Source organism: Silurus aristotelis, assembly GCF_946808225.1.
Source record: "Silurus aristotelis genome assembly, chromosome: 24".
Lineage (NCBI taxonomy): Eukaryota > Metazoa > Chordata > Actinopteri > Siluriformes > Siluridae > Silurus > Silurus aristotelis.
In genome coordinates this window covers 10,770,508-10,876,205 of record NC_139597.1, presented here as the reverse complement: position 1 = coordinate 10,876,205, position 105,698 = coordinate 10,770,508, and the positions used below count along the sequence as shown (strand labels likewise).

At 37.4% G+C, this 105,698-nt stretch overlaps 2 protein-coding genes across 3 annotated transcripts; one reads left to right on the top strand and one right to left on the bottom strand.

Annotated features, from left to right (window-relative positions):
• Window positions 1–6,234: 6,234 nt before the first annotated feature.
• On the top strand, window positions 6,235–20,713 carry LOC310719164 (stimulated by retinoic acid gene 8 protein-like). Of its 2 annotated transcripts, none has more exons than XM_083528618.1 (9): window positions 6,235–6,430; window positions 8,169–8,373; window positions 9,450–9,525; window positions 9,632–9,713; window positions 9,971–10,126; window positions 12,564–12,807; window positions 13,502–13,563; window positions 17,612–17,717; window positions 20,154–20,713. In XM_083528618.1, the coding sequence occupies exons 2-9, from the start codon at window positions 8,185–8,187 to the stop codon at window positions 20,223–20,225; spliced, it is 987 nt and encodes a 328-aa protein (XP_083384744.1). In that variant the 5' UTR covers window positions 6,235–6,430; window positions 8,169–8,184; the 3' UTR covers window positions 20,226–20,713. The 2 variants fall into 2 exon arrangements, with proteins under 2 accessions (XP_083384744.1, XP_083384743.1); XM_083528617.1 differs by lacking the exon at window positions 20,154–20,713 and adding an exon at window positions 18,723–19,179.
• Window positions 20,714–20,841: 128 nt separating this feature from the next.
• LOC310719077 (xylosyl- and glucuronyltransferase LARGE1) lies at window positions 20,842–94,396 on the bottom strand. The gene is made up of 15 exons (XM_083528398.1): window positions 94,156–94,396; window positions 87,254–87,445; window positions 67,176–67,468; window positions 63,618–63,700; window positions 58,634–58,757; window positions 58,305–58,476; window positions 46,737–46,841; window positions 43,287–43,399; window positions 39,332–39,457; window positions 38,420–38,575; window positions 30,107–30,270; window positions 26,149–26,427; window positions 25,455–25,601; window positions 25,161–25,356; window positions 20,842–22,865 (listed from the first exon to the last, which is right to left on the bottom strand). The coding sequence occupies exons 2-15, from the start codon at window positions 87,357–87,359 to the stop codon at window positions 22,668–22,670; spliced, it is 2,262 nt and encodes a 753-aa protein (XP_083384524.1). The 5' UTR covers window positions 87,360–87,445; window positions 94,156–94,396; the 3' UTR covers window positions 20,842–22,667.
• Between the last annotated feature and the right edge of the window lie 11,302 nt (window positions 94,397–105,698).

Here is a 105,698-nt window from a genome sequence, read left to right as displayed (position 1 = left end):
GACAAGACGAGTCTCTTCCAAGTGCAGATCAAATCATAATAAATATCGCTAGGGCTAAATATTTGTGGACACCTGACCATATGTGTTTTACATTCCATATGTAGTCCTGCTAAATTATTCTGCAATGGCTTTCCATAACATTTTTAGAACATGTATATCATGCCATTCAGAAACAAAACAAAATCAAACACTGATGTTCCGCAAGGAGATCTGGGGTGTAGTCATCATTCCACTTCATCCCAGTGGAATTCACTGGGCTTGGGGTTATGCTTTTGTGCAGGACACTTGAGATCTTCCACAGCAACCTAACCAGTTGAATCTATTCAGCTGACAAAACTCAGGCAGAGATGATCAAACTGGTAGAACACTTTAACCAGCTATTACATTATTTTCCATCGTCCTTAGTACACAAATTAATTAATCAATGAAGCTTGCAAATATTAATAGAAACTGTTGTGAAATATGTCACATCCTAACATGGCTAAAGTAACCAATCCACCTTGTTTTGAATGAATGCAGTGTGGGTTTTGTCTCAGATCTTAAAAAGCACACAAGTGTTTTTAGCCTGTGGCTGCCTCCTGGTGGGTAACCAGACAAATCCTAACTACTGATAACTTCGTCCATGTAAGAATTATAAGAAGAATGTAAACAATAATAAACGAGTTGTGTTGCTACTGCGCATGTCTGGTCCTAAAGCATTTCCGGGTGATGCCATTTTTTAAAGCACAGAGCTTTCAAAACAAAATGACTTACACATACTTTTCAAGTTTAGCTAAAACAAAACAGTTAAGATATTTATAAAAGCTAAAAAAAAAAAAGGGTAAATCAATAATTGATTACATTGATAACTAAATTCCATTAAATTGTAGGGAGTGAATTTTTGGTTATAAATGATGTACTACAACTTTAAATAAGATCTGGAGATAATACCGCGAGAACAGAGATTTTTAATATCACCAGAAAGAACAGTCTGTGTGGGAGTTGTGAGAGTGTAGATAGAGAGAGAGATATGAGATACGGTGTTAATCCGCTGTGGCTACTGTATGAGTTTCACCTCCTGATATTTAATAAACCAAGTGTACATCTTCTGAGCTCTTTGGTGATAAACCGATCTCTGAACTCGCATGCTGAGTAATAACAGTAAAGCAAGCATATTACATATAACACGCGTGTTAATAAATTAATTGTGTTCCATCATAACTTAATGTATACATAAATATTACGTACGAAATTTTTGTGGTTAGATTAGATAAAGTGTGTAGCTATGTTGCAGTGGAACAGTGTGTAAGAGAGGGTTTGAAGGCTCCATCTGAACTTGGTGTATGGTCACGAATAAACGAGAAGCTGCATGCAATTTAGTGCTGGCTAATTTGTCTTTTTATCTAATTCATATTCATTTCTGATTCATGTGTTGTTGGTTTTAGATAAAAGTCAATATCCTGGAGTTGCTAGTCGGTATCCAGCCTTCACTATAATCCAAGTGTGACATTGTGTTTTGTTTTTCAGCAATTTAAATGCTCTAATTTCTGACAGCAAGTTAGTACTTGGTCTGAGAGAGAGCATGAACAGCATGGTCTTTGTTTTAATTTTGACATTTATAATCGCAAGAATAAACAATTTGCCGCAATGACACCATGTATAATCCGACTCCCACAATGTTTTAAATGACTATGTTAACCGGAAACATCCGTGGACCAAAGAACTGGTCTATGGAGGCCACTGTACTCTTGGGCATCTTCAGTAAAGTTGTATTCTTCCGAAGTCTGTGCCTAGACACAGTCGTTTTTCTGAACTCTGCAGCCAGTTCTTATGGTCTCATGGCTTGTTTTGGCTCTGATGCATTTTCAATTCAAAGTTCATTTGCATTCAGTCTAAATACAATCAAATGAACGTTTCACAGATGGAGTGTAGAAACATCTCAAAGGGGATCCAGAGTAATAGAATACACTTGAGCAAAAAATAAATGCCATCGAAAAATGTTTTGATACTTATGTCAATGTGATGTTCCAATTTTGTCTTTTAAATAAACAATGTCAAACATGAGTTTGAATTAGATTTGTCAGTATGCAGCATGGCTGCATATGCTTCCATCCAGATGTCTTTTTCAGGGAAGGCTTTACATATTTCAGCAAGACAATGCTAAACATCATACTGCATCTATTACAACAGTATGCCTTAATAGTTGAAGAGTCTGGGTGCTAAACTTGCCTGTCTGCTGTACAGACTTTTATCAAATTGAATACATTTGCTGCATCATGAAATAAAAAAATACAGAAGAAGAAGAAGAAGAAGAAGAAGAAATGAAAAATACGACATAGAAGACCAAGGACTGTTGAACAGGTTGAATCTTGTATCAGGCACGAATGCGACATCAATCTGGTCACAAAACTCCAGTATCTTATCTAATTAGTTACCAGATGTAAACAAACTGTTGGTAAATTTTTTTTTTAATAAAGGTGATGTTACACAGCGGTAAACAAGTCCCTATCCCAACTTTTTTGAGAGCACCCATCAAATTCACAATTATCATATATTTTTATTCAAATGGTAAATTTGCTCAGTTTAAACATTTGATATGTTTTCTATTTTCAAGGTGATAATGGGTTTATTAGATTATTAAGTTATAGATTTCTGTTTTTATTTACATTTTACTCAGTTTCCCAACTTTCTTTGAACTGAAGCTATAATATTTTATGAAGGAAACTCAAACATCAAGTAAATCCCAACAAAGGTATAATTTAGTGGAATTTTAACAAACAACCCCAGCACCAGGGGCCAGTGCCTTATCCATCAGGCCATGGGACTTTAGCTGTACAAACTGTAATGCAACTCAGAACTGCTCACTCGTAGTAACTTTCATATTACAATGACTTACATCACAGCGGGGGAACAATGGTACAGACTACCTCGGGCTGGCAGGTGAAGGTTTTGACTTAAAAAAGGGATTGCATTTTCGAAATATGCATTAGCACAAGGCTTAGGAATCCATTATGTTTAAACAATAATATATAAAAAAATCTAAAGAATATAAAATAAAGAGGAAACTCCCCCACAAAGCACCCAAATATTTAAAAACAGTTCGGAAAAGGGAACGGAAAGGAAAGGAAAAGGGATGGTGGAATAAAACACCTTGCTGGGAAATGTTATTGTTGTATCAAATTATACTATTATTTCATGCAATAGTTTTCAAAACAATCATTATTATTAAATGTGTCTAAAACTAAAATGTAATCTAGTCACTCTCAAATTGCGAAAAGAGAAATAACAAAGTTTGAGATCTCAAATAATTGAAAAAAGATTCACTTTAGCCAGCATTACACTGCCAAATCATTGAAAAAGTTCTGATAACACCATGTCCTGTCATATATTATTTTAGACTTAGCTAGTTTCTCAGGATATTTCTGCTTTACTGCACAAGGGATAGGGCTCTCAATGTTCTTGCTATATAGAGAGGCGAGATTGAGATGGTATTGACATGTACAGGGGAGGGACATGGGGTATATCGGTAGGAGAATGCTGAGGATGGAGCCGCCAGGAAGGAGAAAAAGAGGAAGACCAAGGAGGAGGTTTATGGATGTGGTGAAGGAAGACATGCAGGCAGTTGGTGTGAAAGAGGCAGATGTAGAGGACAGGGGGGTATGGAGATGGATGATCTGCTGTAGCGACCCCTAATGGGAGAAGCCAAAATAAGTTCTCTTTATGCATTCTACCAGAAACGTTCATTAGGACACATTTTGATATGATATAAAATAATAATATGTAAATAATAAAGAGTAAAGTATATGATGAGACACTTGTGACTTTTTGTGATATTTTTAAGCATGCATCTACTTTACTGTGAAACTCCCCAGAGTTTCAAACACTGTACCTTGAAGGGGCAAATGTGGTGTTTTATATATATATATATATATATATATATATATATATATATATATATATATATATATATATATATATATATATATATATATATATATATATACACACAGTGAGGAAAATAAGTATTTGAACACCCTGCTATTTTGCAAGTTCTCCCACTTAGAAATCATGGAGGGGTCTGAAATTGTCATCGTAGGTGCATGTCCACTGTGAGAGACATAATCTAAAAAAAGAAAATCCAGAAATCACAATGAATGATTTTTAAACTATTTATTTGTATGATACAGCTGCAAATAAGTATTTGAACACCTGTCTATCAGCTAGAATTCTGACCCTCAAAGACCTGTTAGTCTGCCTTTAAAATGTCCACCTTCACTACATTTATTATCCTAAATTAGATGCACCTGTTTGAGGTCGTTAGCTGCATAAAGACACCTGTCCACCCCATACAATCAGTAAGAATCCAACTACTAACATGGCCAAGACCAAAGAGCTGTCCAAAGACACTAGAGACAAAATTTTCTACCTCCACAAGGCTGGAAAGGGCTACGGGGAACTTGCCAAGCAGCTTGGTGAAAAAAGGTCCACTGTTGGAGCAATCATTAGAAAATGGAAGAAGCTAAACAATCTCCCTTGGACTGGGACTCAATGCAAGATCTCACCTCGTGGGGTCTTAATGATCCTAAGGAAGGTGAGAAATCAGCCCAGAACTACACGGGAGGAGCTAGTCAATGACCTGAAAAGAGCTGGGACCACCGTTTCCAAGGTTACTGTTGGTAATACACAAAGACGTCATGGTTTGAAATCATGCATGGCACGGAAGGTTCCCCTGCTTAAACCAGCACATGTCCAGGCATGTCTTAAGTTTGCCAATGACCATTTGGATGATCCAGAGGAGTCATGGGAGAAAGTCATGTGGTCAGATGAGACCAAAATATAACTTTTGTGTCATAATTCCACTAAACGTGTTTGGAGGAAGAAGAATGATGAGTACCATCCCAAGAACACCATCCCTACTGTGAAGCATGGGGGTGGTAGCATCATGCTTTGGGGGTGTTTTTCTGCACATGGGACAGGGCGACTGCACTGTATTAAGGAGAGGATGACCGGGGCCATGTATTGCGAGATTTTGGGGAACAACCTCCTTCCCTCTGTTAGAGCATTGAAGATGGGTCGAGGCTGGGTCTTCCAACATGACAATGACCTGAAGCACACAGCCAGGATAACCAAGGAGTGGCTCTGTAAGAAGCATATCAAGGTTCTGGTGTGGCCTAGACAGTCTCCAGACCTAAACCCAATAGAGAATCTTTGGAGGGAGCTCAAACTCTGTGTTTCTCAGTGACAGGCCAGAAACCTGACTGATCTAGAGAAGATCTGTGTGGAGGAGTGGGCAAAAATCCCTCCTGCAGTGTGCAAACCTGGTGAAAAACTACAGGAAACGTTTTACCGCTGTAATTGCAAACAAAGGCTACTGTACCAAATATTAACATTGACTTTCTCAGGTGTTCAAATACTTATTTGCAGCTGTATCATACAAATAAATAGTTTAAAAATCATACATTGTGATTTCTGGATTTTTTTTTTAGATTATGTCTCTCACAGTGGACATGCACCTACGATGACAATTTCAGACCCCTCCATGATTTCTAAGTGGGAGAACTTGCAAAATAGCAGGGTGTTCAAATACTTATTTTCCTCACTGTATATAATATATACAGTACAGACCAAAAGTTTATATATATTATATATACAGTACAGACCAAAAGTTTGGACACACCTGCTCATTCAAAGAGTTTTCTTTATTTTCATGACTATGAAAATTGTAGAGTCACACTGAAGGCATCAAAACTATGAATGAACACATGTGGAATTATATACATAACAAAAAAGTGAACTGAAAATATGTCATATTGTAGGTTCTTCAAAGTAGGCATCAAAAGGTGGCTACTTTGAAGAACCTACAATATGACATATTTTCAGTTGTTTCACACTTTTTTGTTATGTATATAATTCCACATGTGTTAATTCATAGTTTTGATGCCTTCAGTGTGACTCTACAATTTTCATAGTCATGAAAATAAAGAAAACTCTTTGAATGAGGTGTGTCCAAACTTTTGGTCTGTACTGTATATATATATATATATATATATATATATATATATATATATATATATATATATATATATATATATATATATATATATATATAAAATGTACTTAATGTGTGTGTGTGTGTGTGTGTGACTTCTAGTGATTATTTCCCTTAAAACTCCATAGAGTTTTTAACATTAAACCCTGAAGGTTTAATAGAAAATTGTTCAGATAAATTATTCAGATTTTTGAAATAAATAACGAAGGTTTCAAAAACACATTATAAGGTTATATTATAAGGTTGGCATTAATCTGTCGTGCCTTTGGACCAGGAGGAGTTTAGACACCGCAATATATATATATATTTTTTTTTATAAGCTTAAGTTTAGATTTGGAGTCTGCTGTTTGTAAAAAATTATTAACTAAATAGAAACTGAGGTTTACAAAGAATCACAGAAAGGTAAGTAAACCCTGTGTAAAGCCTGATTGCTCAATGCTAATTGTTGGAATTGGTAGCTTGCTAGCTGGTCAGCTAGCTAACTCACGTCGTTAGTTCGTTTAAAAAGAAAATATAACATGAAAAATACAAATGTACAATGTACAAAAAAATACAAATGTACTATATGGTAATTTTAACAGTATCCCTCGACATAATAATTCTACTGTTTTATACTATTTTCTGAGTAAAGCCTGTTGAGCTGGTGATTAAAACAAGGACGAAGCTAACAAGCTACTTCCTGACAAAACCTTTTTGTTTCAGTTTGATGTCGGAATTTTTTTTTTTTTAATATTATTATAACTATCGCTGAATAATGTAATGTCTGAAGTTTGAAAAGCGTTTAATGCGTTTTAATTCGTTTATTGCACAATTCATCGTGTTTTTTAACCGATACTATTAGTGAGTCGAACGCGAGTGAGTCGATTCTTTAAGCTGCCTGTTTTTGGCTGACAGCTGAGAGTCGACTCACACGCGTACAAAAGCAATTCTGCGCATGGAGAGTCTGGTTATAAACATGTGGGAGTGTGAAAGGTGAGATGTGAGTTTGAAGGATCTTTACCATGTTTAACCATGTTTAACATTCATACATTCATTAATTCATTCATGCATTCATATTTCACATTCCATTCATTTAGGTGTTTTTGATCAATGGCTTTGCATTGAACTAACTCACTGCAGACTTTCTCAAACACCATTAAAGCCATTGAAGCAGTCAAAACAGAACTTACTGCTCCCAGATAAACTACTGTCCAAAACACAGTGGCCCTTGACATCCTCCTTGCGAAGGATGGTGGAGTGTGTCATCTGGCTGGTGATCACTGATGATCCTTATAACCCACCAAATAACGTTGGTGTTGGTGACATTTCTCTGGCCCTCTGTGAAAAGTGTAAGATATCTGAACACGGACGAACAGGGAGAGCAGACATGGGGTTGTCTTTGGCGATGGTTTAGTTGGTTAGCACCATGCATAGTTACAGTTGTTCCTGTTACTTCGATCCTGGTACTTTTGCTTTTGTGGGCCCTGGATTGCCACACACTGCTCTAGATGCCCTGCAACATCTCCATGCAATTTCCCACCTGCACATTAATAATCCTGCATATTATCCTGATCCCCTGAAACTTGATGATTCCCTGATTAATTCTTCTTGCAGAATCTTATTCATTCGGAATGAAAGGGGTAATTTTGTGTGCATCTAGTTTGTGTGACTCTTTATTACCTTTCCTTGCGTATTGTCATGCTGCAACTGTCATATCTTTATGATAATTAGCTCGTATATGTACCAAGAACATGTATTTGATCTGATATGCAACTTCATGGTGTCAAAGTCCTCACGAAGTTCTGTATATACACAGTAATCTTTGGCTATCTTTCATACACATCTTGATGTCTGTGTGATTAGTATCCTTAGGCCTGCAGTGGAGAGACTGACCCAGAACATGTCGCTGGCTAAGAGATGAACCCAACACAAACATCATTTTTAGAATATAAATTTGGAAATAAGTTGAAAGGGAATGAACAGAAGCAGCCCTTCAGTCGAATGATCTGACTTACTGAACAGACTTGCACTTCGGTCCCCAAATCAGCACATTTATTTAATTACTCAAAATTATTTGTAGAAATCAATATATTATAAAGACAATCTATAAAATGTTGACATAAAGTAGAGTTTTTAACTCTCCCATTGTGTTTATGCAAAGCAGACAAAGAGCAGGTATGTCCCGTTTGGGGGAAGAGAAGCAGAGGGATAACGGTGGAGGACAGCAGGCGACAAGGACAACACTTTACACTGGACATCGAGCCACACTTGTGGGTCTTTTTGAGGCACTGGAAAACATGGTGTGTCCATCCGGTCAATCCAGTTATACCTGCGAGGGTTCTTCTAATCAAAGAAGTAGTGCCAAGGTGAGAAAAACAGTGAGAGTATTTGAAATAAGACTAAATATATTTTTTACATCCTTTAAAGAACCCTCACTTGTTACAGCACGACAGAAAATCCTGATTAGACAGTAAAAACAGTACATTTACAGGAATAAACCAGTAGGGTGTGCTGTTGTGCATGTTATTTCTGCTGCACCATAATAATTATATAATAACCAAATTAATAAATAACCATATCTAATTACATTTAACATTTGGGTAGTCCCTGTTCTAGCTTTATTATTATAACCGAAAAAACAGTTGTTATCTCACTCATCTATGTCTTGAAATTAATGAAACAAAAATATACAGCCCGAGAGTGCTGGTTATGGATTTGACATCGGAATCTCCTTTTATAAATATCAAATAAGCATTTCTATATCATTTACTCTATATTGCTAGATCCAATTTAGCGCATCAGTCTCTGTGAGTTAGCTGTAACTATCAAAATTATTATTTTTTTTTATATTGCTAATGCAAATCTACATGATTTTATAAGCAGTACATATGAAAAAATCAGACACAAAATCAAAATCATGTGCAATGATTGGTCAGCTGAATGCTTGTAACTGATTTCATTCTCAAGTTTAAATTGTATGAATATACACTGATCAGGCATAACATTATGACCACCTGCCTAATATTGTGTTGGTCCCCCTTTTGCTGCCAAAACAGTCCTGAACTTTCAAGCATTAACAGCATTAAGTCTTTCAGCAATTTGAGCTACAGGAGCTCTTCTGTTGGATCGGACCACACGGGCCAGCCTTCGCTCTTTATTTACATCAGTGAGCCTCGGCTGCCCATGACTCTGTGGCTGGTTTAGCACTGTTTCTTTCTTGGAGCACTTTTGATAGATACTGACCACTGCAGATCAGGAACAGCCCACAAGAGCTGCAGTTTTGGAGATGCTCTGACCCAGTCACAATCTGGCCCTCATCAAACTCAAATCCTTACACTTGGCCATTTTTCCTGCTTGGTAAACATCAACTTTGAGGACAAAATGTCAATGTTATAATGTTTTGCCGTTTGGAGATGATAATGATGATGATGATGATTTACAGTGGAAGATTCTAGATCATGCCATGGGATTTCTTCTGGAGAAGGAAGCTTACCTCAGCAAACTCCTTGCACTGAAAGGTCAAAGACGTGCACACACATTTTTCTTTATCTTTACAAGCACATCGTTTTTTGTTTTACCATTAACGAGTAGATCTTACATGTTATGTATCATTTATCCTTTTAGAAGTTTATCTGTATGATGATGGAGGACCAAAGAGTTTGGAAGACGTACGAGACGAGTATAGGAGCCTCTATTCAAAAGACTTGTAAGAATGCACATCGTTCATATTAAGTACCACAAGATGGCAGCAAACCCTCACAGTAACAATGGCAGTGAATAGTCTTAAATCTGTACTAATATTCTTTGCCAATTATATGCTAGAAGACATTTTGTGATTTTCATCATGCATTTGACTGTAAGTTTTTGTCCTTTGAGTTTGTCTCGTTCGCTAAATAATTAAGGTTTCGTCATGCCCATTTTTCAGTGGTTATTTACTCGAATACATCATTAACGTTTGAGCAGTTTGCACATTAGCAGACACAGCCGTAGAGCTCGAGTGCCTGATGTAGATGAAGGTGATGAGAACAGTGATGTGGACTCAACTGATGAAGAAACGGACACGCTATTTCTGTCCCAGTCATCTGAGTCATCCATCCCCAACATCCAGGAGTTTGAGGGGTGAGTTAGATTAGTTAGATGGAAAGCTCAAGATTCAGGATTGTTTGTCAGGTGGACAGTTGATTGCATTGTGAGGTAGAAAGTAAAACTTAACATGTTGCATCTGTTTTTTTTTTTTATTATTATGTAAATTGTACTATACGAGGTGGTATCAAAAAGTAGCTCTATTTACATGAAAGTACAGTGGAACCTCGGTTTGCGAATGCAATTCGTTCCAGATAAGTATACTCAAACAAAATCATACGTATAACAAAGCGAATTTCCCCATAATAAATAATAAAATATTCGGATAATGCGTTCCAGGGCCCAGAAAATATTCAGATAAAATGAAAATATTACAATATACAGTAATACAGTGTGTTAATACATTTATAAGTAAATTTTGTTGTATTACTGTATATTGTAATAATAATAAAATAAAATTAATAGAAAAAAAACCTATGTTGTGCTGGTGTGAGGGAGACGAGGCAGATAAGGGGATAAGGGTTACTGCTAGGAAGGAGGGGAATTCCCTTCCATTATGATGTCAGAATGGCTTTCACAATCTTTACGTTTTTATGAATCACTTTCAGTTTTTGACTCCCTTGAATCTATTTACTTTTCAACTTTTGCTAAAAACCGGTCTAATGAAACCTCTTGACTGTTGTCGCTGATTTAGGAAGCATGTTCAAAGAACCAACATACCAGCGCAATGTTCGTATAATAAAGTATAACGAGACAAATACGTATAACGAGACAAAATTTCACGAAGATTTTCGTTCGTGTAACAAAATATACATACACCAGGGCATTTCGTAAACCGAGGTTCCACATCTACATGTACACACTATCACCTTCATTAGTCCCCTTGCACATCAATACGTCGCTCCCAGTGTTCCTGACACTTCTGGAATGCGACCTTTCAGCCACATCTTCATCTTCAGGAAGAGGGTGAATTCCGCAGGAGTCAAATCTGCCGAGTAGGGTGGGTGCGGAAGTGAGATCATGTTGTTTTCCGGCGAGAAAATCACGTGAGGAGTTGCTCAGTGACCGAGTCTGTTCTTTGTTCTAACTTGCTGTCTACGATGTAATTGCACACGTGGTCACGCACGTGGTCAGATTAGCACCAGTTACACAGCTCCCGATGAACACAGGACAATGTCTTTTGGCACACTTACTTGTGAAGGTCGGTGCTTCCTGTGATTGTGTGTGCAGCTTTGTGCTGCCACCTGTTGGTGTGTTATAAAAGTAGATTAAAAACTTTTTCATACCAGCTCGTACTATACTTTATACTGTACATAGTTATGACGAGTGCATGTACTTAAAAGATTTGGCAAATATTTATCTGAAAATTGTGATTTTATGCACCACTTTCTTTTTAAGCATGCTTACTTTAAAGCTTGCTTTACAAATAAATTTGGTTCGAATTTACAAATTGCACTCTAATGTCACAGAAAGATCAACAACACATTATCTAGATGCAACTGCTATTTATTGCTATAAACTAATCTAAACAATTGTTATTGAGCGCATATAATTTATTATGCACAATTGAAATGCAATTCAATAAAATCATAACCTAATCAACCTAACCATAACAACTATCTCTATAGCATCTCAGTGCTTTTTTTTTTTTTTTTTTTTACAAGCTTTTCAGAAATCCCACCCATCCAGCTATCATTTTATATTTATTAATAATATCCCTTATTTTGTATAAAAAAGGTATACAATTACTGCTAACTAGAAATCATTAGTATTTTTATGAGTCCTAATTAACAAGTAATTAGTTACAAGTAATCTTCATTTAAACATTTGGAGTGATTGTAAGCTGATTTATTATGATTCTGAGCGAGCAAGTGCTCTGCCTATTTTGTACATTTATAAGATAATCTACATTTGGGGTAAAAGCATCCCTGTCAGATTTTAAGTAATTGTTCGATTAAAATTGGAAGTGATTTCTCACTTATTCTGATTATGTGCATCATCCACATGAGCCTCTGTCTGATATAACATTTACTTACAGCAATTAAACATGAGTCTTATCATTATCTTTCACTCCACTGATCACTGGAGAAATAAATAATTGATTTAATCGCTTCAGTCCTATTGGATAAATTCCATATCTTTTAATTGGGCTGTTTAAACATTTCGATAGTGTCGTTTCTTGAGAGTGTGTAAGTGCCTTTCTTTGTGTTGACGGCGATACGATGGCGCATGTACATTTCCCACAATCGGAAAGCTGATATCTGGCTATAAACTAAATTGATGAGGCTGATGTCCATTTCGATACGTCACAGCTATCCAGCAAAGAGTGACATTTAATTCAAAACTGGTTTATTTTATCAGATGTAGAGACTTTTAAAGACCGCAACACAAAATGAGTGCATTTTTTGAAGCTTAATACCCCAAAAGAAATAAATCACACCTTTTGAGCTGAGAGAAACACTCTTTTGTGCAGATATCTCTTCTTCTACAGCGAGACTCTCGAGCTTCTCTTGCGCAGTGGAGTGCTTGCTCCAGATCAGACAGGTCTTTCTGTAGTGTCCGAGGCCATCTCAGGCCTGTGGAGCTCTCTTCCTCAAGAGCGAAGGGCAGAAGCACAGCAACATGCTCTAGACCAGAGCTCTGTCTCATTGGAAGGCCAATCTGAGACCACTGACTCACATCTCTTCAGCTTAAATCCATCTTATGCTGTTCAGGAGGTAAGGAGTGATGCAGCAAATTTGGGTTTGTTTTGAAAAGCCATTTTCACTGCCTTTACGTTTTCAATTTTTCTCCCTCAGATACAAATGGCTATTGATGGCCCTCTGTTTCTCAGCCAACAGTTCTTTCTTTGAAACCCCTGAGCTGAGACATCCTCCAGCACCATTAATTTTGTTAATGTGTCAATAACAGGGTCTGCTAGCTACCTAAACAGGATCTTTCCTTCAAGGCCTCTTCCAATATGAAAGTTGTTTTTCACTGTCTAGAGCACATCAGGCATAAGAGAAGAACAGGAAGTGTTGTGAAAGCATGTGTGATTTACAGCCAGCCTTGTGACTGCAGTCATCATTTCATCTCCGAAAGGGTTCTGCGTAGGAGTATCACTATTCTCACGCACAGGGCTGCAGAATTGCGTCTTCAACACTCTGATAATGGCACAGTGGTCCACTTCGGAAAACACTTTTGATTTATGATAGCCTGACATCCTAAATACATGCGTTTCAGATTTCTCTTTTCACAAGCAGCGCCTCAGTAACGGAACCGTCGATGGAATATTCACAGACTGAAAGAAATAAGATGAGAAAAAAAGAAATCCTAACTCAATACCGTGAGCATTGTGAGTGTCTCTTCAAGCTTTATAAGAGCTCCAGGATTTGATATTTCTCTCCTTTGTGCTTATGTTATTATTTGCAGGATCTACTTCAGGATGCCTATGATGTGGTGCAGAGGGATATAGATGCCGCTTCAGTAAACAGGTAAAGCACATTTACACGAGTTCTACACTTTTCTAGCTAAACAAGAGTTTCGATTTACAATAAATATAATCTAAATTCTTGTAAAGACAAAAGGAGTCTTTACTTAATTATTATAGTGTTAATGACATTAATAATTATAATTATTATTATATTGTTGTATTATTATATATATATATATATTGTTATTAACACTTCTTTTTATTTTTTATTTTATTTCCATAACTTTACATTTGTTGAAAGTTTCCTGGATTTTCAAGGACACAATTTCAGGTACCCTGTTACTATAAAATTATATTTAATTCTAATATTTTAAATGCTTTAACTTATTAAAATTAAATATAATTTTATAGTAACAGGGTACCTGAAATTGTGTCCTTGAAAATCCAGGAAACTTTCAACAAATGTAAAGTTATGGAAATAAAATAAAAAATAAAAAGAATTGTTAATAACCATTCACAGAGGTATTCAGTTTTTTTTTAAGCATCAACAGAGGAGATGCCTGTAATAGCAAACATGTTTTTGATTGGTTGCTGAAGTTAACTGATTTGCACACTAACAGAGCTAAGAAACGCAAATTTAAAAGCAACCGGCTTTAAAAATAATCAATACTCAGATTGGTTAAAAGCAGTACCAGGAAATGGTCTGGAATCCTACAGTAGCATTAGTTAGAAATGATTTAAACTCGGCTTTATGGGCGTTAAGGCCTGGAAACTCGTGTCCAAGGGGAAAGTGAGTGCTGAGCTTGATGTGTAAGATCATCACCAAAATCCTATCACTTCCTATGACTCCCAGGTAGTCGAGTGAACTTGCAGCGTTACTACCGAACCTGTTAACATACAAGCAATAACGTCCAGCCAGCAAGTATTCAAAGGTGGTGAATCTGCAGCTCTGTGTTAACACCGAAAGCTGACGTTATCTGCGTATTACAGACTTCACTCATACATTTCTAATAACAACTTTGACTCCGTTTTTAACGCAATGTTTTACTTAGGAATACTTTATTGATCCCCTCAGGGAAATTGTTGTGTTGCAGTTGCTCACAAAATTAAAGATTAAAATGAAACAAAATAAAATATAATAAAATAATAAATATAAAATATAAGAAAAAGTAAATAAATGCAATAATATAATATTCAGTTTTATATTAAGTGAAATGAAATATGTAGCAGCAGATGACAGAAAAGTCAGATTACAATGAGTTATGCAAGTTATTGCAATGTAACAATTACTATTATTATTATTATTATTACAACACTGAAATTATTGCACATAATTGGCCAAACTATTAACATTATATTAGTGTGCAATTGACAATCTAAAATGATAACTATATTTATATAGTGTATGGATATATTGTGGATCAGCTGGATGGGAAGGAGTTATATAGTTTGATAGCCAATGGCAAAAATGATCTCGTGTGGTGCTCTGTGGCTTGTGGTTGTATGTGTCTGTCATGATAGAACGTTCAGTGGAGGACTAACTATATGCTTATATCACAGAAACCAAAAGGTGAAAGACGGTGAAATCAGTTTTTTAAATCCTAAATGTTTCATATCTATTTTCACTCACACTAACTGTGTGTTTCCTACTGATGCTTCCATTTTACATTCCTTAGCCCACCTAAGGAGAGCCACATAAATTGCAGTGTTGTTCTCACTCCCAAACGATGAACGAACACACTCTGAATCTTAAATGGCACGTAGCCAAAAGGGTAAAATGTCTCAACACACTTAAATAAGGCCAGGAGAAGAAGAACGTGAACAGTGAAATGTGGATTCTTTTGTGTTGCCGGCGATTATGTAAATGTTATGAACATTTGAAATAGTATTTGAACAGTGAAATTTGTTCTAGCAGCCCTAATGGAAATGCATTAAGCCTAGTGTTTTTTAATAATGAATGAAAGCGAAAAGAGTCTTAAAAGGCTGCAGACGCGGAAGCCGATATAGTCCGATCATTGTCCTTTTATTTCAACAACCGTACAACACAAAAACACTCATAAGCCGTTAAAAATAACAAACAAAGACATCCGCTCGATACGCGTTGTCCGCTATGAGTTTAAATGTCCCAAGCATAATCCATAAAGCCTTCGGCAATGAGTAATCCAAGTCGGAAGTGGAATTCGCATATACAGCCGGCGGTCGAGCAGCCACGCGATTGTCCAGCTTGACAATATAACGACCGACAGCCTGTGACTCAAGAACGCGAGTTTATGTAGTCTGATCTTTCATGAGCCACAGCTGTCGGTAATCTTGGGAAGCAGCGTGACTGCTATCGAGGGGGGCGTGGCAGGGTGGATCTCTGACAGCTACAGACGGGGGCGTGGCAGGGTGAATCCCTGACAGCTACAGAGGGGGGGCGTGGCAGGGTGAATCCCTGACAATACCGGGAAATGTGGCGTATAGGGGGGGAAGAAATCTGAATGCATCTTATAATAATCGCATCATGACACACCGAATTAAAATGAAGCAAAAAGCCTAAAGATTCTTAGCCATAACCAGAGTATGGATAATTATTGCGCAAGCCTCATCACAGGTATTCAGCATATTACATATACATATACATATACATAATACATATTCAGCAGCACACGGGTAATGTGGCATGCTATATGCAGTAGAAACTATTTTTTTTGGAAATTGTAACCAAAAATATAGTCACACGTGCGCTGAACTAGTTGATGCTTTTAAAGCTTAGTTTATCACATTGCTGTGATGATAACAAGAAGCGTTTTTTTAACAAGCAGGAAAGCAATGGCAAGGTATTGAATATAGTATTTAGGGCCAGGCGTATTTAGGGCAAAAGCAGAGATAATACTTATTGAGGGAGGCACTTATAGTGTTGTCTAGTTTCAAAGAGAATATATTGCAAGAGAAGCAGCTCCAGAGAGGACAGAGAGAGAGCGAGAGAGAGCGAGAGAGAGAGAGAGAGAGAGAGAGAGAGAGAGAGAGAGAGAGAGAGAAGATGACAGAGGCAGGTAGATGAGTGGATTGGCAGAGGGAGAATAGTCTCCTCACGTAGCACTCTAATCCAGGATGTCTGCTGCCTCTCGATTGAAGCAATCAATCACAGTCAGGGGGGGCACTCCCTGTAGAACGCGCTTCGGATACACACACATACACGGGATTAACTTGAAACACGAAGAAATAGACTTTAGCATACAAACGTAGCCGATGAAAGTGGATATGAACATGTAGCAATATATTTGAGTTAAAGCAATCATTCATTTTAACGGCATTCATTTCATTAACGCGCGATTAATGCAGCGCGCCTTTCTGTCTGATCATTATTCATTCAAATAGGAATATATATGAGGCAAAATGACGCAATGATCGACGCGACACATTTATTCACGACCTCCTTTCTTTACTCCATCGCTAAATATTTGTTTTACTGATGCGTCAAGTTTCGAATCAAGCACCAAAACCCGTCACGATGCACACATCCGGCGATTAAAACCGTCCGTGTGGAAACATGGCAAAAGTTCCGTTTGGTGTCCTGATGATTTACGTCATTTAAAACACCATTATTACTTTAAAACATTTACAAGAATATTTTGTCTTCATGCTCTATGTTGAGTTTGGTTTCACTAATAAACATATATTTGCATAAAGCATTGTCTATGCGCATGTTGATTAAGAGTATTAAAAACTTAAAAAGTATTCATTTAAGGTACATTCTAAACTGATAGAAGTGTGTGATGTGTGATTAAGTTGTGTTATCATGTCAATAAAAAAAAAATATATATATATATATATATATATATATATATATATATATATATATATATATATATATATATATATTTTGAGAGAGAGAGAGAGAGAGAGAGAGAGAGAGTGTGTGTGAGAGAGAAAACGAGAGTCATAAATGTAATGTTTTCTAATCATATTTTAATAATTGATTTTTCATGTGAATGAGCAGCGACACATACCATAAAATGTAATACGATGCTGTAACATTAGCTGTATATCGTATATGCCATTTCTTGTGTTGCACTTAGATTGCAAACAATAGTTCGAATTTTTCATTTTCGTTGTCAATCTTACAGGCCTTCAGTACTGCAGAGCTGTGACTACGAGAAGCTGAGGCAAATCTACAAGGATATCTCAGCCTTCATCCAGAACCACATGGCTGAAGAGCAGGAGCTTCCGCAGGTACGAAGGAATGAAGTAATTAAACTCCATTCCGATTCTGGTTTTACAGAGCTGATCGGCTTGTTAGCAAAATGGGTTTGGGCAGTTTATGAACTCAAATTCAGATTCAACTCTGAATTATTTAAACCTGGTCAGCTAAATGCAATCAGACTCCATAAAGATGTTTCCTTGCTAGTTTTTCTTACAATCGAGAGGCAAGAATTTGAGTATTTCTGTGCCTTAGAGAAGTTACTGTTGCAGAATTGCAGAACACGAGGAAGAAAAAGTTACTCAGCCACTGCTAAGTTTGTTTAATAAATTTTTTTTTACAGGGTTAAACATAACCAAGCATTTATACAAAAGATGCTGATTTAAGTATACAACTAAATCATTCTATTCCCAAAGAAATCCTTCCTCAACTTCAAACATAGTCACTCAGGTGTTTCTAAACACCAGCTACAATTCTTTTATATAGCTACTAAAGCAACGCATGATCATAAGAAGGGACGCTTTGGCTGGCGTTTTCTTTATTTATTTGGTTACACTGCTGCTTTATTTTGGATTAGAATATGTAGGAGTTAATGATGGAATCTCAGCTCAGCCTCTGTAATGTTTCTTTTGGGCTACTCATACAGACAGCTAGTATTAGATCTATTTATATAACTGAGCACTACTGATGCAAAGGAGCAGCTATAAATCCTCAGCAGGCATAACAATATTTGATCATGACATGTTCAGCAAAGGGGAAATACATATACATTTTCAGTGGACTGATGAACTAATTAAAATGGAAGCAATTTAAATTATTAAGGCGAGAGAGCCTTTATGGTAATATATTTATAAGTACATTTTATATATAATATATATATATATATATATATATATATATATATATATATATATATATATATATATATATATATATATATATATATATATATATACACACACAGTACAGACCAAAAGTTTGGACACACCTTCTCATTCAAAGAGTTTTCTTTATTTTCATGACTATGAAAATTGTAGAGTCACACTGAAGGCATCAAGGGCTATTTGACCAAGAAGGAGAGTGATGGGGTGCTGCGCCAGATGACCTGGCCTCCACAGTCACCGGACCTGAACCCAATCGAGACGGTTTAGGGGTGAGCTGGACCGCAGAGTGAAGGCAAAAGGGCCAACAAGTGCCAAGCATCTCTCGGGGAACTCCTTCAAGACTGTTGGAAGACCATTTCAGGTGACTACCTCTTGAAGCTCATCAAGAGAATGCCAAGAGTGTGCAAAGCAGTAATCAAAGCAAAAGGTGGCTACTTTGAAGAACCTACAATGTGACATATTTTCAGTTGTTTCACACTTTTTTGTTATGTATATAATTCCACGTGTTAATTCATAGTTTTGATGCCTTCAGTGTGAATCTACAATTTTCATAGTCATGAAAATAAAGAAAACTCTTTGAATGAGAAGGTGTGTCCAAACTTTTGGTCTGTACTGTATAATATATATGACATGGAGACCCTGGAGCTAAAAGGTCTAAGGGCCAAACAGTGGCAGCTTGACACTGCTGGGATTTGAGCTCAATCAATTGACTCTATACAGTTTATTGTTAACTACAGTGCTGTTAAATTCTCACTCTGATTGTTGAGATGTCAATAAACAGCAGATCAGCTGCAGAGCAAATCACAGGCTATGTTAATGCACTCATTCTCCCCAATAGTTCATTCAGGCGGATTTGTATGGCAGGCGTTTTGCATAAGGATGCTAACTAACTGCTTAGAAACCTGTTATTGAGAAGTATTTTTTTTTTTTTTTACAACAAATATTGCAATATTCATAATTATACTTTTTTTCTGTTGCTTAATTTTCATATTTGGAACATTTAACTTAAAAAGCCATTACCCTTGTCAGCAATTTGGAACACTTCTGTACGTTTTCCATCATGGGAGTCATTAGGACAGAGACATTTTCCTGTTTTTTTAGTAACACCACCAGCTTTTTGTTTTATTAAAATGAAGAAATTAGGAAAATAAAGAAAAATGAGTAAGAATTAAGCCTCGGTATCGCCAGGCTGCCACTCTTGGGCCCTTGAGCAAGGCCCTTAACCCTCTATGCTCCGGGGGTCCCTTATGAGGGAAATATCAAGGTCCATGAAGGGCCTTCCCGTGGGCTCACCACCTGCAGGAGGGACCGTAAGGGACGGTGCTGTGAGGATTGGGCAGCAGTCGAAGGTGGGGGACTGCTTAGACTCCTGCCCCCGCGACCCGAATTACGGATAAGCGGGAGAAAATTAATGAATGAATTACACACACAAAAAAAAACAAGACGGTATGAATGGATAAAGAAAATCATTGTATTCATTAATAACTTAAAGCCAAAAAAAAAAAAAAAAAAAGATAAAAAAGGAAATGCTGGAATAAACTACCTGACCTTCTGCACATTGATCTGATGCTCGACATGTTTCAGGATTTGTCCCAAGCAGATGAGTATGAAGAGCTTCTCCTGAGGTGTTCTGAAAGCTTTGATGAGGATTTCTAGCCAGTTCCTCCAGCGTGAACTGCAAGCGCTTTTCCATTTCATTCGACCCTGAATTCTGTTATTGTTTGAGGTCTTGCATGGTCACGAAGTTCACAAATTATTTGTATTGTGTTGTTTTTTTTTTTTTTGGTCATGTGTTTAACAATGACATTTCTGTTCGCCACAAGAGTTCCAATCTTCTCTTATTATTTATGTTACTGTAAAGGTAAGATGAGGCAAATTGTGTTTGCCGTTCTAGTAGTCACCTGTACTTAGATTTCTCTGCATGCTCTCTCATTAGTCTGCATCTGCACCGCTGTGAATGTAAACGTTAAATTCAGCATGGCTGCTAGATTAGATATTGGCAGTCTGCCTGTGACTGTAACCTCACCTCTGCTATTTACACACTTTTCTGTAAATGAACATCACACGGAAGGTGTTGCATTGACTGTGTGTAGTGTGCACGTCTCTAAATAACAATTACACAATAAAAAGTTACCAGGTTCGGTGTGCTACAATGTGATTTAATTCAAAATAATGTCTTACGCTGAAGGAGCTTGTGCTGTGCCTTTAAGATAATGATCAGAGGGAAAAATGGTGGACACATGTAGAGCAAAATGCCATATATGCAAGAGAGTTGTTTTCTGTCAATTTATTTTTTATTTAAGTAGCAGAAAATCTGTCAAGAAAAAGTCTTGGGCACATCTGTTAAGTCACACTCACTCACACTTATCCATTCATTCATAAACACTCACATACACAAACCCTGTCTGCACACATTGAAAGCCGAAGTAAACATACAGTATGTTTGATTCCTGTTTTTTCTAGGAGCCATTCTGAAACCTCAGACCTGCTGTCACGCATTTTGTGCCCGAGGCCTGGAGTTTAACATCAGCGTTAAAGAGTACTAATAGTCTTTTACCTGACTGACGTGGCACGCTCGCTTTCTTTCAAGGTATTCAAAGTGCAGTTGAATTTTTAACAAGTATATAGTTAACGTCTGTTAACTACAATCATTTGGGACGCACCAATATTTTTGCTGCCAAAAAATTCTGGTAATTGTCAAAACGTTGAGCTAAAACGAAATAAAAACACACCTAAAATGAAGCATTACATCTAAGATGCTACAAATAATGTAATTTAATTTTAAAGAAAACATTTTTTTGTGTTTTTCTCCTCCATCAGTTTGAATAGAGTTGTGTTCAGAAATTTCGAGCAGGAAATCAACAGTGGAAAAAAGAGAGACACCTGGAACCATTTTACTGTTTCTACACGGTGCTTATTGACAAGTGACCTGTAAACCAACCAGATCACTCAACAGCTGCCTACAGATATCTAGAAAATTCCACACCTACAGTCTGTTTTCCTGGGTGACCCCGTTATTACTGGATTTTTCAGAAATGCGGTTGTGCGAATTTGATTTTCATTCAAACCACACAACATGAATTCAGGAATTTCCATTTCACATTATGAGACACACAGAACTCAATATTAGAGAGGGAGAAAAAGTGCAAACTAACCCTGTTAAATAGTGCACAATCATTTGTACATCATATTTTACTGGCATTCGCCTTGCCTCCTAAATGAAACCGTGTGCTACATTTGACCACTTCTACACAACCTGCACCCCACAATTTTTAATCCCTTACCTTTGGAGTTAGTGCATTTCTATTAGCTGCAATAAAACATAAATGTAACACTTACACAGAACAATGACACGAAAACTTTGTAAACACGGTGAGCACAGAAACATGAAAACAGACATACATACTGTAAAAATACAGAAAATGTCTGTGACCCAAATTTACACATACATGATGATTCTTTTGTCTGCGTCTGGATTGTCAATGCTGAAAGATTGACGTTGTCCAAAAACACACCAGTTACTACGGATTGTGTGCAATCTTTAGCTTACTTGGGCTCTTGTTGAGCTTTAGCAAAGAATTTATTCCAGAAAGCTGCTAAAAAAAAATCAAAACACATTTTATTTAATTTCTACGCTATGCTGTAAAAGTCTGTAAATATTCTGTAAAAGATGTAAACATCATTAAGTCTTGAGCAGCCCTATCTCTACTTTGATTCCTTTCTGTGGCTTAATGTTGTTATGTGTCATTAGTCTGAAACTCAGTACAGCTAAACATTGCCTTCTGATCGAGAGCACACACAAACATGCTTAAATGGATTACAAACCAGAGCTGGGTCTCTGCAGTGGCATTTCCTCTGCCCAATGTTCAGTCCCGTCCAGCTTCCTGGAACAAAAACCAGCCCAGTTTTAACGCTTCCCCAATGGTTAATAACGTCTGAGTTCCTGTTTATGGAATCGGGTCAGTTTCCAAAACAGTGACACAATTATTCTTCGTGACAGCTTCCTGAATGGTAGAATAGAAAAACACACTCCTCTCACTTTTACTGAGTGTCCATTATCACACTACTGGCCGCTCTCCCAACAGTAGCATGGCTTTGCTAGCTGTTGTTGTCCGCAGTCATGTATTTGAGGGCAGCAAATCCGTAGCGGCGTGACATGTTCTGCTGAAACTCTTCTTTGAGAGTCTTGAGGCAAGCACGGTATTGTTTATTGGAGCGGAACTTGGTGATGTCGAAGCTCGGCGCATGAGGCATGTGGATCATGTAGGCGTTGGGAAGCACCACAAACTCGTATTCCTGTTGGGAAGAACGATAATATAATGAAGTCTGACGTATTTTAGGAAATTCAACCCAGGGTTCCTACACATTCTTTATTCCAAAATTCCATACTTCAGACTCAAATATGCAGACTTTTTATTTTTTAAAACCGTATTTTACATATGAAATAATGATTATAGATTCCAACTTTAACATGCATTACATTACAATCTCTGATGTATGTTAGAGTCAGAATCTCTGATTTATGGTATTCTGACTTTCAAATAAGTGCTGGAAGGTTGTAGCTACTGTAGCTTATACAAATCAACACCAAATCACGTTCAGTGTAGGACTGTAGCTATCGATTATTTCAGTAATTCTACTATTCTACTGATGATTCAGGTAATCGGATGCTTTTTCTTTATTAAAGAGAAACACTAAATATACAAGAGGAAATAAGACGGGTCTCTTAAAAGAACTAGTTTTTTGTTTCCTATTTAGAAAAATGTACATTTTATTGCTGAAATTTCACGAACTTACTGTATAGTGTTTTCTTTAAGAGTGCTCCAGAGTTTAGCAGGTGGTGCGTCAGTAATACTGGTCCGAGGGGAAACACAATGCTCCGTGTGTAGTAAATTGACTAAACGAAGCCTTGAGGCAAATAATTTGCCTCAATGTTTTTTTTGTATTCGAATTACTCAGATTCTAAAACACTACAATGTTAATCATTTATAAATATTTTTTTTTAAACTGTAAACCTTCAATCCTACAGCAACAGAAGGATTTTTTATGTGCAATTCACCAAGAAACTATAAAGCAGAACTGAAGTTAATTAACAAAAACATCTTTTGGCCATGTCCAATATGTTTACGTTTGTAAAGACATTTTTCCCTCCCTTTTGGCCTTCTGTCCACACTGAGACGACGTTTTCAGTCAAGAAAACGCTCCAGAGTGGATCAATTTTCAAACATTGTTTTTCGCATCGCAGTGTGGAATGTGAAAAGGAAGCTTTCGAAACAATGATGCAAAGTTTAAAGAGCCGGAAAGTAAATAGAAGCGTCTTAGGTTTTGCTCTTGCGCAAGACAGGGACGTGAGCGTTTTCAGTGTGGATGAGCAACTTTTGGAAAAACGATTGAAAACAAAAGTGTGGACACGGAGCGTTTTTCAAATGTATTCAGATTAGTGTAGACATAGCCTTTTTTTATTTATTGATTTTTTTTTTTATTACAAATTCCTAATTTTATATTTTGAAGAACCAGATAGGGCAATAGTATAGAAACGCAAATATTTCTTAATACGCAATGTTTTTTTTTTTCCCTCGTGCTAATCGAGACATGGAAATCACTCAAATCAAATTCTATACGTTTTCATATTTTCCAAAATGCGTAGGAACCCTGTCAACCATCTAACTGTGTAAATCAGCTGTTTGCTCATCAGAAATATGACGGAGGCTCTGCTGATTAAATGCGTTTCCATTATGTGTCAATTAATGAATGAGAGGACGGAAATGCAGATGCATTAGTTATGAAAGTGAACGATGGAGACACGGTACATCTGTAATTTACTGCTAAATGCTCTGAATGTAAATGTCAACCCAGTCATTTAAATGTGACTACAATGAAAAGGACCAATTTATACCTGTAGTCTGTTAAGAAAGTTCACAATCTCTAATTGTATAAATGATGTATTACATCGTTCGATACGAAAATATAATACATTTTGTGACATTTCAAAAGGATATACTGTAATTGTGAATGAATCACGACATCTGATATGACTTTTTAAATACGTAAACATTAACTTATGTTCATTTTAGCATTAACAATAGTTGATTCAGAATGACCTAATACAGATACAGGAACACCTAATATAGGTTTTAGTTTCCAAGAATGTTTTTGGGAAATGAGCGGAAGTCAGACATTATCCCTTTCAATACATTTTCTCTTAATTGCTGGTTTATGTAACCAGCAATCTTGGGTAAGTTTCCCTTGACACTGTTGCCTTTCGCATTCTTTCTAGGAACTTAAATCTATAAAGGAAGACTGAATTGACCTGATCATTGGCGACATTGTTTGGCCTATAGGAAGGTAGAAAAGCATTTTAATGTGAGAACACTAAAGTGGCTTTGAACTAAGCAGTCAGTGTAAGTACGCATCATTTCTCCCCATCGCTCCATTAAACATGAATATAACCTTAACATTTACAATAACTTGCTTATATTGTCAACAGAAACTGTAGTTTACCCTCACAATCTAAATCAAGTTGTCGTTATACAGAGATTAGAGAGAAATCCATTCTCAACCCTTTTTTTCTATTCACATATGTAGCTGTACCTGTGCATCGAGCTCCATTATGTGAGACACTTTGTTCCAACCGAATCCCACAAATCTGCGGTCATATTCCGGACTGTCCCTCTTCACCATCACGTACGGCTCGAAGTCGGATTCCCACTGCACTCTGTATGGAGTCGTAGCTGTCCGCCATTTCGCAAAGTTAGTTGGAGCGTGACCTTTTGTCCATACGTGATATCTGAGGAAAAGCAAAGGTTTCAACATCAAACTAAAAACAATCTGCCTGCACGAGGTCACTATGACAATTCTGGCATGTTTTGAAAACTAAGGGGAAACCTGAAAGTGAAGAGCGTGCCCATGTCCAACTGGGACAGAAGCTCAGCCTTGGATTTGGGGAAGGACAGCCGGTAACGCAGCGTCTCAAATGCAGGCACCACCAGAGCCTTTTTAGTGTGTGCCATGTCCAACTGTACAACAGATTTCCTGGAGGAAAGACATATACATTGATGTCAGAGTTAAACTTCGAATAAATAAACTCATGGAAACTCTTCCAATGAAATTTCCTTATAGATTACAACTTTATCAACAGTTTTTTAGAACATTAATAGCTCTAGACTATCTGTAATCCTGGTAACCGGCTAAAGCCGGTTATGAATCACTCAAAGTCCTCGGAGCCACTGTGGTCATAACTGGACCAGAAACAGGGTTCTTAATTACCAGACCTGCAAGCTCTGAAGAGGAATAATATGTAGTCCTCCTTAAAGAAGTATGAGAGGTGGGAGAAGGGAGCGGAGTGTGCTGGTTAATATCTGAGAGATTAAAATGATCATTGGCTCATATGCTGTTTTATTGGTAAAAAATTGGTTAATAACGTGTAAATTCCCTTTTCTTAAAAGATAAATCATACTAGTGTTCTCTGATGTTAGAATACAGAATGTCTAGGTGAAATGCACAGAGACTGGCAGGTCTGGATGACCTTATCTGAGGTGTGTTTGGAGTAGAAACACAATATACGACTAACTTGACTTACCTGAGGTATTCATAAAGTCCATACATTGGCAGGAAGTCAATGTCAGACAGGAACATGTAGGGTGTGTTGACTTGTTTCATGGCAACGTTGCGCAGCAGGTTGACTGGGTAGAACTGGCCCTCTTTGTAGACGATATGGTATCCCACATTGCTCCTGCTCATGAGCACCTCAGAACCCTGAGCATAGCGCAGAAACTGCTGTGCCTCAGCATCAGACAGGTAAAGAGCCAGACTGATGGGTCCTTCCCAGTGTTTACAGATGGCCTCCAGCATCTGCAGCCTGACAAACACAGACACCTTCTTCCATCAAATCTACTAACAGGCTTTCATGAGGTATTGACCAAAGGACATACATATTACTGAGGTCCAACCACATTATTAATCATCTTGGTTAGCAGCCGGGTTTGATTTATCTGAGAAAGGTTATACTCCCTTGATTGTCATTCTGGTTGATTATGGCCAAGAGAGACAGGATTAGTTTCACTGTTTTAAGTCAAAATTAAAGGTTTTATCCTCCTGGCAAAGCCAAGAACATGCAAAACATTATGAATTGTGTGAGGACTAGGGTTGTTAAAGTGTCAGGCTCAATCAAATTCAACCATTCACTAAAATCACACTATAGCAATCTAAATGAAAAATGAATGAAAATCCTATATGTTGTAAACACATTACATTGCCGCCCCTGCAGTCTCTCCTAGCATGTTCCTAAGTACCCCATCCCTAGTTGTTCATACAGAGAAACCTTTAAATGGTAGCACCCCTACATAAGAACGAGGTCTGCAATTCATCTGCAACGATAGTTGATCGCTAGAACAATGGCTATCAACAATAATCCATACCAATAGTTTTTCCGGATTGCTTAGAAGGTCTGCTCTCATTTTGAGAGCCACGTGCTGTTTGTACGTTAAGCGTGAGACTGCACGCTGCATGGAGAGCGCTATATAATATTTGTAATCATTACAATTTATCATGTAATATATTCCTACTTATTTCATTTGCCATATTTTTAATGATTCAGTACTGTTTTACATGTACATTTTACATATACATGTGTTATGTTTGTTTATTTTTTTTACCCAGTATACATAAAAAAAAAAAATAGCGGTTGATTAATCGGTTATCGGCAAGTACGATCAAACCTAGCTCTCGGTATCGGTAAAATCCAGTATCGTTCTACTTATAATAAGAACAGCTTGTCCCCATAAGATGGACAGAACTTTTAAAACAATAGCAGCATCCACTATGTAAGCTTGAATACATACAATTCTTTAGTCCCCACAAAGTCCTCTAAAGATAACAGCCACTGGAAGTATTTGTATAAACTGTCAATGACTTAATTTTCCTTCCCCCAATCATAGCGGCAGTGGGTCCTAATACTTGACATCAAAAACCATTGGTGTCTTCAGTATTCAGTGACTTTCGGAAAAAAAATGGACACGAGCTAAAGGACTCTGTGTAAAGAAACTAGATATTAAAGAATCGAATGATTAATAAAATGTTAGACAGAACAAATGGGAAAAAGAGAGAGACTTGTTCATAGTGACCCCACACTTGACTTTAAATACTTAGAATGAATTGATTAAGTCTACTCTAATGTGAAGCCCTAATGTTCCTAATAATGTGTTACTGAGCCGGACGGAATAGGGTGTGAATTGAAATAATAAGATTCTGTCTGAGCAAAAAAGGCTGATGATTCATTCAGTTCCTCTCCTTCGAGGTCACTCTGTGCAATTCAAATTAAAGTTAGAGTACGTCTGTGGAGAAGAACAGACATTGAATAGAAATGTGCTCCTTGCTGTTAATCACTACAATGTCAATTCAGTTGATATGTATAAAGGAAACTTTCACACTACATTCTAGCAACGTTTCTATTCACAATTTGGTAGAGAGTCACCTAAAGCATTTTCCCAACAAAACGCAATGCTTTCGACTTCCTTCAAAAAGTGTGTTGCCGAGAATGACCTTCGTGTGACCTATATCGCCCACTGACCCTAGCTCAATCAGAAATGACTTGGTCTGGAGCTGTTCTGTCCCAGACATGCAAAGTGAGCGATGTCTGGTGCACATTGGTGAAAAGTAATTAAAAAAAATGTTTAAAAAATAAAGCATGTGAAATTATAGACCAGCGCAAACTAAGCATTTTTTAATTAATGAAGTGAAGTGATGCTGAAAGATAAAAAAAAAAATAATAAAAAAATAAAACTGAGCAGGAAACATTCATAAAACATGGATATTTAAAATCAGCCTCAAATATCAGGAGGATTTGGAGGCTGCATTTGTTCAGCTGAAGCCTGTAATAAATGAGTAAAAACAATATTTCCTCAGGCTGTGGTTAGAACAGCAAATGCCTTGTTTACTGAGACTTTGCACACACACACACACGCAGGCACACACACACACACACACACACACACGCAGGCACACTCATGCACGAACACACACGCACACTCCACAGTGTTTCTCACACACCCACTGTGTTAAATTACTGCGAGGCTCAGTGCTCTTTCTGCCCCGTAACCACAAAATAATCAGAAAGAGTAGTCGAGACTGCCCACAAAATCAGTATGTGCCCCCCCCCCTACTCATTTAAAAAACATGATTGAAAAACATGTTGGAGGCTAATAAAGGAGAGAAAAAAGTATTGTGCACATTTTCCCACAAAGACAATACAAAACAATAACATTTTTTATTTTTTATTATTTCCTAGTCAATGGAAATAAGTGTGCGACATGAAAATGCCACAATATTATTGTTGCTTTGAAAGACATATACACAGTATGTATTTGCTTTGGCAAAAAGAATCATGTTTTTATAGTGTTACTGGGCCGCCAAAGGTGTCTAGTGCACACACAGATATACAGTATATTGTATTTGTTTATATATCCCCCCCCCCCCCCAAAAAAAAAAAAAAAAAACACCAAACCTTTAGCTGCCTATAACACTAAGACATATTTTCTGTTGTCAGAGCAGATATACACAATATATGGTTGAAATGACAATAAAAGCTTCTTGACTCATGCCGAGCTCTGAATTCCCCGTCGGCCCACAGCGCACGCCTCTGTTTGTGCGTCTTTGTTTTGAGCTATGTTATGCTTTGGGATTTCTCATTTCCCTCTTAAGTGTTTATAGCTGTTTGGATTGAACCCTTTGACCCTTTTGTGTCTGCGTGTTCTTCTCAAAGTAATTCACTCACTTTAAAGTGCTTGACCGAGCCGTTCTTCTGTTCCACGTTACACATTTCTTAGCTTTTCTCTCATACTCGTTCATAGTTTCTCTCTTGTTGTGATTTGCTGATTGCCTGACACATGCCTGAATTACGTTCCTGATTTTGGATTTCAGTTTGGATATACTTCAAGAAATGTTCTTACTATACAGTAAAAACAATGTTACTATACAGTTTTCTCCCATCACATAGTGTAATGACTTTAAAAAGCTACGTTATCTACAGTATCTTCTCCTTCTTTCGGCTGCTCCCTTTAGGGGTCTCCACAGTGGATCATCCGTCTCCATACCCCCCTGTCATCTACATCTACCTCTTTCACACCAACTACCTGCATGTCTTCGCTCACCACATCCATAAACCTCATGCTTGGTCTTTTTCTCCTTCCTGGCAGCGCCATCCTCAGCATTCTCCTACCGATATACCCCATGTCCCTCCTCTGCATATGTCCAAACCATCTCAATCTCACCTCTCTCACCTTGTCTCCAAAACGTCCTACATGCGCTGTCCCTCTAATAAACTGTACCTCCTGTCTTTTACTCAATGCCACTGTCTTTAAACCAGACAACATCTCAGGTCTCACCACAGTCATATAAACCGTTATCTACAGTATATAGTAGGAAAACATTCGCCTTGATCACAGACTTGCCAGACTGTTTAAAGTCACCCCAAGCATTAAAACAAGTAAATACATGTCATGCGAGTTACATTTTCCACATGATGTCTATCATATATTCACCTGTCCATTGAGAGCTGGGCCACGAGCGTAACATCAGTCTGGTCTGCGTTGAAATCGTACTCGTAGTGCAAGAAGTAAAGGTGAGTGCGGTGCACAGTGAAGCGCTCTCGTCTGAACTCGTAACACGGATCGTCCTCATCAAGTTCCAGCAGAGTCTTCTGGAGCTGAAACATCAACACAAACATAACACACCAATTTAATAACATCTGTTACAGAGACACTGCTGTCTTTTAACAACACAACCTGAGCTCGAACAAGAAGATTAATAAAACTTTCTTTCGGCTTCTCCCATTAGGGGGCGCCACAGCGGATCATCCGCATGTTTGATTTGGCACATGTTTTTATGCTGGATGCCCTTCCTAACGCAACCCTCCCCATTTATCCGGGCTTGGGACCGGCACTAAAAGTGGCTGGGGTTGGTTCCCTGACCGGGGATCGAACCCGGACCGCAGCGGTGAGAGCGCGCATCCTAACCACTAGACCACCAGGGAACCTGAACAAGAAGATTAATACGACTAGTAAAACTACTTTACTTCAGTAAAATCACTTCCGCTTAAAACTCCCATTAATTGCTAAGTCAGCACTATATTAATATATTTACACACATTTGCCCACATTAAAGAGGAAAAAAAAGTTAATTGTTGTTTTACACTTCACTTCAAAAAATATATAACATCGTCATTTTTTTTCTTCCTAATAAGTAAACCAACATTCAGAAACCAGGTGGGAAATAATAAATAAACCCTCCTGTACTTGCATAACCATAAGGAGAGTAATCTACAGCCCGGTTTTACTACTATAACGCACAAGATTATTTCATCGTTGAGAAGTGCGAGTTCCTCTACGGAAGCAGAACTTTTAGAAATGTGATGTTGTGGAGCACTTTGGTGTGCGTCTACATCATGCCAAGAGAACACGTCAGCTATGATCGTTGCAGAGGTTGCATATCAATACTCTGAGAAGATTTATAAGGCCATCTCCAGGTCATTTAAAATCCACCATTCTACAAAGACAGTTTACTTATAAAGAGGCTTTAAGACAGATACCGATATTCCCAGAAGTCTGTGTATCACAGCTTATACAAAACACGTCACACCGAGAGTCCTGAATGGTAGTGGAGAGGTAATGATCTGGGATTCTTTTGCAGCCACAGAATCTGGAAACCTTGCAGTCATTGAGACGATAAAGTAGCAGTTTAGTCAGGCAAATAAAACTCCTACAGAAAATGTGAACTTCAACTAATTGATGATAAAGTTGGTTCTATATGTTATTGAATTACAAGGTGTACTTATTTATTCTCATCTGGTTTTTGGTTTGCTTTTTCAGAAACATTTTGAAGGGAATGTAAATCCCAATACGTTGAAGCACACTGGATATGCCATTAGTGGAAACTACAATTTGCAGAACATGAAAGATCATTTGGAGCTGGCAACACTGCAATATAAGTGTACTATGAGTAAACATTTTTTATGGACAAATGAACGCTTTATGAAATGTAGATGAAATGATTTAATCCAAAAAAACTCATGTGGAGCTGAGGAACGCTTGGCCAGCTAATTCCTGAATGACTTCATTAGTCCAAGTACCCCATTAATGTGATTTAAATAGCTTCCCAAACTCAGCAAAATCGACTGAACAGCATGCGTCTGGAGTTAAGACGGACCCGTGAAATTGATTAGTGCAACAAATGCTGCATCAAAACCTTCTTGGAAAATTTCAAGCTGAGAGTGATTTGATTAATGATGGACGTCGGAGATGTACTGCATTCTCTATGCGCCGTGGCAATGAAGGGGCTAATCAGCTTGTAGAACCATACGGCTTAAAAAAGGAAAATGCTGCTTCACAGCGACAAAGCGTCCTCTTCCTTATACAAGCTGACACCCACGATGGGCTTGTGTCATGGTAATCTTTCTCACTTGAATGACTGTGACATCATCATGATTTAAACTACGATCTCCAGAAGGAAGGGTGAACCCTTTTCTGCTCTGCTGCTTTGAAACCCTACACCTCATAAATACATTCCAGTAGTGGACTGGCCAATCAAAAGTCCAAAGTGTGTGTGTTGCCCTGAGAGAGACTGGTGTCTGATTCAGAGTGTATTCTTGCCTAGCACCCAGTTTCCCCAAATTAGATTTCAGATCCAGGATAAAGTGGTTACTAAAGATGAATAACAATGAATAAATGAATGAATAACAATGTTATACAATCAGCAACGACAATAGAACAATTACATTTGAATGCCTTCTGATTGGAACGTCGAGAGTTCAATCACAGCACCGCCAAGTTCACACTCCTGGGTCTTTAAACAAGGCCCTGAACCCACAACTGCTCAGTTGAATAAATAAGATAATTGTAATGGTGTCACTCTGTGTAAAGGCATCTGCCAAATGCCATTATTGGTCCATGCAGTTACACATGCTTTTATTGGATTTTAGCACCGTAGTTTACCTGCACCATTGTTTTCTACAACAATTTTAGGAAGAACAAATTAATTCCGTGAGGAGCCCCACTCGCTGACTGCTTGCTTTTCAAAAAGCTCATAATTATGTTCACATTTCTGTTACAGAGGCAACCTATGAAATGCATATCCCATCTTCCTTTCCCTTATCCTATGAGCTTTCAGCTGATGATGTCACTAACACGTCTGTAGTAACTGTTCTGAAATAGACAAGCAGATGCAAACAGTGAAATTGATACTAAAGCAGACTGATACAAACAGTGGAACGTCCCAGTGCTATTATACTGAAGCACTGCTGAAATGCCTCACACATAGAATACAGATTAACATGGCAGAGGTAGAGCTGTGTCTTCCTGGAGACGGAACAGGAAAAATCTGGTTTTATTTAAACTTCCTTTTTTTTTTTTGCACTACAGAGGCCTGTTTGTGAAAGGGCCACGTGCTAGAAGTCAGAAGGCACTTAAGAAAATTTATGATAAGCTTTTATTGTCATTTTAATTATATATATTGCTAATGCAGTACACAGTGGAATGAGACAACATAGAACCCTCATGCTACATAAAGCAACACAACATAGAGCTACATCTGTAGCAGATTGAATCGTATTGCATAATTTTTTTTTCCATTGCATCGTATTGCATTGAATTGCATTGTGTAGAATCAAATCGAACTCGGATCGCACTGCATCGTAATAAGCGTGAATCGCATCACATAACATTAATAGCTGCTTCATATGTATCTTTAATGTATTGTATTGTTGACTGTGCATCGAGATGCGAATTCGCATCAACCTCGGTTATGGAGATGCACATCCCTATTCTTCATGAGTCCAAGTTGAGATTAAAAGATGTGCCAAATCTACATGGTTTCATTTTTAGGTTTGGCAGCCAGTAAATAAACCCAGCAATGCAAATCAGGTCTCGGACACTGAAATCTGACTAGAGTCTATCATGGAAGGACATGGAAGCGTAGGTATTTTCCTGGGTCCTGATCAGCAATTTGCAATTTATTATTTCTTATGAATATTTTTTTAAGGTTTATAATGAACATGTGAGTGACTATTATTTGCTAAAAACAGACAATAATGAACAAAATTTATTCTATCCATGAGGAAATCCCAACCAGATGGTGGATTAAGCCAATGCCATGCCAGATGGCTGATTCTGTAATGTTAAATCAGGTTAGTTAAAATTAGTGATAAGTGCCATGCTCAATAAGGAAAACTGTAACTCTGTGTGGGAGTGTAAATCCACACTGTAACTCTGATGAGCAGTGGGACATCCCAACATTTTTTTACTGGTCATAATGCCAGAGAATAAAAATGTGCTTCAGGCTATGCTTAATTCAATAATGTATGTAAATATTGATTGTATTAGAATAGCTTTCATTGTCTTTTTAACCACCTAGACTGAATCCCCTTTAAATAAAAAAGTATATTCAGCCTTATTAGCTAATTCTGACATGCTGGAGTGATGTTCGAATCAGCCCTGGATTTTGCAACAACATGAAGCTGCGGGTTTGACATGAAATTTGCAATATTTTGTAACGTCACTTCCCCTGGCAGGCATAGTGTTAGCTCTAATGTTGATTTGATCTTTTCAAAACAGCGATTAAAACGGTCAGTGTTATAGATTTTACCAAGTACTCTGTCTGTATATTAATTAATTTAAAGCCCATTAATGCACTGAACGAATTTAACGGTAAAGCAGGGGGAATTCGACTGTTCGCACTGTGAGCTGCCATGTAGATTTTGCTGTCATCTCAAAAAAGCTGGTAGTTAAAAAGGCAACCCAAAGTTGAAAAGGACTTTATTGTTATTTTTTAGTTTTTGAGTAAATTTACTTCATTACTGTATTGAAATAATTTTTTTTACACTTTGGACGCAGTTTTGACATGTTCACTAAGGGTGTACTCACTTTTGTTGGCAGTTATTTAGACAATAATGGCGGTATGTTGAGTTATTTTCAGAGGACTGTAAATCTGTACTGCTATAAAAACTGCACACTGACTAATCTAAAATGTATCCAAGTTTAATTTCTATAGTATTGTCTCTGAAGAACATATAATAAACTGGATGCTGAAATGTGAGGGGTCCACTCACTCACACACACACACACACACACACACACACACACACACACACACACACTCACTCACTCACTCACTCACTCACTCACTCACTCACTCACTCACTCACTCACTCACTCACTCACTCACTCACTCACTCACTCACTCACACACACACACACACACACACACACATATATATATATATGGTGTATTATGCATATGCATATATATATATATATATATATATATATATATATATATATATATATATATATATATATATATATATATATATATATATATATATATATAAGGGATGCACCGAAATGAAAATTCTTGGCCGAAACCAAAAACCGAAAGAAATTATGCCAAATATTATTACCATTGCATTTATGGCTATGATTGTGTACTAAACTTACTAAAATCAAGGCATTTCAATTGCATAAATTAAATATTAAAGTTTCAAAGAATAAATCAATTACAAATTATGAAAATATTTATTTATAACACATTGCAACAATGCACAGGATAAAATAAATTAAAATTCAAACTTAAATGCACTCATGTGTACATTAAATAATAATGTACAGGCCCTCTGGCCTCCTGAAAGGTTGTAAAATTAAATATGTTCTTTAATAAATTCAGAACAAGTGCAACTGCTTAAAGATACAACAATACAACACTATCACTGGGAAACTTCCTGCCTTTTTAAAAACGTCCTCCACAGACGGAGTGCGCGTGCTCGGAGGGGATTTGCTTTTCTGTGCCGCGTTTCTCTCATATTCAGCATAGCGATCGGGATGTTTGGATTCCAGGTGATAAATTAAACCCGACGAGGAGAAAGTTTTTACAGACGAAATTTCGGCATTACATGTTTTGCACATCGCTATCCGTGGGTCTTTCTCAGATATACTGAAACACGTCCACACCGCAGACATGTTGTTTTAGACAAGCACGTGCAGGCAGCAGTTTCTGTTTGCGTCATCACAACAAACTGTTTCGGCCATGTTTTTTCGGTGATCAAAGTCTTTCGGCCGAAAACCGAAAATGCACTTTTGGGCCATTTTCGGGCGAATATTTTCGGTGGCCGAATATTCGGTGCATCCCTTATATATATATATATATATATATATATATATATATATATATATATATATATATATATATATATATATATATATATATATATATATATACATACATACATACATACACACATGCAACCCAAGATACTCAAAAAAATACAAGTGTAATGATTCTATGGAACAAAGAGCATGAAATGTTACAGATACCTAACAGTTAAAACTTTCTTTCGGCTTCTCCCATTAGGGGTCGCCACAGCGGATCATCCGCATGTTACAGATACCTGACAGTTAATTTTAATTATTTTTTTATTTTTAAGAAATCACGAAGCCAAGCCTGACTGCCATGAATGCCCTTTGCTCCCATTACATGAGTAAATGCTGGACCTTATAGAGGATTAATGCTGCAACGTAATCTGTATCATACTCCTGTGATCCTTCCATACAGACTCGCAACATGTCTTACAAATGGTATCTCATTATAAAGAGCACCCGCTGTTTTTGCTATGAGGGAAGAGAATGGCCCAGAATGTGCACCGCACACAGTCATATGAAAGACCCATCTGTGTTCCTCACCCACAGAGGCATCTGTCATCTCACGACGCAGAGAGCGAGGGAGGAACACAGACGACACAGAGAAAGAGCAAAAGACACAAAGAGGGAAAGTCACCATCATCTCACCTCTCACTGTATTCTATTAAGTTTTTTTTTTTACTTATTATATCAGATTGGTCGACTTAAACACATGACCTCAGTGTACAGGAGTGGAGTCTTGAGGATAGATAACTTACTCATCCTGCTTTCCAATGAACGGAAAAGCGGAATGGTGTGGATAACGCCTTTATTCCTTGTGGTGACTCTCACGAGAACTGAATCTCAAAATCAAAAATTAGATTTTCCTTTTTCTGATGTTCCTCCTGCACATTGCTGCCAAACTGTAATGTATAATTTTCATAAAGTTTCTTATCTTTTTATTGATTTGACTAATTGTATGATTAGTTCTCATGGTGTCAAAATCTTCCTTAGTTATCGATAAATATTTTATAATTTTATATATAAAATAAAATTTATTATTTTAGGTTCGGCATGGAAAGAGAACTTCTATTTAATGGTACAGTAAAAACGTTCTGTATTATATTATAATTTTATAGTGCTATATATATATATATATATATATGTATATATATATATATATATATATATATATATATATATATATATATATATATATATATATATATATTTTTTTTTTAGAACATTTTCATGATTCAGCTCTGTTTTTTTTGTAATAAAGTACAGTAAAACCCCGTTGGACGAGCATAATTCGTTCTTGAAAATTGCTCATAGGTCCATTTGCTCGTAGGTTCGACTAATTTTCCCCATGAGAATGAATGTAAAAGTGATTTAATCCGTTCTGAGATCTCATTCGATCGCTTATTTCTGCACTTAAAAAGTATTTGTAGCCTGTTTTAACAAACAAATACACCGCAAATTACCGTAATGTACACTTACTGGTGGTGGTTGATTGCGAGTGTGATACACACATCACGCTCATAACCTCCTCGGTTTCCATGGTAATTCTATTTACTTTAGTTTTCACAGCACCATCACTGATTTTCTTGGGAGACATTTTTCAAGATTTCTAGTGAAATAAAAATATACAACTAAAAAAAAGTTACGTTTTTGCTGCACTGAAGAACGAGAGCGACATCATCAACTAAGTGACTGATGCTTCCCTCCGCCAAAAATGGGGAACCGGCAGCGTGGGTTTGCTCGTGCCTTTGTAATTTGCTTGTGAAACAGGGTACTGTACTATTTTAAAGTGTATCGGAGTGTGTTTCTTTTATCCAATATCCATTTTAATAACTTGTTTTATTAATTGTTTATTGCCAAGTAAAATCCGACCTAGCTATAGGTATTGGTAAAGTCGGTCAAACTCTACTATAAACAGTGAATCCGTATTTCTAATTCTCATAACGTCCCCTTGCTCATTCAATTTACCAGCCAATGAGGTGGTAGTAGTACACATACAGGCACACATTTTTGCCAATACAGTTTAAGAGCATCAGTTAGAGCATGTTCACATTATACATCAGAATGGGGAAAAATGTCAGCTTGGTTACTCTGAACATGACATGGTTGTTGTTGCCAGACTCATGTATTCCAGTAACTGTTGATCTCCTACAGCAGGGATTGTCATACACAATAGTATCTCGAGTCAGTGGTTGCTCTGTTGGTGGGAATGTTGCTGATGACAGAGACCAGATTCCGGACTGGTTTTAGCTGACAGGATTTGGTCGCTCAAATCAACACTTTTTACAACCAAGGTCAGTGGAAAAGCAAAACAGACTACACTGCGAACCCTGAGCTGGATGGGCTACAAAAGCAGACGACCTTAATGAGTGGTACTGCTGTCAACTAAGAACAAGAATCTGAAAGCAGTTGGCACTGGAACTAAATAGATTAAACTAAAAAAAAACAAACAAAAAAAAAAACATCACTTGGTCTTTTTCCAATCTTTAACTGTCGAGTTAAAGTGAGCCTCTGCCCAATCAGTCCTCAGATTCCAGTTCTTGGCTGACAGAAGTAGAAGCCGATGTGGTCTTGTGCTGTTGTAGCTCATTTACCTCAGGGATTTGTTTTAGTCTTGTGTATCCTGTGCATTTTTACACTCCTGATCTTGCCAATTCTCTTTTTACCTACGTTCTCACTGTTGTGGTCAGTTTCACTTGGACAGCCGAAGAGCTCCCGCCTCAGCAGGTTGCCATCATACTCCAGGAAGGTCAGATAAAGATTCCTGAAAAACTCCACATGCTTGTTCTTCACCCGCAGCTTTTTAGGCGAATTCCAGTGGATCACCTGGAGAAATTCACAATAAAAGTATTTCAGAAAGAATTTTAACATCACACTTGTTTTTTTTTTCTTCTGCTCTGTACTGCTTTTACAGCGACTACAACTTCTTTATTACACTGGCATTGCTGTACATATAGACATTATTTTCTTCTATTTTCTCCTGACTTTAGCTACCAGTTTGGGAACATAAAGGGCAACACATTCTTCCGCTGAGACACCTACTACTTGCCAAAACATCTTTTCAAATGCCAAAACAAGTTACAGGAGAAATGAAATGGCCCTGTCCTGTATACACAAGCTTTCACACTTGCAAGTGCCCAGTGTGAGTGTGAGTAACAAGAGGGAAAGGAAGACCAGACAGCCCCCTTTATCGACTGTGCATGTGCTTATACTACTGCAGCAGATTAATTTGGTCGTCAAATACAAAGTGTGCTGTTGCCCTATTAACGAGTCGTAAGGAGCCACTCATTGTTATGTGGGAAATGAAAAGGTGAGTTTAAGAGCCACAGGGCAGCAGCAGCTAACAGAAGGTACCAGGCAGCCACTACTGCAATGATACTCACACACACACATAGACCACACACATGTACTACGACAGCAGATGGTCACAGTCAGCAGGAGAAGAATCGTGTATAGACCAGCACAGACTCTTCTTTGCTGCCCCTCCCTCATCAACTTGACGTTTTTTTTTTTTTGTGTGTACATATGTACTAGGTCTACGATCTCTCTATGTTTTCAGTCTCGCCTTCTCTTCTCACTCACCTTGAGGTCGGACACATCTCTGTAGCACTTCTCGGATCGTGTGTGATCAGACAGCTGGACATTCCAGAAACAGGGCAGCTGGTGCACCAGGAAGGGGTTCTGTTTGATCACAGCATTAAAGATGTCCTGCAAAGCACAAGACCTACATCACACATTCCATTACATCAGCTACAGGCCTTACAGCTCTCATGCGTCCTACTCACAATGCATAAAAACAGCAGTTTGACAGGATTAGCTGCCCCATCGTGTATGGAAAGTATTATATTCGTACATTTTAATCCATGTTGCCCTGACAAGAAGGTAAACATGACTGTTCAACCCAAGAGCAAGAATGTCACAATCATTTTGCTTCATGATTCAATGGTATTTAATAGAAATATTTAAAAACAAACAATTCGATACACTACAGTAATCTGTGCAAACAATTACAACTTTTTCAATACATCATCATGCAGAAATCATAATAAACATTTCGGCCTCATGCCTCAGTATCAGACTGAAAAAGCAGTAACATGATGGGCCCTCAGTCCAGAAATCAAACCCATCAATACCACTGGCAGCTAAATACCAAACTATTTCACTAATTAAAAGGGCGTGAGCTTAATGCTTTTTTTTAATCCAGGACTGTATGCACTGGAGTGGTTATAAGCTGGAGAAGACATTGTTACAGGAAAAATTGGTGCAAATAAAAAGTGATTATATTACTGAATGCTGGCTGAAACACATGCTGAAAGGATCAGAGATGCCCAAACTAGGACCAGTGGGTGAGGTCATTCATTCATTATTTCATTAGAGGTCACTGAAAAGCTGTAATTACTATTATTCTGTTTTGCACCTCTCGATTGATGCTCTTGCACAACTTTGTTCATGTTTACAAATACACTCTTGTTTATAGTTCTCTTTTGCACATTGTACTGTATAACATATACAGGTTTACTGGTTGGCGCTAACATGTGTTTTGTGTATCTGTCCCACACTGTCTTGTATTATGTGGTGGTCTTTTGTCTTGCACTATTTACACCAGGTTACACACGATGCACTTTATGTGGCAAAGACAACTTACTTAAGTCCTTAGCTCTGTGTTGTGTTATGTAGCTCTATGTTGTGTTATGTAGAATGTAGTTTCTGGAGAAACGGTGTCTCATTTTACTGTGTACTGCGTCAGATTTATATGATCGAAATGACAATCAAAGCTTCTTGACTTGGGCACTAAACTCTATTGTTCTATAAATTGGATTGTTACTCATTGTACTATAAGTTTTACTGAACTAGAACTTAAAAATAAAAAAATAAAACCGCAGAGTCATGTTTCTATTTCTTTCTTTTTAAATATTATGAAATCATAAACCCAGCAGTGCTGTTTCATGTGTGGGAAGTGGTATCTTAGTGGTTAAGGCATTAGACTTTTAATCCAAATGTTCACGAGTTCAAATCCCACTCACACCAAGTGGTCACTCCTGGGCCCATAAACAGGGCCTGTGACCACAGAGTTGCTCAGTTGTATGACAAATGTAAGTCACCCTGGATAAGAGCACCTGCCAAATTTCATAAATGTAAATGCAATTGTAAATAAATGAGAAGAACTATGACAAATTCATCTTTAATTTACCGTTTGGTAAAATGCAACAGTTATTTTTGGCTCAATCAAGTTAGATTTTTGGCCCTTGAAAGAAAAAAAGCTTGTGCATCTCTGCTGTAAAGACACCGAAGTACCAACCACGTTTAATCAACAATTAAGTATTACACCAAAGCAGAGTAAAGTCTTAAATCAGAAGGGGGACATTATTTTTCCAAAGCAGCAGCTCTGGTAGTAATTCTGACTTTAACAAACAAAAGATTTACATTAATATGCTTTTTCTTTTGCTATAGTTGTTATAGTTCACATGGACTTGAGTGGTTGACACGCCACAAATGCGTGAGATTGTTGATATGGTGAGGTTTTCTGGTGAGAGTTGTTTAACATTTCAGTGCTTCGTAATGGTCAGTAAGGTTTCCGCCATGGGTAAGCCTTAAGGACAGAAGAGCTCATCCAGCACTCCAGTTTCTTAGTCACATGACAAGCTGCAAAAATAAATAAATAAATATATAAGAGCAGCTGGTGAAAGAACAATTGTTTGAACCTGCTATAATCGAAGTGATAATGGAAAATAAACGTAAGCTTATTCATGGATGGTCCAACACCATAAAATTGTTATGTTTTCATTAAAAAATGTGAAGAAAATATTGCTGACAAATCGCCTTTGTATAACTGCAACAGCAAACTTATTCTATGGTGCATTTTTCTGGAAGAAATTCTAATCAGGTCATCATAAAAAACCATCAGATTCTACCGAACGCTATAATGAACAACCAAAAAGCCACTTTTTTGAATGCACACAATCTTGTCTGGTCCGCAAGTGCCCTGCGAGAGATCGAGAAGATAACAAGGCAGAGCGAATAGCAGTGATGCAGGTAACAACTAAATTAGACCATTCAGGGGTACAATACATTCAGTTCTAAAACTGGACTGTGTTTGAATTTCGTCTTTGTTTGCAGAAATATGAACTTATAGAGGATTACGCAGAGAGGCACTACTAGAGACTGTGGTGGCAGAATCATCATAAAAGGGCATCAGTGTACGAAGAGGAATGGCATAAGATGAGATAAAGAGGAAGGCAAGAGAGAAAAATCAATGGCTGAAGGACATGGACAGTTTATCTCTCTCCAGGTCCTTAAGCCACTCATGTTCTTAAAAGTCCTCACCGAGGTGCTTAAAGATGGCATTTCAGACAGAAGGGGAGGAGAGAGAGAGAAAGAGAGAGAGAAAGGGAAGAGGCAAGAAGCTTTGAGAAAGAGAAGAAAGATCTAACCCTTAGCATGGATGAGAACGAAAAAAAAACCCTTAAGCCAGAGGATTGATTCTGCAGGAGAGGATCGAGGCATACAGATACTTTAACGCTATCTAGTTAACTGTTTGAAGTGTTGCATACTTGAAAGAAAATTAAGAACGACGATACTGTGAATCAGACATCCTGCACACAGTGCTGCTGATGCTGAACATGCAGGAGGTCAAGAAACACTCGGTCTGCAGATAAAAAAAAGGAAAGGTGACGTGTAGAGAAAGCTCTGCTATTTTCTTTTATGTCAAAGTGAAGATCATATCAGTCAAGTCAAGTCAAGTCAAGTTTATTTGTATAGCGCTTTTCACAACAGACATTGTCTCGAAGCAGCTTTACAGAAATCAACAGTGAATGGTGTGCATTTATCCCTGATGAGCAGCCATGGCGACTGTCTTTGTCATCAGATCTTTGTCCTTGAAACTTTAATGATCGTCTTTAGACTGAAGACTCTCACTGCAGAAAACCTACACCTGAGACTTATTCATTAACGTTACATAATAATCTCTTTGCAAAAACCACCATATCAACAATTTTAGGTTTATTATCAATGTATTATTCAGCGTAGATTGTCCCTGTGTGAGACTTAGTGATGCATCAGAAGTGCATTAAAATCACCATCGATAATAAATATCATAATATAACCCCCCATTTGAATTAACAAAGCATGTTTTACAGCTAATGAATAGTTTTTCAAGGTGTTTTGGGATCTTTTTGTACTATCATCATTATCATCATCTTTGTCGGAGAAATACCTTGTGGTGCTTTGACATGTATTGACATGTAAATGAGGTAATAGGAGCCTTTAAACTGCTTTCTAGGCCACAAATTTGACTCCAGTCACTGTGGCGCAAAGATGTTTAGTTCTGACACAACTCTTTCAAATGGAACTCACCGGACATACACACTTCCAACCAAAAAAAATAAAAAAGTTGATTTTTGTGTGTCGGTGAATCAGATCATCATTTTGTTGCAATTGTAACTCACACACTAAACACTAGGGGGCTCAAAAATCTACAATTGCTCCTTTAAATATGAAACAGCAGTCTAGAATAACACGGTATTGTATGTATGGGTACCTGATCTGCTAGTGATGTAGATAGCATGCTCATCAGTTCTCTTTCTGCTGTCAGTCTCCACATCTGCTCCCATCTGAGCTTCCTCAAACGATCTAGCAGCAGGAGAATCACACCTGTAACACACACACACACACACACACACACACACACGTGCATTGACAAGGCTGTATACATTGCCACGATAATCCACAAACGATGCCCTTTTAATAATTATGACCTTGATACTGCCATCAACCCATAAAGCCGAGCACTAATGTGCCATCAGTCAGCTGCCAGACACATGCTTAGAGTAAAGAAAGCCACATTAGGAGGCCCTCATCATGCACTGATGAGCGTCTGATTACTTTAAGCAGAATGGATGTGGTGCTGAACGCGGTGTGACAGTCGAGTGAATAATGCGACGGAAGAGTAATGAGGGTTATGGCATTCGTCGGGAGTGGCAGCGATCTCGCTGGATCGAATGAATCACCGAATCATTTCATGGTTAACCAACTGCAAGTGCGCGGGAGACACCGACCGGTATTCACAGCATCGTAGTGGAATATTCTAGACCGGTGTTTGAGATGCTTCAGAGAGTGATGTTTACTCTAAATTGACGTGAAAAAAAAATGTCCACCTTGTATAGATTGATTTTAATGAGGCATTGCGTGTTTGTGGTGCTAGTTTGTTGGATGATGAAGCATTTTCATGACTCTTTTTAGATGTTAGCATTTTACTAAAGTCGCATGCAGGAGGACGCTGGAACTCTAAAAATGGCATCTTGATAAGCCTAGAACCAAAAGATTAGAAGACAAACACTGGGCTCTCAAGAGTACAAGTGCAGCTACACTATATGGACAAAAGTATTGGGACACCTGACTTTTCTAGCCATATGTGGTTCTTTCCTGAACTGTTACCACACGATTGGGGGCACACAATTGTATAAGATGTTTTTGTGGTAGCATTCAATTTCTTTCTTTCACTTGAGACCCAAACCTTTTTCCGTACACAAAACCAGCTCCATGAAGATATGGTTTACATGGGTTGGAGTGGAAGATCTTAAGTGGCCTGCTATAGAACTCTGACCGTAAACTTTGGGATGAATTGGAATCCACTCCAGGCCTCCTCACCTCATCTACATCAGTACCTGACTTTACTAACACCCTTAAGGCTGAATGAGCAGAAATCCCTACAAGCACAATCCCAAATCTAGTGGAACATCTTCCCAGAAAGTTATTATACCAACAAACGGGGACTAAATGTAAAATGCGATGTTGAAAAAGCACATAGGAATCTTATAATCAGTTTCAAACTTTTGCCCATATAGTGTTTATGAGTTCAGAGACTAGACTCTGAATTATTGATTTATGCTATGATAAGCATTGTGGTGTTGACAGAGGGGTTAACATGAAATATATATATTTTTTTACTGCTGGACAGAATAAAGGTATAAATTTAAACTGGAACCTAATCAGCAGGTAGATAAATGGCATTGTGAGCAAAGTACAAAACCATCAACCAAATTACTAAAAATAAAATAACAACAGGTAAATTAGAATGTTTTAATTAAAAAAAAGGGGGGGGATTAAATAAATCGTGGATAAGTTGAAAGTATAAAGATGAATATGCAAGTTCAGGGTTTTCTTTGAGGACTTGCAAAGTATCTCTTTGTGGAAATGATCTAAGAACTTATCTTACTCTTATTTTTCTTTCTCTTTATATGAAACACAACAACTTCGGGAGATGCGTTAAAAAAAAAAAAAAAAACTGGCACAATTGTCAAAAACACTTAAGAGTTCTGTTAGCGTCCTCCCTCAGGGAAAGAGCTTAACATCCTAACGCTTTACACTTAACTGAATTTTATACCACCTGCTTAGGAGCTGCAAAACAATTACTGAAGGAAAGCTGCAGGCAACACGACTACTAAACTCAACATCTTTAATATATCCTTCCCCGAATCCTGCTGCTGCAGAAACCTCGCAACGCAGTGTTGAAACGTTTGTAATCTATGGTTTATATCTATAAACCTCCAAAGACTTGTTCCGCTTGTCTTTGGTACCAAAAACAATATAAAGTGAATGGAATGCTCTACAGCCCCAATAGCAGCAATGTTGAAGCCTGTTTGGTTTTGCAGAGAAAAAGGACTTGGGGGGAAAACGTAACGGAAGCAAAGAAACCTATTCCAAAGATCGAATCTAATCTAATTCTTTAGGCACTCGATCAAGCAGACTTTTCATCATGCTCCTTTAGCAGAGTGCGTCGAGGGAATTTCTTTCACGTAGTTCGCCAAGCAAATTTCCCATGTTTTTACCTTAAACGCGTTAGAAAACACGTGGAGCGGAGCGACGCCGCACGAAATCGATTTCTGCCACAAAGGAACGACATGTTGAAACTTTGTAAAGTAATTATTTTAAAATACAGGTAAAATCTAGAGGCGTAAAAATATTGCATACCGAACAATACATTCACCAGACTTCATAAAAAGTGGGCTAGTTTTCATAGTAGAGCAATAAAAATCCAAAATGTATCAATCACAGTCTTCCAGCTCTGGGGAATTTTTTTTTCTTTTATCTCGAAACCAGGACAAAATACAAAGGTTTAAAAAAAAATTAATAAGAAATGGGTTTTTAATCTGCACAATATTTGCTAAGTTATTTGTTGTAGATATGAGCCTTTACTCGCGAGAACAGGGGTCACCAACCTTTTGAAACTGAGAGCTACTTCTTGGGTACCGATTAATGTGAAGGGCTACAAGTTCGATAACCACAAGTCAAAATAACACACAAGTTCTGAAATAACAAATTTGCTTAATTGACCTTTAATTATATGTATAATTATTGATATTCATCTATATCTAGTCATCTATTTTTTAATATTGTCATTTTCAAATTCACACCAAAGTGTGATTTAAAAAAAAAAAGCAACAAAAATAATTAGATGCAGCTCACTGGTAAGCGGCGCTATGGTGAACTATTTTTAGAAAATGCCTGCGGGCAACTCATGTGGTCCTTGCGGGCGACCTGGTGCCAGCGGGCACCATGTTGGTGACCCCTGCGCTAGAAGAACACACCGGACTCAGAAGCAAATCCAGGGCTACGGAGAGCAGCATGACTCAAACAGCACAAGCTAAAAAAGCCTTCTGTTTCAGAAACACCTCTTAAGAGTCAAACCAGTTAAAGCTTGGCCAGAAAACATACATTTAATTAGGCATACGCAGTTTGTTAAATTCCAATATACAGATTTTGATTCATCATGTGCTGGTAAGCGTTTGAACGGAGCACACAAACACCACGCAAACATAAATTCAAAACTACGCAAACACTATTTACAAACTTTGTGTCATTGTTACGTTTTAACTGCTGCTCTTCTATAATGTTTAGAAACAGAAATCTATGACAAATATCCATCTAATGGAAATTAAATATGGCAAAAAAACTGCTACACCTGTACTGGAATAGCAGCCTGACTAACCGGTGTTGAAGCCTCGACCTAGAGCAGGCCATGGCCGATGGTTCTTCCACAAGTTCCCCAAATACCAGTCACTCTGATTCTCCACCAGCCCAAGCACTTGCTGACCTGAGAGAGAGAGAGAGAGAGAGAGAGAGAGAGAGAGAGAGAGAGAGAGAGAGAGAGAGAGAGACAGACAAAATCTTAATAATTACTGCCAGTCAGTCAATCAATCAATCAAGCTTTATTTGTATAGCGCCTTACAGCAACCAAAAGGAGCACAAGGCACTTTCCAGTAAAAACAACACAATCAATAAAAATATAAGAAATATAAAAATGTAAAAATATAAGAACACAAAATATAAGTAAAATAGCAGTGAAGCAGGGCTACGTGTTAAAAGCTTGTATGAATAAAAAAGTTTTCAACTGTGATTTAAAAACACTCAGCACAGTGATGGATCGGATGTGAGCTGGGAGTGCGTTCCACAGCTTTGGTCCCTGGACGGAAAATGACCGACCACTAAACTTTTTATATCGGAATTTAGAAATGACCAGAGAGGTAAGTCCAGAGGAACGGAGAGTTCTGGCTGGTTGGTAAACTGTTATTAATTCGGTGAGGTAGGCCGAGGCAAGACCATTGATGGCCTTGAAAACGAACAACAAAACCTTATACTCCACCCTATACCGCACCGGAAGCCAGTGGAGTGAGCGGAGGACCGGGGTGATGTGTGATCGTTTTGAGGTGTTGGTGAGAAGACGTGCTGCCGCGTTTTGCACCATTTGGAGCCGACTAAAAAGAGAATGATTGAGTCCAATGTAGAGAGCGTCAGTCTTACTTTGTCTTCATTAATCTTGTTATGCTTAACCCAAAGCCTTCACCTTCATGATGCCCTTATCTGTTTCGCCAAATGAAATAAAAAGGCTGCTCTCATTTGCATAAATCGAGCATCTCAAAAATGTTTGGGGCTGCACAATTAAAGAAATAATAGTTGCAAATGGATGTGTACTCTAAAAGTTTCCAAACTGCAAGGTTAAGAGCTTGGTCAGACAAAAATCCGACCAAGCCGAAGTTCCAGATAATTCCACTTAATGCGGGTCTGTAACCATAACACTGTACTGAGTTAAGGGCTTGTTCAACTAAATAATATAATGCAAAAATGTCCTCCATAGTGCTTCTTAACTAAACTTATTCTTTTGGTTTGAATCCACTAAGAGACACATTGGCACAGGAGTCCATGAAACAGCAAGAGAATGGAAGTGAATGAAGTGAAGCCTAGACTTTAAAAAGGTACAAAAAAAAGGAAAGAAACGTACAAAATGCAAATCACTCAAAAGCAATTTAAAAATATTTTCCATGCTGTTTCATTGACTGTTCTACGATCAAAATATTCATACTGCATTAAAATTGTAGGTTTGTATCTGTAGATGATAATGTTCAGGTTTCTAACAGAAAGGATGTGGTTCAAACAAATGTTTGCTGGTTTACAATCACATTTTAAAAGAAGTCAATGCTGAAGACTGGGCAATGGTTCAGGCTCGTACAGATGGTGCAATCTCGTTTTATATAGATTTATGTGGAAGAACACGTCCTGAAGTCCTTTCATCATCTGTGCAAGAATTTACAATGAAAAATTTATACGGATTGAAATGTGAAGCGCTTCGCTTGAACAGCTGATGAAGGACTACGGGAGAAAACAAGGCTAATTATTTCAACTTATTTACAAAAATGCAATGTGTTGGAAAATAGACACTTTGCTGCAGATCAGAAAGGATGAAGAGGTGAAGCAATAAAATGGAAGGGTGACTGATTACAGTACAGATAACACAGACGGTGACTTCGCAGGAAATGAGGCAAAGTGAGCATATTTGCCTTTAGGAGCATGGAAAGTAATAATGCAGGAGTGAGCATGCGTGTGTGTGTGTGTGTGTGTGTGTGTGTGTGTGTGTGTGTGTGTGTGTGTGTGTGTGTGTGTGTGTGTGTGTGTGTGTGTTCCTCTAGACAGAGATGACAAAAGTACACACATCATTCACTGAAGTAGAAGTACAGATACTCATGTTTTATAAGGCTCTGGTAAAAGTTGAAGTTCTGACTACACTTTTTCACTTGAGTAAAGAAGTTTGGGCTCTGACATTCATTCATTCATTCATTCATTTTCTCCCGCTTATCCGTAATTCGGGTCGCGGGGGCAGCAGTCTAAGCAGGCCCCCGCCTTCGACTGCTGCCCAATCCTCACAGCACCGTCCGTTACGGTCCCTCCTGCAGGTGGTGAGCCCACGGGAAGGGGGCCCCACGTCACGGACCTTGATATTTCCCTCGTAAGGGCTCTGACATGTTCTTAAGTAAAAAAAAGTAGTCATTACCTGTTTTAATGTCACACTGGTAACTGGACCTCACATCATATTAATATATTGACATAAAATAATTTCAAATGTTGTTATCTCTTGAATGTATCCAGGCTGAACAACCACCATATAGAACACAACAGAGAAAAGATGATGATGATGATGATGGTCAGGTGATCAGGAATGTTTCTGTTCTCAGTCATGTTTACATCACTGACTCCCTCTGTCTCATCTACGTAAGGCCTATTTCTTGTTGCCTTCTGCCTTGCTTATTGTTATCTTCATAGGCCAGCCTACATCTGTGGTCTGTGATAGCCAGGAAATGACACACCAATAGTAAGCCATTAAAAGCCACGCAATGAGAGAAAATAGATTGATGGGCTGAAAACGGCCTGAAAAAAAAACACAACAGGAAAGGCACCACCTGAGGACACACTGGCACTCGACTATCTCCGTTGGGATTTTCCAGTTAAATTCCCGCTTATTACTGGTTCCTTCCTTAATACGAGGGGCGTTTAAGTCAAACCGGGACTTTAGAGTTTCTAAAATAAAAGAACTCATTTCAAAAAAGTGGAAACTGCATTTCTTTTTCGTCATACTCTCCTGTTACATTTATACGCCTATCCCAGCATTTAACTAACGCCTGGAAAGATTCAGCTTAGAAAGATTTGTCTGTACGCCTGACCCGTGTTTTGACGGCCTGCTTCACTTCGTCATTAGTGCAGAAATGCTGATCTCTGAGGAAATCTTTTCTTTCAGACTTGAACTTTTCTGTGCTGGTTAAAAGCAGAACGCTGTCTTGGAATACAGTGTGAACAAACTTTGCGAAAATGCTAATTTTTGTGAATGATCGTGTTCACTCTTCCCACAGAAAAATTCGTCCCTTGTGCAATTTCACGACAGGTTATGCACCGATTATCCAGAATCCAGGGACGACTGCTGTGGGCTGGGAACCACCATGATGACGTGCGCTGCCTATCATTAATAGGACACATTAGCCACATACTACTGCATGTAGCACCGTCACATTAGCATCCATTTTATCCCTGTACAATTAAAAGTCGAGGTTTGACTTAAACGTCCCTCATAGATCAGTAACCATTTTTTTTACTGACATGAAACAGAAACTATTCTAAACTCGATATTATATATATCTATACAGTAAAACCCAGACCGAGTGATACGTCATCAACTAAGCGACTGATGCTTCCCTCCGCCGAAAATGGGGAACCGGCAGCGTGGGTTTGCTCGTGCCTTTGGAAATTTGCTCGTGAAACAGGAAATGACACACCAATAGTAATTTTGCAAGTGAGTTTGCTCTTATCTCCGTTTTCTCGTACAACGGGGTTTTACTGTATTCTGGGTGAGGGCACATGTAAAAAAATAAAATACAATGTTTTTTAATTAAAATTCAAGCAACAGTTTTGTGGGTGAAAACTAGAATAACCACATACACTGTAACCAAAAATCAAGCCGAAAATCATCCATAGACAGAGTCTTAGGCTACGATGAGCACAGACTTATTAAATATGGACAGATTGGAAAAACATCACCTGTATGATGAATCTCTATTTCTGCTGCAATGAGATCAGCATTAACACAAAGAATCTGTGGGGTGCAATGACAACTGACAAAACAAACAGGAACTGTCTCTCTAAATGTAATACCTATATATTATTCTAGATAGTTATTGAGATTAAAATCTTTTGAACATCACAGGGTTGTGTAAATTATTGGGCAAAAAATGCTATTTGAGAATTTCCTCTAATGGATGAATTAAAATGAGAAGGAAACCATGTCATCCCTTTTACCTGTCCAGTTTTACTCTCTTGAAGCAACAGATGGCTGTGGCATCATTAAGATTCAAACTCAAGAGCCTTCTATGATAAGGTGAAGGTTTTTCTGTTGCACCAGTCAGGAACTTGTCCGTCAGTGAATCTAACATCCTGAAACTGGTAAACAGTTTACAGTTCAATTTGACAATCTGGAGCTCAGGGAGTATTTGACTTTGATGTTCTATCTAATTGCTTTAATTCCTCAGATATACATCAAGTATGTAAGCAATGGCACTCGTGGATGTGCAAGTAAAGTCAAGTATCACACAGAAACCCGGCTTTACCAACCTGCTACAGTAATCTGTTGAAGCAAACTTGTGAGAAATGGTATATTAATACTTACAACTATCCAGAAATTCAATTAAAAAGTTTTCTTGTTTGTATCTGACATAAACCTTGGTGATTCAGTGAAAATGTAAACACCAGGGCTTTCCTTCTGCAAATAAACATCAACAACAAGTGACTAGGGAGTGTGCAGTGTCTCCATATCTTCTCTAGTCAAACCTAAGCAGAGGCAATTACTTGCTCACAGAACCGCCCCAAAAGAGATAAAATATATCCTGGATTAGAGGGAAGTTTCGATTCTAGGTTATTAATCCCTGACGCTTTCCACTGTTTACCCTGCATCTCATCTTAGCCTTGTGAATGATCTGTTGTGTTATAGGAATTGCTCTGGGCAATCCTCAGCCTCTGTCAGAGCCTCCCTCTCCTCCTGCAGACATAAATACGCTCTTATATTATTGATCTGCTCGACAGAGACGCATGTGTGTCCTGAAGTGCTAAAAACTTCAGGAGAAGTTTGGAGGATCTCAGTGGAGAATCCCAGCTGCTTCACATCTCACTTTTCATATTTTACACACACACACACACACACACACACACACACACACACACACACACACACACACACACACACACACACACACACACACACTACGTATACGTACGTACGAGCACGTATTTTGAATTCATATATCTGAGAAAGTGCACTTGTTCTCACAAATCAAATGGTAAGGCTTTAAGCTCAATGCTGGAGGCCAATACTACAGATGAATCTATAAAAAAGGGAAAAAAGGGTTTCTAAGCAACCCAAGATGTATACAATGCATGCTACCTGGTACATTCAAATCTAAATATACTTACTTCATACATACTTCATATATAAAAAGACAACTTCTCACCTATTAGTCTAAAAATTCAAAGGAAAATACAGTGTCCTGACCAGCTGTTTTATACCATGCGGTACAGAATCTGCACAACCTCCAAACCCAGTGTATTTTGAGAACAGCAAAAAAGATAATCAGGGTCTCGATAGACCATCAAGGTCAATTAGAACAACTACTGCATCTGCAAAGCCACAAGTATTGCTGACATCCACTTTCACACATCCCCTAAACTCTTCATTTTCAATATCCAGAAGGAGGTACAGGAGCATCCCTACCAACAGGCAGTCAGATTACTCCACACCCTGCTGCTTCCCAATACCCACCTGGACTAATGAAACTCTTAACCCAGTACTACTAAATACCACTATGCAACGCACTTTTACAAATCCACATCAGACCCTTAATGGAACACAAAAATGCATTGTGCTGCTACACTACTAAACATCAACATTTTACAGACCATATTCTATGCATTTAATGTTCTGCACTTATCCCACGATGTTATTAATTTGCATTTCATGCAGCTTCGCATACTTGTGTAGCACTTTGCTGTACCATGAAACATTATTTAGTTCCAATGTATATATGCGTTCCGAAATTATTCAGACCCCCTTGATTTTTCAGACATTTCTAGACTTTTGTTTTAACGTTATCATTACTGGGGGGGGAAATTAAATGATTGCAGTATCAGGTTGCAACAAAATGAAAACTGTGAAGGGGATCCAAATATTTTCAGAATTCACTGTAAGCTATATAGAGGAATGACAACTATAAGCCCACTTGTTTTGACTATACACTTTTGCCATCAAATAAATGAGACCAAAGCACTGTTGAAATTCTTGAAACTGATTAGCCAGTAAGTACTGATACACTTACTTTTGTTCGATAGCAACCAATCATTCACAGGTACTTGAATGGCTTCATATAATCCAACTTTAATAATACATGAAAACTTTTTATGTAACTAAAAATATTATCATTGTTATGTTGAAGTTCACTGAGGAGACTTTGATCAAATCCTTCAGAAGTCGTCTCCAGGGCACTGTAACAGACAGAAGGCAATGTAAAACTGTAACTTCAAAAACTTTAAGACTGTAAAACTATGTGGCTGAGGCATGGCCATTTCTCAGAACGTTCCATTAACAGTTCAATTCAGCTGAACCTTTTGGACAGACAACAGAGGGTAAATTGTGCACATTAGCAGGCATTGGTGCTCTCTCTCCACTAATGTGCTATTCTGCTTGAAATGAACAGTCCTGGTGCATTTATTGATGGATGAACAATTTAAAATCGCTGGGAATGTAGACCTTGTTCATTTAGAATGAAATGTGGGTCAAATCTTACAGCTATTTGTTTTTATTCAGTTTCTCACTGCACTTAATTAAAGCAGGAAATAGGAAAATATCAACTGCTCTGAGAAATCACACAGGTATCTATAGAATCTGTAGAAACCCAAAACTGGGCTATATAAACAATTAACTTACTACACAAATGGTTAAAGCATGGGTACATTTGCGAACTGTATGCTGCATTTTGGTCCAAATATAAATATATATTTCTGCAGCATGTTCAGCTCACTTAATGCAGCTGGGGTCAACCAGAGTTGAATTATAAATACTGTATTTTATTGTAATATTGTAGAATAATAATGGTGCAAAACAAGTACTGAGAACTACCGGAGTTGGGATGGATGTCACATTTTCAGCGGTAAAGTCTGAAAAGCCCATCTGAAGCACAGACCCTGCTTTATCTACTACTTTCATATCGCAGAAACTAAAAAACAAGGAAGGTAAGAGAGAGTAGGAGCTAAATTGGCATCTGCTTTCACTAATAGTCACACACTTAAAGCTTGCAGGATGTTACAGGATGTGCCTCAAACTAAAAACGCTTTCAGAAAATATCAAGTGAAGCCCAAAAAGAGAGAGAGTGAAGTAAAATTAAGCAAAAGGCAAGCGGGAATGATGATGGGAGTGAACGGAAGAGACAGCGCGAATGTATGCAATGAAAACTGAGGAAGCAGGCAGCCGAGAATGGAGAAGTAAAAAAAAAGGGCGAGAAAGAGTGCATGAACGTGACGCTGCATGATAAATCCTATTCATGAGGCGAGTTCATTCAGAACCCTGCTATTTTCCCAGAGACAAAGGTGGTGTGCTGTCGTTACTGGGAGCTTGAGAGTCATGAGAGGAACTAAAAAGATATGAAGGAACTGTGTGTGTGTGTGTGTGTGTGTGTGTGTGTGTGTGTGTGTGTGTGTGTGTGTGTGTGTGTATGGGTGGGTGGGAGGGGCAGTCTAGTTTCTCTCCCATCGAGCTCTCACTCGACACACTGCCACGCTCACAGCACTAACACACATCATTTAACTGCTGCCACTGCTGATACGCAGCCTGGGTTCATGGTGAAAGCTTGATGACTGAACAAACACTGATTAGGATTCCAATAGTATTACGCCTCCCCTGTAAAGCATCATGATGTGATCATTTTTCCACTTCGTCACATAAAATCTACAAACACTAGCTTAAAAAACATTCTGCAAACCAAAATATGCGATACTTTACACTTCAGGCGGTGTGTCATTTTATTTCGGAATCCAATGTCGCATCAGTGGCTTGAATATAAAATTAGATGTCAAAAGCAGATTCTACTACATATAAGGAACTCACTGCTGATATAATATATAAGAGCTTCAGGTGTGTAAAGCAGAGTCTCTTTCAAAAAGCGAGCATGTCAACAAAAAGGCTGTTCTTGCCACTAGATATAGCTCTAAAATTTCAACCAAATCTTGTTAGTCCTTTTTGTACTTTGGTTCAAAGTAATCTATTGACTTCTAAAATCTCATTCAAATTCATTTTGAACTAGAATAGCTATAGAATAGAATGACTAAAATAATAAGAAAATGCGAGTGGTGAAAAAGTCGTCACTTGTTGTCTGTGTGAGGGTGCGAGACACGATTTAGCGTGTAGATACACCAAACATCCGGGTTTTGTTTGTTAATTTGCAAGGGGGGTGGGGCCAATTACGTTACATGATGTCACTACATTACCCAGCAATGAACGCTCTTCACTGTGCTGAGTGTTTTGACACGTACATGTCCAGGTTGTTGTAGTTTCACCATTTCGCATATTTCATTTTTTCAAGGCACAAGCGCTGTGGGATTACATGGCGGAAGTGTTTTGATGTGGTGAGTGAAAAACAATAATACTAATAAAAAAGAATTAGCGAGAAAGTATTCCACCTTGTTGTCTATTACCGTCTCCAGTGTGCATCGCCTTAGTCACTGATAATCAAGAGTTATTGATTATTGCAGTATTATTATTATTATTATTATTATTGCGATATTAAGGCTCCGAAATGATTCGCGGCTCGGTGGAGGATGACCCCCTGTTCGGTATGTCAACAGATTCTATTTGCAGCTCTCCTTTCCACTCACCATTGCCTCTGACTCATGCAAATTCAGGGTATGAAGCACAAAAGGATCTTGATTCCCCTCAGAACGAAAACCCTTCTTTGCAAACCTTTAGCAAGATTAAGCAACATTACGATCACCCATTAAACAGTACGGGTTGCTTACACATTAAAGTGTTCTATTATTCTAATCATGTCTCAGGTTAAACATAAGAATGAATCCATTATTTTCCAAAATGTCAGGATTTGGCCCTGAGTCAAGGACTTTATTGTCATTTAATGGGTTGTAACTTATCGGATTCACAAGCTGTCAAAAATACTCTTTGTGCTCGTCTATCTGACACAAATGCACTCTTCTACTGACACCAGTGAGAAAAACTTTTCGGAATATTTTACAGCCACTGAAGCTCAGGTATAAAAAAAAAAAAAAAACAGCATTGCATAAATCCTTCCAAAAATGTAGCTGCATTATTTATATATTGTTAACTAGGTTTTAAATTCACAGTGCAAATTTCCTAGAACCACCATTCATTTACTAAACATCTTTATTTTGGTTTCTATTTTGCCCCGATTGGGTAAATATATGAGCCTTTTATCTATAATGGCCCTTCACATGATTATAACAAAGATTTAATCCTGGCAAGAATGGTAGATGTGTAACTGAGAAGGCGTGAGAGTCTGACTGCACTCCTGCTTGTTATTATAATGCATGCACTGTAGTGTAATGTAGTGTACAGGGAAGGAGAGGATTAGGGTAAGGAATATCCTGATCATGCACAGGAATAAATGGGAACCATAAAGAGGAATCTTCTCCATTCTACTTTAATTATGGCAGCGTGTAACATACTTAGCAGAAAAGCTTGCATGCCTAACCAATCACATTAATCTGATGCCAGTTTTACTTTAAGGCAGAATCAGAACCCAGACACTCCACACCGCTTAGCTAGCAGCAAGAGAGAGAAAAGGGTTAGGCTTAACCCAAGCTGGAAACCCATGATGGGTCAAACATGTAATGTGCTATTTCTGGAAGAAATCCAACACTGCAAATTATTCCGATATCAGCAAAGTAAAGAATGGTGGTGGTACTGCCATGTTGAGGGGCAAAATGGAAAAGAGCTTTCTTTAGGTATAGCAATATTACAATTATTCTAGTTTTTTAAAGCTCATGCTTCACATGATGTTCAGGTTTTTTTTAACCAAATTTGTCCAGAAACCTTTCAAGAACATTGTCTCGAAACATTGAGAACATTGTGTTCCCTATAAAACTCTGGGACCTTCCAGGAACGTTTGTATTCATATACATTATGTACATGTACATCAGGGATAAACATCCCAATTTAGTTGCAGGTTGTTACAATATAGAACGTGAAAATGTTCAAAGGGGGTTAATACTTCTGCAAGGCTCAAATAACTATGCAACAAAAAGGCAACTATTAAGCTGCACTGTATCAGCTGCACTCTATTTTTTTTAAATACATACAAATATATAAAGGGAATTACTAATGCTAAGGATTGACTTTGACTGAAAAGTTGAATAATAAACTTACTTATCTATTTCTAGCAAATCTTTGTGTTAGAAAGCAACAGAGAATAACATTTATTCATGTTTACCTGCAGCAGTGCTTTTGGCATTGTTAGAGATTTGAAAAGTTTCCTATGATAGTGCTTTTAAGTACACCTGTACCAACTAGATGTTTTTGATTGTAATGCTGCAGGTGTTGAAATTAATAAGGAATTAATAAGGAATAAATTGTAATCCTTTAACCAATAAAAGCACCTGGGACCAAGTTTATTGTTTCTTTTGCTACTAATTATCATGGGGAACAAATAGTACACTTTTGTTAGAGAGCCTACTGGTATGTGGAAACTCCACGGTGTTTAATAGACTAGAATTTAATAGACTAATTAAAAAAAAAAAAAAAAAAAAAAGATCGCTAGTGTGATGTAATTAATGTATAACAAGCTACACTATATAGACAAAGATATTTGGATGCCTGACTTTTTCAACCATATGAGTTTCTTCCCTGAATTGTACAAAGCGAGCTCCATGAAGATATGGTTTACATGGTTTGGAGAGGAATATCTTCAGTGGCCAACTAAAAACCTTTGGGATGAATTGGAACGCTGACTGCAGCCCAGGCCTCCTCACCCTACATCAGTACCTGACTTTACTAACACTCTTGTGAAAGAATGAGCAAAAATCTCCACAACTACAATCCAATACATTCTGGAACATCTTTCCAGAAGAGTATCGGTTATTAAAATAGCTAATGTGGAATAGGATGCTCAAAAATTTCCTACTCATCTCATGGTCATAATAATAATTATAGTTTTTTATCCCATCTTCATGTTTTCTAACATAACATATGGTTGTTTTTTTTACACATTTGTTACACATTTTCTGTACACAAATTCACCAGTGTTTCGTCTATGATCTTTAGTATTCTCTCAACTTTGCATATAAAAGATATTTGATTCTGGTTAGTCTTTATTTTTAGACTTTGGGCTGAAAATGTATTGTGTTTGATTTTGGTCAGTGATTCCAAATACCCATGTATTCCTCAGCCTGAAATTATTATTTTTTATCTGTGAAAAATATTTCAACCCTCAGCCAGATCACAGCTTGGCAAAAAAAGAGAGAAACCAGATTCAGCATGTAATTATTTGCTGGACTGATCAAAGAGACCCCTCTTATATGTAAGCAGATAAAACTGAAAAACAATAAATCAGAAGAAAAAGCTACATTCAAGACAACTCATAATAATTCATTTAGAACTCAAACAGTGATTTGGACAATGCAGTATAATGTTGGTACAATACTGGAAACGGTGAAATTAATTGAAAACCTTTAAATTTGTGAAAGACAGCCCACAGCTCAGCGATGTCCGTGGCGAAGGTGATATCGGTATCTAGAACGATGACTTTCTGCAGGTTTGATGGCAGAGTCTTGGTCAGAACCAGCTTCATCAGGCCGTAGATCCCAGAGTAATGCTTGTTGGGGATCCATGACACTTCAGACTAACACACGTATACATGCAGACAAATGATATTTATTCAATATAGCGCTAACACTTTGGTACAAATAAATCACATTTTTATCTAATTCCCATTTGTAAAGATGATTAATTAAAGGTACACTTTAAATGTTTTATTGCATAGCAAAGGAGAGACTCACCTTCAATTCGTCTGCATCGTAAAAATCCACTCGGACAGCTGGCACCATCCAAGTGTGAAAGAGGGAGGCCAGGATCTGCTTGGCAATGGAGTCTGTGATGAAGTGGAAGTGAAGAGGGTTCCGTCTGCCACGAACACAAACACCATTGGTGCTTTTAACATTTTATGGCCATAGTGTTGTAAACTTTTGGAAATATTGATGAATAAAATGAGTTTACAACATTAATGGGAACACAGAGGGATTTCCTATGACAATTATTATTATTTTTTTTTAAATAAAAAGAAATAAATATATTAGAGGTAAAATGAAAACCTTCAACGCAACACACATTCATTCACAACGTCCTTTCTTTATTAAAAAAAAACTCAATAAATAATTTTTAAATCAATAAACATTTGTTTATTGATGATTTACTTCATTTAAAACACCATAATTACTTCAAAACATTAACAAGAGTATTTTGAGTTCCACTAATAATAAACATACATTTGCCTAAAGCATCCATATTTGTCCATCTCCATGTTGATTGGAGCAATAAAAACTTAAGTATTCATTTAAGGTACATTTAGAACAGATAAAAATGTGCAACTAAGTTTTGACAATCACGAGTTAATCAATTGACAGCGATAATATATATAGAATGCCTTAGATGAGAGCAATACTGTCAGAGAACCACCAGCCCTGTTTCCCTCCAGGGCTCACACTCTCACTCAGCCTCTCCCTGCTACTAATCACCTACACCTGTCCTACTCCTACTAATCACCTACACCTGTTCCCCATATTTACCTGTCCCCTCTATAAGGTCCCTACTCCCCCTCACTCACCGTCCAATCTACCAGTTACGACCATAGATCACCCAGACTTCCTACCTCTCTTGTTCCCTGTGCTTCCATGCTCCTGGCTACGCTTCTGTGGAAGCACTCAGTTAAGTTTACCATTCCAGTCACTTCTTTAACTTTTGTGTGTGTATATTGAGACAATAAACGACATTCTGTTAACTCCCGGTTTCTGACACCTGGTCTATCCGTGACACATGTTGCACAGAAACATGTATTGTATTTTCTAATGGTTTTGAAAGTTTAAATTGTAAATATAAAAGTTAAAGTGAAATATATTACACAAATAAAAGTTGAAATATATTAGTATTACAGAACTTCTATGGAAAAAGGTATACTCAAAGCCAAATAAGATCATAATGTGCTCTTAGGCTCAGAGTAAATGTCTTTCTCCACTAAATGTATTCCAATTTATTAGTTCATTAACTAAAATGAAGGTATTGCTTTATAACAAACAGCCAGACAGACCCTTATAAAACCAACCAATATATTATCTCGCAAAAGAATAAGGTTCCGTCTAGGTTTAACTATTGGCCCATCAAAAATGCCCTTTTTACTTATCTCAAAATTTGAATACAGAAATTGGAAAGTGTAGATAGAATGTAAAAAAATCTATATCCTATATTTTAAAATGACTCTTCAATTAAAACTAAATGGTATTGCCAAAATGCATATTTCAGTTTTCAGTACATCGTGTGTCTTTATGGTTTGTGTTCTGCTAAAATGTAATTCGATAGATCATTAAATATATTGGACAGGATAAGCACATTTGTCTACTAACTAGGTAACTGACTATTACTATTACTTATAACTAATTTACTGTCTCTAGGCTTGAAACTAGATTTATGACAAACACACATCATGTTCTTAGATATCACCCATTGGCTAGAAACTAGAAAATTCACTGTATATTTAAACATAAGGTCTGAGATGTCAAAGAAATAAAAGAACCTAAACAGATATAAATATATAGACATAGGAGACACCCCCCCCTTTTTTATCTTAAGAAAACCCTTGTCAGGAGGGTTTGTAAAGGCATCTGGTTGAGTCAAGAGTCTGAGGACCAGGATTCAGTGGGATGCATTAAAAAAAATTAAAACAGATCCAGTAATCAGTACATACAGCATTCGTTCATTTATCCTTGGTAATTAAGTGTTTAGGGTCACATCAGTTAGAATTGAGCTACTACTCTGTTTATATTTGTGAAATAGAATCAATTACATTCATTATTATATCATTATTTAAGAAATATAGACACTTCTATTTAATTCCATTTATGTAAGAGAGCTAAGATTGAGGAACTATCAGGACCATGATGCTGACGTTGCTGGCTTTTACAATTTTTTTCCGGTGCTTGCAGGTTACCATAATGAAAGGGTTCATATTTAATCCACTTCCAATTTACATGTGACCACAGATTTGGATATTGGTGTATTAAGCAGATACTGATGCAATACAATACCACTACATGAAGAGAAGGATGGATTCAAGTGGGCAGAAGCATCTGTTTAGAAATGGCTTCCACAAATAATCTCAAGGGCTGCTCTATTCTTCCAATCCATTTCTTTTAAGACCAAGGTTCTTTGTTTGCTACTTGCCTTCTAAGAAATCATTTTCCAACAGGAGATTGGGAGATAAAGCGAACACTACTTTTCAAATTTACAGACATCTACGGGCCTGCCGAAGTCAATGCTGCTGAAACACTGAAAAGCACTGCCTATTTCACATCTTTACCCTCAGCCAAGTATTCAAGCAATCCTTAGACTCTGTATTCTTCTGTACACATACTGTCTATTGACTTTTTCCTGCAGAGTATCATTCTTGCCCTGAAAAATTCAGTTTCTCAAATAAAGTGAACAATACATCATAAATCATAACGACACAGCACACTGGTGCTGTAGCATGAGTTCAAGCTCATACTGACCTACAGTTCAACTTTCCAAGACAATTAATCCATATGCTGTGTACAAAATATGCACAGTTTTTTATTTCTGCCTGATAAGTAAATTAAAAACGGCAGAAAAAGGGCTGCGTGTGAGATACTGGTAACCTGAAATCAGCAAATCGCCTCACGTGAACAAAACGATCTGAATCCGGCAGATGCTTCAGGGACATCATTAACATTTTCTTTGCTCCACTTCATAATTGAAGCGTAATAACTGTAAATTGCAGACAAACTCATTAAGAGATTCTTTCCACACAAATAAGCCTCCGTTTCGTCGTATCAATTGTAAATTGTCTAAATAGAATGTGATACTGTACCTCACAAAAGTGACTAAACCCATCACATTTCAGCAAACATTTTAGTTTATCTTCTCAAGGGACAATACTATAAAAATGAAACTTGTATATATTTTAGAGTAGTCAATGTGCAGCTTCTATAACAGTATAGATTTACTGTCCTCTAAAAATAACTCAACTTACAGCCATTAATGTCAAAATACTGTAACTGGCAACAACATTTTGTAAACCCTAAATGATAAGTCAGGTAAAGTCAAGTTTATTTCTATAGCGCTTTTCACAACATACATTATCTCAAAGCAGCTTTACTGAAATTAAGAGTAAAGATGAAAGATGTGTTTTTATCCCTGATGAGCAGCCGTGGCGACTGTGGCAAGAAAAAACTCCCTTAGATGATATGAGGAAGAAACCTTGAGAAGAACCAGACTCAAAAGGGAAACCCATCCTCATTTGGGTGACATCAAGACTGTGATTATAGTCTTTAAAACAATACAGAACACTGGAGAGTGAGAACTAACATGAGCACTGGAGTATAAGATTATGAGTAATGATCTTTCTAGTCTTTTTGTCATTGTGGTTATAAAACTAGAAGCTACTGAGCAACTCATAAAATAGCTCAACATTTGAGATCATCACAGATCCAACACCAGCATCTACATGGCAGAGCCTTTAAACACTCAAAGAGATCCAATTTCCAAACTCCACATGAAGTGGGATCCAATTGGCACTGGTACGTCTCTAGATGGTTCGGGATGTTTGCGAGGTCGAAATCTACTTCTTTAAAAGGTCCACAATCTTCATGAGGTGGGACGTGACTGGGGCTGGAGTAACCTCAGGATGCCTCGGGATGGGTAGAGAAAGAGAAGCAGTGGAGAGAATTAGCATAGCTGCTGTTTATGATATTAACAGCACAAGTTGATAATGAGCATGTGATCTGGAGATGTACTGGAGCTCTGATGTACATCAGATATGTAATGTGTGTTATGTGTAGGCCTTGCTAAAAAGATACATTTTTAATCTGCACTTAAACTGGGAGAGTGTGCCTGAGCTCCGAACACTGTCAGGAAGACTATTCCAAAGTTAAGGAGCTAAATGTGAAAATGCTCTACCACCTTTAGTGGACTTTGCTATTCTAGGAACTACTAGAAGTCGGATTGTAGCGTGTTAGAAGACTGAAAAGATAATTAGGAGCTAAACCATTTAGTGTTTTGTAAGTGAGAAGCAGTAGTTTGTAGTCGATTCGAAACTTAACAGGTAGCCAGTGTAGGGTTGATAAGACTGGAGTTATATGGTCATATTTTCTTGACCAGTCAGTGTCAGTTTTTTAACATAAACACGAATCCAAACACACTGCCAAGGTGACAACTGCCTTGCTGAGGAAGCTGAAGGTGATGGAGTGGCCAAGTATGTCTCCAAGAGTGGAAGAGGATCCCAGCAACAACCTGTGCAGCTCTGGTCAATTCCATGCCCAGAAGGATTAAGGCAGTGCTACATAACAATTGTGCTCACACAAAATATTGACACCGTAGACACAGATCTGACATGTTCACTTAGGGTTTACTCACTTTTGCTGCAAGTTAATTTGACAATAATGGCTATTATTAAAAAACAGTAAATCTGTACTGTTACACAAGGTGCACATTGACTACTTTAAAGTATATTCAAGTTTTAATTCTATAGTATTGTCCCTTGAGAACATATAATAAAATGGTTGCTGTAATTTGAGGGGTGCACTCACTTTTGTGAGATACTGTATGTAGCAAAATGATTGTTTATTGCGAACATCATATTAGAAAGAATACATATATAGCAAATAGCAAAGCCTATACACCGACCTGTTGATCACTGTTGATTTTATACCCGTTTATACATTTGGTTTGTCAGCGTATGATAGATGAATCACTTACCGGTGAAAAAGCACAGATTTGACGAGCGTCACCACGTCTCGGCTTGCGTTGTACCCCGCGCACACGATGGCAACATGAATGGTCTGGGGAATGACAGAAATCACTAATGAGGTCAAGCAGAGCACAAAATCCTAATGAATGGTGACACTGATGAGGATATTGCAGCAAAATCTGCTATAATTGGAGCTTGACATTTAAAACCTGCCATTTGGAGCCTGGCACTTGGATCATTAGTGGTTTATTGCACATTTTTTTCCAGGGCGCCAGATATTTGCTTGTGCCTCACATTGTGCAGGGTTATGGTGTTAGCGTCAAAGCCACAGGTGCAACATCAGATATCAGCATGAAAACTGTGGGTAGCTCTATTTGGAAATCTCCCCCGATCCTTCCCAAACACCCCCCACCCCCATTCCATAGCCAAGATGTGCACTGGAAAGGATTACACTCTCCCCCGGTGTACACAGAGTGCTGGAATTTATCCTGACTGACAGGTAAAGGCTATTGGGGCCTTCCTTTCTGACTCATAGGGCCTTTTTTCGCCAATGTGTCAGTGTAACCAAGCTTATCCAATCAGCTTGTCCACGAGCTTGAGGGAGGATGAAATGAGAAGTACAGACAAAAAAAGTCTGTAGAATTGCACAGTACATCTTCTCTCTAGGCAAACTGTATCTCTGATTTCAAAAGAGTTTCGCTTAAGAGGTTAATACCTGCTTTTAGTCTGAAAATGGCCTAGAGGAATATTGCAGGCCAAGTAATTACACTGATGAAAGACTGCAAATTTTTTTATCAGACATTTTGCACAGAAAAAAAAGACCAGCTAAAGACCTACATATGGAAACTTTCATTGCTGTTTAATTAATTCCGGTTTATCCGCCTGAAACAGGAAACAACAGCTTAACAATGTTTCACCACCATTTTACCCATGTGGCATAAACCACGAATATTTTAGTGCTTTTTAGACAAGTACAAATGATAATAAATTCCGTAATAAATTCCTTCTCTTATACTGAAAATTTTATACAAAATCCTCTGAAATGTATATTTTTGTTGTCAATGATGTCACGTGACGTACAAATCATAATTTCCATAAAATAAAAGATAAACCTTATTTCATTAAAAAATCAATGTAAAAAAAACACGAGTGAAAACCCATTAAACCACTGTATTCTCTTTATATTTTTAAAGCCAGACTGATTCAGGACCAGAAATCCTGATGAGCTGCATTTATAAAAAGTTCTGTTCATTTCCACCTCTAAAAAAGAATATTATAGAAAAACATCCCTACACGGTTTTTTTATTCTTGCAATAGCTTTTAGTGTTTTTTTGTTAGACAATGCATGGTTTTTCAAAACAGTAAACTTTTTAATTAAGCTCTTTTAGTTCACAGAAAAATAAAAAATGTAAATGCTAATATTATGAGAAGATCAGATATTTGGTTTTACTAAGTAGGCAAATGTATAAGGTATAGTTCGCAAAAAGAAATGCAACATTTGGAGAAATATAAAAATAGTATGAATATAAGCAACAACAAGAATTATTTATTTCATTATCGTTATATGTGTCATATTAAAAGAAAAAGAAAAATTCCGCCGTGCATTGATGACATTTAAATCCTCATCCAGAGCGATATATCTCATTTATACAACTTAGCAGTAGAGCTTTAAGGGCCTTGCTGAATGGCCCGAAAGTGGCAGCTTGGTGGTTCTGGGATTCCGAACCCACTTCCTTGCTGTACTTTAAATGACTTTAAAAAGTTGGAATGCTTTGGAGTTACTTCTTTGCAGCCAGAACTGTGGCTTTAAATATTATAGAGGGAATAATGAATAGCTCCAAATACCAATCAGTTTAACCTTTTGGCTTCTGCTAAAACACTGAATATGAAGGAAAATCTCCAGAAGTATACCTCCAAATCAACAAAGGAATGGTTAACCAAAACAATATCAACATTTTGTAATGGACTAGCCAGAGTCCGGATCTAAATTCAATCGAAAACCTGTGGGGTGACCTAAAAAAGGCTGTGCACAGGAGATAGCCAGCCAGTGTGACGATATAATATTGCATAGCCAAAATGTTTGACTCTTATCCATAAAGATTAAATGCTGTGATACATAATAAAGGTGCTTTAACTAATTACTAGTTTCAGGGTGAACAAATTATGCAACAATATTTTTTATTTTCCTTTTCCCATAAAATGTGTCTTATTGTTTTTTATTGGAATATATAAGTTTTCTTTTCACGCTAAAGGAGAAACAGTTCTAATATGTTATCTTTGTCTTTTTTATTTATTCATTTTTTTTTACATTTCTCTGTACGTTTGTTCCTCTTTCTGATCTCACCTTGTGTGTACATGTGTCATGCTCCAGTCTATTTTCTGTTTCTTCAGGCTTTTGCTAGTGATAAGGATTCTACTCATACCCCGGGGAGTGACTTATCACTTCTATATTTTCTTCGTTTTTTTTCCCGTATCTGTCAACCATGTTATGACTTTGTCTGAACCTATATCCTTGTCGCATCTCCTGCCTCAAGCAACTGCACTCAAGCAATAATTTATATCAGCCAACTCACTGCATTTGTTACTCTGCTGTTCAATATCTGGACAATGACCGGATCAGTTATGGCATTAGAGCTGCCTCTGGAGATTCAAGCCCGTGGGTGACATCTGAGAAAAGAAATAGCCTTGGAGATGCATCTATATCAGTTTAATAGCCTGGCAGTGCCATTAAATGGAAACATGGCTCACTGCTGTGTCAAACAAAAGGTCAACTTGCAGTCTTTAAAGCAGCATGTCAACACAATCATCAACTACTGGCATGCTACTGCTGTGATTACTAAGACAAAGGAGGAATGCTCAAAAACTATAATGTGGCCTGTTACAAATGGTTGTTACCACATCTGAGACCAAGCCATATTCACTCTCTGCGCACGATTTTCTCGGGATGCCATTTTTCAATGATGTCTGGAAACACACTAGAGACTATCCAGGACATTCTTTTAATCCTGAATGTGCCTCAAGACAGACTGCCACAAATGTTTTGTTCGCTCTGATTTTCTCCGTATTTCAATGCTTATGCTCGCCCAAATATGCCAAACACCTGTAAATTACACAGCACATTCATAACAGACAAAGCCACCAAGAGCTAAAAGACAAGTAGCCCCTTAATTACAACATGCACTAAATACTCCAATAATGCAGTTCAGCCACTGCCGTGTATTAGCAACAAAACTTATAACTTATATTTCTTTTATTGGGTGCCACTTCTTATTTGTTTTGGTGTGATTTGTGCAATGACAAATCAGAAATGTTTTTGTCTGGTCTTCTTGACAATTGGTCTAAGGGCTTGTTGGCTAAAAGGAAAACGACTGTTAATGTATATTACAATACTGTAAAAAAAAAAAGAATGAATACTGTATTAATTAGTTGATCAAATAAAAAATAAAAATAAATAAATGTAAAACTCAATAGTCTGACTGAACAGCTTGAACTGAGATTATGGCTATACTATTCAAATGTCTTATTAAAGCTTGAAAAATAGGATTATTTTGTCACCCCATCCCTACCTCACATTTATCTACAGCAGGCTGCTGGACACAGCTAGAGCCATTGACTTTCAAGAGTGCTTTCTGGGCTTCACTATCACCGGTACCCTCTTCGGTAGAGTGAAGCTGAGACTGGTTGCCATGGTGTTGTCGGCTGTGGTGATAGGAATGCTGGTTGCCGTGGGTAGGGCTCCTGGGCAGCTGGCTAATCTCTCTTCTTAGCGCTCGGTTTTCCTCCTCTACCTCTCGAACCCGTAGCTCCAGAGCCAGTGTGGAGGATTGAGGTTCCAGTGGAGACAGAGGCAGTGGCTTCACTGAAAATGAAAAGATAAAGTCAGACAAAATCTACATTTGGCATGAGCAGTCCGGATATAACAATTCTTATTGCAATTGTAAGAAATTGAGATTACTGTACATTTATTGGAACCAGTTGCATGCTGTGGGATGTCAGAGCTTCTCTGGGTTATATTTGGCACTGATTTTAACTGCAGTTTTTAGCTTCTAGGAAACTTTTCTTTTTTTTTTTTTTTTTAACAGGGCTTTTAATTAAAGTGAGGTCCTTTTCAGGATAATTTTTCCAGCACAGATTTGCAAGCTAATACTGTTATTATGTTACTAAATACACAGTCAAAATATTTACTAGGACAATTTCCTATTACTAAATAAATCTGATGTATATTTCCTCTGAAGTGTGTGTGTGTGTGTGTGTGTGTGTCTGTGTGTGTGTGTGTGTGTGTGTGTGTGTGTGTGTGTGTGTGTGTGTGTGTACAGATGCAAACTTTTTTTGGGCTTCAATACAACAAAATGAAACGCTGCAGAATGAAAAACGGAGGAACGGGCAGAAAACAGCGATAGGCGAGGAGAAGATTCAGGCCAAAAACCACAACAGAAAGTTTCCAAATTTTAGATATTTTAAAGTGTTTCTATATTTTTATTTAGAATTTTTTATTTATGTTTGCATTTTGATGTAATATGACAATTAAATGCATTAAATGGGTTAAGTTTTTACAGATATTCTTGTTAGTAATTTCAGCAATAAAAATTAAAATTTTTCTAAAAAGGAAACAAATTACATGTTCATTTTAAGAGATCCGTGTTATTTTGTCTTGTATATTTAGTATTTCTCTTTAATAAAAACAAAGTAATTATCCGAATACTAGATTAATCGATTGAATAATGAGTATATATAAAATACACACACACACACACACACACACACACACACACACACACACACACACACACACACCTATATATACAGAATATATATATACAGTGAGGAAAATAAGTATTTGAACACCCTGCTATTTTGCAAGTTCTCCCACTTAGAAATCATGGAGGGGTCTGAAATTGTCATCATAGGTGCATGTCCACTGTGAGAGACATAATCTAAAAAAAAAATCCAGAAATCACAATGTATGATTTTTTAACAATTTATTTATATGATACAGCTGCAAATAAGTATTTGAACACCTGTCTATCAGCTAGAATTCTGACCCTCAAAGACCTGTTAGTCTGCCTTTAAAATGTCCACCTCCACTACATTTATTATCCTAAATTAGATGCACCTGTTTGAGGTCGTTAGCTGCATAAAGACACCTGTCCACCCCATACAATCAGTAAGAATCCAACTACTAACATGGCCAAGACCAAAGAGCTGTCCAAAGACACTAGAGACAAAATTGTACACCTCCACAAGGCTGGAAAGGGCTACGGGGAAATTGCCAAGCAGCTTGGTGAAAAAAGGTCCACTGTTGGAGCAATCATTAGAAAATGGAAGAAAAGACGTGCCCCCCATGATTTCTAAGTGGGAGAACTTGCAAAATAGCAGGGTGTTCAAATACTTATTTTCCTCACTGTATATGTGTCCAAACTTTTGGTCTGTACTAAACATTAAGCTCATCAAGAGAATGCCAAGAGTGTGCAAAGCAGTAATCTAAGCAAAAGGTGGCTACTTTGAAGAACCTAGAATATGAAATTTTTCAGTTGTTTCACACTTTTTTGTTATGTATATAATTCCACATGTGTTAATTCATAGTTTTGATGCCTTCAGTGTGAATCTACAATTTTCATAGTCATGAAAATAAAGAAAACTCTTTGAATGAGAAGGTGTGTCCAAACTTTTGGTCTGTACTGTATATATATATATATATATATATATATATATATATATATATATATATATATATATATATATATATATATATATATACACACATATATACATATACATATAAAAGCAGCATATATAAAACAAATCTTTATAACAATTCATGTTTTAAATATCATAGCACTGTTAAATTCTCAGATTTCATTGCACAGATTGCACAGAATTTGTGACATGAATAATTGCAACACCAGCAGAATCTGCTACACACCAATGACAGACAAAATGAATGCAAAATAAGTGACATTTTACCTTAATAAGGGATATTGTCTAATTTAGAGACAATACAGTAATCCCTTGCTTATCATATGGGGATACGTACAAGACACCGAAAAATCCGCAAAGTGGCAACCTAATATGTATACAGTACAGTATACAGAATACCTGTATATCTTAAGGCTTTATAAACCATTCTTACACTCATAAACCTTTCCTATATGGGTAATCACCAGTGAAGATACAACTTGAATGATGATGATAACTTAAGTATGCAGTACTAATGATGATGAAGGTGATGACGATGAAATGAATGTAGTGCATACCCAATGAGAGCATTACAGCTCTTCTGAAAGCTTAATGTTTAGGCTAGAAAATGCTTATTTTACCGCAAAAATAATTAAAATATCTCCTAACAATACTACCTACAGTATATACCGCAAAATCCAGCGATACAGCGAAAAATCAGCAAAACAAAATTAGATTTTTTTTTTTTTCTTTTCATCTTCTCCCGCTTATCCGTAATTCGGGTCGCGGGGGCAGCAGTCTAAGCAGATTCCCCAGACACTTCTCCGTGTCCAGGGATCGGGCTGTCAAGGCCCCCGCCTTCGACTGCTGCCCAATCCTCTCAGCACCCGTCCCTTACGGTCCCTCCTGCAGGTGATGAGCCCACGGGAAGGCGGCCCCACGTCGCTCCGACGTCACGGTCCTTGGTTTTATTTTTCTCGTAAGGGTCCCCTGGAGCATAGGGGGTTAAGGGCCTTGCTCAAGGGCCCAAGAGTGGCAGCTTGGCGATACCGGGGCTTGAACCCCCAACCTTCCGATTGGTAACCCAGCACCTTAACCGCTGGAGATGTTCCATGTAAAAACCCGCGTTACGAAGACCACGAAAGCTGAACCATGATGTGGTGAGGGATTACTGTATTAATGATTCAGAAACACAGCTAACAGAGTAAACACCAATTGAAAGGTTAGTTTCAGAAGGGACACTTCAAACTTTTTAGAGTGCAGCATGGCTCACTTGGGATTTCCAATTAGCAGTCAGGACGGCATGGTGATATACAGCATGCCTCGGGCAACACAATTTTCTGGTGAACAATACTGACCAGAGAACTAAACGAAAAGAGAGCCAATATCCCATCTTACATGAAACATACATTATTGTGTAGAATGGCAAAGAAAGACAAAAACAGCAGTTCGTAAGCTTTTGTGATCAGCACTACATTAACTACATGTACAGCTCTTATCTCCCTTCTGTCTGAGAGGGAAAGAGAGGACCTGAATCATTAAATGATTATCCTTATATCACGCTGACTCGAACAAATAATATATTTTGCAAGCAAAGAACTAAACTATAATCTACAGCATTCATGGACAGTGTCAGTCAAAAAAGAAAAAAAAAAAAAAAATTATATATATATATATATATATATATATATATATATATATATAAAAATTATATATATATATATATATATATATATATATATATATATATATATATATATATATATATATATATATATATATATATATATATATATATATTAGGGATGCACCGAATATTGGGCCACCGAAAAGACTTTGATCTGCATGTGCTTGTCTGAAGCAAAATGTCTGCGGTGTGGACGTATTTCAGTATATCTGAGAAAGACCCACGGATAGCGATTTGCAAAACACGTAATGCCGAAATTTCAAGAGGGGGTGCGTCTGCACGTCGGATTAAATTTATCACCTGAAATCCAAACATCAGGATCGCTATGCTGAATATGAGAGGAACGCGGCACAGAAAAGCAAAACCCCTCCGAGCACGCGCACTCCGTCTGTGGAGGACATTTTTGAAAAGGCAGGAAGTTTCCCAGTGATAGTGTCAAGGCAAAGGTCATTACACAAAAGATCATGTAATTCATTGCCTTAAATGATCAGCCATTCTCTGTCGTAGAAGATGTGGGGTTTCGTAGGCTGATCGAGCACATTGAGCCCAGTTATGCCATGCCGAGCAGACGACATCTTTAAGAGGTGTGTTTACCTGAGCTGTTTAATGTTGTTGCAACTCACCTCCATAAGCATATAACTGCAGATATTTCAGCAATCAGTTTCACGACAGACATTGTTTGTTGTATTTTTATTTATTTTATCCTGTGCATTGATGCTATAAATGTGCTATAAAAAAATATTTTAATAATTTGTAATTGATTTATTCTTTGAAACTTTAATATTAATTAATGCAATTGAAATGCCTTGATTAGTACACAGTATTAGATTAGTAAGGTTAGTACACAGTCATAGCCATAAATGCAAGAGTAATAATAATTGCAATAATTTCTTCCGGTGTTTCGGTTTTCAGCCTTGCTTTCCTCTTTTGGCCAAGAATTTTCATTTCGGTGCATCCCTAATATACAGTGAGGAAAATAAGTATTTGAACACCCTGCTATTTTGCAAGTTCTCCCACTTAGAAATCATGGAGGGGTCTGAAATTGTCATCGTAGGTGCATGTCCACTGTGAGAGACATAATCTAAAAAAAAAAATCCAGAAATCACAATATATGATTTTTAAACTATTTATTTGTCTGATACAGCTGCAAATAAGTATTTGATCACCTGTCTATCAGCTAAAATTCTGACCCTCAAAGACCTGTTAGTCTGCCTTTAAAATGTCCACCTCCACTACATTTATTATCCTAAATTAGATGCACCTGTTTGAGGTCTTTAGCTGCATAAAGACACCTGTCCACCCCATACAATCAGTAAGAATCCAACTACTAACATGGCCAAGACCAAAGAGCTGTCCAAAGACACTAGAGACAAAATTGTACACCTCCACAAGGCTGGAAAGGGCTACGGGGAAATTGCCAAGCAGCTTGGTGAAAAAAGGTCCACTGTTGGAGCAATCATTAGAAAATGGAAGAAGCTAAACATGACTGTCAATCTCCCTCGGACTGGGGCTCCATTGAGGATCTCACCTCGTGGGGTCTCAATGATCCTAAGGAAGGTGAGAAATCAGCCCAGAACTACACGGTAGGAGCTGGTCAATGACCTGAAAAGAGCTGGGACCACCGTTTCCAAGGTTACTGTTGGTAATACACTAAGACGTCATGGTTTGAAATTATGCATGGCACGGAAGGTTCCCCTGCTTAAACCCGCACATGTCCAGGCACGTCTTAAGTTTGCCAATGACCATTTGGATGATCCAGAGGAGTCATGGGAGAAAGTCATGTGGTCAGATGAGACCAAAATAGAACTTTTGGGTCATAATTCCACTAAACGTGTTTGGAGGAAGAAGAATGATGAGTACCATCCCAAGAACACCATCCCTACTGTGAAGCATGGGGGTGGTAGCATCATGCTTTGGGGGTGTTTTTCTGCACATGGGACAGGGCGACTGCACTGTATTAAGGAGAGGATGACCGGGGCCATGTATTGCGAGATTTTGGGGAACAACCTCCTTCCCTCAGTTAGAGCATTGAAGATGGGTCGAGGCTGGGTCTTCCAACATGACAATGACCCGAAGCACACAGCCAGGATAACCAAGGAGTGGCTCTGTAAGAAGCATATCAAGGTTCTGGCGTGGCCTAGCCAGTCTCCAAACCTAAACCCAATAGAGAATCTTTGGAGGGAGCTCAAACTCCGTGTTTTTCAGCGACAGGCCAAAAACCTGACCGATCTAGACAAGATCTATGTGGAGTAGTGGGCCAAAATCCCTCCTGCAGTGTGTGCAAACCTGGTGAAAAACTACAGGAAACGTTTGACCTCTGTAATTGCAAACAAAGGCTACTGTACCAAATATTAACATTGACTTTCTCAGGTGTTCAAATACTTATTTGCAGCTGTATCATACAAATAAATAGTAAAAAAATCATACACTGTGATTTCTTTATTTATTTTTTTTTAGATTATGTCTCTCACAGTGGACATGCACCTACGAAGACAATTTCAGACCCCTCCATGATTTTTAAGTGGGAGAACTTGCAAAATAGCAGGGTGTTCAAATACTTATTTTCCTCACTGTATATATATATATATATATATATATATATATATATATATATATATATATATATATATATATACATATATACATATATATACACACACACACACACTGTGTATATATTAATATATATATATATATATATATATATATATATATATATATATATATATATATATATATTAAAATCAAGATTTAGCATTAGCATAACTGATTCACACTGTGTAGGGTGCCATAAATATTAGCAAAGTTGATCTGGATGTGACAAAGCAAGGAAAACAACCTGTTTTTCAATGTTATTGCTTGCCACTTTGTGAAATGGCAGAATATAAAATTCCTCCCAGTAGGACAAAGCTGTTTATTGCACATCATGAAAAACAGGACATAGCAGCATTTTGTAAGACAACCAAAGGCCCAGAATGTAAGGCTATTTATTTTTATTTTATTAGACTATAATCTATTATTATTTTTAACATATTGTTGATTTTATCAGTTCTTACTATCAAATAGGACATTTCTAGGAACAAGAAGAACTAACAGAAAATAATTATGGTGATTACATGTATTGAAATTATTAAAGGTATATTATAAAAATGTATGTTCAAAAAAACATTATAAGGAAATGATTCGAGAAGAACTCACACTGGCTAACAACATACATGTTCTTAGTCTCCCATGTCTACAGAGTTCACACTCCATTAACTTGTCACTCAGGGGCTCCGGTGGCAATTACACAGACTGTGGTGTGTGCAGAACATGAACAGTTGCTGCGCTGTAGATCTGGTGTAATTTTCCAGATATAAAGAATATGGTGAGAACTACAGGCTGTTTGAATGTTAAGTTTTTTACAAGTTAGCACAGCTGAATGAAACAAGGCAGTGGAGCAGTGAAACATATTTGGTCTTCGTGCCTTGAGTTTGAAACCAGCGTTATTGTCTCAGTCCTGGTCTAGCGTAGCATTCCCATTCATGTGTTTTTTCCTTCATTAACTTAATGGGAAAGCGGGAAAAACCTGAACTATGTTACACTGGTTAAAGTTTGTCCATTGAAAAGTGCTGGAAAGAGGTACTCCAGCACTGCAGACTGAGAAACTGTCCTATAAACAATGTGTGGATTCCCCAGCACCTTTGCTCCACTCAAGGCTGAGCTTTATTTGCTGAAGAGATTGTGGATTTTATCTTACTGAACTGGCAGGAGCTAGAAGAAAGAAAGAAACAAAAAACACCAACATCTGTTCAGTAGCTGTGGCATCTGCTGGACAACATCTGCATTTGCGTTGAAGCTTTTTTCTTTTTAGAAAACAACCATAAAATCACTTTGCGACAGGAGTAATTATATAAAACGTAAATGCAACATTTTTCATTCCTTGTATCTAATTAAGTAAAATCAGTCTTGTGCCTAAAATAATAGAATTGCACATGTCGCTTTGGGATTTCTTGGTGCGCTTTAGCGTTTCAGGGCGTGTAGCACTTTTTGCCGCAGATTAATTGTTGCACTTTCAAGATAAAAGTAATCTAGTTTAAAAATAATAGTCTGAAATAATATGGCAAGAGCAAGTACTGGCCTGGAACATGACATTTCCAAAATACATTTCTAAAGCTGTCAGACCAGAACCTACATAAAATATGAAGCAATGGTAGGAACTTTCACACTCAAAGCCAAATCTTTATACAGTATTTTATTGGCCAGAGGTGAGAGCTTGGTGCATCTACATACTTTCACCCAAATCAGTCGCACATGATCACTCTCTTTAATCCCCAAAGCCCCATGAACCTGAACAATTCCATTACATACATCACCCACCCGAAACAAAGCTCTCTAGATTATCTTTAAACAAGATAAAGGCTGCTGACAGCTCTATTGCTCGGTCTGTCATCTGAAATGTTTCAGTGATGGAAGATGGTGTAGGAAATAGGAACACACAGAGCCCACTATCATCCGATACTGATCCTGTATTCATATTCTTTAAATGAGATGAATGAGCTGACTTTCCGCCAGCTTCGGCTGCCAAGTTTTGCCAAAAAATTAAAGACTCGAAAGCAGTTGGGTCTCTGTATCACTATGCGTGTGTGGGGATTGATTTTTAAATAAATAAAAGGAGGACGGCATGGTAGCTGAAAGAAATCAGCAGGAGTTTCTAGTTGATGCAATTTAAGGTTATTTTCATCAATAATAAATTGATGAATAAAGGCAGGTACTGATGGCAGGTGAGGAGGCCTGGGGTGCAGTCAGCATCCCAATTCATCCTAAAGGTATTCAATAGGGTTGAGGTCAGAGCTCTACGGCAGGCCATGCAAGAGCTTCTACTCCAAGCATTGCAAATTTTCTTCATGGAGCTGGCTTTGTGCACAGAGGCATTGCCTAGTCTCCTAGTTCAAGTGAAGGGAAAATTCAATGCTACTGCAATCAAATTCTATACTATTTGGTGCCACCATATTTGTTGTAACAGTTTCAGGCAAGAACCACATATGACTGAAAAGGTTAATTGTCCCAATTCTTTTGTCCAAATATTGTGCATTTATATTCATAAGCTGAGCTCATGTTATTTCATTTAAAAAAACTTTCAATAAAATGTTATATACAGATTAATCAGTACGATATAATCAATAAGCAGTTAAAATGAAGCTTTAGAAGTGCGCTTTCAGGTCGACACTGTTCAAGCTTAACTGTATATGCGGGTATTTTAAGGTTTAATTTTTTGTGGTGAAACATGCTGCAGTAATTGGAAAACAGTAGGGGTGAAACGGATCATGATTGATCACGACTAGTGTCATTTCTTTTTATACTTGCAGATTAGTCTGAATTTTTTTGTAATTTCACAGTGAAAGACAGTTTTTTTCCTGCCGATGTTGTTGAAGTAATTTGGCAAATACACAGAGCAGTCATGTGGGGAGCAGCAGAAGAATTGAAAAGCCTCATAATTTAAATCGCACGTATGAGAGCATTTCCTCGCTTTAACTTTTCTTGTAATAACTAAAAAAGTCAGTTATATTTGTCTCCTCCCCATTTTTTGCTGATCTGAAAAAAAAAGTTTTTGGACTCAAAAAACGTAAAGTGATCTGAAGTTTTAATAATAATTACAATAATAACAACCATTAAAAAGATTTTTTTCCCATTTTCCACTCCTAAATGAAAAAAGAACAGTGTGCACGTACCCAGCTGTGCTCCTGTGTGGTGTCAGTCAACATAAAAAAAATAAAAAAAACATGTCAAACCCTCAACATGACCAAGCCAACCTTCAGACATTTTGATATTCCAAATCCTCCCTCTCGACATGTTCTACGCTTGGCATATATGAGAGACAGGTTTCAGAAACTTTGTTGTATAAGTTCCAGGAAAGAATTGAGCAGATCAACTAGTATACAATAAACTCATTTTGAGATCACACTCTTGCTAGACGTTGTCCTTGGCGTTACATCTGTATAATTAATAATAAAAAAAAGGAATTCAGACTGATTTAAATATCATCCATTTTCATCCCATAAATGTCAGTTTGGATTAAGCAAAAATGAGGTTAAATGTATGTCGCTGAAGCAAATACTGTAACAATACAAAAAGTCAAACTAATAAAGCTGTCCCAATGAGAAGGCAGTATAAGGATATTTATACGGAAAATTGGGTTTTGCCTATTATTTTGATGTTTGCACACATGCGTACTATCGTGTGCCATGAAAAAACTTTCTGATTTGACGTCAGAGTTATTTTAAATAAGCAAACAAACAAACATGCTGTACTCCATTGAAAATATGCCAAATTAAGCAAAAGGGACTGACAATCTTCTGTGTTCTCTTTGGATTGTGCACCATGAAAATATAAGCTTTTTTAATGCCAAATTTTTTTTTTTTTCTTACCCCATCTTCCTGGATTGAAAGGCTGGACTAAATTCACACCCTCATTATATTTCAAAGGCCTGCCTTTGGTATGAGCAGCATGAAAGACAGTGAACGTGTAAGAAAACACGCAGCATTAATGAGATCAGCGGTGAAGCCAGGAGTCAGCTATTAGCATATGATACTGCTGGAATACATTTGAACAGTCAGATCCATTGAACCAGCCAAGGTCCTACTGGGTCAGTTTGCAATATCCAATCAATCACTCCTTCAACACCTTCATGCTCTCGCTGCTCAATGATACAAGGAGCAAACAAAGACTTGGCTCGGCGATAGGGCATCACCATGGAAACAGGCAAACAGAGCGCATACTAAAATGAGGACTGGCTGTTGAGAGCTCCAGAGCCAGCGTGGGGGACCAAAGCTCCAGTAGAGCCACAGGCAGTGACTCCGGTGATGACAAGGAGACAGAAATGACCTTAAAGACACAGCATGTAACTTCAGGGGATTTAATCTGTAGCTCTGTATATATTGTAAGAATCTCATAATAGAATACTTTGTAATCAGTTATGCTGCACACAACACCTCGGCATATGCTAATATGATAGTGAAGAGTAGCACCTCAATAAGCATTCAAAGAGCATTCAAGTACTCGAAGGAGGTAACGATCTCCTGTTGTTTTTCTAGAGCTGTGCTTAGCATTGCAGAAATGTAATAAAAAAAAAAAATGTAGAGCTAGCTTCCGTGTCCAGGGATCGGGATGTCAAGGCCCCCGCCTTCGACTGCTGCCCGATCCTGGGGTTTTGTTCACGAGTGAGAGAAGGGTGAAACGGGAGATGGACAGACGGATCGGTGCAGCTTCTGCAGTAATGCGGTCGATATACCGGTCTGTCGTGGTGAAGAAAGAGCTGAGCCGCAAGGCGAAACTCTCGAATTACTGGTCAATCTACGTTCCTACTCTCACCTATGGTCATGAGCTCTGGGTCATGACCGAAAGGACAAGATCCCGGATACAGGCGGCCGAAATGTGCTTTCTCCGCAGGGTGGCTGGGCGATCCCTTAGAGATAGGGTGAGAAGCTCGGTCACTCGGGAGGAGCTCAGAGTAGAGCCGCTGCTCCTCCACATCGAGAGGGGTCAGCTGAGGTGGCTCGGGCATCTGTTCCGGATGCCTCCTGGACGCCTTCCTGGGAAGGTGTTCCGGCGCGTCCCACTGGGAGGAGACCCCGGGGAAGACCTAGGACATGCTGGAGAGACTATGTCTCCCGGCTGGCCTGGGAAAGCCTCGGTGTCCCCCCGGAAGAGCTGGAAAAAGTGTCTAGGGAGTGGGAAGTCTGGGCATCTCTGCTTAGACTGCTGCCCCCGCGACCCGGCCTCGGATAAGCGGGAGAAGATGGTATGGTATGGTAAAAAATTTAATGAAAGTCGCGAAGGAAAAGTTTAGCTAATAGATAGCTAGTTGCGTTGGCATACAATAATTAATATTAAACAACTGCTATCAATTGATTCATTCCCAGCAGAGGCAAGCAGTATCAGTAGCATAGAATAAACACAAAGTTAGGGAACAAGCTGGCTAGACAATAATAATCAAGATATGACAAGGCTACATGGCCTTCCTGTGTTGAATAATTGAATCGTCCTTTTGTAGTACAAGAGAAGACAACATGGCCGAGTAGGTTTGCAATGTGTGCCAAGAACGATAACTTATCACTCAACACTACTGCAAATATAATTATTTGCAGGAGTAAGCAGGAACTTCTCAAAGCAAACAAGACGCGATAATGCATTTTCCAGATATGCGGGCCAGCCATGGTGAATATAATCAGCAGTCTTGAAATCTGAGGTATATTTTTATTCTTGGTATTAAGATCAGGTGATCAGACCTGGATGTGAATGTGAATGGTGATAAATGCATCTTGTGATCCAATCACGCAGGTCACTCGTGGAGGTCTACTGGAATGCATTAGAGTTACAAATAGCAAAGTATCTCTGACAGCATCAAAAGACCAGCTAATCACAAGGAGGTTTTTTTTTATTTTTAGATCTGAGTAAAGAAAGGACGTTGTGAATAAATGTGTGAATTTGGTTCATATATATATATATATATATATATATATATATATATATATATATATATATATATATATATATATATATATATATATATATATATTTATATTTTAAAATAAAAATAGTAAAACAGAAATGCACGCTGCATTAACTAGCGTTAATTAAATTAGTGCCGTTAAAAAGGATTTGCGTTAACGCGTTAATTTTGACAGCCCTTATAATAGCCAATTACCCCTAATCTGAGAGAATGGCCAGTTTTGCCCTTTTGGAATTCTACCAGAATGCGGTTCTGCTGCACTAGTTAATTAAGTTATTTGTTCAATAATAGGTCGATATCATAAATTTGACAAACCGAATACAGTCAGAGTGAAAGAAAATATCAGGTCTGAACAGTTATCTATCATGACCATCCACTTGTGATCAGATGGCCAAAGAAAATTGTTCAAGTGGCTTAAGTGTGGGAAATGATTGGTTTAGTGTCGTTAGCATAACTGTTGATGAAAAGACTGCTGTTTCAACAATTAAACAGATTTTTTTTTACAAAAATTTTAAGATTAGTAGATAGTAAATAATGTTTAATATAAAAAAATAATTATGTTTGAGGCACTTGAAAGAAAAACTCGATCAACGTTTCAGATGGACACTAACACTCAAGTGACAAAAGTGGCCTGCTGGGGGCAACATTAACAAGTTCTCACCTTTGACTATGTGTGCAAAACAGAGTGGGAATTTCATTTGGTCGAGACGGCGTGGTGATATACAGTGTGCCTTGAGCAAGACAAATGTTATTATTTAATTATTCTTATCATACAAAAAAAGTCTGAAAGGGTGGCAAAATGTAGCTCCCACAAAAAGTGAGGAGCTCAGTATGAGAGTTTTCATTCATACAACTGAGCAGCTATTGGGTTAAGGGCCTTGCTCAGGGGCCCAGGAGTGGCAGCTAATGTGGCTGGGATTTGAACTCACTTTCTTCAGAGCCAAAGTCCAATGCCTTAACCACTAAGCTACCACCTTCCATGTAGTCACTAAACAGACTGAACGGCCCAGCATTATCTTCCTTCTGTCTGAGATGGGATCAGTGAATCTGAACCATGGAAAACAAAAGCAATTTTTAGAAGGCTTAGGTTATGACAGTTGTGATTTTATTGTGTGAACAGCCTAAGGCCTATTTTCAGAGGATTCCTCACAGCTGCTTGCTGTAATGCCTGTTGGCAAAGATGCCATGTGTTTTATGCTGTACATCTTAGAGTCAGTGTCAAAGGAAAGGTTATCACTAGGAGGCATCTCTAATGTGTCAGAATGATGAAATATTTTAAATATTGCTCTTAATAATGGAAAAGCCTTAACAGTGTTCAAAGGCAGAATCGTGTCCTCAATCCAACAGTAGAATATTCTGAACACTTCTATGAAAAGTTTGTGTCAAAGAAATTTTTTATTCCATTACTTCAAAGTGAATAAACAGAAAACATTTGGGCTCAAATATCGTAGTTGGCAAAGGGAATACGGGAAGACACACACAGCCAAAGCCGCACTGGCAAACCATGTTTGTTGCTAACGAGCCGCTGCTACAGAGCAATACCCTTTCCTGAGGACAGGATTCTTGCATTCAAGAGGGTATTTTATTGGATGAACACAAAACTGCATGCTGATCTCTTCCTGGATGTGACAAAACATACAGCTAAGATAAGAATTGCTTTAACACAGTTTTCTAGATACATATGAAATCATATGTCTGTTCATAAGGGACAGGTATAAAAACATATGTTTTTTTTATTATAGCGCCACACGATTCAAGGACGATTTCTATAATAACAAAGCTAATAAGGCTGCAGGACAAAACGTTTGGTGGCCACATCCAACCATTGATTTATTTGCTAAAAGGGATTGTGGGCTAGAACCTGTTAAACTAGCATCTCAACAGTGCTTGTGGCCTCTGCAAAATCACTTCAACGCAGGGTTAAAACATGTAAAATCCAAGCCAGTGATTTAACTCACTCGAGCAGGCTGAGAAAAGTCAGTCTTGTAGTAACACATGATTTGTCACAATATAGTGATTTAGGATTTTTTTTTTATGCTTCATCTCTTTACGAATTTCCGAATGTAAACAGGCAAGAAGATAGCTCTACTTCAGGACAGATAACAGCCTCCGTAATCAATGGTGTATGAAAAACTCAATTTATTTTGAAGCTGTAGGACCAGAACCTACATTAAATATTTCCTTGTTGTGTCTGATGACGCCCATGTGACTGCCCATATTAGGGGTAGTGAAGCATTTGACTAGTGGATCTTTGCCAGTGATGTTCGCGCTCACACCACACTACGTGAAGTGTATTTTATTTGTAAGAGCTGAGTGCTTGGTGCGTCGACAAGGATTGTCAAAATAAGCTCTCCAAACTGCTCAGACATAAGATAAAGGCTGTTGACAGTTAGATTGTTCTGTCTGTCAAGTGAAATCTATTTCAGTGTTGGAAGATAGTGGAGACAATATCCTTGTTAGCATCTTCGTCGGCTTGGGTGGTGGGGTCAAACTGATAAACCCTTTTCAGCATTTCATATTTTAAAATGCTTCAAATCTCAAAGCTTTTTACAAAATTAGAGATTAAATATTTGAAATATATATTGGAACAAGGCAGCTGCAGGAACCCTATTCTTGCCGTAAGAATTTCACATTTTCTACAAAATTGCTTACATATCATTTAAAATGCAGACTAATGAATATTTTTACACCACCCTGATCATATCTATCTCTTTCAACCTAAGTAGATGTATGTTTTTTTTCTTTAATGCTCCAGGCAATGGAAATTTAGACATGCTGCAAGATGGGGAAAAACTGAACACCAGAAGAAGAACTAAAATGTATTTATTCCGTCAAATAAGAAGCTGTCACTTCTAAATGCACTGATCCCTAAACAACAATAGACGTGGGCTGCATGCCCTGGAGACACCATACAAATCATTTAATATACCAGATTACCATGTTTATCAATTACATTGTATGGTGAGGTATTCAGCCTTTACTATATACAATATTGAAAATTGGTTTTAAAAAACCTTGGCTGACCAAACAGACAAACATTTTCTTTTTATTGCTTCCTTTCTACTCAAGAACCCATTCCTGAATTCAAAAGTTTAGCCAAAAAAAAAAAAAGTCCTCAGGTGTTTTACACTGAAGTAAGACATTTTTAGTCAGTGATATTTCGAATGCCCTCCCTAGGGTACACGATTGCGTGTTGCCCAGCAGTCGATGAGCACCGTGACAGACTCAGCAGTGACTATCGAAGAGAACGTACAGCATTAATGAGATCAGTGGTGGAGCCAAAAGTCAGCTATTAGCATACGTTACTGCAGCAGCACATTTGAACAGTCAAATCCATTGAATCAGCCAAGGTCCTACTGTGTCAGTTTGCACTATCCAATCAATCACTCCAACACCTTCATGCTCTCTCTATTCAATGTAAAAAAAAACATAAGGATAGGGCATCGCTATGGAAACAGAAAAAACAGAGAGCAACCAAAAATGAAGAGAGGAGAGATTCGGTCTTGATTTGCCTCTGGCCAAAATAGTAAATATTCATGAGGTGAATGCTAATGAGAGGAGAGATCCCAGTTGTCACAGCCAGCAAGAATATATGTGATTTGACTCAAACAGTTCAAAGGTTTTTGTCTTTGCTCATGCGTCTCAACAAACTGCACATTTTCAGGCTAGTACAAAAATATGCTAATTACGGTATCTGTACTAGCAAGTACCGTTTTTAGAAAACTTTCCTGGAGGCTTCATGGTAAAACTGTAAAATGAATATATAATATGTATATTTTGTCACTAAATATGCCTGTATCTTAAACTATCATTTATATATAGTGTCAAAGCTGAGTGATGAGGTACACTAGCTTAGCAACTAGGAAATAAAAAATACAGTAGAGCTGTGGTTCTCCTAGAAGTAACATATAGTCCGGGGGTCTTTGAGTTAAAAATCAAAAATGTGTGGTGGAATTCACAACCCTTTTCCATATACAGCAGTATATACTATATACTATTATAAGCCTGTTTTACTGATCACATACATTTTAATGGGACGAATCTATTCAATAAATTGGTGTAAATAATGTCAGCTATTCTGTCTGTGGAAAGTTCAGGAGTAAAAGGCACCAAAAGAGATAGAATATTATTGTAGGCATTTGAATAATGAGCATAATATCTGAACAGTTCATAAAATAAAATCTGTACTGAGGGGTCCATTAATTTTATTTACAATTAAAAAGGTAATTAAAATAGAAAAAAAGAAGATCCTGGCGATATCTTGTTCTCAATCACATTATCGTCCAGAACATTCTATAAATCATAAACTTTCTAAATCATAAATCCCTATTAATAACTTGTTTGGTTTCAAATGAACAAAAAAGTTCAAATCTCTTATACGTTTTTTATCTGTACAAATATTAATAAAAACATTATCAGTAAAACAAAACTAAAATGCATTTAACCCCTATACATAAAACTGAAATTGTGAGTAAATGTGTAACAGGGTAAAGTATAATGTTTTAGATTATAATGAGGGCATTTAAATAATTTATATAATTATGCTTTTTATTGGAAATTTTCTAATGACCTCAGCATTTAAAATGAGAGTATAACTGAAATGATGCAATACAGTTACATTGATATTAATGGCATTTGGCAGAAGACCTTATTCAAAGAGACTTACAGAAGTGCTTTGTGAACATCAATAATTACATCCTGATTTTGGGTCACCAGGTCAAGAATAGAATCAATCTAAACAACTCTATTAGACAGGAAATATAGTAAGAAAAGCCCACCAATGATATCAGATTTAATTTACAATAAAATGCCAATTTAAGTAATTCAGGAATAAAAGGAAAAAGTGTTGTTTTCTTATTATCATCAGGAAATACGAGTGAAGCTGTTTTCTGTTGAACATGCAATGTTTGAACATTTCCAAATAATTCTTAGCAGTCTATGAGGTCAGGAGTCAAAACTACCATAACTCATAGAAAAGATTTGATTATAAGATGTTAACTGGAATTTCACATTTAAAAAATGCAAAACTAACATGGTATATATACTGATATAGTGAATTGGGAACATGTTTTTTCTGTTCCTACAAAAGTTTTAGGTTATTTATCTAAAACACACACGGAGGTGGTTATGTTGCACATGAAAATCAATACCTAATCATTAAATCATGGACTGAATCCACCCTGAACACCTTTTCTCCTGATCAGGAAAATATCCACACAATATACAGTATGTGACTAAGAATGAGAATCTTGGTTCATTTACACTTTTTTAAAACTACTAAATTATTTTAAAAGCCAGAAGCATTTTTTCTCTAAATCTTCCAGTGAAGAAGCTCAGACTAGCTGTAACTGTCTTTTGGTGACTAGTGCTGGTTAAGGGTCTAACTAGTGGAAGCTATGGGCCTATCTAACTAATAGTGGTGGTGTAACTAATGGTTACAAAGTGTCTGATTAATAGTAACTAATTAATGACGGTTAAGAGTATGACAAGTTTTGGTTAACGGTCAGTCTAGTGGTGGTTAAAGGTCTGACAAGTGATGGTTAAGGTTCTGATGAGTAATGATTAAGGTTATGATGAGTGGTGACCAAGGGTATAAGCTAGGGGTGTCCATTCTTTCCACAAAGAGCCGGTGTGCTTGCAGGTTTTCATTCCATCCAAACATGTGCACACCAAATTCTACCTGTTTAAATCTAATGATTTTCATTTTCAAGACTACCAGGTGTGGCCCTTGATTGATTGGGATGACAACCTGCACCCACACTTGCCCCTTGTAAAAAAGACTTGACACCCCGGTATAGGCAGTGGTAGATACAGGTATGAGTAGTGGGGGGAGTAGTGATTAAGAGTCTAACTAGTGTTGGTTTTGGGTTTGACTGGATAAGGATTTGATGAGCTGTAGATAAGTGTCTCACCAGCGGTGACTCAGTGGTTGAGGCATCAAATCCCAGCACCATTGGTCTACCACCTGACCCTTGACCAAGGTTTTGGTGGGTCTGTAAGGAAATCCTCTGCTATTGTTCTGCACATCATCAATGGCAGGTTGTTTTTGAGTCTGAATAAATGTATCATTTCATGTGCAAGATAAAGCCACTGCACTGCAAATGCAGATGTACATGTTGGAGTGGCAGAGGAGTACAGAGTGTACATTTGTCTTACTTAACATCAATTAACTTCGCAAAGCTGCAGTCGGGAGTCATCGAGAATGCATTAACATGCACTACATGAGCAAGTGGAGCATTTCCTACATGTTTTAAAAAGATTTTTGGACAATCAATTGAAATTAATTTGTAAAAAACATTAAGACAGTATGACAACAAACGTTTAAAATATATCCTGGGTTGGATGGAGTATTAATGCAGTTATATAAGTGATAATGTTAAAAAACTGGTGAAAAAATATGGTGAAAAACTGGGGGTTTGATTACACTGTAGAATTTTGGAGTCATAGTTTACATTCCCTTAGATAAAAGAGCCAGTACAAATCAATACAAAGTTATTCTGACTAAACAGCTTTAGTCTTTGATTAAATGTGGGAGTGGCCACATCTCTATTTACAGGACACAAGGGCTCACAGAATAGTTGAGAGATTGTTAACATGGTGTAACTTATACACAATTGCTTTTTTAGTCACAAGATCTTAAATGAACTGAACGCCTATAGGAGATTTTGGATCCAAGTGTTCAAACGCACTCTCCAGCTTTAACATAAAAAAACTGAGGGCAACTGAGGGAATATCTTGGAAGAATGATGTTCATCCCTCTGACAGTTCCAGAGACGAGATGCAGAATCTCTGACAAAACTCCCGCTGGCAACTTGAAGTTTCTGAACACCATACTAAGTTATATTTATTATTTCTTTTAAATGGTCAACCATGTGTACATTTAACTTTCAAAATGTCTTAAAAAAAGAAAAGAAAAACGGTGGCCGGTATACAAAGCACAGTTTAAGATGTTCAAGTTCACTGAGCCAAAAGAAGAAGCATAATAAATAATTCACATAACTAATAATGTGGAGGCAGGAAAAAATTTCTCTTTGGGCCACAAAGCCATTAAAACCTACTGGACTAAATCATTTGAAGGAAGTAATCAATTTTAACCACGGTACAGTGGCTCAATTCATCATAGTGTAAAAAAAATAAATAAACAGCAAAAATGAGTCTGTGAGGAACTTTGATGTGAAAGAGGTACACTAGGATGGAAGATACGTCTGTGTCGTGCAGAGTGCAGAAGAGTTTTTGCACGAGTAAAAATCACTTAGACAACTGAAGCGACTTCACTGATGTGTTTCACTAGATTATTTCTGCTGTATCGAGTGTTTACAGCAATCAATCTGACAAAGGCACAGTTTTGCATTTTGCAGTGTTTGTCATGTTAATGCCTAAGGCAGAACTAAAAAAAAATAAAAAACCTGGCTTTTAAGTCACGTTCTCTATTACTGTTGTTGTATTCTAAAATGCTATCGCGCTTATTTTTCATATAAAAGATCATGAGTGCCGTTGTCTCATTATCACTGTGAGCAGGAAAATGAATGGCTATAAATGATGCCTCCTTTTCTTAGCTGCCTATTATTGACAACTCAGACAATAAGTCCATACTGAATTACTTTTAACTAGCAGCAGGTAAAGACAATTAAATCCCTTGTTAATGGCTTGTGGATCACATGTCCAATTTCTCTGGAAGAAATTTAACTCAAAGTCAATTTGAAATGAATGATATTGATTGGAAATCATCTCTTCTAACCTTCCATGTAGAGATTTACTATCAGTATTAGTATTAATATAGATTTCCTTACCTGTGAAAATTGCAGCAGACAGATATAGCCAGGTGAGGGCAGGGATAAAAATCAAGGCGACGGATGCAGCCAGGAACTTCCTGCGCCCACGACACATTCCCAGCATCCTCTGGAGCCCGAGAGGGGGCGTTCAGGAGGCTGAGAGACCTCTGTGCAGGCAGTAGATGTTCACCAGGTGGTGCATGGCACTGTCTAAAAAGAAATAAAGGGTTATTCAGGGCACAATTTCAAAACAAAGACTTTGCTGTCAAAAGAGAATGTCAAACTCAAGGATTACGGAGGGAAAAAGGCTGTAATACCGCTAGAGTTTAAGCGAAGAAATATAAAACAGAAAATATGGTGTTGTGGATTATTCTATTTTCCTGCACTGTAAGATTCCATTAATCACAATCCCCATTCATCGATATAAAGAGTAAAGTCTGATGTTCAGCAAACACAGACTATAAAAAGGTAAGTATTCCAACAGGCATTTGTCTTTTTCATATGCTGCACAAAGCTGTTCACCTTACACTAATCTTTACTCCGGTTTGTGGTCATTTTATTTGACTGGTGAGGGCCGACACCGAGAGCACAAATGCAGGCAGCACAAAAGCTTCGACACGGCTGTTCCACATAACTGCGAGATGAGTCTTTCAATGACAATAAGTGATCCATATTACTGTCAGAGTAAAATATTCTGGCCAAGCTTAACTGCAGATGAAGGGGCTTTACAAGCACAATCCGTCTTCCATGTTGTGCTCTAGTTTTGAGGAGTGACTGACGTCAAGGCCATTTATTCAAGATGAAAGAGAAAGAAGAGAATGAATGTGGGGTTTTTTTAGACAGAAAAAAGAAAGGAATGAGACATGGGAGGAACAATAGAATTAATGGAAAAATTTACATTTATTTGTATGTATAAGTAGACTTTTGAAAGGCATTATATTAAAACTAAATTTAGTTGTTATTGTTATTATTATTATTATTATTATTATTATTATTATTATTATTATTATTATTATTATTATTATTATAAAAAACTGTGCCAAAACCATCTGGTCAATGAAATGCTATTTTCCAAAAGCCATTAAATAATGATGATGATAGAAACCATATTGTTAAATTAAGACACATTTGCAGAAAAAAAAACAGAAAAGAAATTTAATAATTATGAGGTCTTAAGACAGCAATCTGTAATTCCCAAAAGCTGAAAGACAAAAAACACCATAAATGGACAATTACGATTTATAAGATCAATCGAATGCAGCGTTACTATTCATGATGCAATATATTGGCAATACACTAGACTCTTAACTGTCTAAGAATGACGTCTCAACTGTATATAATCACAATATTCAGTGTACTTCATTAACAGTATATGAAAGATAGGCTACTTTTTAATGAATTAACAAATGATATATCCTAGTAAAACATTAGGCACTTGTTTTAACTATTTTAGCTTTGCATCTCACAGTATCCCATCATGCAAAGGACCACAGTATTACAAAAACACAAAATTTCATTTTTTTTTTTACACAAAATAATAAACGTCAAATTGTGATTTGGTGAATAAACGACCATGCTTCACATCTGTGCTCTAACATCAAGTACTTTAAATCAATATAACTAAGACATCTCATTCATTTTAGATAGTGTGAAGCCCTATTGCCATGGCAACATCATCAGTCCTTATTTTCCCTGAAAAGTCTCTCAGCTTGCCAAACTGGAACAGTGTCAGCATAAGTGAGAAACTGTTACCATTTCTGTCCCTCTCTCAATACACTGCTTTCACCTAATAAAATACAAGAACAACAGGTCTATAAAAGTATACTGCTATGCAGAGTCACCATTATGGACAAACACACTGGTGTAGGAGGTGAGAGACGAACTCGCACTGTAGCCAAACTAGTGCTGAGCAACTTGCTGAAGCATTACTCATTTTTAATTCAGACATGTTGCCTCATATTTACCAACATCTTAAAGCTGATTTATGCTTCTGCACAGACATCCATAAGCGTACTTGCATCCTGACCAGCGAGGGGGTTTATAGGTAAACAAATTCTCACAAACTCATTGTGTGTGCAGAAATGTGTGCCAAGTAATAGCTGTTTGACTGAGCAGAATAATTATAACAATCATGGTAATGTTATGCCGATGTGGTCCCAATGTTGTTATAAGAATTTCTGTAACACTCATGCAAATGTTGTCTGTGTTGTCCCAATATTAACAATAGAACACTTTTCCTAACAATCCTGTTAACACTGTGCCAATGTTAGCACAGAGAAATTTAAAGTGACTTAAAACTGGTGTGTCTTCCCTAATGACCCTATGGAAAAAAAATATTTGCCCAGCAGAATGGGCGCTAATTATCTAACAATGGCAAAAAAACATAATAATTCAAATAATAAGTGGGTAATATAAAAAAAGGCAGCAGGTGTTACAATTAAATTTTGATCTCCTTTAAAAGAAGAAGAGAAATTCGGAACATTTTCACTGCTATTATGCTAACATTTTTTCTTTTTTTTTTTGAGAAAGTCTCTCTCTCGAAGTTCAGGGGTCAGTCTATATTTATAGTCCATCATTGAGCACTATGCTGTTAAGTGCCATTTCACCCAAAAATCCATTCGCAGTAAAAACATCATGCCTGGATTATTGTTCCATGATTGCGAACAGATAACATCAAGTGACTTTAACAGGGAAATCAATACATCAGTCTGCTTGTTTATGGCAACATCTCAGATCGATTAAAGCAAGCACCGGGAAAGATAATAGCATCCATAACTTCTGCAGGTCAAAACAATAAAAAAAAGCAACATTCTATATGTGCATATGGATGGTGAATTTTAAATACACAAAGAAAACAACTTGACATTCTGCACTTAGCCTGTTCTGAGGAAAAAAATAACTTTTATTTTACAATGTATTAAACTCATGCCATGTACAGAGCTAAAGAATGAACAATCTAGTCTATGGTTCTAGCTTTAGCTCCTTCCCACCACCAAGTTGAGTGTGGTTCCATGAAATTCCGGAGTAATACCAGGAGCTTTGAGGATGGATTTGGACTGTAGTTAATGTCAACAATCTGCTACACTGACTCAGGACTACAGTTTGCTTCTGATCACCATCACTGTATCCCGCAACATCGTTTATCTGTAATAAATGGACATTTGGTAAAACCCAGATGAGGATGAGGTTCCCTCTTGAGTCTGGTTCCTCTCAAGGTTTTCTCCTTATGCCATCTCGGGGAGTTTTTTCTTGCCATAGTCGCTCATCAGGGACAAACTTGCACTTATAAAGAACATCTTATTCATTTTTAGCACCACATTATCTGTGTAAAGCTGCGTTGAGACAATGTTCATTGTTAAAAGCGCTATACAAATAAAAATTTATTGAATTATGTTGATATCAGGAACAGTCATTTTGGCAACAGTGAAAGAGACTGGATAATCATTGCTGTCTATGACAAGTGTTTGAATTAATGCTGTTTTTTTTTTTTGTCTGATCTGCCAGTTGGTTGGTATGCTAACTCTGGCTCCAAAAAACATTAATGATAAACATTTTTTTTTTTTTTACAGGCTAAAATTTTTGACAAGAACAAACACCCACAAATTACTACTGTGTTCAAAATTGTTTACTGTGTCTTTTCTTATATTTTGATTGCCAAATGTGGCTAAATAGGAAACAAACACAAGCAAGAACTAAAGTCTTGAAAATACAACACACACCAACAAATTAGTCAGAGAAATTCCAGTCATTTGGATTTGACATTATGTCTGTGTGTATCATTAATCACTGTGTGGTAATATATTCATAACCAGTTAGCAGTGAAAAGCACTGCAAGGTCCATGGCAAGAACATTTCCAATAATGAGTTTCTGGTGTGTAAATATGTATGTAAACCAAACAGACATGCGTGTCCTGCAAACTTAATGAAAGGCGGAAAAAGAAACAGCATTACTATCTCACTACTAAATGAAACAGATTAATATATGCAGTTTGCCCTTTTTATGTTAAATGAGGACAAATGTATAATTTTTTTATTTTTTTTTTATTGGCATCTTGAAGACACTCTTGAGTAATTAGGCATCTCATTGACAAGAGACCCATTATAAAATATAAACACTGACAGTTTACCTCAAAATACATGGTTCAAGAGGTTGAGGTTGTTTATTTGTCACACACATACAACATATGTGATGTATAATAGTGAAATGTTTTTTCTTTGTTACTCATCCCACAGTGCAACAAGAAACAGAAAACATACTCAAACATAATAACTAGAATATAGTAAAATATATAATAAACATGTACTACAAATGTAGTATATCAATTATATGTATATCACCAAATTAGAGCTTACTAGAAAACACTAAAGTTTTTTAAAAGCCTACGCATTTATGGAAAAAGGCTGTTTGGACAATATTAAACCAAGATTAATTAGTGGCAAAATTACAGGAAAAAAAGTATATGGGAAAAAAATTAATGGCTTATGATTCTTTCTTTTATCTAATACACAGATTTCTGAGTGGCTGATCAGGTTTACATCTCACTGTAAATTGTAGTCTGCATATAATATTCTGTTTGTGACCAATAAAAATCTTGAATTTCCCAGAGAAATGTCAGGGAAATGTCAAGCTAAATGCTAGATCTATATCCTAGTTAGTTGTATTTTAGAGGTATGTCCTAGTTATGCAAATGTTCATATATCTCCTTTTTAAATGCTAGAGATATCTCCTAGTGATGTAAAGGTTGGAGATATCTAGGTTTTTTTAATTTAAATCTCCTAGTTAAATGTTAGAGATATCTCAGTTACGTTAATGTCAGATATCTCCAAGTTATGTAAATGTGAGAGACATGTCCTAGTTGCATAAATGTTAAATATATACTAAATATATCTCCTAGTTATGTAAATGTTAGAGATATCTTCTGTTAAATGTTAGCTATAAGTCCTAGTTATGTAAATGTTAGATATCTCCTAGTTATGTAAATGTTAGAGATATCTCCTAGTTATGTAAATGTTAGCGATATCTCGTAGTTATAAAATGTTAGAGATATCTCCTAGTTATGTAAATGTTAGCGATATCTCGTAGTTATAAAATGTTAGAGATATCTCCTAGTTATGTAAATGTTAGCGTTATCTCGTAGTTATAAAATGTTAGAGATATCTCCTAGTTATGTAAATGTTAGATATCTCCTGTTTAATGTTAGAGATATCTTCTGTTAAATGTTAGCTATAAGTCCTAGTTATGTAAATGTTAGATATCTCCCAGTTATGTAAATGTTAGAGATATCTCCTAGTTATGTAAATGTTAGATATCTCCTGTTAAATGTTAGAGATATCTCCTGGTTATGTAAATGTTAGCGATATCTCCTAGTTATGTAAATGTTAGAGATATCTTCTGTTAAATGTTAGAGATATCTCCTGGTTATGTAAATGTTAGATATCTCCTGTTAAATGTTAGAGATATCTCCTAGTTATGTAAATGTTAGATATCTCCTAGTTATGTAAATGTTAGATATCTCCTAGTTATGTAAATGTTAGAGATATCTCCTAGTTATGTAAATGTTAGATATCTCCTGTTAAATGTTAGAGATATCTCCTGGTTATGTAAATGTTAGCGATATCTCCTAGTTATGTGAATGTTAGAGATATCTTCTGTTAAATGTTAGAGATATCTCCTGGTTATGTAAATGTTAGATATCTCCTGTTAAATGTTAGAGATATCTCCTAGTTATGTAAATGTTAGATATCTCCTAGTTATGTAAATGTTAGACATATCTGCTAGTTATGTAAATGTTAGAGATATCTCCTAGTTATGTAAATGTTAGATATCTCCTGTTAAATGTTAGAGATATCTCCTGGTTATGTAAATGTTAGCCATATCTCCTAGTTATGTAAATGTTAGAGATATCTCCTGGTTATGTAAATGTTAGCGATATCTCCTAGTTATGTAAATGTTAGCGATATCTTCTGTTAAATGTTAGCTATAAGTCCTAGTTATGTAAATGTTAGAGATATCTCGTAGTTATATAAATTTTAGATATCTCCTGTTAAATGTTAGAGATATCTCCTGGTTATGTAAATGTTAGCCATATCTCCTAGTTATGTAAATGTTAGAGATATCTCCTGGTTATGTAAATGTTAGCGATATCTCCTAGTTATGTAAATGTTAGAGATATCTTCTGTTAAATGTTAGCTATAAGTCCTAGTTATGTAAATGTTAGAGATATCTCGTAGTTATATAAATGTTAGATATCTCTTGTTCAATGTTAGTGATATCTCCTAGTTATGTAAATGTTAGAGATATCTCATAGTTACATGTTACAAGTTTTTAACAAAATATGAGAAAAAAATTGGTTGTGGTCAAAGCTTTGGCTGACAAAATCTGTCCATGCAGGTTTATTTGCTAAGAAGTTTTAATATAAAATCAGTTTAGTTGGTTTTCTCCAGAGAGGGAAATGGAAACAGGGTATATTTTGATAAATCACAGCACTTCCATGCTCCCATGTTCTTCATAATTTTTCAACGCAGCCGGAAGTGACGTCGGCGAACCAGTAGTCAAAACCCATGCTTCATGCTTGCAGTTACTCTGTTTTGTTATTAATGTTTGGACACTTCTGTCTGTCCATGTTGCCTTTATTTTGTAAGTTTTTAATGATTAACTAAACATTTGTGACCCAACGAAGGGGCAAATTACTGGGTGTAACATCACGGTTGCATTTTTATTGTTGCCATGTCCAGCTAGCATAACAAGCTAACCAAATACATAAAGCCTGTATTTAATCATGTAGCACGTGAATGTACATCCTGTACATGATCCCTCCGATCAGACTACAAGGAATCCAAACATCAGGACAATTTTTAAAATGTGTTGCTAAGATGGAATAACTATAAAAAGCAATTGTCTACCATGCTGGTTTGCTTACCATTGCAAACAATGCGCTATCTTCAAGTTTGGCATAAAAATGCAGTCATGGGTTATAGAGCCAGTCATTATCCTCGAGTCGCTTGCAAGAAAACAATCCTCGATTGCGGTGATTTTGCGTTATCCTTCCACGGATCCTGTACTGCCAGGCAGATTGCTCCAGTTCTGCCAACTGAACTACCCAATAGACACATCCTAAATCCGCATCCCTTTCCTTTCTTTCCCTCCCTCCAGGGCCGCTTCCACTAAAACCTGGAAATAGACAGGGATCCGGGTCTGCACTTGAACATGAAAACATGAACATCTCTCTTTCTGCAAAACTACTCCAGAAATTACTGCATTAATCACATAGATTTTACACCAGAAATAAAAGAGCAACACACAACATATTTCACCGTTATTATTTCCAACATTTTACATTTTCAAAAATTTTACTTATCTCCAAATTGAGCCAGTAAACAGAGGTTGCAATAATCCTATTATATAACTGCTAGAATGAAATATGAACAGAATGAAATATCACACTCAATGAGAAAAAAAGGAATTAACTCCTGTCCATCACATGCATATGCTGGGTTATTGCCAGATTTATTCCTCCTTTACTGTTATATAACCTTTATGCTTCTGGGAAGACATTTAACTAGATTTTGGAGTGTGGCTGTGTGGATTTGCTTATTCATTCAATCATTCATTCATTCATTCATTTACAATAGCATTAGTGAAACCAGGCACTGATGTCAGGTGAGACGACCTGTCATGTAGACAGTGTTCCAGTTCAGTCAGTGTTCAGACACTCGAATTCCTCTGCAAATTATGTGTTCATGGATTGCACTTTGTGCACAAGGATACTGTAATGCTAGAACAGGTTTGGGATTCTAAGTTCCCGTGAAGGTAAATTGTACCGCTACCAGAGGTGGGAAGTAACTATGTACTAATACTTCGTTACTGTACTACTACACTAGATTTTTCTAGTATCAGTTTTTGGACAACTTTTTATTTTTGCTCATTACATTTTTTTGTACTTTCTACTTTTTACATTTTCAAACCAAGCTGGTTACTTTAGTTTTAATCAATGTGGTGACATGTTCAATATTTATTCTTCTCATCATGCCATTTTTAGCCCATCAACCTATTTCTTGTCATTGCGTGGCTTTTTCCAACCTATCAGTAGTGTATCATTTCTTGGCTCTCACACATCACAGATGTAGGCTAGTTTATGAAGCAGATAACGAGCAAGGCAGATGGCAACAAAAAAATATGGCTAACGTAGATGAGACAGAGGGAGTCAGTGATGTAAACATGTCTAAGAACAGAAACATTCCTGATCACCTGATCATCATCATCTTTGCTTGTGTTCTATATGGTGGTTGTCCTGCCTGGATACATTTGTTAGGTAACAAAATTTGCAATTTATTTATATTAATATATTTATACGATGTGAAGTCCAGTTACCAGCATGACATTAAAACAGTTACTAGTAATGGCTACTTTTTACATAAGTACATGTCAGAGCCCAAACGTCTTTACTTTAATTTAAGTGAAAAAGTGCAGAATCTCAACTTTTATCAGAGTCTTTTTAAACATGAGTATCTGTACTTCTACTTTAGTAAAGGATGTGTGTACAAAGATCTTCTAGACAATCGTGTGCCTTCATCTTCTGTGCCAAACAATTTGGAAAAAAACATGTGTATAGTGATCTGGGGTCAATTTACTTTTTAGCCATTAAGAGAGTCTATTGTTAGTGGGATTCCATGGTTTATTTAAAGCACAACAAAGTAAAGCAAAGCACTGTAACTTCTCTAAAACTGCACAAACACATAGAAGTCATATTTGAAAATCTTTCGAGGGTTATAGACTTTATATTAATGTTATTTAGATGTGTGTGTGTGTGTGTGTGTGTGTGTGTGTGTGTGTGTGTGTGTGTGTGTGTGTGTGTGTGTGTGTGTGTGTGTGTAAACCTGCCAGTCAGGAATATTTTGGCTCTGAACATAGAACCAGGCAAAACCGCTGTGGACAAAGGGAGAACTTGGTAAAGTCACACTCACATAGACAACACCACCACCACCACCACCACCACCACCACCACCACCAAGTCATCCAATGCAAAACAGTGGAACTTTAATAGCAGAAGGCATGGTAAATGCACAGATTTAATGTGAATGAAAGTCAAAATCCTCTCTAACTGCACAAGCACAAATATGGTCCTGCTGGCAGTCATTCATAATTGGAACTTCAAAGGCCTCACTTTTAACAGGATCTTTAAAATCCTCTCTCAGTCCTAGACCAAACTCTAATGCTGTCAGACCACTGTTAAAAAGGGCTTTAATGTTTGATTATGAATACTTAACAGCAGTAGGCTAGGTTGGCTAGACAACTCTAATGCTTATGGTGTGTAAAATCTCTTTAGCAGCCATGTCCTCAGCAGCAGGAAGCTGTGCAGCAGTGTGTTACATCTTTCAGTCACTAAGCAGTCATCACGGAGTGGCAGATTAGAGACTGAGAAAAGTCTCCCAGCACTATGGTTATGGAAAATATCATGCAAACCAAAAACTGGATCAAGATGAAAATATTGTGGTTTGGTTCAGAAGTGCATCTAATAATTCGTTCTCATTATTATATATATATATATATATATATATATATATATATATATATATATATATATATATATATATATATATATATATATATATATATATACACAATCAGAAATATTCAACCCCCTCAATAGACAATACAGTGATGTTGATGAAACATACCCTTTAGTTTTTATAACGTCTAATAAGCGTTTTCGATAAGTGCTGACAAGCACTTTACACCTTTACACTTTTTACACCTCTCGATTGGAATCTTTGCCCATTCTTCACGTACAAAAGCCTCTAACTCAGTGATGTTTGATGGCTTCCATGCTGCAACTGCCTTCTTCAAATCCCACCAAAGATTTTCAATTGGATTTAAATTTGGTGACTGAGTAGGCCACTCTAGGACACTCCAGCATCTTTTCCCCAACCAAGCTTTGGTTGATTTGAAGGTGTGCATGGGATCATTGTCTTGCTGGAAGATCCAATGATCACCAAGGTTTAATTTGTCAACAGAAGGCATCACGTTCTTCTTCAAAATGACCTGGTATTTCTGGGAATCCATGATGCCAGGTACACAATCAAGATTGCCAGTTCCTGCCGCAGAAAAACAGCCCCACATCATTATTGACTTACCTCCGTGCTTGACCGTGGGGATGGTATTCCTCTGGTCATAAGCCTGACCTTTTGCACGCCAGACATACCACTGGTCCATATGTCCAAAAAGTTCCAGTTTGGTTTCATCAGTCCATAGAACTGTCTCCCAGAACTCTGTAGTTTTATTCAAATTCCTTCTTGCATATTCTAGTCGACTCCTGATGTTCCTTGAGGTCAAGAGTGGAGTGCGTCTTGGGGTCCGGCCATGAAGTCCTTGATTATTCAGTGCACGTCTTATAGTTGCCACTGAAGCACTTATACCAGTCTTCATCATGTCATCCTGTAGCTGTCTTGCAGTCACACGGGGGTTTTTCTTAGCTGTCCTGATTAAGTTGCTAAGGGCCCTCGATGAAATTGTGAGCTTTCTTCCACGGCCAGGCAGGTTTGCAGCTGTTCCATAAGTTTTAAACTTCCTTATAATGCTACCAATGGTGTCTCTTGGAATGTTAAATCTTTTGGAAATCTTCTTATACCCAAGGCCCTTCAGATGTGATGAAATAATCTCCTCTCTCAGCTTTTGTGAAAGCTGCTTTGTCTTTCCCATGATTGCAACTCACCTTGAACACCTTCACCTGCATCACAGCTGAAGCAAATGAAGGATCGTTATAGAGGCTTAATGATGTTTCAGCTCCACTTCAGGCCATACAAACTGTCAGAAAGCTTTAAAAACAACAATATTATATAGGGGTTGAATAATTGTGATGGCGATCTTAACAAAATATACGGTTACACACAAATACTACATCATACATTTTCTGTGTTGATTTTATGTATCACTAAACTCATTAAGAAGCCTTCCAAAGCAGAATCCTGCACTTTGAAAAGATTTTTATTTATAAATCCTTAAAACTCTTTAGGGGTTGAATATTTCTGATTGCAAGTGTATATATGTTTAGTAAGCAAGAAAAAAAATTAAAACGGCGTGTTCTGAATCGCTGTATTCTGTGTATTTTGAATATCAATAAACCCTACAGGGGGAGGTCCTTATTTAAACAGGACCAGAGATAAAGACACCAGATTTGTGTTTCTTGTTTCCTACACTTCACATGTGAATTAGTGTGAGGGACAGTCCCAGCTTCTTATTGATTCCCAGTAAAACAAAATGGAACCACATTAGGGATTAAATGTTTCCGGTGTTATCAATGTTATTTTAATTTATTATGATTAGATGTATAGTAATAGTATAGTAATTTATGCAGTGTGCGTGTGTGTGTGTGTGTGTGTGTGTGTGTGTGTGTGTGTGTGTGTGTGTGTGTGTGTGTGTGTGTGTGAGTGTGTGTGTGTGTAGACCTATGCGGATGTAGATCCAGTCATCTCTTGTTATAATCCCAGCCTATGGCTTTTTCTTTGTTGTCTTTTTATCCCTTTCTCTCAATAGCAACCATAATTCATGAAAAGCTTGTGATAAAGTATCACAGTCATTAGGTCTTGCCTTTGGGTTTCATTTATTACATTTTCGAAATAATGCAGCGAAAGATTTGCTCACATCTTTTCTATAAACATTATACTGGGATAATTTGAAACCCATCACAGACATTAGTGTAATAGGTATCACAGATGCCTCCCCAGCTGTAGGCTTTTGTTTAACCTCCTATCTACAGCACAAACATGCTGTACACATTTTATTTGCCCATTTCTTCATGAGCTGCTTGAAATAATGCCATTTAAAAAAAATCCTGTCATAGGTTTACAAAGAACTATTGACATATTAACTACACTGACTTATTTCAGGGCGACTGACTGCGAAATGATTTGCTTTAAAAGCACAGCTATACTTCATTCAGGCAATTATGCAAGTTATTAAGTCCAGAATTTAAGAGCCAACTGTTCCTGTGGCAGGTGTTAGTGTTGTTTACTGAAATATATAAAAAAAAATATGGGACTTAACTTATGTTTAGTCTAGAATGTGATCAAGCAACTAAACATAAGTTAAGTCTCCCATATTTTTTTATATTTTAGTAAACAACACTAACTGTCCAGAAATGACAGCCGCCATAACTTGCACACCACTTATACAAACATTTGAAGTGGAAATTCAGAAAGCATTCATACTGACATTTTAAATAATTGCAACAATAAATTGTCATGCTTGAAATAAATAAATGAAAACAGTGCTAGCTGCTTGCAGAAACTCTACTGTTACCATTGATTAAATATTGAAATGTACAATATTTAAAGGTTTCAACACAGAAAGAGGCAAAAGGTTGCTGGCTTCTACAAGTCAAGTGATGTACATAAGGAACGTAATCAATTTAACAGTCATAATAACAACAGAAAAACATTCCAGATATCTAGACAAGCTGAAACGTTCCAAGAAATTGGATAAATTAGTGGAACATTTGTTCACACAGTAAGTAATGCAGATAATATTACATTTTCAAAGCTGAAATCATGGACTTGACTTCAGTATTTTGTACTGTGTTATAGTGCTGTTATTTCTGTAAACAAAATTCCACTTTAGAATATCATTGCGTGATCATAAGTGCCACATAAATGCATGTGTTTATTTTTCCACCTCAGCTGCAGCCTGAGTGCCTGTTCTATCACATCTATTTATTACAGCAAATCAATGCAACATCTTTACAGCCACTTCAATAAATGTACAAAGTTCCTGGGTCGCAATTCATTTGTTTTATATGGCCTGTGCTTTGGAGGAAAAAGGTTTGTGTTGTTTAGTTTAATGTAGTGTTTTATGCTGTTGTTCCAAAACTGGAGACTTGGCATAATAAAATGAGACAAATTTGTAAACCAGATCCGGCCTTTCAAATTGAAACCTTTCATAGGAAACTATATACCGAAATCAAACTCCCCTGTATGTTGTACATGTTTATGTCAGGGAGCCAACAGCCACGCCTCCCTCCTTCACTCAACACTCTCACTCAGCCTCTCCCTCCTACTAATCACCTACACTTGTCCTTCTCATACTAATCCTCTACACATGTCCTCCATTTGACGGTCCCCTTTATTAGGTCCCAATTTCCGTTCACTCAGGGTCCGATCTACCAGTTACGACCATAGATCACCTGCAATTCCTACCTCTCTGGTTCCCTGTGCTTCCATGCTCCCTGTGCTTCCATGCTTCTGGCTATGCTTCTAAAGAGCACTCAGTTAAGTTTACCATTTACTACAGTCTCATCTCAAGCGCCCTTCTATTTGCATGTTTAGACCAAATAAAGACAATCTGTTTTACTCCCGGTTTCTGATTTGTGGTCAGTGCACAGAAGATCGGACCCTGAGTGAAAGGAAATAGGGACCTTATAAAGGGGACAGGAAATGGAAAACAGGTGTAGGTGATTAGTATGAGGAGGACAGGTGTAGGTGATTAGTAGGAGGGAGAGGAGTGAAAGTGTTGAGTGAAGGAGGGAGGTGTGGCTGGTGACTCCCTGCAGTTTACTGAAACTTTTTAAAACATGCACACCCCAGTGATGCTGGTTACAAAAAAGAGCAAAATTTTGTGGTAAATCTGAAGCCTTTAAAATACCTATCCATCCTTCTTTTGCTGTTTATGTACCTCATGCAGGAGCTTTGAAAACCCTTTGAAGAGGTTAATTTAGTCTGAAGTCTTAAAGTGTGGGTTGTCACCAAGAAACATTAAATGATCAAGCAATACCATGACCTCTTCTATTTTTCATGTCACATACCATTCCATATAAAATCTTTGTGTTATTTGATGAATTTTGACATAGGACTGTAAAAATATGTCTTTATCTTTGCATATGTGGCTTTTATAGCTAATTAATAAGCATTAACCAGGTTGTTTTTTTTTAGAGCCAAAACACACAGATCAATACAGCTTCATTGGTTAAGTGCTGCCTTTTTCAGTTTACAAAGCAGGCACATTTTCTGTGCCAAGAGCTTTGGAAAAATGTGACTACCCTGCATGATAATAATTCAGTTAGCACCTGGCTTTTTTGAAAGAGACAATGAGATTCATTTATCCAGATTTTCTAACCTTGCTGCTGATATTATGACCCTTAGTGCTGACGTGACATTTGGTTCATCCATAATTTCGAATGACAGCACGCTGTGATTCTGAGAACAGTTGGAGAAAAAGGTTTGAAGCCTCCAAGCTCTTCCAAAACAGACAGCAATAAAAATTCACACACCAGTGCGGCAATGTAAGCACACAAACAAATACATGCACTCTTAGCTTTTGCTATCCCAACAATTTCTGGATTATGAATGTCATGCAAGTTCAGCTACAGTTGATTCATTTGATAGCTCTGTGGCCAACTAAGGAGTAAAAAAAAAAAATTCACATTTTGTGTTCGTTACAGTATGTAATTCAGTATGCACAAGGCACCTAATTGGACGAGCTCCTGAACACATGACTGAGCAAACCAATTTATAAAAGTCTAATGTAATATTAGGAAACAACCAATTTTTAGAGGTTGTAACTTTACTCCATCTAAACAAATCACTCATTAGAATTCATATATTTTTTTCATCAAAAAAATGGTTACATTAGAATTTTGGAAGTTTGCTACCTGCAAAGATGTAAACCCACAAATTTCACTAATCGAAGGCAAGAAATAGTTTGGTTTGATTTGCATGACTGATAGATACAGGTCTTTTTTTTGCAATGTATGCTTAAAAGAAAAAGATTATATGACAAAAGAATAAAGACACATACATATAAGTAACAAACATATTAAATAAAATTGGGTAATTTTCTAGATTTATAAATTCTTTCAAAATTATGTAAAATATTACCAATGCATTATTAGGTTCCCTGGTGGTCTAATGGTTGGATGCGGCGCTCTAAACGCTGCGGCCTGGGTTCAATCCCCGGTCAGGGAACCAACCCCAGCCACTCTTAGTGCCGGTCCCAAGCCCGGATAAATGGGGAGGGTTGCGTTAGGAAGGGCATCCAGCGTAAAAACATGTGCCACATCAAACATGCGGATGATCCGCTGTGGCGCCCCCTAATGGGAGAAGCTAAAAGAAAGTAGTTATTACCAATGCATTATTAGTTATCAACAAATTTGTACCAAGTAAAGTAAATATGAAGACCCTTACCAGTTCTTGTTGTGAAATTGTCATATGTTGACAGTTTCATGAAAGTTAATTTGTTGTTTTGTTTTTGTACCACTCATCCAACCACCACGACCAGTGAAATAAATTACACCGAAAGCTGAATTTCAGGGCTTAACCAAACTTTTTACTAGCATATAAATTAATATTCCACAGCGTGAATGCATGCTTGAATCTGATGTTTAGAAGGTGTGCAATGTTGTTATATAACAGAATGTTTCATCTGTGACATACGAATGTGTTAGTTTTAATGTGTTATCGTTATCTATAGTAACAGGGATATCCAGGATCTTACAGTAAATGAAGTCATAAGTATTTATGTTTGTTCATTAATATTTTATGTTCTACCAAACCATAATTTATTGGTGGCTTCTAGATTGGTGGCTTGTAGATGAAGGAGGTCATGCTGATTTGAATATTAAAATTATATATTAGCACAAATAAAGGCAGTGTGTAAATGCATACATTGTGTATTGTATACCTGAAATCATTTTTATTGTAAGATACATAGCAAAGAATGAAAGAAGGGAAAAAGGGATTACGGAGTGTATCATGTTGGAATGCATTGGTCTTGACTCTCCTGAGGTGAATCTTTGTCAGTTGTGCAGTGATATGAATACTGTAGATTTTTCTCCATTTTCCAATAGCTCATCCACTTTTTAAACAACAGACAGACAGGGAGCTAGTTGGAAGACAGAAGAATTCAACATCTCCAACAAAGGGATTGCTCATCTCTGAAATTCGAAAGCTTTTCTCGTCTGTATTTCACTGTGTTAATTAGGTAAACAGGTCCATCAGGGGCTGATTGCTTCCTCAAGATGATTTAGTTCAGCAGTTTTAATTGGAGTTTTTAACCACTCTAAGAAGACTGAAATTCTTCAGCAGCTTTTTTAATTATGATTAAAGCTCAAGTTTGGCCTTGAGGTCATGTTTCAAAGGGTTCTGCTGCTTTAGATACAGGCAAATGGATGCTTGGCAATTATTTAACTCAGTAGTTCATGTGCCCTCATTATCTTAAATATGTAACTTGTAGACTTGGAGGTTCTGGAGGTTAGTACAAGCAGCACAAAACATACATTGAGAAGAAAAAGTTGCTTTACTACAGAATGGTGTTGTGAGGTAACCCACCCAATGGCCCAACTCCAAAATTCACTGGCCGCCTGTGACTCAAGAACGTGAGTTTATGTAGTCTGATCTTTCATGAGCCACAGCTGTCGGTAATCTTGGGAAGCAGCGTGACTGCTATCGAGGGGGGCGTGGCAGGGTGAATCCCTGACAGCTACAGAGGGGGGGCGTGGCAGGGTGAATCCCTGACAATATCTAATTAAAGCTGATCACCTTATTGGTTGCATTTCTTCTTTAATTTTAATAGAATATTCAAAGCATTCCGATTTTTCAATTAATCATTTATTATGGAGCCAGCCATTAGGGTTGCACAAGCCAGTGCACTCTTAGTGCCGGTCCCAAGCCCGGATAAATGGGGAGGGTTGTGTTAGGAAGGGCATCCAGCGTAAAAACATGTGCCTAATCAAACATGCGGATGGTCCGCTGTGGCGACCCCTGATGGGAGAAGCCGAAAGAAAGTTTTTAGTAGAGATGGCAGTGGAGTTTGTAACAAGATTGTTTGACAGGATTTTGGAAGGTGAGAGGATGCCTGAGGAATGGAGAAGGAGTGTGATGGTACTGATCTTTAAGAATAAGTAAGATGTACAGACCTGCAGTAAATACAGGGGAAATTAAGTTGATTACACCATGAAGTTATGGGAAAGAGTAGTGAAATCCAGGTTAAGAGAAAAGGTTACAATCTGTGAGCAGCAGTATGGTTTCATGCTAAGTATTTGCTTTGAGAATGTTGATGGAGAAGTATAGAGAAGGTCAGAAGGAGTTGCATTGTGTGTTTGTGAATTTAGAGAAAGCGTACAACAGAGTGCCAGGAGAGGAGTTATGGTATTGTATAAGGAAGTGTGTCGAAGAAGTATCTGAGGATGTATGTAGTGACAGGAGTGATTTGTGATAGAAGGGTATCTGCGAAAGTGAAGGAGTAAGTTTATAAGACTGTGGTGAGACCTGTGATGTTGTATTGTGTAGAGACAGTGGCATTGAGTAAAAGACAGGAGGTGTAGCTGGAGGTAGCAGAGCTGAAGATGTTAAGGTTTTTGTTGGGAGTGACGAGGATGGACAGGATTAGAAATGAGTTTATTAGAGGGACAGCACGTGTAGGACGTTTTTCAGACAAGGTGAGGGAGGCTCGATTAAGATGGTTTGGACATGTGCAGAGGAGGGACATGGGGTATATCAGTAGGAGAATGCTGAGGATGAAGCCACCAGGAGGGAGGAAAAGAGGAAGGCCAAAAAGGAGGTTTATGGATGTGGAAAGACATGCAGGTGGTTGGGATAAAAGAGGCAGATGTACAGGACAGGGGGGTATGGAGAAGGATGAACCGCTGTAGCGACCCCTAATGGGAGAAGCCGGAGTCGCTTAGAGCCTTGTGCTTGCTTATACCTGCTCACGGAGGTAAATTGGCGAGTGTAAATCTTAGTTAGAGGATATAATGGTAAACTAGTATTTGAATAGGCTGTTCAGTGCTTGCTCATGCATAAAGATCTTCTTCAGGACAACCCTTCACATCAGTAGGACAGAATTTTCTCCAAACATGAGATCTTTATTTTTGGTCTGTTCTAATGATACCATAGATATAGGACTAAGATTATATTTCCAATTTCACTGAGACCTTTAAAATGATACCAAACATGTAAAAGTAAAATGCATATATTCCTAAAATGTAATAATTACAGTATGCAAGTATAGTAGCTTGAATTCCTTCTAGGTCACCTTTCCATGACCCGGCCATCTCCCCAGGAGGGAAAGAATGTGGCTCAAGGATGGGTGAGAGGGCATCTGAACAAATGGCTTTCTCTTCTCAGATTAAAGAGATCCTCTCCTCAGATTAGAAAATTTAATGTTTTGTTGCATGGCAGTTCTCAGGGTCCGGCCTCATGTAGTTGCATGGCAGTTTTAATCTCATGGAGAGATCTGACCGTCGTTACAGTCTCTAGCTTTTAGGTGTGTGTTGACACAATGCCAAAGAGGAAGAACTGCTGCTGCTCATTAGAAGAAACTGCTTTTTTTTCCCGATGTGGTTTGCAAGTGATTTATTAGATGAGATGGTGACACACAAAATGAGGCCCAACTTATGCAACTGTCATCATTTGATAAAACTAAAGGCTCTGAAATAAAAATAAAAATTTTATTTTCTAGTCTTAAATTGTCTTC

Excerpts from the sequence above, each read along its gene's own strand:
- LOC310719164 (XM_083528617.1), top strand. The coding sequence starts at position 8,185 with ATGTCCCGTTTGGGGGAAGAGAAGCAGAGGGATAACGGTGGAGGACAG. Across the intron at positions 9,526-9,631 it reads CAAACTCCTTGCACTGAAAG|AAGTTTATCTGTATGATGAT; the intron begins GTCAAAGACGTG and ends TTATCCTTTTAG. Across the intron at positions 9,714-9,970 it reads AGCCTCTATTCAAAAGACTT|TTTGCACATTAGCAGACACA; the intron begins GTAAGAATGCAC and ends ACGTTTGAGCAG.
- LOC310719077 (XM_083528398.1), bottom strand. The coding sequence starts at position 87,359 with ATGCTGGGAATGTGTCGTGGGCGCAGGAAGTTCCTGGCTGCATCCGTC. Across the intron at positions 58,477-58,633 it reads ACGATGCAGACGAATTGAAG|TCTGAAGTGTCATGGATCCC; the intron begins GTGAGTCTCTCC and ends TACGTGTGTTAG. Across the intron at positions 22,866-25,160 it reads TAATGGAGCTCGATGCACAG|GAATACGAGTTTGTGGTGCT; the intron begins GTACAGCTACAT and ends TCTTCCCAACAG.